Source organism: Euleptes europaea, chromosome 19 (genome assembly GCF_029931775.1).
Source record: "Euleptes europaea isolate rEulEur1 chromosome 19, rEulEur1.hap1, whole genome shotgun sequence".
Classification (NCBI taxonomy): Eukaryota; Metazoa; Chordata; class Lepidosauria; order Squamata; family Sphaerodactylidae; genus Euleptes; species Euleptes europaea.
In genome coordinates, this window is record NC_079330.1 from 26,861,953 (window position 1) to 27,003,401 (window position 141,449).

The window sequence follows — 141,449 nt, forward strand, 5'->3', positions numbered from 1 at the left end:
AAGGATGTCAGGGACAAGATTGTAGACCTGCACAAGGCTGGACTGGGCTACAAGACTATTGCCAAGCAGCTTGGTGAGAAGGTGACAACCCTAACCCTAACCGTCAACCTCCCTCGGTCTGGGGCTCCATGCAAGATCTCATCTCGTGGAGTTGCAATGATCATGAGAACGGTGATGAAGCAGCCCAAAACTACACGGTGGGAACTTGTCAATGATCTCAGGGCAGCCGGGACCATAGTCACCATGAAAACAGTTGGTAACACACTACGCCGTGAAGGACTGAGATCTTGCAGAGCCCACAAGGTCCCCTTGCTCAAGACAGCACATGTACAGGCCCGTCTGCAGTTTGCCAATGCACATTTGAATGACCCAGAGGAGAACTGGGTGAAAGTGTTGTGGTCAGATGAGACCAAAATCGAGCTCTTTGGCATCAACTCAACTCGCCATGTTTGGAGGAGGAGGAATGCTGCCTACGACCCCAAGAACACCATCCCCACCATCAAACATGGAGGGGGACATATTATGCTTTGGGGGTGTTTTTTCTGCTAAGGGGACAGGACACCTTCACCGCATCTAAGGGACGATGGACGGGACCATGTATCATCAAATCTTGGGTGAGCACCTCCTTCCCTCAGCCAGGGCATTGAAAATGGGTCGAGGATGGGTATTCCAGCATGACAATGACCCAAAACACACGGCCAAGGCAACAAAGGAGTGGCTCAAGAAGAAGCACATTAAGGTCCTGGAGTGGCCTAGCCAGTCTCCAGACCTTAATCCCATCGAAAATCTGTGGAGGGAGCTGAAGGTTCGAGTAGCTACACATCAGCCTCGAAATCTCACTGACTTGGAGAGGATCTGCAAAGAGGAGTGGGACAAAATACCTTCTGAGATGTGTGCAAACCTGGTGGCCACCTACAAGAAACGTCTGACCTCTGTAATTGCCAACAAGGGTTTTGCCACCAAGTACTAAGTCATATTTTGCAAAGGGATCAAATACTTATTTCACTCATTATAATGCACATCAATCTCTGACTTTTGTCTTCTGGGTTTCTGGGGGTTTTCCTGTTGTTATTCGGTCTCTCACAGCTACAATAGACCTACCATTAAAATTATGGACTGGTCATTTCTTCGTCAGAGGGCAAACGGGCAAATTCAGCAGGGGATCAAATACTTTTCCCCCTCACTGTAAAAACCAACTCTTCTTCTTCTTCTTCTTACTATTAGGTTTGACAACTCTCCTTCTTGAATCATTTTTTTTATCCCACAGATTCAGGTTATAGGAACCAAACCCTCTAAAATTATATATTTAGTCTATGTCTTTGATTTGATTTATTAATTTCAGTTAACAATGTTGTAAACATGGACTGTATTTTTTTAATGTATGAAATGTATGAACTGTGATGTTATCTGCCCTTATCCCTGCGTTGCCGGAGGAGGGCAGGATACAAATTAAAGTTTATTATTATTATTATTACATATGGCGTACAAAAGAAGTCATAAAAGAACCTGTAATTTGGCAGTGTTACTATATAGCAATGTCTGCGTAATAAACAGCTTCTCCGATACAGTGGGAAATCCCTGTGAGGTAGGCCACTAGCACTAGATGGAGAGCCAGCGTGGTGTAGTGGTTAAGAGCGGTGGTTTGGAGCGGTGGACTTCTGGAGAAGTGGGTTTGATTCCTCTCTCCTCTGTATGAGCGGCAGAGGCTAATCTGGTGAACTGGATTTGTTTCCCCACTCCTCCACACGAAGCCAGATGGGTGACCTTGGGCCAGTCACACACTCTCAGCCCCACCTACCTCACAAGGGTGTCTGTTGTGGGGAGGGGAAGGGGAAGTGATTGTAAGCCGGGTTGATTCTTCCTTAAGTAGTAGAGAAAGTCGGCATATAAAAACCAACTCTTCTCCTCCTCCTCCTCCCGCCATGTTGAGGATGCTGCTGTCCTGGGGTGGAGGCAAGACTTAAACCAGGAAGGTAGCTGTGACAAACAGGTCCTGCTGTGTTCGTGTCAAACTCTACCCACTGTTGCAGGATGGGGCAATAGAGAAGTTGCAGAGAGGGGAATTGAAAGGGAGGTATCTGAGTGCCAGGAATTGCAGTGAGGTCCAGACAAGCAGCAAAGAGGTTCACCAGCCTCCTCCCCACAAGCAATACTAGCTTCCCCCTCCAAATCGCCATCTAGGCTCAAGTGGTGGGCTAGTGAGACTGAACTATCCAAATCTGCATTGAATCTCGCATCTGCCATGTAGTTTTTATGGAGCCCTGGTGGTGGAAAGTGCTGTCAAGTTATGGCCACCTGGTAGGGTTTTCAAGGCAAGAGATGTTCAGGTGTGATTTGCCATTGCCTGCCTTTGCGTAGCAACCCGGGGCTTCCCGGTTGGTCTCCCATCCAAGTACTAACCAGGCTGACCCTGCTTAGCTTCCATGATCGGGCTAGCCTGGGCCATCCAGGGCAAAATAGTCACTTTTTCAGGCTCACCCCCCCATTTGTAATATAGGGATAATAGGAATGACCTTTATTGCAGGGTTGTTAAAAATTTATACCTCCCCAATGTATATGAAGCTAGGTTTTATTATTAATAAACTCTTTAGTAGCAGATATCACCTTTCTCCTCTTTAAACTTTTTCCCCCCTGTGATCATGAGGGCTGGAGGCATATCTCTTTAAAAAAAAGTAGGTGCAGATCCCCTGGAGTGTGATGGAGTTGTGTGTGTGTGTGTGTGTGTGTGTGTAAAGTGCCGCCAAGTCACAGCCGACTTATGGCAACCCCTTATGGAGTTTTCATGGCAAGAGACTAACAGAGATGGTTTGCCAGTGCCTTCCTCTGCACAACAACAATGGTCTTCCTTGGTGGTCTCCCATCCAAATACTAACCAGGGCCGACCCTGCTTAGCTTCTGAGATCTGACGAGATCAGGCTAGCCTGGTCCATCCAGGTCAGGGCGTGATGGAGTTATAGGGAAGCAAAATCCCACACTGGTGGCCAAACATAGTACATTCCTGTGTGCTCCAGGGGAGGGGCCATGACTCACTGGTAGAGCATCTGCTTGGCATGTGAAAGTTTCAATCCCCGGCATCTGCAGTTAAAAGGATCAAGTGCTGTCAAGTCGCTTCCGACTCATGGCGACCCTATGAATCAATATCTTCAAAAATGTCCTATCGTTAACAGTAGGTGGTATGAAAGACTCCATGACACTCTGGAGAGCAGCTGCCAGTCTGAGTCAACAATACTGACTCTGACGGACCAATGGTCTGATTCAGTATGAGGCAGCTTTATGTGTGTTCATGTGCACCCGTGCAAGAAAGGTACTTCTTCCTAATCAGAGTTGAGATGGGTTTGTTCCCAGAAACTTTCTTTATGAGACATTTTGAAGATGATTCTTTGCTGAACGAATACCAGATCTTTGAAGTCTTATTTGACATTGAATGATAGTGAATATCGGTATTTGTTGTTGGCAGTGGAGAAGACCAAGAGGGGATATGATAACCATCTTGAAGTACTTGAAGGGCGGTCATATAGAGGATGGTGCCGAGTTGTTTTCTGTTGCCCCAGAAGGTTGGACCAGAACTAACGGGTTGAAATTAAATCAAAAGAGTTTCCGTCTAGACATTAGGAAGAATTTTATAACAGTTCGAGCGGTTCCTCAGTGGAACAGGCTTCCTCGGGAGGTGGTGAGCTCTCTTTCCCTGGAGGTTTTTAAGCAGAGGCTAGATGGCTATCTGTCAGCAAAGAGGGAGGGCAACTTGGCCATCTTCTGGGCATGGAGTAGGGGTCACTGGGGATGTGGGGGGGAGAGGTAGTTGTGAATTTCCTGCATTGTGCAGGGGGTTGGACTAGATGACCCTGGTGGTCCCTTCCAACTCTATGATTCTATGACTTTATAGGATAACTGGTCTGTTGATGGGGCAATGTCTGGTGGCGTTGGATGTTTCATGTTTGTCCCGTGCCAGAAATCTAAGGAGCAGAGAGATGACGGTGTGTCTTTAAAAGCCCAGGATTTCAACATTTCAAATATTTTGCCCCTAGGCTTTTTTGACATTTTACAGGGTTTCACTGAAAATGTGCACGTTTACCAGGGTTCCTTTTGACCTTGTCCCGGCCCTGTCAGGGTTTAAAGCCTGAAATTGTGCCAAGGTTAATTCACAAGTTGACATCATCCTTCCCCTAAGAGCTGGTGAGATTCGGAGCAGTTTGGCAGAACTACCTATCTACTTAGGATATTTATTTTCTCCCTCAAGGGACCGAAAGCAGCACATAACATTGGTAAATACAATAAAAATACAATAGAAAGAGACAGTTTCAATAAAACAGAGTGAAAGCAACCAACTGTAAGTAGGGTGGGGCATGAATCTGAGGACCAGCTCATTCACGTGAGCCATAGGTGAAGAGCCAGGAGTTTTTAGGCTCATGCCTCTGGACATGTTAAGATTAAAAAGCCAAGTTGAGGTATTGCTGCAGTGATGTTCCTCACACTCGTCCCTCCCCACTCCAGTTCCAAAGCCAAGGGGGCATCTGTGCCCAAACGTGCCTTCCCACTCCTTAAGAAGTGTCAAGGACCCCAGACAGGCATCCAGCGGAGCAGGGACTTTTCTGTAACTGCCCCAACATAATGGAATTCCCTTCCTTTTGAAGCCTAGATAGCTAAATTGCTTGACTTTGAGAACGCAGGTGGAAACTTTCCTGCGTTTGCCAGATTTTTGGTCTGATGTTTTTTATTCCAAACTGTGGAACTTCTTGCTGGGTGTGGTTGCCCTACCTTTGCATCAGTTTAGGATTGCAGGGCTTAGTAGGAGCCTTCTTTGTGGTGGCTCTGGAGGTCTGCAATTGGGGAGAAGCTGTGGCTCAGCGGTAGAGCATCTGCTTGGCCTGCGGAAGGTCCCAGGTTCAATCCCCAGCATCTCCAGGGAAAAGGACCAGGCAGAAGGTCATGTGCAAGACCTCAGCCTGAGACCCTGGAGAGCAGCCGCCAGTCTGAGTAGACGTATTGCCCTTGATGGATCAAGGGTCTGATTCAGTATAAGTCAGCTTCATGTGTGTTCATGGAATTGGTCTCTGTTGAGGGCCCCAAAGGGCTGTGAAGGATTTTTCTCTTTTGGTGTTGACGTCAGTGATATTTGTGGCCAAAGCCTCCCCTTGGTGTTGCCCTGAGAGCCTGCTTTCCAAATGGTATGCTGCCTCTGAACATGGAGGTTCTGTTTCTAACATTCATGGCTAACAATATCGGAAGAGTCCTGCTGGATAAAACGGATGGTCCATAGTCCAGCGTGCTGGTTCCCACTGTGGCCAGAAGGCTTACCAATAGGGACACGGAGTCCAAAACTTCCTACTGTTGTTGCCCCAGGGCAATTGGCATTAGGAGGCATACTGCCTCTGAACATGGAGGTTCGATTTTTGGAAGAGCAGCCAATAAATATATTTTAAATAAATAAAATAAAAAATAAAAATCAGGTCTGTTGACCAAGAGAAGCAAGAAATCCCTTTGCCATTTCCTCTCTTGTCTCCCTTAGCATGCCCTGTTGCCTTGGAGTTGTTCTTGGCTCAAAGCCTGTGGGAATTTCCTTCTCCAAAGGGCTGGCGTGTTCTCCGTGCTGTCACTTGTTGGCCTTTCTTTCCTCTGGGTTCTGTGTCAAACCTCCTCCTCTGTAGTTTCTTCTCTTCTCTGCAGTGATCGATCAACCTGGGTTTGGCACCCAACTGGGTTCTGGAGAACAGCTGGCACGGCTTGAGATGGGTAGTGGGCATGTGCCAGTGGAGGGGAGCATGTACTTGGGCCTCTGTAGTGCAGCAGAAAAGAGGGGACACTTCCGTTCACATCTGTTCTCCTTTGGTGTGTGTTTCATGTTGTGCGATGCCTGATGTACCCGTACCTTTAAGCATTCCAAGTGGAAGATGTGTGATTGTTGTACAGGAGGCACAGAGAAGGGTCCCCCCCCCACCAATGCTTGGACTAAGGCCATCTTGGCTGGTGAGAAAGGGGTGGAATGAGCAAGGAGAGCTGTTTATATGGGGCCATGTATGACTTTGAGGATCCGTGCAATTCAGCTGCAAAGGCAGCCAGGGATGGGGAAGAGAGATGGATTGGGGCCATGATGCTGGGGAAGGAAGAGTTGATCCCCCCCCCTCTTTCACTGCTTCCCCAGTTGGAATTGTGTTTCTCCCCCACCCACCCCACCCAGTGGCAGATAAAATCATAGAGTTGGAAGGGGCCATGCAGGCCTCTAGTCCAACCCCCTGCTCAATGCAGGATCGGCCTGGAGCATCCCTGACAAGTGTTCGTCCAAACGCTGCTTGAAGACTGCCAGTGTGGGGGTGCTCACCACCTCCCTAGGCAGCCGATTCCACTGCTGAACTACTCTTACTGTAAAAAAAAAAAAAATTCCTAATGCCCAACCGGTACCTTTCCGCCTGCAATTTAAACCCATTATTGTGAGTCCTATCTTCTGCTGCCAACAGGAACAGCTCCCTGCCCTCCTTTAAGTGACAGCCCTTCAAATGCTTAAAGAGAGCATTCATGTCCCCCCTCACCCTCCTCTTCTCCAGACTGAACATTCCCAGCTCCCTCAGCCTTTCCTCGCAGGGCTTGGTCTCCAGGGCCCTGCTCTCCTTTGCACCCGCTCCTTTCCGTCCACGTCCTTTTTGAAGTGAGGCCTCCAGAACCGCACACGGGACTCCAGGTGCGGCCTGACCAATGCAGTGTACATCGGGACTATGACATCTTACGATTTGAAAGTTGATAACACCCCAATGAGCACATGAACACATGAGGCTGCCTTCTACTGAATCAGACTCTTGGTCCATCAAAGTCAGTGTTGTCTACTCAGACCGGCAGCGGCTCTCCAGGGTCTCAGGCGGAGGTCTTTCACATCACCTACTTGCCTAGTCCCTTTAACTGGAGATGCCGGGGATTGAACCTGGGATCTTCTGCATGCCAAGCAGAGGCTCTGCCACTGAGCCACAGCCCCTCCCCATGAGGACGTTCAAATGGCCCCAGAGCCCACCAAGCTGAGTGGACCCTGGACCCTGAGGGCCTGCACTACAATCCAACCAGCAGTGCTGGCAACGGGCATCAGCTCACCTGTTGTCCCAGTTGGCTGGTAGCAGCGGCCACAGGTGACTGGCAGAAGTACGCTGCTTGGCTCTTTATGGGTCTGGCTACTAGCGCTAAGGAGCCCCGTGGTGCAGAGTGGTTAAGCTGCAGTAATGCAGTCCAAGCTGTGCTCACGACCTGAGTTCAATCCCGACGGAAGTTGGTTTCAGGTAGCCGGCTCAAGGTCGACTCCGCCTTCCATTTTCCCGAGGTCAGTAAAATGAGGACCCAGCTTGCTGGGGGTCAAGGGAAGATGACTGGGGAAGGCACTGGCAAGCCACCCCACAAACAAAGTCTGCCTAGAAAACGTCGGGATGTGACGTCACCCCATGGGTCAGGAATGACCCGGTGCTTGCACAGGGGACCTTTACCTTTACTAGCGCTCCACCAGGGACTGTCCCAGGAATTTAAATGGCCAGTCCGTCCTTGCCCCCTTGACTATTTTAAGTTCCAGGACCCCCCTGGCTATTTTAAGACACAGGACACATGCACCCCTGACTATTTTAAGTCCCAGGAGGGAAAGAAAGAGGTATACTGTGCTTGTCTTCCTCCCTCCCCCTGACAGGGAACATTTTCAGTTGGGGAGATGAAGAAGGGGAAGAGTTATACCCCACTTTTCCACACACGAAGCTGCCTTTATACTGAATCAGATCATCAATCTATCTATATCAGTGTTGTCTACTCAGACTGGCAGCGGCTCTCCAGGGTCTTATGCAGAGAGGTCTTTCGTATCACCTACTACCGGATCTTTCCGTTAGAGCTGCCGTGGCATAGTGTTTAGAATGCTGGGGTAGGATGCTTGGAGACCTGAGTTCGAATCTTCACTTCTACCATGGAAGCTTGCTGGGTGACCTTAGGTCTGCCACAAACTCAGTCTGGTCTACCTCACAGGGTTCTGGTTGTGAGAAAATTGAGGAAGGGAGAATGATGTTCTAAGCTGCTTTGAGTCCCAACTGGGGGGGGGGGGGAGAGAGCGAGAGAGAGCAGGATATAAATAAATAAATGCAGTGCAACCAGAGACAACAGGGATTGAACCAAGGACCTTCCGCATGCCAAGCAGATACTCCACTGCTGAGTCACGGCCCCTTCCCAAGCACTCCCCAACACTGTATCATGGGTTTCACCCCCCATGCTTGCTTTTTGCAGCTAGATTGTGCATGGGAGGATTTGATGGATCCCCCCCACACACACACATGTACCTTTGAGCTTCCTTGTATCAAATACACTCATGTATCTGGTCCAGGGGCTGGATGAGGGGATCAGGCAGAAGGGTTCATACAGTCAAGCATCCTGTTTCTCGCTGCGGGCAGGCTGGTGCCCTCCCTGAATGCCGTTGGTTTGTTCTCTGTTATTTAGAGGTACGCTGCTTCTGAAAATGGAAGCTCCATTTGGTTCATCTGTGGTTTTACTTGCATAGTCATCATTGCACCTTGTGGCAGTGAGTCCCGTAAGCTAATTCTGCTGTGGTGTGCTGGAATGCTTTCCTACAGCCAGTGTTTCGTAGGGTTGACACTATGTTCTAGTACTGTATGAGAGAAAAATTTCCCCCTCATTCTTAATTTTATGCATGTCGATTACACCCTATCCCTTCTCATTCTATTTCCCCCCTCCAAACAAAGCTCAATGTTGCAGTCCTCTTGATTGCCCCGTACATCCCCCCCCCTTGGAAACTCAGTTCTTTTGGGATCCAGCCTACCACCAGTGGCTGTGGCATTCCCATCTGACTCTTCCTAACCCTTTCTCCCTCCTAGGCCTGGCCCAACAGTTTGCATTCCTTAAGAACATAAGAAAGGCCCTGCTGGATCAGACCAAGGCCCATCAAGGGCAGCAGTCTGTTCACACAGTGGCCAACCAGGTGCCTCTAGGAACTCTACAGTAAAGACTGCAGCAGCATTGCCCTGCCTGTATTCCATAGCACCTAATATATTAGGCATCCTCCTCTGATCCTGGAGAGAACAGGTATGCAGCATGACTAGTATCCATTTTTACTAGTAGCCATGGATAGCCCTCTCCTCCATGAACAGGTCCACTCCCTCTTAAAACCTTCCAACTCCCCTCTTAAATTTCTTCCAAAGGAATTCTCTCTCTTCCCCCCCCCCCCAATCCTGTTTATACACACATTCTCCTAACTTCATCTCTTTTTCGTAATACGTTCCATTTGCAAACGGAGAATGTTGCTGTTGCGTTAACTGGATTCATTTGTGCATTAGAAAGCCTGCTATTAACTTCACGTAGTATGGGGTATTTCTTTGCCATCCTCATTTGCAGGAATCCGTTGACCTGGAGTTTAGCATCATTTGATTCAACATTTGGGGAGTTGTGTCTCAGCAGACCAGTTTTGAGTTGTGATTGCTCTTGTGTTGGCCAACTTGGGACCCTGCTGCTGGGTTTGTGTGTGTTTATAGTTGGATGGAGACCAGCCCGTCCTGGGTGTCTCTTGCAGAGATGCAACAGGCAACAACCTCCAAGGACTGGTAATTATGCATTATCTTCACATGTTGAGTAATGGAATGATACAGAAGAAGAAACTGTGGAGGAAGTCGTACCTGGTACAGAAATATGGCATCATTGTCCACCCTCTGCAGATGCCTACCCAGAGTAGTGACTCATGCAGAGATGCACCAAACAGCCTCCTCCAAAGGTGTGTGATTCTGCTACATATCAGCATTGGGAACAATTGAGTGACCTGATGCATCATTACCTGCCTCCCCCCACCCCAAGCAGAGGCTGATTGAAAGGATGCCAGCTTGGAGCAGCGACTGATGCAGGGATACAACAGGCAGCTTCCCTTCTAGGTAGACACTCTAGTCTCCCAGATATCTTTTAATTATTTCTTTCCTAGTGCTTTACCCAGTTGGGAGTTGTTGCTCTAAATTCTACATCCCTCATCTCTTTGGCTTGTGAAAATCAATACAGATTTGTCAATGTTCTTGCCATTCTGAGATGTAGTGTGTGCCAGGCAGAGGTGGTGCCATAAGCATTCTGGATGTCTAAAGCAGGGTGTCGAAATCATTTGTTAAGAGTGCTGGATATGACATAAATGTCACTTGGTCGGGCCGGGCCATGCCTTGCCAGCCCAGGTCAGGAACGGGGTGGGAGGGGTGGCTACCTCGGCTGGCTCGCAGGCCGGATACGAGTTCTCAGGGAGCTGGATCCAGCCTACGGGCCGTATGTTGGATAACCCTGGTCTAAAGCTTTACAAGCTCGACTGATAGCAGCAAGTGGGAGATAGCTGTGCTGGGTGGGGAGCATGGGGAAGAGCGGTGTTGCCTTTTGTTGTCAGTAGTCACTTGCCTTCAGTGAATAAGAGTGCGGGCCACCACTCACGGGGACTACTTTGGTTAGTCATTGTATTACAAATCTCTAATGTCATAAATATCTGTGTGGATTAGTTTGCAAGGCCAGCCTACGGATTTTGGATCCCTCCTGGTTATGGAACAAAGCAGTCAGAAATAGATGCCTACAACTCCCTGGCGTCATTTCTGGCCTGCCTTAGGTGAGTGTGTTGTGGCAAAAGAGGCTCTTGCATGAAGTTGTTTATCCTGGGCAGAGAGCCACCCAGCGCTCCTTAATCACAGATATATCCGCCTGGTCAGGTCGTGAATCGGAGGCTTTTGAGAGTCAGGCTTTTATCCTAGGCTGTAAAGCGTAGGGGTGGGGGTGGAGATCCATGCAAGGATGCTGTCATACTGCCCTTGTACAAATCTGTGGTGAGACCACAATTGGAATACTGTGTACAGTTCTGGTCACCACACCTAAAAAAGGATATTACAGAGCTTGAGAAGGTGCAGAAAAGAGCAACCAAAATGATCAGGGGGCTAGAGCAGCTGCCCTATGAGGAGCAGTTAAAATGCTTAGGGCAGTTTAGCTTAGAAAGAATAATTTGAGATCCCGCAGGGCCCTGGTCTCATTTGAAAGGGAGTTTCACCAGGGCTGAAAAGTCCGTAGGCCTGGTCAAGGACAGCCGGACACTCTTTTGGGCCAGGGAATACCAGGAGGTCATTACGTCCAGCGTGGTGTAGTGGTTAAGAGTGGTGATTTGGAGCGATGGACTCTGATCACACATGAAGCCAGCTGGGTGACCTTGGGCTAGTCACAGCTCTCTTAGAGCTCTCTCAGCCCCACCTACCTCACAGGGTGTCTGTTGTGGGAAGGGGAAGGGAAGGCGATTGTAAGCCGGTTTGATTCTTCCTTAAGTGGTGGAGAAATTCGGCATATATAAACCAACTTCTTCTTCTACTACGTGCAGAACGTAGAGTTCTTTGGGGGGCATACCAGGAGAGGGAGGTCCTGCAGATACAAAGGTCCTAGACAGTATAAGGCTCCTCCCTTCCGTTTCGTCCTCACAACAACCCTGTGATGTAGGCTCAGCTGAGAGTGTGTGACTGGCCCAAGGTCACCCAGCAGACTTCCATGGCAGAGTGAGGATTTGAACCCGGGTCTTCATCCAACACTCTAATCATATACCACACTGGCTGTGTGTTATGCAAAGGAGTGCTTTGTAGTTAATATTTAGGCTTTAGCAATGCCTTTATTTTCACGCTGTCTTGAGTCCCGGTGAGAAAAGGGGGGGGCTACAAATGAAGCCCCGTGGCGCAGAGTGGTAAGTGCAGTACTGCAGTCCAAGCTCTGCTCACGACCGGAGTTCGATCCCGACGGAAGTTGGTTCAGGTAGCCGGTTCAAGGTTGACTCAGCCGTCCATCCTTCCGAGGTCGGTGAAATGAGTACCCAGCTTGCTGGGGGTAAAGGGAAGATGACTGGGGAAGGCACTGGCAAACCACCTGGCGAACAAAGTCTGCCTAGACCCGGTGCTTGCACAGGGGACCTTTACTTTTTTTTTTTTTTTTTTTACAAATGAAGCAGATGAATTAGCATCTTGAAATCTCAGAAGGTAGAAGGGGGTTGCATGTGACACTGATCAGGCCTTCCCTTGGCAAGAAAAGGGGACTTCTTCACATAAGAACAGGCATGCTGGATCAGACCCAGGCCCATCAAGTCCAGCCGTCTGTTCACACAGTGGCCAACCAGGTGCCTCTAGGAAGCCCACAAACAAGACCACTGCAGCAGCACCGTCCTGCCTGTGTTCCACAGCACCTAATATAATAGGCATGGTCCTCTGATCCTGGAGAGAATAGGTACGCATCATGACTTGTATCCATTTTGACTAGTAGCCATGGATAGCCCTCTCCTCCATGAACATGTCCACTCCCCTCTTAAAGCCTTCCAAGTTGGCAGCCATCACCACATCCTGGGGCAGGGAGTTCCACAATTTAACTATGCGTTGTGTGAAGAAAGACTTCCTTTTATCAGTTTTGAATCTCTCACCCTCCAGCTTTAGCAGATGACCCCGTGTTCTAGTATTATGAGAGAGGGAGAAAAGCTTCTCCCTGTCCATTCTTTCCCAAACCTCCCGCTGATGGCGAAGAGGGACCTGGCAACCCTAGGGATTCCACAGCTGTGTTTTTCCCCATTATTGCACTGTAATGCTGGATTTATTTTAAAAATGGTAGCTGTAGAATGCCGGACAGACTGTTCGTTACAAGGCACAGCAGCCCTGCAAAGCCAAGAAAGGTGCCCATCCTTGCTTCCAAGGTGAGTCCAGACTAGGGTTACCAGGTCCCTCTTTGCCTCCGGTGGGAGGTTTTTGGGGCAGAGCCTGAGGAGGGCATGGTTTGGGGAGGGGAGGGACTTCAATGCCAGAGAGTCCAATTGCCAAAGCAGCCATTTTTTCCAGGTGAACTGATCCCTATTGGCTGGAGATCAGTTGCAATAGCAGATCTCCAGCTAGTACCTGGAGGTTGGCAACCCTAGTCCAGACCCGATTTCTCTCCCGGAACCAAGCTGACTTTCTGCAGGAGGCTTGTCCAGAGGGAGGACTCCCCTACAGTCCCGTCTTTATCCCATTAGCTCCCTTTCTCTGAAAGGATTGTTCTCCTCCATTCCTTTGGCTTCTGCCTCCCTGGTGCCCTTTTTCAGTTTGCAAACGAATCTTCTAGATCCTGGTACACAAGCGGCGAATTAATGCACGAACCTCCTTCTTTCTCTGTTCTCCTGCCCCTGCTGTTTGGAGTCATTTGAACTTCAGCTGAGCAATGGAAGCTGTAATATCCATGGAGGCATTCCCCCCCGCCCCTGCTTTCGAACTCGCTGCCTGAGCTGCATGCTAATGATAGAGGAGGTTTGTTTAGCCTGCTTGGTTCCCCCCCACCCCAACTCTCTGAAGAGAGATGTGTCTGCTTGAGGTTGGGGACTTGGGCAGGTGGGCAGAGGTGGAAGGAATAAGTAGGGCATGAGGCGAAGGAGGAAGGCTGGCAGGGAAAGAAATTCAGCCCTGGGGGGAAAGGGTGGAGAAAAGGGTCTCAGTCTGGTGTGGGGGGAATTGGGGGTGAATACATTCTTGCATTTGATTTTTTTTGCTGTTAGTTTGAATTTGGAATGAATATCCTGGCAGTTTCTTCAGCTCCTGTGGAGTGTTAAGGAAAGAGGCATCTGCTAGCCCCCCACTTTCAGAACTGGCCCAGACTCATAATTAGGATACAGTTAGCAAGTCTTTAAAACAAACCCCCAAATGCCTCGATTTCATAGTTTGCATGTCTTGCTTATGTAGAATCAATTCATGCCGTGGCTTAACCTGCCCTGCCAAGACCAGAGTTTGCTTCCTGATGGAATTGGGCTGGATATTCCAGGTGTGCCTCCAAACATGCAGTTAACTCCTTGCCTACAGTAGTTAGGACCCAGTTCTGGTGGTGGAAAGTGCCATCGAGTCTCAGCCAACCTATGGCAACCCCATAGGGCTTCCAAGGCAAGAGACGTTCAGAGGTGGTTGGCCATGGCCTGCCTCTGCATAGCAACTCTGGACTCTCTTGGCGGTCTCCCATCCAAGTACTAACCAGGGCCATCCCTGGACCCACTTCTGGGCCCCAACAAAGGAAGAAAATTGAGGCTGAAAGATAATCTGGAATATCTGCCCCACTTTTTATCCCAGGAGAGTAGCTGTGCTGGGTGAGGATCACAGACCTGTCCAAAGTTAGGGTGTCTGGGACAGGGAGAGACTTGCCTTTTCTGCTTATTTTCTGTATAAAACATCCGTGCCCACGAATGGCACTGTAGAAGTATAGCAGAGTCACTGTGGTATAGTGTTTATGCAGAAAGGTGGGTTCAAACACGTATTCTGCTGGGTGACTTTGAGCTTCTCTGCCTAATCTGCTTCACAGAGTGGTTGTAAGAATAAAATGGGGAGGGGAGAACTGTGTACCCCACCCTGTGCTTCAGCTGGTATTAAAATGTAATGGATGGCAAGCCCTTGCCCTAGGGTCGCCAGTCTCCAGGTGGTGGCTGGGGATCTCCCGTAATTACAACTGGTCTCCAAGTTATAGAGATGTCCCCCTGGAGAAAATGGCTTCTTTGGAAGGAGGACTATGTCACTGTGCCCCATTGAGGTCCCTCCCCAACCCCGCCCTCCCCAGTCTCCACCCCCCAAATCTCCAGGAATTCCCCAACCCAGACCAGGCAACCCTACCTTACTCTGACCTGGATAGCGCAGGCTAGCCCAGTCTGCTTTAGATCAAATCAGTATTTTAATAAGATTGAATTTTCATGATTTTTAATTGAATGTATTATTGTTTTAATTGATATAACCTGCTCTGAGCCCAGTCTAAAAAAACAATTTAAAAATTATTGTCACATGAACACATGAAGCAGCCTTATACTGAATCAGACCCTTGGTCCATCAAAGTCAGTATTGTCTACTCAGACCGGCAGCAGCTCTCCAGGGTCTCAGGCAGGGGTCTTTGACATCACCTCCTTGCCTAGTCCCTTTAACTGGAGATGCCGGGGATTGAACCTGGGACCCTCTGCATGCCAAGCAGATGCTCTACCACTGAGCCACAGCCCCTCCGATTTTGGAACCTAAGCAGGGTCGGCCCTGGCTAGTCTTTGGCTGGGAGACCACCAACATGGGTCATTGTGCAGAGGCAGGCAATGTCAAACCACATCTGAACTTCTCTTGCCTGAAATCCCTTTGGGGTCGCCATACGTTGGCCATGACTTGAAGGGAGAAAAAAAGCCCTTTGGCAATGCATCACCTGCCTTTGAGCAGACAGTTTAGTGATGTCACTCTTGACCTTTCTGGACTTATCTAATTCTTGAAAGCAGACAAATAGTTGCCGCTGAGTGCCAAGGCCAGAGGATGAATGAGAGGGTTGCCAATCACTTGTGCCCTGTTGGAGCTATAGACTGCTGCTGCGTAACTGTGCTTCCATAGTGCCCCAACACCCAGCGTGGTGTAGTGGTTAAGAGCGGTGGTTTGGAGCGGTGGAGTCTGATCTGGAGAACCCGGATTGATTCTCCACTCCTCCACATGAGCGGCGGAGGCTAATCTGGTGAACTGAATTTGTTTCCCCACTCCTGTACGTGAAGCTAGCTGGGCGATCTTGGGCTAGTCACAGCTCTCTCTGCCCCACCTATCCCACAGGGTGTCTGTTGTGGGCAGGGGGAGGGAAGGTGATTGTAAGCCATTTTGATTCTTCCTTAAGTGGTAGAGAAAGTCGGCATAAAAAACCCAACTCTTCTTCTGCATTGCCTGCAAGAACAGGTCATATAGTTAGCTGGGGATGACTTTCTTGTCCCCCCCTCCTGCTCTCCCTATGCTTTCCCTCTTTTGCTTTGAGTCATGTGGGCAGATTACTAGTAGGCTGTAGCTGATCCAGTCTGAGCCACAGTGAACTTCAGCCAGCCCCCTCTAAGCGTGGTGTATAGGAAAGCAGAAGAATGTACCTCCTTCTGCCCAGTATCTGGGGGTGGGGGAAATATGGCACCCTACAGCTTCCCTTTCCTCCACTGGCCCGCATGGAGAAGGCAATTAAGAGGTGGGGACGTATGCCTTCCCCTACCCCTGCCAGTGGGTACCCGTGCCGTTTCCAGCTGCAGAAATTGCATCGTGGGATGCAGCGGGAGACGGTTGCCAGGGCAACGGCACAGGCCTCAAGCCAATAGCAACAGGAGCGATGCGTGGGATCGCGATGGGGGGCTGGCACCATAGCAGAAGGGCAGGAGGGGAGAGGATGTGCCTGTCATGATGGAGATCAGGGGAGGATACTGGCACCGGGCCCTGGATCGGGGTGTGAAAAGATATCTCAAGGAGCAGCCACATTTGGAGAAGTGGGGCCAGGCCCAAGTCTGTTGGTGTACAGGCCATAGCTACTAGTCTTGGACAGTAAAAGAGTAAATAAATGTTATTTACATGCATTGTATATATTACGTGATGAGTCTTTTGTTAAATTTGGGATTGAGTTTTTACATCGCCACAATATTTTTGCATCCTGGAATAAAATCACATTTTCTACTAAGGGCCAAGAAATTTGTGTTCTTAGCACTTTGGCGGAACCAAGAATCCTCTTGGCTTGCCAGACCATTTCCGCTGGTTAGAAATTCATAAGTTCAGACGAGCTTTCTTATTGGTGAGATGTGATGCCCTAGACTCAGCTGAGGCACAAAGGCAATAAAATAAATTTATTGCTGAACAACGAAAATGCCCATTTTGTCCGGATCAAATAGACTCCCTGGCCTAGCCCACATTGTTTTAGCATGTCCACAAAATAGTATTGCACAAAATAAATATATCACTCCCTGGATAAAACATCTAAAGACATTTTCTGAGAAGCGGATACTGCCTTATCTGCTGTCAAATAGATCGGTCAATTGCGTGACAGATGTGGCAACTTTTCTCTTTATAGTGTCAAGGAAAAAATAAATTTCATCACCCCTTTTTAAAGTGTGAAGTGGTTGATGGATAACAACTCGGCACTCTCCTCTATAGGACAGCCCTTCAAGTACTTGAAGATGGTTATCATATATAACTTTGAAAGGTAGCTATGAAGGAGCTAGAAACAATTCTTGAGTGTAAGAATGTGTCACTGGCAACCACGATTAAGTTAATTCGTGCCATAGTATACCCTATTGCTATGTATAGGTGTGAAAGCTGGACAACATCATCATGTGTTAAGGCCTCTCAGTCTTCTCCTCTTTAGGCTCAACATACCCAGCTCCTTCAACCTTTCCTCACAGGACTTGGTCTCCTATGAGGACAAATGCGACATCTGAATTGGTGGGATTTCCCCCCACCCCACAATAACATTTCTCTACAAATGGCGTGTGTGTGTGTATTTGTCCTAAATGGGCCATACTTGGGTTTTTGATATATTATGTAAATATGCTACATTGGCCCAGCTCCCACAAGCTGCCGCTTTGGGTTGATGCTGCTTCGATGCCCAGTCCCTCCCCTACCCCCGGTTCTGGTGGTATTTCTGTCCCGCTTCCAGCATGGAGAGGAGGTCGCCCCCCCTTTTCACCGCACAAAGAGGCTTCCCCTGGATGTTTCTTCATTCTCTGGCGGCCGTTTGAGGCGCAGGCAGCTAGCCCCCACGCAATCGAGGATTCAGCCGAGCTCAAGGATGCGTGCTTAATCGGGCAAATGTGGGGAAGTGTGTCAGGCCGAGCGAGGGGGGCGCGGCGGCGGGTGGGTTGGAACACACTTGACTGGGTGCGGAGTACGTGGCTGGGGGGCTCTGGGAGAGAACGCCGCGAAGGGATGCGGGGGGGGGGGAGGTTGGCACGTGCCCGCCACGGCTCTGCAGCCTTGTGCCTGGGTACCTGTCTGTTGACACGGCCCTTGGTGTGATCCTGCGCCATATCGCCATCCTACAAGAGCGTGCGTAAATTCGAGAAGGCTCATTTATTTTCCAGTAGGGCATACAAGGTCAGTAAAATGTGTATTCAGCTTGCTGGGGGTAAAGGGCAGACGACTGGGGAAGGCCGTGGCAAACCACCCCTTAAACACAGTCTGCCTAGGAAACGTTGTGATGTGATGTCGCCCCAAGGGTCAGTAATAACCTGGTGCTTGCATAGGGGACTACCTTTACCTTTTAGGGCAGTGGTTCCCAACCTTTTTTTGACCAGGGACCACTAGGACTTTTTTGTTCGGTGCAGGGACCCCAAGGTTCGAAATAAAAATTCCGAGAATTTGAAAATAAACTTTAACTAACAGTTATGATTAAACTTAGAATATTATTAAATATATTAAATAACATTAAACTTAGAATAATATTTGAATATATATTTTTATAATAGAGAACTTTTAATTGAAAATATTAATTTATTATGGGTTTATAACTTTGTTTCGCGGACCTTTATTTAGTTCTTGCGGACCCCTGGGGGTCCACTGACCCCCGGTTGGGAACCAGTGTTTTAGGGAATACGTTTAATGACTCTTCCTTTCCCCTGTCTGGTTTTGGAGGGGTGTGATTATTTGTTTTCCCCTTTGCTAAACCTTTTACCTCCCCAGACCCATCTTGGCCCTGCTCCTCTTTTGAAACGCTCTTCGGCCAGCTGAGAAACATCTCTTTAAAAATTGGCCTTGTGGCTCGAGATCCACAGTTTTAAATGCTCGGTCCACAAGGTGGCTAAATAACCTGCAATATTCCCCCTCTCTCTTTGGCTCTGCGTTTGGTCGCTAAATCCAATTGGGACTTTTATGCCACTTCCTGGTAGGTTTTGAAAGGCAAAGAAACAGTGGAATCCAGAAGAAGAAGAAGAGTTGGTTTTTATATGCCGACTTTCTCTACCACTTAAGGGAGACTTAAAAACAGCTTACCATCGCCTTCCCTCCCCACAACAGACACCCTGTGAGGTGGGTGGGGCTGAGAGACTGTGACTTGCCCAAGGTCACCCAGATGGCTGTAGGAGTGGGGAAACAAATCCAGTTCACCAGATTAGCCTCCGCCACTCACGTGGAGGAGTGGGGAATCAAACCCGGTTCTCCAGATCAGAGTCCGCCGCTCCAGTATCTCATTCCCGCAGATTCGACTCAAAAATCCCTGTTTCAGCTTGAGTTTTTCTTGAGCGGATTGAACCCCAAAGGCTTTCTTTTTTGCATTGTTTTCTGTTCCTAGCTGTTGAAACTTTTCTTTAAAATATATACATTGTTCCGTGTTGTTGATAAGTCGCTGTCAGAATTAGGTGTATAGTATACATAACGTATAAAACACACGCTTGTGTAAATGATATAAATGAATCATGTATGTTGGCAGTGAAAACTGGTGGGTGGAGACTTGAGAACACCCAAGCAAGAAAAGAAACAGCAGGCTTTGCTCCTCAGGAACCAGCAAGTGTGGAAGTGTGTCGGTTCTTGTAGGTTATCCGGGCTGTGTGACCATGGTCTTGGTATTTTCTTTCCTGATGTTTTGCCAGCAGCTGTGGCTGGCATCTTCAGAGGAGTAACACTGAAGGACAGTGTCTCTCAGTGTCAAGTGTGTAGGAAGAGTAATATATAGTCAGAAGGGGGTTGGGTTTGAGCTGAGTCATTGTCCTGCAAAAAGTATCCAAGGTAAATTGCTAACCATTGTCCTGTAAGTCTCAAGATAATGTGCGAATGAGGGTGTGGTATGTTAATGTGGAACCGTTGTATCCCGAAGTGATCTGTTAACATGTGGAATCCAAAGCTAATCCGCATGGCTATTGTTAGTCTGGAGGTTTTCACAGGAAGTGTGTATTTGAATGTTCCAGCCTGTTCCCTGACGTGCTACTTTTCTGCATGCAGGGGATTCGTGTGAGAATGCAGATGTGCCCACCCCAACCTGAAGGGGTTCAGGAAGTGACATCCCAGCCCCGCCCGCAGCAGTTTATAAAAAGCCCTGGGGGGTCGGTAGCCAGAAGGCATTTGTGCTGAGGCATGCGGTTATATAGGGCCAGGAAGAAGACGCCACTGCGGCAGTCGCATCTCGCCAGTGGTCATCCGTGCTTTGCCGCTTGCCGGCTCTGATTGGGTGTCTCCGGTTCCTCTTGACAGATTTTAACTACGGCACGGAGGAGTATGACGCAGAGGGCAACGAGGAGCCCAAAGTCCTGCCCGGCGGCTCGGAGACCATGCCGTACATCGACGAATCGCCCACCATGTCGCCCCAGCTCAGCGCTCGGGGCCAAGAGGGCAGCGGTGACGGGAACGACGCCGTTTCCCCCACGGCTCCTGACGAGCCGGACGTAGTGGTAAGTGGTGGCCGATGCCTGCGGGGTCTTGGGCATCTACAGAGACCGTTGAATGCAGGAGTGTCGCACTCACTTGTTACGAGGGCCGGATATGACATAAAGGTCACTTGGTCGGGCCAGGCCATGGCTCGCCAGCCCAGATCGAGAGCGGGGGCGCTGGCTTGCAGGGCCAGATAAGCGCTCTCGAGGGGGCGGATCCGGCCCGCAGGCCTTATGTTTGATACCCCAGGTTTAACGTTTCTCCAGGCCATCAGAGTGGTTACTGGGCATCTTCAGTAGTGTTGCAGCATCCCTATAAGGTAGGCCAGGGTTGTTACCTATGTTGCTTTGGTACAGCAGATATTTTTTGAACTAAGCAGTGTGTTTTAGTGTGTGTGGGGACTGATATAGGGGAGGCACAGAGCATTTCCACTTTTGAAATTTGGAGAAATTGGAGAGCTTAGCGAAAAGCAAGCCATATGAGCACTGCTTGCCCTGTCTTGTGTGTGTGTTTGTGTGTGGGTGGGTGGGTGGTGTCAGTGGGTAGATTGCAAGAATGAATAATGCCCTCCTCCAAACAAGGATCTGAGCTGCTGGCCCCATCTTGTGGCCAGGATTTGGGATCACAACTGCTTGTGGCAGAGGGAGACACTCCCCTTTTAGGCTGTCTGATTTAGGACTGAATGAAGATTCACACTCACGTGACACCTTTCAAATGCTTCATTACTTATGTAGCAACAGCCCTGCAAGGCAGGCCAGTTTGAGGCAATTTGCACAGATGTCATTTGCCTGTAAGAAAAAAAAACACACCTGCTTCTATACCAAGCATGTCCTGTAAACATGCAACAAACCTGTGTTCGTCTAGTTCTTCCTCATGTCTGCTCAGAATTTTTTTCTGCGTTAGGTCCCCCCCCCCCCGCCACACGGCTAGTATCCATAATGGCTAAAAGGAACCTCCATGTTCAAAAACAGTTTACCTCTGAATGCCTGTTGCTAGAAGGCAACTAGCAAAGCTTTTTTCCAGTGTGCATTTGCTGTGGGTCTTCTGGGGCATCCACATGAAACACATGAAGCTGCCTTATACTGAATCAGACCCTTGGTCCATCAAAGTCAGCATTGTCTACTCAGACTGGCAGCGGTTCTCCAGGGTCTCAGGTTAGAGGTCTTTCACATCACCTACCTGCCTAGTCCCTTTAACTGGAGATGCCGGGGATTGAACCTGGGACCTTCTGCATGCCAAGCAGATGCTCTACCACTGAGCCATGGCCCCTCCCCATCTGGTTGGCAGTGTGGGAAATGGGATGCAGGATGAGGTGGATCTTGGGCCTGATCCTGCAGGGCTGCTCTGAAAATGCTGGGAAGATGCCTGCCAGGGTCTTGCTACTTCTAAATAAATAAAATCCAGTTGTGACGGACTCAAAGGAATCACTCTGGGAGGGGGCTGCCTACTCCCTCTCAGAGCCCTAAGAGGGCAGGAGCTCTTCCCCCTCCTCCGGTTTCTAGCTGGGAATTGCAGAAGCTGTCTTACTTCCTTGGCCTGTTCAGAAATGCTGTTGCAACAGGACCGATCACAAAGTCTGTTGTCTACTGCAGCATTCTTCTGCTCTTTCCCCGGTTCTGCTTTCAAGGGTCTGTTTCAGTTTCGTGCATTTCACTGTGAGCGTCGCAACTCATCCACTGCGAATCTTGGGGCTCGGTATCTTCTTTCCGTGTGTCTGCCTGCTGCACTCCAGTCCCCAAGCGGTTTTTGAGAAATGGGGCCCAAATGTTCTCTTCAGGGTGATGCAGATCTCATCTAGAGGTGTCTTCTTGCGATCTTCTGCCCACTGGGAGAAGATATTAGGGCAGGGGTGGGGAGTTTAAGGCCTGCGAAATCATTTGTTCTGGCCCTTCGTGGTTCCTGGCAGATCTCTAGCTCAGAAGGATCTAAGACTGATGATCCGCTCCCTCCTGCAGACAGGAATAGCCTCTATTCAAGGCAGATGTGAGTTTGTTTTACCGAGGAAAGGGACCTTTTTCCCCCCTTGCAGAAGAGCTGTTAGCTGTGGAGCTGCTAGGACTGCCCAAGAAACTGTGTTAACCCTTTCCCACCCGGGCTATGGAGAAACGTATCAGTCGGCTAATTTTTAAGTTGATAATTTTGTATGGCCCGCGAATGATGTTATAAATATCCAAATGGCCCTTGGCGGGAAAAAGGTTCCCTACCCCTGTATTAGGGCCTTAGACAAGTTGTTGATTTTTACTGTAATCAATATATTAGATACAGTTTCATAAGATTATTAATACTTAGTATTCATTCTTTTTTACTGTAATCAATATATTAGATACAGTTTCATAAGATTATTAATACTTAGTATTCATTCTGGCTCTTTTGTATTCTGACTTTTGACCTTAGTGTATTTAATTCTTCATTGTTTAGGGTTAAGTCCCCCCCCCCTTTTTTTGTTGTTGTGGGCAATCTTCTCCCCATTGCCCACCAGGTGGCATCAGTGTGATAACATGCCTTCAAAAGTTGCCTTAAAAACTAAGTTCTGTTCCCCCTCATGACCACTAGAAGGGGAAGCGCAGCAAATATTTCAGCCGATTCTGATGATTAACCCATTTTCCTGTAGGTGGCGACTGTCTTGTTTGCTTTCATTTGGGCGTTCTTTGTTAGTAGAGGCCAGAACGGCACCTGTCGGCTCCCCAGCCCCATAGTAGTCAGGGGCTCACCTAGCCCCAGGTAACTTCTTCCGGTCCCAGCAGCGGCTTTAAAGAGGAGGGATTGACTGGCTGTCAGCTTGGCACAGCTGCTGATGAACACCAACTTTGGTGCTGGATTTCAAGAGTTGCTTTGTTTTGTTTTCAGGTTTATGGTTTTTTTAAAAACCATTCGTGGTTTAATTTTGCAACTGTAGGCAGATCCCTGGTGTACCTGGAGAAAAAGCCAAGGAGGACATTCAGTGAATTTCCCCCATATATAGGACTCCTAGCCTAACATTGGGAGAGCCCCGTGGCGCAGAGTGGTAAGCTGCAGCACTGCAGTCCAAGCTCTGCTCATGACCTGAGTTCGATCCCGACAGAAGTCGGTGTCAGGTAGCTGGCTCAAGGTTGACTCAGCCTTCCATCCTTCCGAGGTCGGTAAAGTGAGTACCCGGCTTGCTGGGGGTAAAGGGGAGACAACTGGGGAAGGCACTGGCAAACCACCCCGCAAACAAAGTCTGCTTAGGAAACGTCGGGATGTGACGTCACCCCATGAGTCAGGAATGACCTGCACAGGGGACCTTTACCTTTTAGCCTAACATTGTTAAAAGCTAGCTGTAAAGGTAAAGGTCCCCTGTGCAAGCACCGGGTCATTCCTGACCCATGGGGAGACGTCACATCCCAACGTTTTCTAGGCAGACTTTGTTTGCGGGGTGGTTTGCCAGTGCCTTCCCCAGTCATCTTCCCTTTACCCCCAGCAAGCTGGGTACTCATTTGACCGACCTCGGAAGGATGGAAGGCTGAGTTGACCTTGAGCCGGCTACCTGAAACCGACTTCCGTCGGGATCGAACTCAGGTCGTGAGCAGAGCTTTTGACTGCAGTACTGCAGCTTAACACTCTGCGCCACGGGGCTCCTATAAAAGCTAGCTGTAGTTTGCTGGAATAAATAAATGCAAAAGAACTGTTTTCATTGTTTCCCAAAAACAGTTCACTTAACTTTGGTTTTTGTAATCAACATTACTCTCAAACCTGTTGGTGATTGTAGAGTCTCCCCTTTTTTTGCGGAGTACTGATAGTGTGAATGCTTTAAAAATATTTAGACAATATTTGGCTGGTCATTTTTTTTAAACTGTTGAAATTACCAGCCTGGACTGACTTCCCTTGGGGGAAGAAAGCAGGGGGTTCTTCATTGGTACGAAGCGTTCACGCCACAAAGTACCATTTGGGCTCCCAGTCTCCCATTCTGCAAGCCTAAATTTGGCACGAGAAGTCAGAATTCCATTTCATAAGAAGTTTTTTAAAGCAAGTTTCTAGCCCTCAAGAAATCAAAGTTGGGCTTGAAAGTACATGAAGCCAGAGAAGATGGGACAGGTCGTTGAACAAGCTCTCTGGCAAGCAGAGGGAGGGGGTATCAGTGCTTCTGCATAGCTCCCCCCCCAAGGAACGATGAGAATGACTTATGAAAAACTAGGTATGCAAATTTTTGTTTTGGGTCCCACACAAATTTGATTTGCATAAGGCGTACATGTAATATGCATCATTTTCTTGCATTGAACATTAGCGGTAGTTACGGACTTCAGCTTTGCCTGGTGTAAAGTTTCAGTGACTTTCGGTGCTGGGGTGTTCGTTTTGTTTTTCCTGGAGAAGAAAAGCTGAACACAGCCCTGGAAAGGTCTGCTTCTATTTCCCCCCCTGGCTGGCAGTGCGAAGGGGGCCTGGCTTCTACAGCAAGCCAAGCTGCCGTTTTGTTCCTCGCCACCACCCTGCCGAGATTGTCTGCGGAGGGGTGGCCCTTTCGGGAGCAGGAAGCAATGGCGCAGGATTTGGGGGGGGCAGAAACCACCTTTGTGTCAGGACAGGCCACATACCTCGAGGGATTTGCAAGCCTTAAAGCCCTCAATCCTTCTCAGTTGCTCTTTGGACTAATCCGGCAACCAGCCCTGTGTGCGTGTCGGTTTGCGTTAACACTTTCTCTGCTGTTCTTCCTATATGGCCGAGGTTCTGGCCCTAGCCTCTGCTGAATGCCTCTTCCGGTCCCGTTGGGTCCGTCCCACTGTAGGGTTGTCAGGTCCCTCTTCGCCACCGGTGGGAGGTTTTTGGGGTGGAGCCTGAGGAGGGCAGGGTTTGGGAAAGGGAGGGACTTCAATGCCATAGAGTCCAATTGCCAAAGCAGCCATTTTCTCCAGGTGAACTGATCTCTGTCGGCTGGAGATCAGCTATAATAGCAGGAGGTCTCGAGCCACTACGTGGAGGTGTAGTAAACCAAAGTTAGCATGCTGTAGATAATTAGCAAACAGAAAACAGCAACAACCTGCAAACAATACTTCTTTATGCTACAAAAAGCATATAAAGTTACAACCAGTATCTAATACAGTGGTGGACAGTGTCCAAAGTTACATATATGGCCACAATAAGAAGAAAAATCCTAGAAAATAAGCTAGGAACGTGTCTTTCTTTCCAAGAGGTAAGGTGATGGAACAATCCTACAGAAGTCCGGTTTCCTTTCTGTTTCGGCTTAAAGTGACAGCCTTCCTCAGGGGCCACTAAATAAACAGAATAACAATATGCAGTACATCGGCATAAACAATAATCGAACACATACACGCTAGCTGTAAATTACAATGCTTCCGCGTTGGCAAAGTCGCCATGTTACCGCCCCAATTAAATAGAATACGATCACGTAGCGGTCTCTCAGCCTCACCTGCCTCACAAGGTGTCTGTTGTGGGATGGGGAAGGCAATTGTAAGTCGGTTTAATTCCCCTTAAAAGGTAGAGAAAATCAACATATAAAAACCAACTCCTTTTTCCTTCCCAAACTTTTTGCCTCACTTTGTATTCACTTCAAGGTCCTAGTCCTCACCGTTCTGATGATCGCTGCTGCTCTGTTCTGCTCTGTCCTGACGGTCTCTCCTCCTTCTCTGCATAACCCCGTCTTGCTCCCACACCAGCCTCTTTCCTGCCTTCCTTCCTTTTGGCCCTTTTTTCTCACCCTTTCCACAAGTAAATTCCTTGAGATCTTGTGGGTTGCGATGGCTTTGGAAGTGAAAACAGGGCCATCCACAGTCTGAGCCTTGCCCTATTCCTCTCTAGCCTTCTAGCTGCCTCACTCTCCTTCCTAGTCCCTTCTCTTACCTTCTTTCGGCCACCCCGTCCTGGCTGTTCACACATGCAAAGGAATGAGAATGGCAGAGCTTTGGGGAATGGATTGTACCAGTTCAGACTGTGGGGAGTTGGGAGGAGGCATCCATCTTGGAATGCTCCTGTGCATTGAAAAACCACCTGCCAATAGAAAACTAGCCAAGTGGAGAGAGGTTCTACCTTGCTGTGCTAGTTTTCTTTCTGCAGGGAGCTGAGTGTTCTAAAAGGTGATCTTCTGCTTGCAACCTGTTCTACTGTCAGAGGGCTCTGCCCTCTCATTGTCTGTGCACGTGTGAGCCAGGCCATACCCTGCTCCCCTCTGCTTCCAGGCTTTCTCCCTGTGGTGCCGCAACGTGGTTCCCGAGGGCACCAGGGTACCTGCCAATACTTCCCTGGGCACTGCCCACCAAGTGTTTGTAGAAAGTGGGTAGGGTTTCCAGGCCCCTCTTTGCCACCGGCGGGAGGTGTTTGGGGCAGAGCCAAAGGAGGGAGGGGTTTGGGGAGGGGAGGGACTTCAATGCCATAGAGTCCAATTGCCCAAGCGGCCATTTTCTCCAGGGGAACTGATCTCTATCGGCTGGAGATCAGTTGTAACAGCAGGAGATCTCCAGCTAGTACCTGGAGGTTGGCAACCCTAGGTGGGGCTAGGTGGGGCTTCTGCCCAGCAGGGCTTCTGATTGGCCATTGGAGATCTGACTGGCTGTGCATTTTTAAAAAATGTTTCAGCAGCAGCTGCTGCCGCAGTGTTAATTTTCTCTATCTTTTCTTTCCCATTGTATTTTTTAAATCACTCCTCATGTCTGCGGCACTTGGGATTTACTCTGTGTGTTTTGTGTGGCTGGCTCCACCTTCAGAGGCAGCCGTTTGATGGTTGGCTTTGTCTCCCATCGCAACCATTTTGTGGGTGTTCCCACCACCCTGTGTCAGGATGCCAAAGGTACCCACAGGCTCCAAAGGTGGAGTCCAACTCCGCTTCCTGTTGGCAATCTATGATCTTTCCCTTCTCCCTCTCAACTTAGTCCATGTCATGTTGAGGCCAAGGAGAGACTGTCGTCACAAGTATCATAGCATCACAAGCATCATCAAGCATAAACATTGCCTTGGTCTACACCAGGGGTGTCAAACTCAGTTGTTATGAGGGCCGGATATGACATAAATATCACTTGGTTGGGGTGAGCCATTCCTTGCCGGCCCAGATCAGGACTGGGGGTGGGGGTGGCTGCCTCGGCTGTCTCGCAGGCCGGATAAGAGCTCTCAAGGGGCCGGATCCGGCCCGCGGGCCTTATGTTTGACACCCCTGGTCTACACTGTTAGGGCTGTGTGTGCGACGTAATTCTGCTGCACTTTTTATTTTTTTAAAAAATCACGTTTCTCGTTCTTATGAATGTGAAGATATGCTTTAAAGTATGTGGGCCATGCCTGCTGAAATTTCAGACGATATCTGGATAAAATTTTCAGGGATCACGACGACAAATGGGGCCAGTCCTTTGCATGGGTCTTGGCCCCAGTCCATGGTCTTCTGAATAAATCATATATATAAATAGCATAAATTCCACCGTAAACCATGCAAAATAAGAGGGGGGGGGGGAAACAAATATAGTTTCTGCACTGTTTGTACAGGTTGCAGAATCAGCTTTTATGGGAGCCCAAGATTGGAATTTCTTGGATACAGAATTTTTTTCAAAAAAAGTTTAACGGACAGTCTACTTTAAGCCTATGTTTGGTTCATCAGAATGGGCTGCTGTTATTCTTAGCCTGGCACAAACTTGCACAGGAAAAGCTCTGTGTGCGTCCTTCCCCCCTTCCACCAAAGTTGATTTTGGAGCTCCCCTCCCCTTGCCTTGGCAGTTTCCTTGGGATTGGGGCGGGGAAGAGGCGCATGCAAACTCTGCGGTGTTTGTGGCTTCCCTTTTTTTGTTGTAGATGAATAGGAGTTTTGTGTGTGTACATGCACATGTACGTAGCTGTATGCAATCATCTTTCTTAGGTAGCTGTTTGCAGTCCCCTCTTGTTCTTTGCTGCCCATTGTGGGGGCCACTGGGACAAGTCCGTTAGTGTTGGTGTTCTTTATCTGGGACTGGCACATACTTGCTCACCTTGTGTGTGGCTGGTGTGATCCCCCAGGAGCATTAAACACAGTTGTTGCTGTGCGTGGTCATGGAGAAGTATGCAGAACACAGAATATCTTTTCTATTTTTAAAAAAACTTTTTTTGGGTTGATGTTGAAAGCATATAGTAGTTTCTGTGTTACACAGAACTCTACTTGGCTTTAATAACAGCTCTGTGTAGGTTGAAAGCTTGCAGAACTGGGGAAATGCTTTCCTCTGTCCAGTCGGCATACGATGTGTAAGTGCCAGTCCTGAATGCAACTCCTAAAAAATCTATTTCAGATTCCCAGGTACCAGATTATTTTGCAGCCAGGGACCATGGACATTTTCTTTCTTTCTCCACCAGGCCTTAGGCCAGCAGAAGCTGTTGCATTCAGGGAGAGCTGTTTTCTTCAATAATATTAAATTGTGACTTAATGTTGATAGAACCTTTCCGGAACTTTTCAAGGAGCTTCACACATGTCACTGCAGTAGACATTGCAAACCCCCCACCCCCCTGCAAAGCAGGCCAGCATTTATTACCCTTAGATGTGAAGAGAATAGTGGCTTGCCTCAAACCTCCTGGTAAGTTTGTACCTGTGGTGAGATTGGAACTGGGGACTTGCCACCAGGGGTGTGCATTTGCATATGTCGAATTGAAAAAAGGAGGCACCCTTTCAAATCCAAAAAAAGATGATTCCCCACCCCCATCCCAATTTCCCCCCGGATTTTTCAGGTCCATTTTACCCTAGGGGAATCTTTGCGGGCCTCTGGGCAGGCTGTGTTTAGAGGTAGAGGCTCCAAATTGTCAGGGTAGTTTCAGATGACTCTCCTGAGAAGAACTGCAAAGTTTGGTAAAGATTTGATCGGGGGTCCAACTTTATGGGGCCTCATTTTTTCACTCCATTGGAAACCATGGAGAATGGGTGGGGGCACCCTCTTTGGGGACACATAAAATTTGACCCCCTAATCCAATCTTCACCAAACATGGGGGTTCTTGTAAGGAGAGTCACCAGTGCCTCTACCTTCCCCCCCCCACAGCCACACAAAGATTTTCCAATAGTTTCCTTATGTTAGGAAAATTTTCTCACCGTGATTCCCTGTTCTGATATAGCTCAGTTTTATGTCACTGGGGGATCTTTGCAGGGCACTGGTGGGGGGGTTGTTTTTCAAGATAGATGCACCAAATTTGCAGCATAGCTGCTGGGGACTCTCCTTACACGAACCCCCAAGTTTGGTGAGGATTGCTTCAGGGGGTCCAATTTTATGGGCCTGCATTTTTTCTCCATATGGGGGCCCACACTTAAATAACTTACAGTACATTCCTAAGGAGAGTTACTCCTGTCTAAGCCCATTGAAATAAATGGGCTTAGACTGGAGTAACTCTCTTTAGGAATGCACTGTTAGTTTCTCCCCTCTACAATGCGCATCACTTTACACTATCAGTCTGCCCATCTTACTACGTTGCTAGCCTATTTTTCTCGCCGGCAGTCCCAACTGGCATTTTATGGCATTTTTGTGTTATCCACAAAAGACATGAAAACAGTGCTTTAAAATGTCTTAAATTTAGGGGGGTGGGCAGAAAGAGGAAACTTGCGAGTTTTTGAGTGTGTGTGTGTGGGGGAGCTGTGAAATTCAGCAGCGCCTGCTTCTCCCCGTTTTACAGCCGTGGATTTGGGACCCGGCCCTGCCCTGCTGGCCTCCCTCCTGCTCAGCCGTCCCGAGGAGACCGCCTGCATTTTGCATCTGGCGGCCGCTTCCTCCTCCTCCCTCTCTCCGCCCTTCCTTACCACCACGAAGCAGCAGCTGCCGCTTCCTCAAAGGGGTGTTCTTTGAGCCTTCCCGGCTGGATCAGCCCTCCAGGGTTGCCCCACCTACAGAGGCAAGGCTGGCGCTTCCTGTCTAGGCACGGCAGAGGCCAGCGCGCTCCGCCAGCCAGCCGACAAGAACCGGGCACTCTGAAGGGGTTAAGCCAAGTCCACCGGGTGCCACTGGCTCGGGCTTTCCCTTTCTCTCTCCCACCGGCGTCGGATTCTCTGGCGCTTGTTCTTGCTGCTGGCGGTGTGCGTTCGGGGGCGGGAAACTGCTTTTCCTGTCTCGGCTCAGGGTGCCCCGCAATGGCTGCGCCTCTCGGAAGGCAGTGCCAGGCTCCCAAAGCGGTGCCAGGCTGGGCTGCCCCGTCGCTCTAGGGGCCTTCTCCCCCACAGCACGCCTGGCCGGGGCCTCTGGCAGGCCATGCGAGAAGAGGAAGAAGCGATTGGCTATCTGGACCGAGTCCTGGAAGATGAGGACGAGGAGGAGCCCCGTACCCCCACCACCCCTGGCCTGGGGTCCGGCTTCCTGGCCACAGGAAAGGTGGGCGCGAGGCGGCGGCTGTTGCCAGAGGGCTGGTGGCACTGGTCTGCCAGCTGGCCCTGGGGAGTGGGCGGCGGGCTGTTCCTGCAGAAGAGAGGTGCTGGTTCTCTTGGCCTCTCTTGCAAGAGGGTGCCTGTTATCCGCTGTTAGGAAGGCTGCGGGCTGCAGACCTCACCCTGCCTTACTGGGGAGATGGGGCAATGTGTGGGGGACTCAGTGGGGCAGCGGGCGATGAAAAGGTGGACCTGCTGGGGGAACGCGGCCCCTGGCATGAGGCCGGATGAGGGGCTGAGCAGCTTCTGGTGGTTCATCCCTTGCTGCGTTCCCTGAAATTGGGCTGGGGTGTTCTTTGGCCGGAGCTTAGAAAGGTGCGGGGAGATTCACACTGGCTTGTAAGTTTTGCCTTCTTGCCCTAGAAAGCCTCCCCTTCAACACCTAGATATGCATGAAGGTCCTCAGTGATCATGCAAAGGCGCTCCGTGCATGCACAGGAGCACTCTTGTGCCTTGATGCTTTTCCAGGCTGCAACTGATTCCTATCTTGAGTTCGTGCTGCCATCTTCCTCTTTGGCTTCTTGGAGGTGGGGGCTGTGTGTGGCTTGGGAAGAGGCGCCTCTCCCCTGCCCTGTTGGTTCTCAGATGGTACTGGGAGGGAGCGTTTGCTTGCCACTGCTTCTTTGCCCGGCTAGCTACCCACATCTGGAGTCATGAGTGGATTTGGGCGAGGGAAGAAGCCGTCAAGCTGGCCCCAGGGCATTTGTTTTTGCTGGGGAGGAGGCACAGATTTCTTCCGCCTTCCATCACTGCCTCTTTGCCATTGAAACGTGGCTAGAAAATAAAGTACCAAAATCTCACCAGCGAGCCAGTGTGGTGTAATAGTTAAGATGCTGGACTAGGATCTGGGAGACCCAGGTTCAGATCTCCCACTGTGCCATGGCCCAGTTGCTCTTTCTTAGCCTAACCTACCTCACAGGGTTGTTGTGTGGTTAAAATAAGGAAGTGAGAACAATCTATGCCACTTGGTGCTCTGTGGACGAAAGGGGTAAAAATGTTCTCTGGATGGTTAGATGGCCTGCTTCTTCCCACAACCTGGGGAGGGGCTGTGGCTCAGTGGTAGGGCCTCTGCTTGGTATGCAGAAGGTCCCAGGTTCAATCCCCGGCATCCCCAGTTAAAGGGACCAGGCAAGTAGGTGATGTGAAAGACCTCTGCCTGAGACCCTGGAGAGCCGTTGCCGGTTTGAGTAGACAAGACTGACTTTGATGGACCGAGGGTCCGATTCAGTAGAAGGCACCTTTCATGTGTACCCCAAGGATTATGGGGCAGAGAAAACAATGATTTGGGCTTTTGGTTAGAACTCGTGGTTCTTCCCCTCCAATCTATTTTCAGTGCCAGATGTGAAGGGAGAGCCCTCGGCATGTACAGAGCACATTTAATAATGAAGCACCTGATACCCAGATTTTCAGTTTGTTGCGTAACGCCAGCCCTCTCCGTCCTGCGTGTTTGGAGCTTGGCTTTCGGGCAACCTTTGATCCCAGCATGCCAATGGCGTCTCGGGCGTTCTTTCTCCGCTCTCAGGGGAGAACCGGGCTTCATCTGCAGGCAGCTGGTGACCTGCTTTGCCTTGTTATTTTCCCCTGTGGAAAAAACGGCTGTGTGGTTGGGTGTGCCAGGCCTGGGCTGGCAGCCATGGTGTGGGTACGCTCGTCCCTGGGAAAAGGGGGCTGGCTCCATGGGGGTGCCCGAGGCCCTGTGTGGGAGGCGCTGGGAAGTTTGGCAGGGAACCCGGATCCTCGTGGAAGGGAAGGTTAGTCAGGCCCTCCGCAGGTCTGTTGTTGGAGTGTCCTCAAGAAGCGCTTGTGGGCACGGGAGGAAGGAGGAGGAGGAGGAGGGGTGGTTTTTATATGCCGACTTTCTCTACCACATAAGGGGGAATCAAACCAGCTTACAACCCCCTTCCCCTCCCCACAACAGACACCCTGTAAGGTAGGTGGGGCTGAGAGAGCTCTAAGAGAACTGTGACTGGCCCAAGGTCACCCAGCTGGCTTCATGTGTAGGAGTGGGGGAACCAACCTGGTTCGTCAGATTAGCGTCCGCCGTTCATGCGGAGGAGTGGGGAATCGAACCCGGTTCTCCAGATCAGAGTCCCCTTCTCCAAAGCACCGCTCTTAACCCCTACACCATGCTGGGTCTCCACTGCACCATGCTGGGAAGCCTCGCCGGAGGGACAGGCCCCTGCCCCAAGGAGGCTGCAGTTTAGGTTTTGGTGGAGTGGGAAGGGAAGTGAGGCCGGTGTCCTTAGCGCTGGCTTAGGCATTGTCTCGGTTGGGCTGAGTGGTTCTAAGGGGGGATTTGGGAGCAGAGAGAGAGGCAGCGCCAGAAAAGGGACTCCAGGTGGGCCAGCCCCATTCCTCCATTGTGTCTGAGACCCACTGATATGTCTCTCGTCTGCTCTGAATGTGTCTAATCTGCTCCTAAAGCTACCTGCAGCTCAGCGTGCCAATAGCCGTTATTGTGTCATATGTCAGTGAGTCCCATGTGTAAATAGGTACAGTACTTGCTTCTTGCTGTTCATACTGGGCTTGTGGGCATGCACCAGATCTGTGCTTGGTTTTGCAGCACAGAGAAAAAGAGGTTGGGAGAAACCTCTGATAGGAGACAGAGAAAAAAAATGTGCAAAGCACCAGAGGATGCAAGGCGTTTACCTAATCACTTGTAGCTACTCCAAAAGTTTTACAAAATAGTAGTAACATCAAAGGTCCGATTAAATTGCAAACATGTATCACAGCATACAAATAATGATCAAAAGCAAAAGTGTTGACAATATAACATAAAAACACAACTGTGACAGGTTTGTATGCTGTAATACGTGTTTGCAATGTAATTGGACCTTTGATGTTACTGCTATTTTGTAAAACTTTGGAGTAGCTACAAGTACTTTGGAGTAGCTACGAGCACGCCATCCTGTGAAACCTATAAAGCTGGTTGGGTAAGGGTTTTCTTTAGGGGCTGCACTGTTAATTTGGCATATTCAGCTGCTCAGAGTGTGAGAAAGGAAAACGTCAGATCTCACATCAGTTACAAACTCACATGAGGTATCTTTGGGTAAGTATTTCTTTTCTCAGCCTCCTGTTTGCATTTTGGGGACGGCAATACTGGCCTACCTTATAGGGCTGTTGTGAGGATCTCTGAAATAATGTGTACAAACACATGGAATGTGCCTTGATCATTGCTGGTGTTTGCTAATGTGTAGTAAACATGGACCCTGTCTTGGTGCATGCCTTTCAGTGTTGCCTCTGTGGACGGTATGGATCTTTTCCAGATTATTTCAGATTGGAAGTTTTTTTGTTTGCAAGAGAAATGGGCAACTCATCCAGAAAATGTTTTGGTGGCAGAGCAATTGCATTCTCTCCTGCTCCCAAATCTTTTGGAGGTTGCAAACATTCCCTTTTTAGCCTTGCAACAGAGTGATATAGCAGTGCTGTTTCTGAAGTGTCCGACGTAGTTTGGGGGAGACTTGGGTTCGAATCCCAGCCCATTCATGAAGCTCAGTGGACAGGTGACTCCCTTTTGCCTACTCAACCTCACAGGTTTGTGTGGATAAATGGGATAAACCCCATGTTTTGATGCCTGCAGCTCTACAGAGAATGGAGAAATGTGTTCTTTATGTGCTCAGAGGCCCTCTGCTTTGTCCTTCTGAATCACTTTTATTGTATTTAGTCATAGGCCATTGCAAATGAATACCAATTCTACCTTGCAGTGGCAGGCGAGAGAAATCCATTTCTCAGTGCATTAAGCCAGCAATGGCTACCATATTCAATCCTTTCCTCTGTATATTTTTTGGTGCCGCTGCCACAAAAAACCCTCTGTGAATGATAAAAAATTTCCATTGGATACAAAAAATTGCAATTAATGTAGATTGGCTTTTATAAAGGCTGGAGAGTCCTTCTTGGCTGGAAGCTGCCTTATATTGAATCAGTCCATCACGGACAATGCTGCCTACTCAGACTGGCAGTGGCTCTCCAAAGTCTCGGTTAGAAGTCTTTCATATCACCTACTGCCTGGTCCTTTTAACTGGAGATGCCGGGGGTTGAACCTGGGACCCTCTGCATGCAAGGCAGAGGGTCTTCCACTGAGCCACAGCCCCTGGTTTGTCAGACCAGGAGTGTGATGTTGTCAGTGAAGACAATACCACAAATACAAAATTGCTGGAATTTTGATGCTGCTGTCTGTCCAAGCGAGGACAGTTGTAGATTGGAATGGAGGGTGGGACTGAATTTCACAGCCGTGCTAGTTTGACTCAGAAATTCTCCATTTCGTGTTTGCTTCTGCCTTGCACAAATCGGACGCGTAGTTTTCTGCTTCCTCACACTGAATTTTCCCCAAATTTACATAATTTTAATGTGATTTTGTGAAACTGTATAGAATGTAAAAAAGTTGCGCATGAAACCACTCAGGAACATTGGCAATTAAACTGGGCAAAATGTTCAGGCGCACGACAGCCACCTCCAGAGGCAAAAAGAGATGGGAAAGTGGAAAACTGCCGATTTGAACATCCCAAATTGAAACTCATGAAAGCCCCCCAGCAGAATGAAAATGTCAGTTCTTATATTTCTCTTGATCCGTTTCTGTGGCCTGTATCATCTTGAGAAACATGACTTTTTGATAAAAATTGCGGCTCTGATCCAGATCAACGTTTGCATCCTGCTTCTAGAAGATATCGGTCTGTAGCTTCCTCTAGGGTAGGGATGAAACTGAAATTTTGAAAACTGTTCAGCTCGATTTGAATAGCCCCGTTTTTGATTTTGGTTTTCCCTGCTGAGAATCAGACCTGTGAGTCTTATTTTTGCACTATTTCCCTTTCTCTGCACTAATTTTTTTCTATGAAAAGGCATGCATTCTCCATTGTCGGTTTTGCATTGTTGTGTAGAAATGGCATGAGATATCCCAGAAGCAGCAAGAGCGCCAGCCTGCAGAATCAACAAGGAATGAAAGCAACTCCGTTGGCTTGTCCTTGCTGGAGGGCAGAGCCTCCTTTTTTCCCTGTTGTAATATGGCCTCCTTTGATTATTGGTCTCTTTTCCCTTGCAGGGTGAACGCGATTCTAGTAAAAGCCTGGAGATGCGCAAGTTGGTGCTTTCGGATTTCTTGGCCAGTGAGGAGATCTATATAAACCAGCTGGAGGCACTGTTACTTGTGAGTTGAGCCCAGCAGTTTGGGGGCAGAACCAGCCAGCTCGCCACAATATGCTGTTAATGGCGCTGGGTGTGTGTTGGGGATGTGGTTGTAATTTGGTTGTGTGGTGTAGCAGATAAATGTTGGATTAGAATAGCCCGGATTCAAATCCCTTCTCTGCCATGGTCTCTTTGGGTGACTTTGGGCCAGCTGCCTACCTTGCAGGGTTGTTGTGAGGATGAAAAGACAGGATAAACATTCCTCCGCACTGGGGGCTCTCTATTCTTGCCTCCATTTCCCTTGGCGCTCCCCATTTCTCCCCTTGCATTGCTGGAGTGCTTATTTTTTTAATGGTAGTAAGAATATCTCTAGACTGTAGTGCAGTTTATAGCAGTATTCTTCCTGCTGATTAAAAAAAACCTGGCACAGAGGAGAAGAGGAAGAAGAGTTGGTTTTTATATGCCGACTTTCTCAACCACTTAAGGGAGAATCAAACTGGTTTACAATAACCTTCCCCTCCCCACAACAGGCACCCTGTGCGGTAGGTGGGGCTGAGAGAGCTGTGACTAGCCCAAGGACACCCAGCTGGCTTCATATGGAGGAGTGGGAAAACCAACCCGGTTCACCAGATAAGCATCTGCTGCTCAAGTGGAGGAGTGGGGAATCAAACCTGGTTCTCCAGATCAGAGTCCACTGCTTCACTGCTTTTAACCACTACACCATGCTGGCTCTCATAGAGGCTATGGTACCAGAAACCATTAGAGAGATGCAGAAATCCATACTTTCCCATCTATCCATTCCCAAACCCATTTTAAGTACGAACTTTCAGAAAAGACTGTCTCAAAGAGAGCGTGGAGAGAAAAAACAAAGCGAAGCAGGCAAAGGCCAAGAAAGTGAACAGATGCATGATGATGTGTGGAAGCCCACCACCATTTGGGGCGAGGACAGGGGGACGTGGAACAAAACCTCCCTAAGGAAGCAACCATATATAAAAGTCTGTAGCAGCAGGAAGAGAGTTGGAGAGGCCGATCGAGGACTGGTATTCCTGGATTGGATGAAAGCTCTGTCTAGTGCCAATGATGTGCATTTTGGGAAGAGACTGCACAGATTGGAAGGGTTGTCCAGTGTTCCTTCTTCCCTGAATTGGGCATCCTAGGATACATTGCCTCTGACCGTGGAGGTTCCATTTTTAGCGATCTTGGCTAATAGCCCTCGATAGACCTAACATTAAGCATTGTCCCTCTGGATAAGGCTTAGAGGGGCTGTCTAATTCAACATTCTGTCCACAACAGTGGCCACAGAAGTGCCCCTGGGAAATTTACACCCAAGTTTCTCCTGAGCATCTTGTGTTTGGACAATGTAAGGGGGAAAAAGGCCCTGCTGGATCACACCAGTGGTCCATCTAGCCCAGCATATTGTTTCACGCAACTGCCACCCAGTTATCCCAGAAAGTCAAGAAACAAGGTACAGAGGCCAAGGCCCTCCCCTGATGTTGCCTCCAAGTGCTGGCTTTCAGAGGTGTACTGCCCCTGGATATGGAAGTTCGATTTAGCCACCCTGACTAGTAACTCCTTTAATTTTTCCAAACTTTTTTTTTAAAGCCCTCTATACCAGCAAATCTCACGACAACCTGTGGCTGCGAGTCCCATAAGCTCCTTGAACAGACAGCAGACGATTCTGACTGGCCTCATGTCGAAAGTGTCCACTTTTGCAGTGTATTCATAGCTCCAGCTTCCTCTTTCTACCCTGGCATCCAAGCCAGAGCTGGCTCCACAGCAAGCATGGCTTGCGTAACACAAGCGGCTTCTTCTGTCTTGTGGCGCAGTTCAGAACTTTGCAAGCGCTTACATTTTTTGTTGCATCTGTGACGTGGTTTCAAGGATTCAGAACACTTACAACAGCCCTGCAAGGCCAGAATTATCCCCATTATTGCAGAGGGCCACTGAGGCTCAGAGCGAGTGGCTTGCTTCGTGCCCTCCTGCATTGCCTTGGGTCCCGTGCAGTCCTGGAGCCTCCTCTGAGATCAGGCTGGACTAAAGAGGCAGCAGGGCATTGCCACATGCCAGAGCTGGAGTGACGTTTGCAGAAGGGTCTGGTTGTCTACTCTCCTGTGCCAAACCGGGGTTTTACCTCCAGGCATGTTTAAATCTCTGCCGATCGGAGACGCGTTTCTTGCCTCCCGTTTTCCAGCCATGGTTGTGCCCCAGGTGATTTGCGGTGTTACATCTGTGCAAGGGGGGCTTCGGGGCTGGTCACTTCTGTGGGCTAAGGATGTGGGGGAGCCCACGATGATGCTCTCATCTTCCCTGCAGCCCATGAAGCCCCTGAAGGCAACAGCGACCACCTCCCAACCAGTCCTCACCACCCAGCAGATCGAGACCATCTTCTATAAGATCCAGGATCTCTACGAAATCCACAAGGAGTTCTACGACAGCCTTTATCCCAAGGTCCAGAACTGGGACAGCAGCGTTATCCTGGGTCACCTCTTCCAGAAGCTGGTAAGTGGGGCTTTGTTTTGTCTGGGGAGGGGCTGTGGCTCAGCGGTAGAGCATCTGCTTGGCATGCAGAAGGTCCCAGGTTCAATCCCTGGGCATCGCCAGCTAAGAAGGATCAGGTAGGAAGTGATGTTTAAGGCCTCCATCTGAGGCCCTGGAGAGCCGCTGCCAGTCAGAGTAGACAATGCTCACTTGATGAGCCAGTGGTCTGATTCAGTATGAGTCAGCTTCATGTGTCTGGTTCTTGATTCCCTGTTCTCTGTTCCCGGGATTAGCCCTAGTTAAGAACCCAAACCATGGCTTAGCTGGTCAAGTTAAGCCCTGCCCCCTGGGGAAAAAATTTAGGGAGATATCCGTGGCACTGACTAGACACTTTGTAAACAGTTTCTGGAGGGGCAGGAGAACTGCCTTCTCCTTAGTCTGTTCCATTGCATATGCTCAAACGTGGGTCACACAAGCCACATTTTTACAAACCCAGCCTTAGAAATAAGGCTTAACACCAGATAAGGAAAGCAAGCCGCGGTTAGGCCTCCTGTTTGCTTGGGGTCTGGGTAAGCACCATGCCCCCTGGTTGGCCAGACAGCTCGCTCCAGTGACTGCAATAGTCTTCCAGGGTTGCGCCAAGGGAAATATGCGTTGATTGGGCAGGTAGTTAGCCCTCGTTCTCTCCTTCAGCCGTAGCCTGTTCTCTGTTTATCCAGGCAAATGTGGCGGTCGGGTGGGGAAAAGCCACATAAAGGTGACTCTTCTCTTGGATGGAAAGTTTTCTTATCTGAATGAAACAAGGTGAAACAAAGAGCCAGGGTGGAAAATTTCACCCGGAACTCTCTGCCCGTTCTTTGGTGAGGTGGGAGGGCTCACAGATTTCCCCTAGCCTCGCGCTTAAGACTGCTCTCTCTCATTTATCAGATGGAGTAGCAATATGGGGCCATCTTGGGGTCGCAGAGCTGTAATTCAAAATGACCCCTCCCCTAAAGTCTCCTCCTGTGGCATTCTGAATGTGGAACGCTGCTCCTTCCTGTACGTTTCATTGTTGGAATAAGAAATGCTGAATGCAGAGAGACTGCATAAAATCTTCAGAATCGTAGCACTTTAGGATTAACCTAAATGTTGAACATTTTTTTTAAAGCATCTTTCCTATGGGGAAAGGCCAAAGAGGTTATTTATTTATTTATTTATTTATTTTTATTTATTCTCCCGCCTCTCTCCCTAATCGGGACCCAAAGAGGCTGACATCCTCCTTCTCTCCTCCATCATCTCAACAAACCTGTGAGGTAGGTTAGAGAGTGTGACTGGCCCCAATTCATCCAGCGAGCTTCCGTGGCAGAGTGGGGATTCGAACCTGGGTCTCCCAGATCCTGATTTGGCACTCTGACCACTATACCACACTGGTTGGTTTTAGAATATGACGAAGGAGGAATATGACAGAGGTTTGTACAACTATAAGGTAGAGATGGATTTTTTTCTCTCCCTCCCACAATTCTAGGACTTGGAGTGTTCAATGAAGCTGGTAGGCCTGTAAATTCAGGACAAACAAAAGGTGCTACTTCTTTAACCCAGCAGTTAATCACGTTGTGGAACTGACTGCCACGTATAGTGGTGACCTCTAGTATAAATGGTTTAAAAGGGGAGTTATACAAATTCCATGAAGGAGAGGTCCATCGATGGCTGTTAGTCATTATTGCCAAATTGGAACCTCCATGTTCAGAGGCAGTATACCTCAGAGTGCCGGCTGCTGGGAGGCAACAACAGGCCTCTGTGCTTGTAGAACATATGGGGTATATGACCAGTCACTGTTGGAAGCAGTATGCTGGACTAGATGGACGCATCTTGGTCTAATCCAGCAGGGCTGTTTCAATGTTTTCATATTGTTTTTAGGCTGCTGCATGGCAGAAATATTTTGAAATAGTGGGTGCTTATAATGACAAATAACTTTGTATTTGTAATGTTTAGAAATTGCCTTTTTTCTGACTCATGAGGTAAGCAAATAAACTTAGTTGCATCTTTTTTTAAATGGTTCTCCCTCCCCACCCTTCCTCTCAACAGGTCAGTCAGTTGGGGGTTTACAAGGCATTTGTGGACAACTACAAAATCGCCCTCGAGACAGCAGAGAAATGCAGCCAAAGTAACAATCAGTTCCAGAAGATCTCAGAGGTGCGAATTATTACTGTTTGTTACCACCACTTTCATTGTTCAGCATTATTAATTCCCATCACCCGCATGTTGATTGCCCCCGCCTTCTCCCAAGGTGCTGAATGGTGGCAGCGGTGGGATTTCCCCATGCTTACAACACCCCTGTCAGGCAAGCTACAGGTTGAAAGGCATCTACTTTCCCAAGACCCCCTAGTGACATTCATGCCGAGTGAGTGTCCTTTCCCATGACTCCACACCCTCTTTTTACATCTGGGGTTGACGAGGGCCAAATGTCCCCCCCCCCATGGTCAAAGGGAGGAGGATGGGGTGGCAGATGTGACTCAAGACCTACACGTTTCTGACCCCTACTTTGCATAGATCAGACAAGGTTGCTCGTTACATGCATTACAACTGAATGTGCTACGACATATTCCAATGGGACACATATCTCTTGTGTGTTGTGTGTGGATCTATAGGCCCCGTTATAGATGCCTATGCCACCTCCTCTGCTTTGGTGGTGGGAATAAATGATGCTGTATAACCTAATCTACATATTTTTGCTTACTGGTTTTGTTTCTCTTTTCTGTGGGGGTGATGGCAGCAAGTGCCAGCAAGTGACTGTCAACTTGTGGCGACCCCGTAGAGTTGCCCCATAGAGGCAAGAGAGGAACAAAAGTAGTTTTGCCGCTGCCTGCCTCTGTGTAGCAACCCTGGACTTCCTGGGTGGTCTCCCATCCAAGTACTAACCAGGCCTGGGGGGAGGGGGGGCACTAAATCCTCATTCCTGTCCCATTCTAATAGAAGTCCTACACCAATTCCTACTCTGCTGCAATTTCTACCAACCTACTGGCAATTTTGGTTTCATTTATTCTGCTTCCAAGATCTTAAGATGTTGTGATTTGTTCACAAGGTGGGCAGTGAAAAGACTGTGGATGGAAGTGTGTGAGGGAGGCGTAGATCACTTCTTTAAATTTTTCAAAGTAGGCAAAATCATGGACTTACAATACCTGCTACATATGATAGCTAAAAGGGAGCTTCCATGCTGGGGGGCAGTCTACCCTTGGTTGCTAAACCCTGGGAACAAGCAAAAAGGCATCAGGGTGGGTGGGGTGCCATTGAAGAAAGAAAGTGTCTGATTAGGTGAGTCCGATCTGGTAAGGCAATTCTGATGCTCTTGGGGAGCATGCTAGGGGAGATGCCGTCAAATTCCCATGTATGGAAGTGTGTTCATACACGTGCTTCAGAAGCTTTGGTGTCCTGCTTCAGTTTCTGCAAGAAGATGGGCAGGATGTCCTCATCTGAGATCCATTCTGTTCTCACCTCCTCCACCCCAGGTCGAGCAGGATTGGGGCTCTCAGTCTGGTCCAGAAGGCCCTTTGACTTAAAAATTTGTCCCTGTTTAGATCCCAGATTGTGCATGTTTTGGTTGTAGATGTGCGAGAAGGGGGCAGGAGAGAAGAAGGTTGTAGATGGGCGAGAAGTGGGCGGGAGAGAAGAAGGTCTCCTCCACACATCCTCAGGGGTTGGGGAGGGGGCGATCTTTGTTTCCGCCAGAGTACGAATACGTCCTATTACACCAGGGTTTGGATCCCTGGGGATTTTTGAAAAGAAGAAACCAACGTACACCCAAACCTCCCAATTCCAGAAACCCAAGCCCTTTACACGCTCTGTAAAATTGCCTCTAACAAATGGAACGTTTCCCTTTGGCAGGAGTTGAAGGTGAAGGGCCCCAGAGATTCCAAAGAGAGCCACACCTCCGTCACCATGGAAGGTATTTGTTCTCCTCCGTACGGGAGTGCTCGTGAGTGTGTAAATGGTATTTGTGGGAAGCCTTTGTCTGTATCTCCTCCCCACACACACACACAATCCGGATGACCTTAACCCCTGAATTATGGATCGGATCCTCCCGTGGAGACGAAGCCCTTTGTGTGGTTCCGGGAGGGAGGGTAGAGGTGAGGAGGGGGCTGCGCCGCTTTAGCATGCTAGCAGCGTCTGACAGCTCTCACGCCCCCCTTCCCTCCTCCTCCTCCTCCCGCCACCGGCTGCCTTTGTCGATCCCACCGGCAGCCACCACTCTGTCTTGGACCGCCGATGGAGCCAGGAGTGGGGGCCATGCTGAGAAAGGACCACCATGGAGATTCTGCTCATCGTCCGCTTTTGCTGTAACTGCACCTACGGTGGGGGGATAGTGCGGGGCGTGCAACCCCCTTTTTTTGTCAGTCGGTGGGGCGTTTCTTCGCGGGAGTCCTCTGTCGCGTAGAAGCCAGGGTGTCCGGGTTCTCTTTTCTGACATATTGGATGGTTGTGTGAGGATTCTGGCTGCTCCCTTGTGACCTGTCTCCCCCCGCCCAAATCTGGAGGGTAAACCCTCGTCCTTGAGGTTCTTAGAGCGGCTCTGAAAGGTTTCCTCCTCTTTGTCATGCTCAGCTCTGGAGATCGAACTTGGAAATTTCTTTGTTCTTGCTCGTCCCAGGGCTGGGCTTTCTCTCATGGATTTCTTCTGGGCTTGGTTCGGATATCGTTTTGAGGAAGCGGGGGGGGGGGAGACAAAGGGATGGTGCCTTTGGGGGGCCCTGGAGCTGCTGAGGGCTGGGTTGGGGACCTATAGTGGCAGGCAGGTTTAAGGGTGGGGTGGGTCCCTCCACCGCCCATTTTTCGCCACGTTCTGCTTTCTTAAGTGGAACTTCTCGGCTTGCCACCTCGTGCGCCGGGTGCTTTTACGGTCTTTTTGGAAGCATGCTCCGAGAGCAAGGTACGTCTTCGATGCCTGTTTCCACAGTCTGTGGGAAAGGGGGCGTGGGGCTCTGTGGGCTGTCATGGTTCCCTCACGCCAAAGCCTCGTTTAGTTTCGCGGGGTGTGTGTGCGGGGGGGGCATCTCACCCTAGTCTTGCCACCTCAGGTGTTTGGTTGCGAGGGGTGTCCCTGGGCCCTGTAACCATGACGACGGCAGGAGCCAGGGAGGACGGGCTAATAGCTGCCGGACCGGGCTCAAGAGGCGAGGCCATGACGTCAGGGTCTGCTCTCGCCTGGCAGGGTAACCTTTGTGAGGGGTGGGGATTTTTCGACACAAGGGTGTGTCAGTCCGGCCTCAATATCTCCCTTCCCTTGGCTGTCACCCCGTGGAGTGTGGTGGGGGGGACCAACTTGGAGTCCGATTAAAGGGTATCAAATTGCCAGTCACTTAGCTGCCTTCTTGCAAACCTTTCCAAGGCAAACCCCATTTCAGTGCACCCCTTCCATGGGGGCTTGCCCAGCAGACGTTAGTTCATGGGGGCTTTGGGCCAGTATGTGGATCCTTCCGTCATAATTCACTGGGGTTTGGTGTGTGGGGAAAAAGTTGGGGGGGGGGTTCAGGTATGGTTGCCAGGTCCCTCTTTGCCACTGGTGGGAGGTTTTTGGGGCAGAGCTTGAGGAGAATGGGATTTGGGGAAGGGAGGGGCTTCAATGCCATAGAGTCCACTTGCCAAAGCGGCCATTTTTCTCCAGGGGAACTGATCTCTGTTGGCTGGAGATCAGTGGTAATAGCAGGAGATCTCCAGCTAGTACCTGGAGGCTGGCAACCCTAGTTTCAGGAGACTGATGTGACTCCCCGTGCTGGACTGGTCAGCAGTTGTGTTTGATGCTGGGAGGGGGCGGGTGGGGCGAATTTCCTTATTTTTGCCGTGGTCGGAACGAGGCTGGGCTTGTTCCTGTTTTGCTTTGGGGAAGTGTGGGAAGGGGGAAACCAGTTGGGGTCTGGATGGGAGTCATGGATCACACACATACACACACACACACACACACACATCTTGCAAACAGCTTGCCATGCAGGGCTAAGCAAGGAGGGGCAGCCCATCCCAGGTAGCCGGTTTGGAAGTAGTCAAAGGATAGCAGAAGTCAATTATTTTGCTCGCTATCTTTTTTAACACCATGGGGATGCTGTTTCGATTTTCAGACTCCATCTTCAAAGTGTCACAAGTCATTTCTGGGAAAAGGTATTCAGGGAAAGGGCAGCCTTTTGGGAAGCCATCAAAACAACACTTTACCAAGTAGTAACTTACCCTCAGGGTGCGTGTAAGCCCTTGAGCGGCTAGTTCCTCTACCGAGGGAATTTTTTTCCTGCACCTCCCAGGAAACGAAGGAAGACGGTTAGCTAGCACATTGGTGCTGCAAGTTCAGAGTCTGACGTCAGTGTGAAGTGTGAGGGTCCCCCCCCCACCAGTTCCCAGCTCCAAAAATGAGAATCTCCCATATTTCTTGCCAGTGAAGCTGAGTTGAAGGAAACACCTACAAAACTGTTGACCTCAAATTGGAAATGCCTCCCACACACACACACACACACACCTGTTCCTGCGAGGTATAGTGGTTAAGAGCGGTGGTTTGGAGCGGCGGACTTTAATCTGGTGAACCGGGTTCAATTCCTCACTCCTCCACGTGAGCGGCGGACGCTAATCTGGTGAACCGGGTTTGTTTCCCCACTCCTCCACATGAAGCCTGCTGGGTGACCGTGGGCTAGTCACAGCTCTCTCAGCCCCACCTATCTCACAGGGTGTCTGTTGTGGGGAGGGGAAAGGAAGGTGGTTGTAGGCCAGTTTGAGTCTCCCTTAAGTGGTAGAGAAAGTCGGCATATAAAAACCAACTTTTCTTCCTCTTAAGAACATAAGAAAGGCCCTGCTGGATCAGACCAAGGCCCATCAAGTCCAGCAGTCTGTTCACACAGTGGCCAACCAGGTGCCTCTAGGAAGCCACAAAGACGATGACTGCAGCAGCACCATCCTGCCTGTGCTCCACAGCACCTAATATAATGGGCATGCTCCTCTTCCTCCTCCTGCACCCAAGCTTTTTCTCCCACAACCCTCATACTGTGACTTTGGTAAGGGCGTAGAGGCCATCTCTGAGGATATGGGATGGAATAGGGGTGGAACGAATCAGTGCTGTAGGTGCTGGAGTCACAGATGGGCCAATAGCCAGTGAGAGTTGGCTGGAGTGTGGAATATATCGCCTTACACATGACAGGCTGGGGTCCTGTGAGGGATAATGGGAAGTGGAGAAAAATGTGGACCCCTCCCAGGATTCTGTAAGGGACTTGATGAGGCTGATTTTCCCCATTAACTGATTCTCAGCTGCTGTCATTGTTCTGTGCCTCCTGAAGCATGCTCAGTCCTCATCAGGCTGGCTTCTCCCATTTGGTTAACGTTTGGTTACATTACAGTCACGTTTTTCTGCCTACCTGGAGAGTTTTCCAAGTAGGTTGAAACCCCTAGCCTTGCCTGTGGCTGGCTCCATTGCACAGCTGGGCAGAGCTGTTTTGGCCCGTTTACTATTAGAAGGAACGGCAGGGCAGCCATGTTGGTTCTTCTGGTATTTGTCCCTTCGTGCCAGTAAAGGGGTGCAGGAGGGGAGCTGAGGCCTCCCCTCTCCTGCACTTATTTTCCCGCGCTTGGGTGTTTCAAGCTCTCTTCTTCCCATCTCAATTCACTTCCAGTATCTAAGCAAGATGGTGAGAAAAGTGTCTGGGGTGACCGTGGGGGAGGGGGCAAGGTGTGAAAGGGGAGGTGGCCGGCATCCCTCACCTACGTGGATTTTTTCATGTGAAAATTACCTCCCTCCCATACTACTTGGTTTAGTTGTGAATGGGAAGATATATAAAAACCACGGCTGTGAACAGTGCCGATTGGCCCATACCTGTGATGTCTGTTTCACTATCAAGTTTTGCTGTGTTTTTAAGGGATTCAAAAACTGGCTCGACCAGAGGTGATGTGGGGGGTGGGTGAACAAAAGAAATGAGCACATGCACTGATCCATAAATAATGATGATGCCTTTACTGTAACAGCTCTCTTCAAAACTCTGGTCTGTTGGGATATGGGGTGTCCCAGGCTTTCCTCTCCAGTGTTCCTATACCTGGTGACTGAAATAGCGGCCAACTTGATGGACCCCTGTGTGGGGGGAGAATGGGGTATGTGTGGAGCCTGAGCAGGAAAGGGGATGGCTGCGCTAGAGTGCCTCTCACCTAGATCTTGCATTTTTCTCCTTTGTCTCAACATGTAGCACTGCTGTATAAGCCTATAGACCGTGTGACTCGGAGCACCCTTGTATTGCACGTGAGTATACATGGGAAAACAGCATGCTCAGGTTTTGTAAATGCTGCCTTCACACAAATCCTTCCAAACTGTCATGGGGAGGGGGAGGGGGAGAAGGGAGGCAGGAATTCTTTGTGGCTCCCTTCAAATGTAAGAAATTGATCCCCCCTTGTGTAATAAAAAAGACCTACAAAGGGGATTATCCATTAAAGCAGGGTTTCCCCCTCTCAAAATCCCAGAGGTGCCCGCAGTCTCAAAAAGGTTTGGGAGCCTTGCATTAAAGTATCTATATAACACTGCAGGGTATTCAAAGCACTTCACGTATATCACATGAGTAATCCTCGCCAACACAGCCCTGTAATTCAGATCAGTATTATTATCCCTATATTAGGTGGTGGACAGGAGCTGAGGGAGGATGTGCGTTGCCTAAAGTCTGTGGCAGGGGCAAGATTTGAACCCGGGACTTCCCAGAGTGCAGTCTTAAAGGCGATTCTCCATTGGATATGCTTGATAAAGTGTGTGTTGGGAGAGGACTCTTGAGGTCATGTACACCCCTCTCAGCTGGAAACCCGCCCCTTTCTGTAAGGAAGTTGGAACATTCTCACACATTCTTAAGGGGAAGCACTTTAGTTACCTAGATTTACTGCTTCAACCCCCTTAAAGTGTGCCATTGAGTAGCAAGTGACTCATGACTCCATGAAGTTCCATCTCATGGGGTTTTCAAGGCAAGAGATGAGCAGGGGTGGTTTGCCATTGCCTTCCTCTACATAGCAATCCAGGTCTTTCTTGGTGTCTCCCATCCACATGTTCACCATGGTCAGCCTTGCTATCTTCCAAGCTCTGACGTGATCAGGCTAGTCTGGGCTATTAGGGCTGCTACACTCACTCCCTTAGGAGTCAGCAAATTACCCCCTTTCTCTGCTCTTGTGCTAGGACCTGCTCAAGCACACTCCGTCTGACCACCCGGACTACCCGTTGCTGCAGGATGCCCTCCGGATCTCCCAAAACTTCCTCTCCAGCATCAATGAGGACATCGACCCCCGCAGGACAGCAGTCACCACACCCAAAGGGGAGGTGAGGGAGCAGGGGAGCAGAGGGAGTGTCCCTCGTGCCGTTGTGTGGAACAGCTCTGCCAGGTCAGGCCGAAGAGCCCTCTCGTCCCACAACCTGTTTCTGGCAATGGCCAGCCAGGTGATTCTGGGAAAGCCCACAAGTGAGAATGGAAGGCTAGAGGTATAGAATCATAGAATCATAGAGATGGAAGGGATCCCCAGGGTCATCTAGTCCAACCCCCTACACAATGCAGGAAATTCACAACTACCTCCCCCACACACACACCCAGTGACCCTTACTCTATGCCCAGAAGATGGCCAAGATGCCCTCCCTCTCATGATCTGCCTAAGGTCATAGAATCAGCATTGCTGACAGATGGCCATCTAGCCTCTGCTTAAAAACCTCCAGGGAAGGAGAGCTCATCACCTCTCGCTTGTGCCTGGAGAATGTTGTAGCCAGAAAGCTTTTTGCCGGATCAGACTGATCCTATTCCGAAGTCATCTCAGTTCATTGTGGTCCCTGGCCACAGCTCATGATAAAGCATGCCACATGCTTCCTGGAGTTTTGAAGGAGGATTTCTTTTAATCAGTCCCAATGCTACTGCCGGTATGCTCCAGGAGGTGACCTCAAATTCTAGGAGTATTGGGTGGTGGGTTTAGTAGGTGTATAGACTCGTAGCAATGCCCTGGTGCTGTTTAGGAGGAAACAGCGGGGCATGAGTGAAGGTGAAGACAGGGAATATCAGATAACTTGCAGTGTATCCTTCACATCTGCCCAGGTTTCTTCTGTCTTCCCTGTTTGAATGAGCAATGTGCAGATGACTAGGGTTGCCAACCTCCAGGTGGTGGCTGGAGATCTCCCGCTATTACAACTGATCTCCAGGCAATAGATATTAGTTCTCCTGGAGAAAATGGCTGCTTTGGCAATTGGACACTATAGCATTGAAGTCTTTCCCCTCTCCAAACCCTGCCCTCTTCAGGCTCCACCCCCAAAATCTCCAGGCATTTCCCAACCTGGAGCTGGTAACCCTATAGATGACCCAGACATATTCTTGTTCAGCACTGAATCTCCTCCTCTTCCTGCCCTGCTGTTCATTTGTTCATCTAAAATTATATAATGAAAGCACTGGGCCGTTATTTATCCGACTGTCAATTCATCATCAAATTTTTGGGGGTAAATCCCCAAACCATTTTCTTTTTAAAAGGGCCGTAGGCTTAGCGATTCTTGGTCTCTCTCCACTTTTATCCCACCCTTCTTATAAAGACCTCAGAGTTTCACCCTTTGAGTTCTGTACCTGGCCAGGGATTTGGGCTGGGTCTCTCTCTGCACTGTGTATTTCGGAGAGGGGAGATGGTGGCAGACCCCCCCCCCAACATCTCTTTCTCTCACCTGCAGACCCGGCAGCTGGTCAAAGATGGCTTCTTGGTGGAGATGGCCGAAGGCACCCGCAAACTACGCCACGTCTTCCTCTTCACGGATGTGCTTCTCTGTGCCAAACTGAAGAAAACGGCAGTGGGGTGAGGCGGGGGGGGGGGAAGGGAGCAATGGGACATGGGGAGGGAGAATCCGGCGTCCCCCCACCCGCTCCCTCTCCTTTCTGCTGATTGTTAGTGGAGATGGAATGGCAGGCCCTTAGCAGCATGTCCAATACCATGCAGTGGGCTCCGTCTTTGCCTGTCGCAACTCCAGCAAGAGTCTGGGAACACCTGGAAGGATAGCAGATGTATTTGGAATGGACTAGCATTCAGTTCACACAAGCATAGAATGAGGAAGGAATGAAGAGGCAGAATGGATGGTCCCACTTGAGAATGTGTGTTTTTGCATTTTAAAAAAATCGCCATGCACATTGGAAACGGCAGGGGAAATGCTTCTGCCTGCCCAGGGCCCCCTGAAGACTGGAATTGGCACTAAGGGGACTGAACCAGGGAACAGTCTGCTCACTGGGCCAGATGCTCAGTCGCACTCATAGAATCATAGAGCTGGAAGAGACCACCAGGGTCATCTAGTCCAACCCCCTGCACAATGCAGGAAATTCACAACTACCTCCCCCTCCACAGACACCCCAGTGCCCCCTATTCCATGCCCAGAAGATGACCAAGATTCCCTCCCTCTCATGATCTGCCTAAGTCATAGAATCAGCATTGCTGACAGATGGCCATCTAGCCTCAGCTTAAAAACCTCCAGGGAAGGAGAGCTTACCACCTCCCGAGGAAGCCTGTTCCACTGAGAAACCACTCCAACTGTTAGAAAGTTCTTCCTAATGTCTAGCTGGAACCCTCTTTTGATTTAATTTCAACCTGTTGGTCCTGGTCAGACCTTCTGGGGCAACAGAAAACAACTCGGCACTCCCTGAGGGAAGTGAAAAGTCTGGTTGTCCAAACCCACATGCAGCCAGAGCAGTGCCAAGGAAGGGATGTGAGTGTGGATTGCATAGGCTGTCCAGATTGACGGTCCCGCTCCCTCCACAGGAAACACCAGCAGTACGACTTCAAGTGGTACATGCCCCTGGCGGAGTTGGTGTTCCCCTCTCTGGAAGAGCTGGACCCCTGCCCGCACGTCCACGCCATGCCTGACCACGACTTGGAGGACATGAAGATGAAGATCTCCACTATGAAGAGCGAGGTGCAGAAGGAGGTTTGTACCCAGGGGTGGGGGCCGGGAGAGGGCACCGCCTAGGTGTCGCGTTCCCAGGGTGTGAACCGTACTATAAGGATAACCTTGCAGGATCATCAGCCCAAGAGGGCCCTGGACTTGATGGGCCTTGGTCTGATCCAACATGGCTTCTCTTATGTTCTTCTGAGGAGAGGGCTATTCATGGCTACTAGTCAAAATGGATACTAGTAATGATGTATACCTATTCTCTCCAGGATCAGAGGAGCGTGCCTTTTATATTAGGTGCTGTGGAACACAGGCAGGACGGTGCTGCTGCAGTCGTCTTGTTTGGGGGCTTCCTAGAGGCCCCTGGTTGGCCACGGTGTTAACAGACTGCTGGACTTGGTGGGCCTTGGTCTGATCCAGCAGGGCTTTTCTTATGTTCTCATGTAAGGCTTTAAGAGGGGAGTGGACGTGTTTATGGAGGAGAGGGCTATCCATGGCTACTAGTCGAAATGAATACTAGTCATGATGCACACCTATTTTCTGCAGTATCAGAGGAACATGCCTATTATATTAGGTGCCATGGAACACAGGCAGGATAATACTACTGCAGTCGTCTTGTTTGTGGGCTTCCTGGAGGCACCTGGTTGGCCACTGTGTGAACAGACTGCTGGACTTGATGGGCCTCGGTCTGATCCAGCAGGGCCTTTCTTATGTTCTTATGTCCCTCGGGTCCAACAGCCGGTTTCCAGCAGGGGATGGCCAAATGCTGTGGGAAGCTCCCAAACAGGGCAGAAAGGCAGCGGGCCTTCCCCGTCTCCCCTGCTACTCAGAGCAATGCTGCCTTTGTATATGGAGGCTCCATCAGACCAGGAGCCATTGGCAAGCCTTTCCTCCTTGAACACATGAAGCTGCCTTATACTGAATCAAACCTTTTGGTCCATCAGGATCAATTTTGTCTGCTCAGACTGGCAGTGGCTGTCCAGGGTCTCAGGCAAAGGGAGGGGCCGTGGCTCAGTGGTAGAGCCTCTGCTTGGCATGCAGAAGGTCCAGTTTCAGTCCCCGTCATCTCCAGTAAAAGGGACCAGGCAAGTAGGTGATGTGAAAGAGCCAGCGTGGTGTAGTGGTTAAGAGCTGTGTTTTGGAGCAGTGGACTCTGATCTGGAGAACCGGGTTTGATTCCCCACTCCTCCACAAGAGCGGCAGATGCTAATCTGGTGAACTGGGTTTGTTTCCCCACTACTCCACATGAAGCCCGCTGGGTGCCCTTGGGCTAGTCACACTGTCTCAGCCCCACCTACCTCACAGGCTGTCTGTTGTGGGAAGGTGATTATAAGCCGGTTTGATTCTTCCTTAAGTGGTGGAGAAAGTCAGCATATAAAAACCAACTCTTCTTCTCTGCCTGAGACCCTGGAGAGCTGCTGCCAGTCTGAGTAGACAATACTGACTTTTATGGACCAAGGATTTGATTCAGTATAAGGCAGCTTTGTGTGTTCATCACCGGCTACCTGATCCCTTCAACTGGAGATGCTGGGGTTTAAACCTGGGACCTTCCGCTCTGTCTAGTCCTTTGTTTTTTAAACCCGTATGAGCCTGCCGGCCTACCCGCTGTTTAGGATGGTTGGTTATTCACCGTGTGAGGAGCACACACTTGCTTTTGTCTGCGCTGAACTTCCCAGTCAACATCATTGAGTGCCTGGCATGGCTCTCTACCCCTTGCTGTGGCTACCAGCGGCCAAGAAAGGCCAAGAAAGTTATACAAATGGGCTGGCTTTGCATAACTGTGTTTTCAAACTGTTCCTAGGAACATGGAAGTGTTCCTTCCCTCTAGAGCTAGTTTGTTCACTGTTAACTGGTCTTCTCCTACATCACACCACACCGCAGGGCTCAAAAAGGAGTGTCTAAAGTGGCACACATCTCTTTCGTATGGCTAACTCCAACTGGAAGACCCCTGCCAAGCACAGGACTTTGGGGGATGGGAAGGATGTGCCTGAGAATGGCAACCTACTCGGGATGGGGGTCAGAGAGTGCCTTGTGGGTGTTTGCCTGATCCTGCCAACCTCCAGCTTGGTGTAGTGGTTAAGAGCGGTAGACTCTAATCTGGAGAATTGGGTTTGATTCCCCACTCTTCCATATGAGCAGCGGGGGCTAATCTGATGAACCGGGTTTGTTTCCCCACTCCTACACATGAAGCCCACTGGGTGCCCTTGGGCCAGTCACAGTTCTCTCTGAACTCTCTCAGCCCCACCTATCTCATGGGGTGTCTTTTGTGGGGAGGGGAAGGGAAGGAGATTGTAAGCCGGTTTGATTCTCCTTAAAAAGGTAGAGAAAATGGGCATATAAAAACCAACTCTTCTTCCTTTGAGGGATGCTACTGTTTTTTGCTATGGCAAAGCAACACCTGCTTCCCCCCAGCAGAGAAACTGAGCTGAGAATGTTTTCAGAGAGTAGCAATGTTGGTCTGCAGTAGAATAGTTAGATTTGAGTCCAGTGGCACCTTAGAGACCAAGACTATTTTGGGGGTATAAGCTTTGGACCCAGCGTGCTGTAGTGGTTAAGAGTGGCAGATTCTAATCTGGAGAACCGGGTTCGATTCCCCACTCCTTCACATGAAGCCTGCTGGGTGACCTCGGGCCAGTCACAGTTCCTTCAGAATTCTCTCAGTCCACACGGAGGCAGGCGATGGCAAACCACCTCCAAACATCTCTTGCCTTGAAAACCCTACAGGGTCACCATAAGTCAGCGGTGACGTGATGGCACACAATACACAAGCTTTTGAGAGTCAAAGCTCTGACAGATACAGTGAATCTGATTAAGGGAAAGCTTGTATCCCCAAAATCTTGTTCGTTTCTAAGATGCTACTGGACTCGAATCTAGCTTTGCTGAGAAGGAGCTTGCAGGGGACAGCTTCTTAGGACATGGTGAGGAAGCTGAATGCCGTTGTTTCAGGAATGGTCAGTCAAATAATTCACTCAGATTGTTAAAAAAATAACCAAATTTGAGGCAAAAGGTTCTGATGAATAAGCAGAATTCCAGCGTATTTAGTGTGTAACGATATACCAAACAGCGTATTTCCACAGAGTATCATCATGTGACTTCATAATGCAGGAACCAAGTCCTCTAAAACCAAGTTACAGGCATGCCTTATTTTATTGCGCTTCGCAGATGTTGCGTTTTCAAGCAAGCCTATCAGCACCATTTTTCCAACAGCATGTGCTCACTTTGTGTCTCTGTCGCACTTTGGTAATTCTCGCAATATTTCAGATGTTTTCATTATTATTACAGTACATTTTTAAGACATAATACTATTGCACACTTAATATATTATATAGTGTAAACTATATATAATATAGTGTATAGTGTATATATTAATATATAATATAGTGAGGAGTTTCCAGAAAGAACTGCCCGCTTCCATCACCGCCCTATTTCCCATATTGACCAAAGAAATCAAGGTCCCCCAGCTAGTGTTCAAATCTTCAGCCAAACTTGTTCCCAAACTGGCTTCTTCTCCTCTACAGAAGGCCAGCAAGGGGCAAAGCCGAGCCATGGAGCGCCTGAAGAAGAAGATGTTCGACAATGAATTCTGGCTTCTGCTCAACTCTCCTTCCATCCCCTTCCGCATCCATCACCGCAATGGGAAAGTATGGACTGGTCCTTCTGGGGGTTGTGGGGGGTGGGAGAAAAGGGAGCTGCTAGAGAGAGGCTTTTAGGCAGAGATCAGAGACCAAAGAAAGGGAAAGAGAGAAGTGCTTCGTTGTGGGCATGACTGTGGGGAGACATCACCATCAACTATGGTTTGGTCAAACCTTGGTTGGCTGTGACATCTGAATGCAGTCAAACTGGGGTTTGTTGATTAGCCCAAAACCAGGACTCCATACTAGCATTTGAGGCTGGTTTATTAACCATAATTTGTTCTAATTGTGGTTTGATGTGAATTCACAAATGACAATTAGTTATATTTGCTGGTTACAGAGACAGTAGTCTTGGGAGGGGACAAGAAGCAGAGAATTGGGTTTTGTTCACGTAAACAAGTCACAGTTTATGAGGATGTCCAAAGGCAGCCTGTGCACAGCTTGGTAATAAATGGTGGCAGTGGAGAATGCAGGGGGTGGTGGTCCCAGTGCCTGCCACTAGGTAGCTTGGGAGTAACAGACTTGGTCTTTAAAGCTGTGGAGCCTGGAGTGCCAGTGGGAGAGCAGGGAATGGTGCCAGGTCTCCTTGGGGTTCTCCCTTGGCATCTATTTCAATCAGGGGGTGATGTGGGTGAAAAGGGCCCTGAAGCTTTTAAACCCTCACCTCTGTTGAATGCATGGAGACCCTTCCCACACATCCTGGGTTTGTGGAAAGACTTCTAGGTCAGAGGGTGGTGAGTCTGGGCTGCATTGAATCCCAGAGACCATGGGGCTTCCTAGCACAATCCATGTGTGTGTGTGTGTGTGTGTGTGTGTGTGTGTGTGTGTGAGAGAGAGAGAGAGAGAGAGAGAGAGAGAGTGTGTGTGTTTGTGTGTGTGTGTGAGTGAGTGAGTGTGTGTTGGTAGGATAGAAGTGGGTTAATGCTAACTAATTTGGACAGGAAGGAAATCTCAGGTCTGCTCTTCCAAGTTTATTTGATTGCAAAACTGTGAATTCAAGTTCTCTTTAACTTGATGGTTTTACAACATTTCCAATTTTGGAATCTGAAGGAAGGGAGAAGGATGCAAAAGTTTTGAATTGGGCAAGTAGCTAAAATACCAGTTGCCTTGAAAATTCAAAGGAGGGTTTGAATCAGCCGCTCCCTTTCTTTTTATTATCTTGTTCATGTGGATGTTGCAAAAAAAAAAAAAATAGTTTCACTAGAATGACAAGATGCTTTGTTTTGTCATTTTATAGCTTAAACATTACTCTTTTGGCCTACCCCCTGAAACTTGAATGTCAACATCTGAAATTTTTTTAAGTCAGTTAAAAATTTCACTGACCTTTGAATGTGGGGCAGTTTCTGGGTCTCTGGAGGGAGTCAGAACACCTTTCTGACCATTTATGGGGAGGGGCAGAGGCCTCTCTGCCCCACTGCATTGATGCCACCCTGTTTCCTTTCCAGAGTTACTTGTTTCTGCTTTCCTCCGACTATGAGCGGGCAGAATGGAGGGAGGCCATCCAGAAGCTACAAAAGAAAGGTAAGATGGCTGGCAACGTTTTCCTCACTGGGGTGGCCTTGACGTGTCAGCTCGACAACCCAGGGCTGGTTTGGTTTTTTGCCGCTCCCTCTATGATCTCTTGAACCAGCATAGAGTCTGTCCATTGTAGGGATCCTACCGATTTTCACAATGCTCCCCTCTTTAGCTTGAAATCCCCACTTCCCTCTTGTGCAGATCAAACCCGAGGCCTTATTTCCATGCCATTTTCTGGTTCCTCGTGCCATGCTTCCCCCGCCCCCCGCTATGAAACAAAGACATTGCCGACATTTTTGTGCCAACTGTGCACAAGTGGAGTAAAAATGGCATGACATTAGAACTGGGAATGCCTGCAAACAAAAGGGGTGCGCATACACACAAAAGCTCAAAATACCAATGCCAAACAAACACGGAAGCATTTGTACAACCCTTCTCCCCAAAAGCAGGCTCTTAGTTGTCCCTCTACCCAACAGCTTCACCCTTTTCAGTCAGGGCACCATTTTTATGGAAGAGTTTGTCAGGGAAGGGGCTCCACCACAGCATCTTCCTGTAAGGTTTATAGAGGCAAAAATGTTGTATAGACTAGAATAATAGAATCACAGAGTTGGAAGGGACCACCAGGGTCATCTAGTCCAACCCCCTGCACAATGCAGGAAATTCACAGCTACCTCCACCCCCACACCCCCAGGGACCCCTACTCCATGCCCAGAAGATGGCCAAGGTGCCCTCCCTCTCATCATCTGCTTAAAGTCATAGAGTCAGCAAGGCTGACAGATGGCCACCTAACCTCTTCTTAAAAACCTCCAGGGAAGGAGAGCCCACCACCTCTTGCGTGATTGTATCTTTAAGACTTTTATGGACTGACTTATAATTTTAAGGAGGCAGTGGACATTTTAATTAGAAAATTTCAGGGCGGTTCCATCTGTGATTTTTTTTTTTTTTACTGTTCATATTTTTGGGACTACCTTGGTAGCTTGGCTTATGCGACTTGCCTGGCATGCAGGTTGGGGCAGAGGACTTTTTCCCTCCAGATATTTTTAAACAAAATATGCAAACAGTAAAAGCCAAAGAACAGGTTAACAACCCTCAGAGTGCTGTCTGGGGGAGGGGCAGTTCATTACCCCCCCAGTTCTGTCTCCTCAATCTTAACTCTCTGCTGCATCCTGGTGAACTTCTGTTATAGCAGCTTCTGAACATGCTTGCAGGAACAGTGTGTGTGTGTGTGGGGGGGGCTACCCCACCTGTCTGTGTCCTTCTGCTGAGTCTCCCTCTCTTATTCCCCCATGCGCAGACCTCCAGACCTTCGTGCTCAGCTCTGTGGAGCTGCAAGTGCTTACGGGCTCCTGCTTCAAATTACGCACTGTGCACAATCTTCCAGTCACAAGCAATAAGGACGGTAAGCGATTCTTGCCCACCTCCTCCCGAGACCCCACTGCGGTGTCCTCCAGTCCGTAGGTCAGGCGATTTGTAGCTGGTACTTTTTGGAGGAAAGGAATGCATCCTTAAGATCGGTCTCTGACTTTGCAGTTTAAAGAGCTGGGAAGGACCTCTCCTTGAGAGATCAGTTCCAAATGGTGTGGTGTGGTGTAGAGGTGCGGTTGTCTGGGAGGGCCTATTCAGAGCTCATTTCTGCCAGGTAGTCACTTCAGTAGCCTTAGGTGGGCCGCTGTGGCTCTTAGCCTCTGCTTCCCGTCTGCGCATAACGCTTACAGGGCTGTTTGTAAGAATTCTGCACGAAGCACTGTAAACATCAAAACAGTAAATTATTGTGTCGTCGTTATTACAACTGGGGAATCACAGGCTTTGCATGCAGTAAGTTCCACGCTGAGTCTCCAGCATTTTGATTAAGAGTTTCTCACGTCGCTGGGAAAGACTTCTCTTTGCTGAGGACCCCAGAGAGCCATTGCCAGCCAGCATAAACCCTCCTGGGCTGGAGGGACCCATGATCCGACTCGCGAGATAAGGCCGCTTCTCTTTTTATGTATGCTTGAGTTCTTTTGTGGGCCACAAAGTGCTTGGGGAAATGTTCCGAGCACAGCACTTCCAGGGTCCTGTCTCCAGCAGTGTAGATTTCACAGCAAGTGCTGCTTTGCGGCACCAGTTCCAAGACTTGCTGTCTGGCACAGAAGAAGAAGAAGAAGAAGAAGAAGAAGAAGAAGAAGAAGAAGAAGAAGGAGGAGGAGGAGGAGGAGGAGGAGGAGGAGGAGGAGGAGGAGGAGGAGGAGGAGGAGGAGGAGGAGGAGGAGGAGTTGGTTTTTATATGCCGACTTTTTCTACCACTTAAGGAAGAATCAAACCAGTTTACATTCCCCTCCCCACAGCAGACACCCTGTGAGGTAGGTGGGGCTGAGACAGCTCTAAGAGAGCTGTGGCTAGCCAAGGTCACCCAGCTGGCTTCATGTGGAGGAGTGGGGAAACAAACCCGGTTCACCAGATTAGCCTCCGCCGCTCATGTAGAGGAGTGGGGAATCAAACCCGGTTCTCCAGATCAGAGTCCATTGCCCCAAACCACTGCTGTTAACCACTATATTACGCTGGCTCTCCACTCCAGTGGACACTCGGGGTGGTCATAATTTATAGGGTTGTGTGTTTGCAGCCCCAGAATCCCAGATTCTGTTGCTTTAGGAGTCTATGTGCCTAGGGATTGGAAGTTCTGCTTCATTTCGGACACATCCAAGAAGTGCCTGTAGCTTCCCTCTACAAGCAGATCTCCTACCACTAGATGGCGGAACACAAGCAGGAGTTTGCCACCTTAGCCTTTCTCTTCCCTGGCACTGTGGCTTTCTGCTTTGTGACCCATTGACTGACCAGTGTATATTGGGGATTGATAGTAAAAACCCCTAACAGAGACCCAGCGTGGTGTAGAGGTTAAGAGCGGTGGTTTGGAGTAGTGGACTCTAATCTGGGGAACCGGGTTTGATTCCCCACTCCTCCACATGAGCGGCAGAGGCAAATCTGGAGAACTGTGTTTGATTCCTCACTCCTCCACATGAAGCCAGCTGGGTGACCTTGCGCTAGTCACAGTTCTTTTAGAGCTCTCTCAGCCCCACCTACCTCACAGGGTGTCTGTTGTGGGGAGGGAAAGGGAAGGTGATTGTAAGCCGGTTTGATTCTTCCTTAAGTGGGAGAGAAAGTCAGCATATATTATTATTATTATTTATTTATTTTAATGGCAAAAGGAAGCTGGTGAGGGGGGAGGGAGGAATTAGGATTAGGGCCACAGTGCTAGGGCAAGGAGAGGTTCCTCCTTTCTTTCTCTGTGAGCTGTTTCCCCAGTAAAGATGGGGGACTGTGTGTTTGTTACTAATAGTATCATGGGGTGGTAATTTATACTGGGGGGAGGGCATGGAGGAAAGGGTTAAATACTTCCTGGCCAGTACTGTTACTCTGATCTACCCCCCCACCCCCAGCTGCTTCTTAACATGAAAGAAATATGGGGGAAATCTAATCAAAGATTCCTCTATATAATATCTAGTTTGGTGTCAGAACTACAACCCTCCATCCAGTTTGGAGGTTGGTGTGAATTAAGCTTGTAAAATCTTAATTCTTTTCCACAAATGAAAGCATGCAACTCCCCCTCCAATTCCATTGTTTCCCGAACTTCTGATAGCTGAGGTATGCATTATTTCTGAATTGAAACCAGAAGTGCACATTTATACCCAAAAGGTTCTGTTTTTTGAGTCGCACACTCCATATGCTTCTGCCTGAGGCCCTGTTCTGACCGTGCATATCAGCTGAAAGAGGGTGAGTCTAGAATAGGGACTGGTGCCGAAATTCAGCTGGCAGCATCCTTTTGAGTGTTACGCCTGCATGTCTACATTGAGAAAATTTGAAGGTGACCAGTCTCACTGAAAGCAGAGCTGCTCCAGATTTGGGCCCCATGCAGAGCCTGACAGGAGGGAGTCAGCTCTGGAGCATGCAGAGATGCAGCAGGCAGCATCCTCTGAGCAGGAGTTGTTTGCTCATGGGCTCCTTTATTTGATCGAAGTATTTCTTGTGGCACACCATTTTCGGCATGACTGCCCTCCCTGTCTTCGTGCCTGAACGGGTTCTAGTTTCACAAAGACACAAAGAAAAGCAGACACTGGGGGATCCATGGCCTGTAGTTGAAGGCAGCCATGATTTCCCCATCAGTGCTGGCCTCCCTGCTCCCCACCCCAACACATTTTTTGGGGCCTTAGGTCAGCCCAATTATCTGTGGGGGTTCTGTATTCTGGTGAACATCACTTGGGGTCCTGGCTGCCCCCTGGCCCCAGCGGCCTCTCTGTGGTATTAATTAGTGCGGCGTCTGGTTATTATTATTTTACGGATGTTTTAACGGGATTATATTGTGTTGTTTTATTGTATTTATAGTTTGTGGTGTTAAATACCACATTGTCAGCTGCCCTGAGAATTAAAAGTTGAGCTAATATTATACAAACTGTTATTATAATTTATTATAGAGTGTACACTCATTAAAAACACTAGGCCCAAAACATATAGGCTTCAAATTAAAATTACTAAATATCCATCAGTGTTGGTGATCTATAATAAATGCAAATGACCAATATAAAACCAGACGTGTTTCGGCCTGTTTGGCCTTCCTCAGTGGTCATATATACATTCATACATATTTTCACACATATACATAAAAGGTGTGTTGAAAAGTAACCACCTTATATGTTGTGTGGCCCGTTGTCAATTGTAGCGAAAGATGTTACTTTCGCCATTTAAAATTGGCTCACACACAAAGGTTCTTATTGTATATTTACAATGTCCCATGGATGTGTAAATCATCAAACTGTGATACAACAGTGAGCCAGGCCTTGGCCGGGGGATTGAGGGCAGGGTCGCAGATTAAGGAAATCAATCAATCAATCAATAGGTCAGATTTGGCTCTAGTCCAGGGGACTGTGCCAAGGAACAGGGCAATGCTGCTGGTGTGTTGGCCTCATGCCGTCGTCCCCTGCGCTTGGGAACCCCTCCCTCCAGAAGCTCTCCTAACCCCTTCCTCTCTGGCTTTCCGAATCCACAGATGACGAACCTCCAGGGATGTACGGCTTCCTGCACGTCATCGTCCACTCTGCCAAGGGCTTCAAACAATCTGCTAGTAAGTGCCACCTCCTAGGAGCCTGTGTTGAGATGGCCCCTTGTGTGGCTCATGCCACCCTGGGCTCAGCTGGTGACAGGCCGAGAGATCCAGGCCCTGTCTTTCTTCTCTCATGATACTAGAACGCGGGGTCATCTGCTGATTCAAAACAGATAAAAGGAAGTATTTCTTCACACAGCTCATAGTTAAATTGTGGAGCTCCCTGCACCAGGATGTGGTGATGGCTGCCAACTTGGAAGGCTTTAAGAGGGGAGTGGACATGTTCATGGAGGAGAGGGCTAGCCATGGCTACTAGTCAAAATTGCTACTAGACATGAGGCATGCCTGTTCTCTCCAGGATCAGAGGAGCATGTCCATTATATTAGGTGCGGTGGAACACAGGCAGGACAATGCTGCTGCAGTCATCTTGCTTGTGGGCTTCCTAGAGGCACCTGGTTGGCCACTGTGTGAACAGACTGCTGGACTTGATGGGCCTTTGGTCTGATCTAGAAGGGCTTTCCTGATGTCCTCATGTTCTTCCTGTCCCCTGCCAGGCTGCCCCTGTTGCACTCTTGCCTGCCCTCCAAGTGCATCCTTCCCAACTTGCCTCTCCCATAATGCCCTGCAAGCATCCTGTGGCTCCGCCTCTTCCTTTCTTGGGATGCCCAGTTGATGGGTGGATTGTGGTAGAGCCTTGGACAACATCTGGATTGGGCCAAGGGTCACTTTGATGCACTATGGTGGGGGGAGACTTGGTTTCTCCTACTTCTTTGCTGCCTGTTGCCAAGCCCCATAGCAGCATGAACCTCCTGTTTGTGTTGGATAACTGGGACCAAACAATACTGCTTGGGGACACTCGAATTTCTCATCCCTGCTGGTTTGCCTTGAAAATCCCTGTTTTGCTTTTACTTCTCCCTAGTGTGAATTGAAATTGGAGGAGTCTATTTATGTGCCATTTTGGTTTCATTGTGCTGAGTTTCTTTCCTCTCCAGTAAAATGAATGCATTTTAAAAAATGGAGGTTTTGCATAAAAGAAGCTAAGAGATTAGCAACCCAGCACAAAAAAGTGCTATGACACAACAGCATATAAAAATTAAAAGAAATGAAGGGGAGCAGATTGCAGCTTTCCCGGTGACCCTCCGGGAGGCCTAATTTTGGATCCAGGAGCCTTCTGTTTCTGATTTCTACCACAGGCCTGTTTATAGGGTTTCCAGCCTCCAATTGGGGCCTGGAGATCTCCTGGAATTACAGCTGTTCTCCAGACTACAGAGATCTGTTCCCCTGGAGAAAATACCTGCTTTGGAGGGTGGACGCTATGGCACTATACCCCACTGAGATCTCTTTCCTCCCCAGTCTCCACCCCCAAATCTCCAGGAATTTCCCAACTCAGAGTTGGCAATCCTACCTGTTTGGGAGGTCAGAGGGTGGTGGTAATGTGTTACTGTGCTCTGCAGCCCCCATCCTTGCTAGCCTAATTTTCGGCCCTCCAGGCTGGCTTCAAATGCAGCTTGGGGGCGGGGGGTGATCTTGGTCTAATCCAGTCCTGCCTGAAGATGCCAGGAATGGTCCCTCCTCACAGTACCTTTCTTTCAGGCCACAATTTAAGAAAGATGTAGACAAGCTGGAATGTGTCCAGAGAAGGGCAACAAAGATGGTGAGGGGTCTGGAGACCAAGTCCTATGAGGAAAGGTTGAAGGAGCTGGGTATGTTTAGCCTGAAGAGGAGAAGACTGAGAGGGGATATGATAACCATGTTCAAGTACTTGAAGGGCTGTCATATAGAGGAGGGTGCCGAGTTGTTTTCTGTTGCTCAAGAAGGTCAGACCAGAACCAACGGGTTGAAATTAAATCAAAAGAGTTTCCATCTAGACATTAGGAAGAATTTTCTAACAGAGCGGTTCCTCAGTGGAACAGGCTTCCTCGGGAGGTGGTAAGCTCTCCTTCCCTGGAGGTTTTTAAGAAGAGGCTAGATAGCCATCTGTCAGCAATGCTGATTCTGTGACCTTAGGCGGATGATGAGAGAGAGGGCATCTTGGCCATCTTCTGGTCACTAGGGGTGTGGTGGGGGGAGGTAGTTGTGAATTTCCTGCATTGTGCAGGGGGTTGGACTTGATGGCCCTGGTGGTCCCTTCCAACTCTATGATTCTATGATTCTCTCCCGCAGACCTCTACTGCACGCTGGAAGTGGACTCCTTTGGGTACTTTGTCAGCAAAGCCAAGACCCGGGTCTTCCGTGACACGACCGAGCCCCAATGGAACGAGGTGAGCGAGGCTCTGGGATGGGGGGTGGGGTGGAGAGCGGCAGGGCCTACTTGCGGGTTTTGCCACAACTGGAGCATTTTCTGCCCCTGTCTGGGGCATTAGGAGCACTAAAGAGATCCTCTGAGGGATTTGCTATGTGTCCCTGAATAAATACAGAAGAAGAAGAAGAGTTGGTTTTTATATACCGACTTTCTCTCCCACTTAAGGAAGACTTAAACCGTCTTACCATCACCTTCCCTACCCTGTGAGGTAGATGGGGCTGAGAGAGCTCTAAGAGAGCTGTGACTAGTCTAAGGTCACCGAGCTGGCTTCATGTGTAGGAGTGGGGAAACAAATCCAGTTCACTAGTTTAGAGTCCGCCACACATGAGGAGGCATGGGGAATCAAACCCGGTTCTCCAGATCAGAGTCCAAACCACCACTCTTAACCACTCCACTCCACTGGCTCTCAATACAGACCCCACAATACGCTTGGGCAAGAATGTTAACTCTGGGGGATCCTTTCTCTGCAAGAATCAGGGCCAGATCAGAACTCCAGTATCATCCACTAGCGCTTGAGCATGTAGCATGTAGATTGGCTTTTGCAGGTCCCTTCATGAACACAGCACCACCCCCCCAGCACATCTGGGGTGAATAGGCAGTGCTTTTGATATTCCCCCACCCCTAGAGTCCTTCCATCTTTCCAGGTGTGGGCATGGGGGCTGGACACACACATTTGATGGTGCCAGGAGAGCACTTTGCACGTTCTCAGGTTCGTTCTTGTTACTTTGCTGGTTTCAAGACTAAGCCATGGCATTATAAAAGCCGAGGTGGGCTAAGCTTTGGGGTCCTCTGGCTCTAAACCGGACCTGATTTAAGAGGAAGAATTTGGGAGGCCAGAGGTTCCATTCCCATCAGACTGGAGTGTTTGAACCTTTCTTCAACCTAGAAAGGAAAGCGCTATGCCTGCCCCCCCCAGTCTTGTTTGGGGTTTTCTCTGCAGGCCAAATAGATTTGGATGCTGGAGTTCCAAGGTTGGAACTCCGACTCAAGGAAGAATCAAACTGGCTTACAATCTCCTTCCCTTCCCCTCCCCACAACAGACACCCTGTGAGGTAGGTGGGGCTGAGAGAGCTGTGACTAGCCCAAGGTCACCCAGCTGGCCTTATGTGGAGGAGTGGGGAAACCAACCTGGTTCACCAGATTAGCCTCCGCCGCTCATGTGGAGGAGTGGGGAATCAAACCCGGTTTTCCAGATCAGAGGCCACTGCTCCAAGCCACCGCTCTTAACCACTACACCATGCCGGCTCTCCTTTCTGTGGCATTGAGGCAGGAGCAGTGTGTGAAATCCCCAGCTACACAGACTCCTGTTTCCTGCTTGGTAACATGGGGTTTTAAAAATGCTGCATGGATCTCAGAAATAAAAGGGGGCATGCGCATGCCCAGAAGCAGCTTTCTCACCTCGCCTTTAAGCTTTTGGCCTAACTCTCATTTCCTTGCGACATCAACTGTTGGGCACTTCAAGCTTTGTTTCCTAAAGCGAAGCACGCTCCAGTGTACTGAAGCCCTGGCTGTCTTTCCAGCCTGCCCCCCACCCTCAGCTGGCTCTGCTGATGCTCTCTTGGAAGGAAAGTGCTGTCAAGACAACTGATTTATGGCAACCCAGTAGGGGTTTCAAAGCAAGAGACTGACAAAGGGGGTTTGTCATTGCCTTCCTCTGCGTAGCGACCTGGGTATTCCTTGGTGGTCTTCCATCCAAGCACTAACCAGGGCTGACCCTGCCTAGCTTCCGTGATCAGGCCAGCCTGGGCCATCCGGCTCAGGATGATGCTCTGTTACTCCCATCCTTTTCATGGTCCCCAGCCAATGTCCCCAAAAGCAAAACAAGAGCCAGCGTGGTGTAGTGGGGTTAAGAGCAGTGGTTTGGAGCGGTGGATCTGGAGAACTGGGTTTGATTCCCCACTCCTCCACATGAGCAGCGGAGGCTAACCTGGTGAACTGGATTTGTTTCCCCATTCCACACATGAAGCCAGCTGGGTGACCTTGGGCTAGTTATAGTTCTCTCAGCCCCACCTACCTCACAGGGTGTCTGTTGTGGGGAGGGGGAGGGAAGGTGACTGTAAGCTGGTTTGATTCTTCCTTAAGTGGTAGAGAAAGTCGGCATATAAAAACCAACTCTTCTTCTTCTTTCTTGTGTGTATCCCCCACCCCCCGTTTTCACACAAAGACTCTAAAGCCCTTCTTTTACTCCTCTCTTCTCTTCTCTGCAGGAGTTTGAGATCGAGCTGGAGGGGTCCCAGTCACTGCGGATTCTGTGCTATGAGAAATGTTACGACAAGACCAAGTTGAACAAGGATGACAACGAAATTGTGGACAGGATTGTGGGCAAGGGGCAAATCCAGGTATGGCAGAGGGGGGCAAGAAAGAAAAAGGGAGGGGGGAGAGGGCTATGGGAACTGAGTTGCACTTGGTGTGATACTTGCTTGAGATTTCTTGGTGGACTGTGCACAGCTTCTAGCTTGTGAGTGAGTGTATGCGTGTTTCAAAGCTTCAACACACATTGAGGACTCCTTACATACAGAAAACCAGCACAAGAATACAGCTGAACATGGAGATTTATACATTATTTGCTGGAAATAGTTTTGCTGTTGAGAAGGGGTGTCAAACATAAGGCCTGTGGGCCTGATCCGGCCCCTTGAGAGCTCTTATCCGGCCCGCTAGCCAGCTGAGGCAACCCCCCACTCTTGATCTGGGCTGGTGAGGCATGGCATGGCCCAACCAAGTGGCATTTATGTCATATCCGGCCCTTGTAACAAATTAGTTCGACACCCCTGCTCTTTCTTTCTTTGTTTCTCCCCGTTCTTAGTCCGAGGTCTTGAACAATAAAACCATAAAACCTAAATAGGACCCATCTTGAAAAATGCCTGCCTTCCAGTGCATTCCAGAGATGCGCTGGCGGCTCTCCCCAAAGGCCTTTGGAGGCTGGCGAAGGCCCACACCGACGCAAGGGCCCACAGCGCCGGCATCCTGGAGCCGCACACCGGCGTATGTGGTCCCAGTGCCAGCGTGGCAGCGCTGGGCCCGGACACCGACGGAGCCTGCCATCGGCATCCGGACGCTGGCAAAGGCCATGGCGGCATCCCGGGAGGCGTTCCCCGGGCGTTCTGGGAGGCGTCCCCGGGGTGTCATGCTGCTGGCTGGGGGGCGGGACCACCGTTACCGCTCGGGAATGCCCCCTCCCCCCCCGAGATACGCCACTATGAGGGTTGCATGGTTTTTTTGCACCGGGCAGAGGTTTCGGCCAGGCTGAAACCTCCTTTGGAGGCAGTGTTGCCTCCTAAGCCCGGCTCAGGCATTCCGGTCAGGAATGCGCTGTTCGACTCTTCTCTGCAGCCCCCCAAAAAAACGAGCAACAAAATAAGTACGCTGAGGGGGTCAGAGTCCCCTAAGAGGAGCTGAACCTTTTGCTCCCAAGTTGCTCGAGAAAATGCAGACCATTTGTTAAAACATGGTATAATCCATTTTAGCCTATGTTGGTACATGTAAGGACAACTCAAAAGGATATGTACCAAGGAGTCCACTGACTGAAGAGGGCAGGGACACAGCGGATCTGGAAAAGGGATCCTTAGCATACAGCCCAGTAAAACCATTGAAAAAGGGCAATTAAATCTTGAATGCATAAAGATTCTACATAACTTTGGACTAACCAGAGAATCCAGATAGGAAGGAAGATTACCCTTAGATAACAGGCCCAGGGCACACAGAGAACATGTCCTCCAAGTATCAAAATGAGTGTAACTCTCATCTCTAGCATAGTTCAATTTGGCCACATGTTTTGACATCCCTGCTCTAGAGCGTTTGGTTGAAGTCTATATTGCCACTATGGAATTTGTTGGCAGAAGTCAAAATCCACCTGGGCGTGTGGCCGGAAGGAATCTGCCTCCTCTCTCAATGTCAGAATGGCTCATTAAAGGTACCAGACCTTGGGGGGAAAGGCCATTTTAAAGGAGCAAAACATGAGAATGAAATGGCTTCTTACTGAACCAAATATGGAACTGGCTTTCCTTAGCTGCCACTGCCGTATGGGCGACATGTGGGCTGTGTCTGTACATGCCTTTGCTGAAAAATGTATCTGTACATTAGCCAAAAGAAGGAGGGAGCGGAAATCCTGGACTGAGCATCTTCCAGGAGGCACAGATCGTTACGAGCAGCTGAGTGGCAGGAGAGAAATCGCTCTGCTCGAGCCACTTAAGAGCTCATAAACTCCTGAAAGGGGGGAGTTACAATTCATCTCTCCTTAGGGGAGTTACAAATCATCTCTCCTCCGCAGTTGAATTTCTCATGGTCCCTACCTTGTCTGATAATGGCAGGAAAATTGTAGAAGGATCTCTCTCTCTCTCTCTCTCTCTCTCTCTCTCTCTCTCTCTCTCTCTCTCTCCTCTCTCTCTATCTATCTATCTATCTATCTATCTATCTATCTATCTATCTATTCTCTTGTGTGTGCGTATGTGTGTATTGTATATTGTGGATGCAAATATATATATAAATATATATATATATATATAAATTGTGGATGGATCTCTATCTATAAATTGTGGATGGATCTCTCTATCTATCGAATCTATCTATCTATAAATTCTGGTTTTGTTAATCTGTTTGGAGACAGACATTTGGAGATGCGGTGGTTATATTGCAATGCAACATATTGTGTAATGGTCAGTAAGTAAATTAAATGGCCAATTAAATGGTCGATAAATCCATTAAATGGTCAATTAAATCAATTAAAACAGGAGGAGAAGAAGCACAACGCAGGGAGGTTTCCCGTTGTTCTGAAGCGGTATGATCCCCAGAAGGACTTTTTGCTGGGGTGTAAATGAGTCCTTTCTCCTAATTGGAGAGTAGCATTTCTAGTTTGGAATATCTTGTTTTTGTGAGTTCTCGTTGGCCCCTCTGGAAAAGGCTTGGTTGCTAGAAAACTCAACGAGCAGGAGGAAAGTTTGCTTGTGCTGGTTTTCTTATTTGCACAGTGCTTTTAACATGGGGGAAATGTAACATTTCAAAAATGTACCAAATGTAACATTTCAGTTATAGTCTGAAGCAGTGTAGACTATTGTTAACCACTTCTAGGCTGTCTCATTGTATATATGAACCAGGTCCAGTTTGGACACAATTAGCACAATTAATTCCACAACAATGAGAGCTAGAACCTTGTTTTCTGTTGAAAGTGGAGGCCTCTTTATCTGGGAAAGAGAACATCTGATGAGATGACCACAGTCAGTGATTTCAGGTGAAGGATATCTAGAGAGAGCCACGCTTTCTAGGATCAGCCCCACTCCATCTGGGATGCCATGTTGTTGAGATTTGGAACCCAGTCTCCGCTCTTCCTCTTGCCAGGGTGGCCAAGCTGTGCATGCAGCCCTGTTTCTAGGGTGCCAAGCTGCTGGCAGTGCCACTTCCTCTGTGCTAGTCTGGTAGGCACTCTGTGGGTGTGCTTTCTTTCCTGTCTAGATTTTTGTCTGGGTGCATTCATTTTTTTGTGCTTCCAGCGTGTCTGTAAGTTTGCATGTTCCGTGGAACGTGACTGCCCCAGAGAGGGCGTGTACCTAGTTCCTGTGTGTGTGTAAAGTGCCGTCAAGTCGCAGCCGACTTATGGCAACCCAGTAGGGTTTTCAAGGCAAGAGACGAACGGAGGTGGTTTGCCATTGCCTTCCTCTGCATAGCGACCCTGGGATTCCTTGGTGGTCTCCCATCCAAGTACTAGCCAGGACCCACCCTGCTTAGCTTCTGAGATCTGATGAGATCAAGCTAGCCTGGGCCATCCAGGCCAGGGCACTTAAGTTCCTGGCTGGACCCAAAGACCCAGATTTGCATGAGTCCAGTGTGGTGATTCACAACAAAACACAACACAAGCCTTTATTGGCATATAAGTGGCGGTGATTCTCTTTTCTGCTTGTTTTATGGCAGACTCCATCACCATGCTGCAGATGGCTTTGGAGCTGTATGGAGGGCAGGGCAGCAGGATTGGGGCTACAGTTTGAGAAATTCAAGCCCCAGAATTGGGTAGCGTAGAACATTGGGCAGTTCTTTAGATCATGGCCAAGAATTGTTCAAGGAGTATGTGCTGGGGGGTGGGTGAGTTGGCAGGTTTGTGATCATCCTACAAATTATGTGATTCCTCAAAGGAAGGCAGAGGGAGTTTTTAAAAAAGACCCCAGACCCTGTAGCTGTGTGTGCCTCTGTAATGTGAATAATTATCCCTAAGAAGTTCATGGCAAGGGGAGAAAGATGGGATTTAGTAAAAAGGGTGAAAGGTATCCAGTTGCCTTTACTCCCAAATAATACTAGAAGGGAGGAAGTTTGGCAGGAGAATCTTTTCCTTCTGCTGCACTACTGTGACTGGAGCAGTGGCCCTAAGCGAAATTCTCCCTCCGCTGTAACCATTGGGGCATATGAAGCTGAGAGCCCCATGGCGGGATGAGCAGGTGCCTGGTGTCTAAGCTGTACTGTGCAAACATCCCCAGCCCTTTTCCCCAAACTGACTTTATCCTGTGTTACTAAGAGCAACGGTAGTTGCTAAGACAACTGATGAGTTCCTTTCTGATGGGTGGAGGAGGATAATGAGTGTGGCAGAGAAGGTGTGCTACCTGTAATCATAGGATGGGGTCCCAGGTGTAGAGCAATTAAGGTTTATTTAGTTCTTTGTATAATATTACATCACGGATTGGTAGTTTCAGAGGGTAGAGCCGTGTTGGTCTGCAGTAGAGCAGCTAGGCTTGAGTCCAGTAGCACCTTAGAGAGCAATAAGGTTTTCAGGATGTAAGCTTTTGAGAGTCAAAACTCTCTTCATCCCTTCTAACTCGTATCTGATGAAGGGAGCTTTGACTCTCAAAAGCTTATACCCCAAAAATCTTGTTGGTCTCTACGGTTCTACTGGACTTGAATCAGGGCCACAGGATTTATTATGATAAGTTGAATTAAAAAAAATTATTCTGACTTGCAGTAGGACACATTTTGTGCAGCAGGAAAATTAATTGTGCAGCAGGAAATCGATTTTTTTTTGTAGTGGTTAGAGTGGTTGAACTGGGATCTTGGAGACCCAGGTTCGAATCCCCACGCTGGATGGCCTTAGGCCAATCACCCACTCTCAGTCTAACCTACCCTACTCATAGGGATGTTGTGAGGATAAAATGGAGAGGGGGAGAACGATGTAAGCTGCTTTGGGTCCTCATTGTGGAGAAATGCAGGGTATAAATGAAGTAAATAATCTTAAACCCCCCTTTTAGATAGGCTAACTTGATACATGGGGTAGGGTGGGGGGGGGGTTGGTGCCTGAAATCATATGGGCAGATTTTCAAGGAGCAATTCTGGTTTTGGCCCCGGGCATTCCTGCTTGATGCTGCTGAGAGAGAGGAGGGATTTAGGAGAAAGAAGAGTTGGTTTTGATACCCCACTTTCCTCTACTTTAAGGAGACTCAAAGCTGCTTACAGTCGCCTTCCCTTGGAACGGTGGGCTCTGATCTGGAGAACTGGGTTTGATTCCCCATTCCTCCACATGAGCTGTGGAGGCTAATCAGGTGAACTGGATTTGTTTCCCTGCTCCTACACATGAAGCCAGCTGGGTGACCTTGGGCTAGTCACTGCTCTGTTAGAGCTCTCTCAGTTCCGCCTACCTCACAGGGTGTCTGTTGTGGGGAGGGGAAGGGAAGGAGACTGTAAGCCGGTTTGATTCTGCCTTAAGTGATAGAGAAAGTCGGCATATAAAAACCAACTCTTCTTCTTCCCCTCCCCACACAACAGGCACCTTGTCACGTCGGTGGGGCTGAGAGAGTTCAGAGAAAACTGTGACTAGCCCAAGGTCTCCCGGCAGGCTTCGTGCAGGGGAGTGGGGTATTAAACCCGGTTCTCCAGATTAGTGCACCGCTCTTAACCACTACATTCCACTGGCTCTCTGAAGAGGAGATTTCTCTCTTCCTCTGTCTGATTGTCAGGGATCTGAATAAACCCTGGGAGTTTTGAGCTGAGCCAAGGATTATGAAGTGACCATTGGGCTTCTCTCGCCGGCAGCCTCTGTGGTCAGAGAGGGCAGTGGAAACACCGTGGCAGCCACATAGCCGGAAAGGCTGCATCACCAAGCGTGAGTCAGGGCAGGAGGTTGGAGGGGAATTCTGGCTGGGCCGTGTGAACCTTGGAGGCGGGGAAAGGAATCTCGGGAGCTGGGAACTGCAGACCAGAAACCTCTCTGGGGGCTGCGGCTGGGAGGGTGGAGGAAGAGTTCTGCGCCAGCCTCTGGCAATTGGGGGAGGGGGCTGTAGTGGATCACTGCCTCCCAGGTTCTGATCCACCATCCTCCTCCCTCTTGCGCCGCCATGGCCTGTCGTGCCCAGCCAGCCCTACTCGTATGCTCCCTTCTAAGTGGGGCAGTTTCTCTTGCCTCCTTCTCCCCTCTGGTGTTTGCAAATTGCAGGGATCATGGAATCATAGAGTTGTAAGGACTACCAGGGTCATCTAGTCCAACCCCCTGCACAATGCAGGAAGTTCACAACTACCTCCTCTACACACACCCAGTGACCCCTACTCCATGCCCAGAAGATAGCCAAGATGCCCTCCCTCTCATCATCTGCCTAAGGTCATAGAATCAGCATTGCTGACAGATGGCCATCTAGCCTGTGCTTAAAAACCTTCAGGGAAGGACCACTTACCACCTCCCGAGGAAGCCTGTTCCACTGAAGAACCGCTCTAACTGTTAAAAAATTCTTCCTAATGTCTAGATGGAAACTCTTTTGATTTAATTTCAACCTGTTGGTTCCGGTCCTACCTTCTGGGGCAACAGAAAACAACTCGGCACCCTCCTCTATACGACAGCCCTTCAAGTACTTGAAGATGGTTATCATATCCCCTCTCAGTCTTCTCTTCAGGCTAAACATACCCAGCTCTTTCAACCTTTCCTCATAGGACTTGGTCTCTAGACCCCTCACCATCTTTGTTGCCCTCCTCTGGACTCCTCTGGATCATCTATCCCCTGCTTGGAGAAGCTGCAGTGACTCTCCAGCTCTTGGCTGGGTTGGGTTTCTGGGACTCTGTCCTTGACCACAACGCTTCAAGCTCCTTCGGGGGTGGGTCTTCTCCCACCCTCTTTCCAGGCCCTCGAAGGTGCAGGGCTGGGTCTTGCTCCAGTCACTTCGGGTAGCTGCCAGGGGGTCAGCTTTGAGGGTTGCAGTGAAAGGTTCACATCTGCGGGCGGAGGGGGGGCAGATTCTAGGGGGAGACGAGGGCTTGTCGCTCCCCTCTGATCCAGTGTTATTTCGAAGCTTGCTTTCGGATAGGAGCTGCTTCACATCCTGCGGGGTGCCTGGCACACTCAGGGGGCATGGAATTTGAAACGTGCCCAGGAAGCCTCAGCTGTTTCCGAGCAGCCTAGAGCAGAATCCTCTTTGTGCCCCCCCAGCTGTGTTGCTTTCAGCCTCCATCTTTCTTGTGCATGTATGCAAGCCTCAGCCCCCCTTCCCCCCCCCCCCAAGTTGCCTCTGAGCCTGCCCAGACAAGGGTCCTTTGTCAGGCAGAAGGAGAGCCCCTTCTGGCTCCAATTAGGGGAGGGGCCTCGGGAAGAGGACCAGGTTCAACGGCAGGTAGCAGCACTCCAGTTGCAGCAGTGAGTTTTTCCGTCCCACCGTGGCCCTGGGGAGATGGGTGGGTGGTCTTCTGTTTTGGAGAGATGGGAATCGACACTGCTTGGTGTTGGCATTCAACTGGAGGTTGGGGGTGGGGACTGTGTCTCCTTGCTCTCGTGGCGCCTGGCAGTCTCACATTTCCTTGGTCACCTATGGCCAAAGGAGCTTTTAGAGGTACCCTGTACTGTGAGCTATCCCTGTAAGGTTGCCAGCCTCCAGGTAGTAGCTGGAGATCTCCTGCGATTACAACTGCTCTCCAGCCGATAGAGATCAGTTCCCCTGGGGAAAATGGCCGCTTTGGGCTTCCTGAGGATCTTTTTTTATTTCTTGGAGGACAAGCTTCTAGCCCTTATTGTGGCAAAGATCCCCTTGAGTGGCTGAAGCTGAGGCCTGGCTAAATCAGAGGAGCTGGAGGAATCAGAGCTGCATTGCTCTGCAGAGCTCTCCCTCACCCCATGACTAGGAGATGCAGTATAAAGGATGTCAATCAAGCAATATGTGCCTGTTTGCATAATTTATGCAGGAGAGTGCGGCCAACCGAGAGCTCCGTTCTTTGCTCTGTAGGCAAAAGGCCTGCTTGGAGGGAGGGGGAGGTTCTGCTGTATTTACACCCCCAGGTAGATATTGGGGGGGGGGTGTTATTTGAGCTCTGTGCTCCAGGTGTCTTTCTTCCCCTTCCTTCTCCTGGACCCTTTCTCCTGACTGGCCTCAGTGAACTGGTCCCTCCACTAGCCAGATGCCTGAGCCAAAAAGTCTGCAATCGGAAGCAGATGTCTGTGGGGAGGACCCCAGTCTGTGGGCCTTCCAGGGAGCTAAGAGGGTGCCTGGCAAATAGCCCCCTTCCCAGAAGAGGAGGGGAGGGCATGGTGGTCGTAACCTCTGGGATGCTTTTGCCAAGAGAAAATGGCTCCGTCGGGCTCCATGCTAGCCGGGACTGTCTTGGATTAGGTGGTGGAATTGATTTTTAGGACCTGGAGCAAATGTGTGAACATTTTAAATGTTAAGAGGGATTCTCCTGTATCAATGGCCTTTTATACATGGCTGTTACCCTCACGGACACCCCTGCAATGATTTCGGGTCTTTGTTTAGATTATGTGCCCAACTATTTATTAAAAGGAGGGGGGAGAGAAATTACAGCATACTCACATAAAACCATACATACAGTATATCAAACCTTCCAAAAGGTGCCATATGTTAACTGCCATGCATATCAGCTAGGATAATAAAGAAGTCATACTTGGAGGATCGCATTATATAAAACTCCTGAATCCCTTAGTTAAAATATTGCATATTGCCTATTGACTTATGAGATTAGTCCTTTTGTTTCATTTATGCATGCTAATTCCGACTATCAGAGGTCGCCTCGCTCTCCCCCTGTGTTTCCCTGCATCTTGCCCTTGTTTTCAAATTTGAGATAAAGCAGGTCTCCGAAAACGCGGGGAAAATGCAGGGGGAGAGCGAGGCGACCTCTGACTGTCAGGAACGTCATGCATAATCCAAACCAAGACCCGAAGTCGTCGGAGGGGTGACCGTGAGGGAAACAGCCATGCATAAAAGGCCAATATTTATTTGTTCAGTCTTTGCCATGAGTTTAGGTTTTCCTTCTTTCCCATAAACAATGCGAACAGGAGTTCTCTGTGGTGTTGAAGGCACCCTCAGCAAGCAGAATTAGCAAATGGTGAACGGGCTGTGTCCCAATGACTTTGATGGAAAGGATTTCCCCATTCCCCACCGCATTGCATAGAATGCCCCTTCATGTCACATTAAGACCCCCCCTTTTAGAACGCGACTGTCCAGATAGCAGCTTTGTCAATTACTTTCCTCCTTCTGTGAAATTTTCGAGTGTTGGAAGAGATGCTGAATCTATTAACACTGAAATCAAAGGTGTCTGCGGTTTTCTGGAACTTCAACTTTTACGCACAGGGTAGTACCATGATCAGCAATGTCTTCAAGTTAACGGCTCAAGGGAGATTTAAAAACGGAGTGCCTCTGTGCTCATGCAGAGTGTACTTCCCTTGCCAGGATATTGCTCCAGGCCAATAAGCCTTTTGGATTGTCTCATAGGGTTTTCAAGGTAAAGCCATGAAGGGCTTTATGGGCAGCCATGAAGAAGCAAGAAATATTTTGAAGTGTAAGGATATGTCACTGGCCACCAAGACTAGATTAATTCATGCCATCGTATTCCCTATTACTATGTATGGGTGTGAAAGCTGGACAGTGAAGAAAGCTGGTAGGAAGAAAATATATTCCTTTGAAATGTGGTGTTGGAGGAGAGAGTTACGGATTCCGTGGACTGCCAAAAAAACAAATCAATGGGCTATAGATCAAATCAAGCCTGAACTGACCCTAGAAGCTAAAATGACTAAACTGAGGCTATTGTATTTTGTTCACGTCATGAGACTACAAGAGTCACTGGAAAAGACAGTCATGCTAGGAAAAATTGAGGGCAGCAGGAAAAGAGGAAGACCCAACAAGAGATGGGTTGACTCAATAAAGGAAGCCACAGCCTTCAATTTGCAAGATCTGAGCAAGGCTGTCAAAGACAGGACATTTTGGAGGACTTTCATTCATAGGGTCGCCATGAGTCGGAAGCGACTTGACGGCACTTAACACACACACAGTAAGCCTAAGATCAGCAGAAAGACTAGCAGTAGCCAAACAAAAGTGATCAACCATACCTCTCTCTTTTTAAGACATTATCCTCGTTAGAGGGGAGCGCGCAAGAAGGAGAAGAGTTGGTTTTATACCCCACTTTTGTCTACCTTTAAGGAGTCTCAAAGTGGCCTACAATTGCCTTCCTGCCCCCACAACAGACACCTTGTGAGGTAGGTGGGGCTGAGAGAGTTCTGCGAGAACTGTGACTGGCTCAAGGTCACCCAGCAGGCTTCATGTGGAGGAGTGGGGAATTGAACCTGGTCCTCCAGATTCGAGTCCGCCGCTCTTAACCACCTCACCACGCTCTCTCTCTCTCACACTGAGTGAGCCAGCGTCAGCCCAGTGGCCAAGCAAAAGGGAGAGTCGCCACCCCCTGACTGGTACAATCTGTCCAGCCCTTCACTCATACCAGATCCCATGTAGTTTGGTTGCACTGGCGGGGGCATGGGGGTGGGCTAGCTTAACTGATGCCAGTGATCCAGGCAATCTGGGGGTGGGTCTTAGAGGTCTGGCAGTCTGCCAGCCAGCTGTTTCCAAGTTGGGCCATTCTTTGTTTCACACCGATTTACAGCGAATGATGCCCTGCATTGTTTCCCTTCAGCAGCTGCCACAGCCTATTATTCCTCAGCTGTCTTCTCCACAGTGGGGTGGGGTGGGGTGGGTAGAACATTGCCCCGGGAGTGTAGAGACCTGGGTTCAAATTCTAACTAGGTGAGCGTCTGCCAATCACTGCCTGTGTTTAACCTACCTCCCACCATGCTGGGAGAGTGGGCTGACGGCAATGGAGTGTGCTTTGCACTTGGAGCCAGCGTGGCGTAGTGGTTAAGAGCACTGGTTTGGAGCGGTGGACTCTGGAGAACCGGGTTCGATTCCCCACTCCTCCACGTGAGCGGTGGAGGCTAATCTGATGAACTGGATTTTTTCCCCCACTCCTACACACGAAGCCAGCTGGGTGACCTTGGGCTAGTCACAGCTCTCTCAGCCCCACCTACTTCACAGGGTGTCTGTTGTGGGGAAGGGAAGGTGACTGTAAGCCAGTTTGATTCTGCCTTAAGTGGTAGAAAAAGTTGGCATATAAAAACCAACTCTTCTTCTTGTACCTTGGAGGATTGTTGTGAAGTTGAAGTGAAGGGGGGCGTCATGTACTGTGCTCTGAGGTCTTTGGAGGAAGGGAGGGATAAAAATGCAAGAGGTTATTCTACATGAGAATCTCTGTCTTTTTTGCTTGTGAAATGTTGTTTGGTGTAGTGAACACATTGTGAGCAGGGATACTCCCTGTCTGAATTCCCCTTGGGAGGGATTGACAGATGACCTGCTCGCCGTGTGTCACGTTTGGGATTGGGCCCGTAGTTGCCTCCAGCTCAGCGCCTGAACCTGTTCCTGTTGCCGTCGGGGTTGCCTCATGCGTGGCTTGGCTTACTTGCCAAGAGTGCTGTGCCCTTCTTTGCTATTCTCCGTGAGGTCCTGTCTCTGATGCGCCTCTTCTGATCTCTGGGTGGGACAATGTGGTTCAGGGCTGGACAGTGGATATGGGCCTGCATTTGTGTGCCTGCCTTTGGGGGGAAGGGCGGGTCTTTTGGTATCCTTTCCTGCAAGATAATCCCCACTGAGTCCTCCAGTAGCCAGAAGGGGAATGCCATGTGAGCATTTTTGTTCCGCTAGCCAGGTGGTGGGTTCAGAGTTGGGGGCTCTACTTAGGGTTGCCAAACTCCAGGTACTAGCTGGAGATGTGCTGTTATTACAACTGATCTCCAGCCGATAGAGATCAGTTCACCTGGAGAAAATGGCCGCTTTGGCCATTGGACTCTATGGCATTGAAGTCCCTCCCCTCCCCAAACTCTACCCCCCTCAGGCTCTGCCTCAAAAACCTCCTGCTGGTGGTGAAGAAGGACCTGGCAACCCTAGTTCACCTGGAGAAAATGGCTCCTTTGGCCATTGGACTCTATGGCATTGAAGTCCCTCCTTTACCCAAACCCGCCCTCCTCAGGCGCCACCCAAAAAACCTCCCGCAGGTGGCGAAGAGGGACCCGGCAACCCTATCTCTGCTGCCTGACTCTTTGGTGTGCCTCTTGGGGACAGACTGGCCAAGTGGAGCTAGGAATTGTGGACAGAGGGAACCAGGGAGAAGAAATTGCTTGGGGGTGGGTAGGGAAATGGGAGGAGGTGGGGGGAAGCTTTCACAAATGCCCCCCTCCAGTTTAGCTTCTCACATGAAGCCGCCTTATACTGAATCAGACCCTTGGTCCATCAAAGTCAGTCTCAGGCAGAGGTCTTTCACATCACCTACCAGCCTAGTCTCTTTAACTGGAGATGCCGGGGATTGAACCTGGGACCTTCTGCATGCCAAGCAGATGCTCTACCACTGAGCCACAGCCCCTCCTCCTTTGTGAGGGAAAACTCCAAGCATTCAGAGGCCCGAAGAAGGAAGGCTGTGCTGTATGGAGAGACTGTGGGCAACTGAGAGAGGGAGAGATGGAGCAGTCGCTCAGAGATGGAATCTAAGATGCTGCTGACAGCATAGAGCATTGCGGGGGGTGGGACGGCTTGTGAAAATCCCATTTTGGTTCCCCCCCCCCTTGGGGCGTGATCTAAGAGGCAACTTAGCTGTGCGCAACAGGCTAGTGGTTTGAGTTTCTCAGGATGGGCATTTGAGCCAAGATGGAGCTCTGGAATCTGTGTTCAAGGCCTCAGTTGTGTGATGGGAAGAGAGTGCCTCTGACCTAGCGCTCAGCCTCAAAGAACCACGGCCAGGTCTTGGGGTTTGTTCAACTGAGGATGCTGGGGTTTTGGGGGGCAGGGCCTGTGGTCCATCTGGCCCCATGGCTGAAGGCTGGCCTTGGCTTCTTATTCAGCACAGAGTGGCTGGAACAGCCTAAATGGGGAAAGGAAATTTTGGAAGAGAACCAGAAGAGGGACAGAGTGATGGGAAGGGGTCAAGCAGCAGAAGGCCAGTTGTGACATTCAAGCAGTGGGGTCCTGGGCTCTGTGTGGGCAGCCCCGTGCTGCAAACCATGCAGTTCCCTGTCCAGTTAACAGCACTAAATCGATGCCAATTCCCAAATGATGCCCCGTGCATCGGCTTCCCCCTCCAGAACTCCATTCCATTTGAAATGCTGACAAACCTTCCGGGAAAGCGTCTGCAGCAGAACCAGCCCGACTCCCCAGAGAGCCTTTTCTCCTGTTACGAGGCTGCCGCACTTGGGCAGATGAGTTCTCCCTGTCCTCATTTCAACTCTGTAGGATGGTCAGGTTGTCAAGGGAATCCAAAGCACCTCTCATTTGTAAGGCAGGCTTTGATTCCTACCTATGTAATCCCATTTCACGCAATGCTAGCCAAGAGTAGTTGGGGGGGGGATGCGAAGGGGCATTTGCAGTCCAAGTCGCTTCAGGTAACTCAACCGGATCTTCCAAGCTGCACGGGCTGTGCCGGAGGAGAAAGGCACTGCGATCCCCCAGATCTGTAGACAGTTTGGTTGGGGTGGCTAACCCTGGCTGAGAGTCTTCCCTCAAGGCATTGGTGGGGGGAGAAGAGGCCCCTGATGCAGAAGAAGCAGGTGGGGAGCTGAGCAAGAGATCACAGCAGGGGCCGGGTGGCTGAAGGCACGCTAGGTTGAGCCTGTGCTGCACTTAGGGGTTGTTTCTGTGTTTTCCCCACGAAAGTGGTGCATTGGAGCACTCAGAACCACGCTGCATTTTGTTATGGTGCATGGTTTGTCTTGAAACAAGCAAGTTTGTTTAGGGGAGGGGCTGTGGCTCAGTCTTAGAGCATCTGCTTGGCATGCAGAAGGTCCGAGGTTCAATCCCCAGCATCTCCAGTTAAAGGGACCAGGCAAGAAGGTGATGTGAAAGACCTCTGCCTGAGACCCTGCCCGTTGGAGTACACAGTACTGACTTTGATGGACCAAGGGTCTGATTCAGTATAACGCAGCTTCATGTGTTCATGTGTGTTCAAGTTGTCTTTACATTGGTCGGGGGGGGGGCTTAATTTTTCATGTACGGATCAGTACAGGGGGGCAGTGTAGCAGAGATGGCTAAATGCATTCTCGCGTACCTGTGGACCAGTTTCTGTGGACCAGGATAGCCTGGGGAGTTCCCCTGCCCTTTTGCTGTGCCCGTGAATGACCACGGTCTGTTATATGGCTGGCCCCTGCTGGGCTGGGTAGTCTGATTCAGCCTAGATGATATATACATCCTTCTCAAGAGCCGGGGTCCATATCCTCGCTCCGCTTTGTCAGTGCGGGAGTTAACCGCCTCTAATCCCCAAAGAAGGGCCGTAGCAGGCTGCTTGGTTTAGGGAGAGAGGAAGCAGTGCCTGGCACTGCAGGGGTTAACCCACTGGTGAAAGGGGGGCAGGCTGCTTGGAGGGGGGGCGGAACAGAAAGCTTTGGGCTGCTTCACAGCACTCAGGCATCTTCCCGGGCAGGCACTTCTCGGAGAGCGCTGGAGAATGCTGAGCTCGCGAGGGGCTTCTTTGTGCAAGATTGTGGGTCACAGGTGAACATCTGAACGGCAGGCGCTCCCTTCCCCGAAGATGTTCTTTGCTTCGTCTTGCTAAAAGTGTGTGTGTGGGGGGGGGCTTTGTCCAAATTAACTGCACCCCTTCCATTGCTACCTTTGGGGTTCTGCGCGATGACGGAAGTCTTGGTGCAGCCGGACTGCCAGCTCAACTTGGCATGCGAGCATCTGGACCGCTGCGGCTTGGATGCCCTGGAGGAGTCCCCGGAAGGCAAGCGGCCCCCCAACACTGGCGCTAGGCTGTGGGGAAGAGTACGCAGCAAGCTGCTGCGCCAAAAGGTGCCCGTGGCCCCCCTCTTTTACTTCTCTGGGTTTGGGGTGGGGGGAGAAGCACCAGCATGCATAGTTCCCTTTGCAGTTCCCTGAGGTTGCTTAATGGGGGTTGAGGGTGGGGGAGAGGCAGGCAGTTAAATGCCTGGTCTGTCTCTGAAGCAAGGATGAAACTAATCAACCTTGTAGATTGTTTTCCATCCTGAAGATAAGCAGGGTCCTCCCTGGTTAACACTTGAATGGGAGGACCACCAAGGAATCCCAGGGTCGCTATGCAGAGGAAGGCAATGGCAAGCCATGCGCGCGCACAGAGCTGTTCATCTCCTTCTTTCCCTCCCCCTTAACCTGCTGGAAAACCCTCACCCTGCTACCCTTCTGCCCTCCCAACATGTAGGCACAGGACCTACCCCCCAAACCAGGGTTACAAGTTACAAAGAGAGAGGACTTTTGCATTCCGGGATCAGGCAGCTTGCAGAGTTTCTGCAGGCTTCCAGTTTTGGGAAGGGAGGGGAAAGAATTGGGGGCAGAAGGCTTTATAAAGAATTTCAGTTTGAAATTCGGACTGGGTCTGATCTGGAACTTCTTGACTTGACGGTACCTGGAAGCTCTTTCCGATGCTTTCAAACTCAAGTTAGTTTTCTGAAAAAGAGATTGGGGAGGGGTCTCTGCCTTGGCTCCCCATTTCCTAGTCTAGTTCGTTTGGGGGCTTATCAGGGTGCCTGCATATTTCACTCAGTTGTGGGGTGACAGGGAAGAGATTTGTGGTTGGGAAAACAGTGCAGAGAGGAAGAGTTAACCCCTGCCTTTCCTGTACTTTTTTTTGCCATCAAGTCGCAACCGATTTACACAACCCCGTAGGGTTTGCAAGGCAAGAGAGGTTCAGAGGTGGTTTGCCATTGCCTGCCTCTGCATAGCAACCCAGGACTTCCTTAGAGGTGTCCCGTCCAAGTACTAACCAGGAGTGCCCATGCTTAGCTTCCGAGACCTGAAGAGATCAGGCTAGCCTGGACCATCCAGGTTAGGGCTCCTGTACTATAACAAAATCCTCCTCCCTACCACTGTTGATCAAGATTGCTGGAGATTGGGTTTTTTTTTGGGGGGGGGGTCTTTCAGTGGTCTCATCTGTTTGAATGCCCTTTAAAAAAAAAGGCTGATCATTAATGTTCAGGTTCAATTTAAAATAAGTTCTGTGGCTGAGATCCCTGCCTCCACCTCAGAGTGTGGCAAGCTGCCCCGGGGTTTGGTGACTGGAACAGGAAGCCGGGGTTTAAATTCCACTCTGTTAGCAGAGATAGTCATGATGCATACCTATTCTTTCCAGGATCAGAGGAGGAGCATGCCTATTCTATTAGGTGCTGTGGGACACAGGCAGGATAATGCTGCTGCAGTCGTCTTGTTTGTGGGCTTCCTGGAGGCACCTGGCTGGGCCACTGAGTAAACAGACTGCTGGACTTGATGGGCTTTGGTCTGATCCAGCAGCGCCTTTCTTATGTTTTTATTTAAGGCTTCAAGAGGGGAGTGGACATGTTCATGGAGGAGAGGGGTATTCATGGCTACTAGTCAAAATGGATACTCGTCATGATGCATACCTATTCTCTCCAGGATCAGAGGAGCATGCCTATTCTATTAGGTGCTGTGGGACACAGGCAGGACAATGCTGCTGCAGTTGTCTTATTTGTGAGCTTCCTAGAGGCACTTAGAGGGCGAGAGATTTCAAAACAGATAAAAGGAAGTATTTCTTCACACAATGCAGAGTTAAATTGTGGTACTCCCTGCCCCAGGATATGGTGATGGCTTCCAACTTGGAAGGCTTTAAGAGGGGAGTGGACATGTTCATGGAGGAGAGGGCTATTTGTGGCTACTGGTCAAAATGGATACTAGTCATGATGCATACCTATTATCTCCAGGATCAGAGGAGAATGTCTGTTAGGCTTTGTGGAAAGGAGGCAGGACAATGCTGCTGCAGTCATCTTGTTTGTGGGCGTCCTAGAGGCACCTGGTTGGCCACTGTGTGAACAGACTGCTGGACTTGTTGGGCCTTGGTCTGATCCAGCATAGCCTTTCTTATGTTCTTATGTTAAAAGGCCCTGTCGGTGAGGCCTTGCCAAGGTTGTAGAGCTGGTGGCACTGCCCTTTGGGATATGTGAGGCTCCTTCTCCAGGAGGCCTTCCTCTATGCAGCCATGTGGCTCTCCTTGGGATGTTCGCAGGCTCTCTTCTTAGCTGGGACCAGATGGAGCCTTTGGCTTGCTGACTGCCAGGAAATGTGAGCTGTGAGGGGGCAGCTATCTGGCTTTTGTCCTTCAGAAGGTGAAGGTGGAGCATGGCCGAGGACTGCTGCCTCAGGGCTTCCGGGGGACACCCAAGGACAGGCTGCGCCAAGGCTGGGACGCCCCCACCCCGAATCCCTGTGTTCCCTAACTGCCTAGCCAAAGTTTCTTGGTGCTAAGGGAGGGAGGAGAAGTGGTGAGCTTTCTGGAAGCCCAGGAACAAATTGGTTGCTCTGTTCCCCCCCCTCCCACCACCCTGGATAGCCCAGGGTAGCCTGATCACATCAGATCTCAGGAGCTAAGCCCCCTAGCAACTATTTGGATGGGAGACCTCCAAGGAATATCAGGGCCATGACACGGAGGCAGGCAATGGCAAACCACCTCTGAACATCTCTTGTCTTGAAAACCCCACTAGTGGTCGCCAGAAGTTAGATGGGACTTGATGGCAAAAAAAAAATGTATTCCCACCCTCCCAAAAACACTCCTTTCAGCTTGGGTTGATGTGTTGCTGAAAATGGGAATTCAGATCCACGTTGTGAATGTGTAGCCAGATACATCCGCTCCACATCCTGTAGTTGATAAAAGGGAGAGTGGTTTTCATACACCCGCAGAGTGCTTCTGGGTGAAACTGGGGGCTCTCAGAAGAGCAAGATTAGAGTCCAGTAGCACCTTAAAGACCAACAAGATGTCCAGGATATAAGCTGTTGAGTCTCAAGGCTTTCTTCGTCAGATGCTCTCTGTGTTTGGAAGTATAAGCTATGGAATGCGCGTGTTGTCTTGGGGCAAGTTGATTGTGCAATCTCTGTGCGTGTGTGTGATGCCAAGTTAATTTGCAAGGTACGGTTGTGTGTATACAGCATTCGCTGTGGGTTTCTCTGTGCTTGCACAGTGCTGGACAAGAAGACAGGCCTCCCTTACACACGAGGAGACTTGTCCTACGCACTGGGCAGCTTACAGATCAAGGATTTGTTACTAATAAAGTTGCAATCATCAGTCTGCCAGGCAAGCCTGGTTGTGACGCAGCTTTCCAAGGGCATTAACCTAATTTTTGAGTGGTTGCTTTTCGGCTGGCTGCTCTCTGAGTGATTTTGCTGCCCTCTGCGGAAACTTGAATTTTGTAGTGTGGGAATTGTGATTCCCTCGGAGAGGTTACCCGGTTGCAGCCTCTTCCCCCTGTCCTAGAGAGCAGCTTCAGGCCAAAGCTACAGCTAAAAAAGCCGGCGGATATGTGTGTGTGTGTGTGTGCATGTAATGCAACTCTCTACTCCCTTCAGCACACTTTGGGACAGCAGGGATTTTGGCGGGGGGGGGGGGGGTTCTTTCCTCACTGCAATCACGTTTTCCTTCTGTAGAACAATGAATGAAAACTTGTGTGCTATTCACTGGGGAGGGAAGGAAAGGGAGTTGAAATGGGGGAAAACGTTGGGTGGTAGCAAACGATTGCTCTCCACATTCACTGGGGGTGGGCTCCTAGTCTGTTTATTGTGAGGGTCTCCGAGGAGGGGCTGCATCACCTTTTGCAAGCCCCTCCTGCTCAGGTGAGAGCCCTTGGAATTCTTTCAGTGTTGCCCATCGGCTTGGGCCAACCTGGGGCAGAGGGTTGAGGATGTGGTGGTTGCTTTTAGGTCGGGGGCCTGCTTGCCCAGAAAGGCCTTGCAAATTAACTTCCCAGAGGCCTGTGGTTTTGCTCCGTGCTGGAGGTGTCTGCCAGGAGTGTAAGAGAAGCAGTTGCAAAGGAAGCTGGGGGAGGGAGGGATAGGGGAACCTGGGGGGAGTAGGGCCCCTGTGCACACAGTTGCATTTGCATAGATTTGGGGGAGTTGTTAGACCAGAAGATAAGTTTTGAGAAGAGCTCTGAAGGAGGAAAAGCCAGGCAGAGGAGTACTGACCAAGCCTGTGATCATTCCTGTTCCCATTTGATAGATGGGGAATCCGCAAGAAGACTGGTGAGGGGTGTTCTCCATCTCCCTCTTCCCCAGGAGCCCTGCTGGGCCTCCCAGCTCCAGACTGACACTTTATCCTCAGGCTGATGCTCAACCTGAGCAGAAGGTCCTTTCCCGAGGCTGGTTTTCACACATCCCTGTCACTTTTCCATTGGGTGAACACATGAAGCTGCCTTCTACTGAATCAGACCCTTGGTCCATCAAAGTCAGTATTGTCTACTCAGACCAGTAGTAGCTCTCCAGGGTCTCAGGCAGAGGTCTTTCACATCACCTATTTGCCTAGTGCCTTTAACTGGAGATGCAGGGGATTGAACCTGGGACCTTCTGCATGCCAAGCAGATGCTCTACCGCTGAGCCAAGGCCCCTCCCCACTCACAGTTCACATCCATGTGAACAGTCTCACCTTGGGACAGTGTTGAGTTTCGAGGCGACACAAGCCCAGCGGATTTCAGTGCAGAAAACCCTGCCATGTGCGCTCTCTCTCCTGGTGCCACCTGCGCTCGCGGCATGGGGAACGTGCATGTACGAAGGGGTACTTGGAAGGAACAGCTGATTAAGGCACTGCTGTGCGAGGCTGACGCTGTTCCTTGTGGGTTGCTCTGCAGCCCCCTCAGCTTGAGCAATGATTCCCCCCTCCCGGCAGCAGCTCTGTTGCCTTCTGGAATTGTACTTATCGTCACGTAAGACATGCCGGAGAGCCAGCGTGGTCTAGTGGTGAAGGTGTTGGACTAGGACCTGGGAAACCCAGGTTCGAATTCCCACTCGCGCTAGGGAAGCTTGCTGGGTGACCTTGGGCTAGTTACACACACGCGTCTGGCATGTGGTTAGAGACATCAACCTCAGGAAATGCCATTGTGCTATTTTAACAGGTTTTAATAATTTTAATCTAGACATAGCGCTTCCAATAAATTATATTTTCATGATAGATAGATAGATAGATAGATAGATAGATAGATAGATAGATAGATAGATAGATAGATAGATAGATAGATAGATAGATAGATAGATAGATATTTCTACCCAACCTTGGGTACCCAGCTTCTGTTTTCTAGGTTGGGTTTTATTCCCCTCTTTTTTTTCCGACCACTGACCTTGGGCCAGTCACACACACTCAGCCCTGACCTTGGCTGGTAGTTGGATGGGAGACCTCCAAGGAATGCCAGGGTGGGTGATGCGGAGGTAGGCAATCATAACCACCTTCAAACGTCTCTTACCTTGAAAACTCAACGGGGTCGCCATGAGTTAGCTGTGACTTGACTGCAGAAAAAAAAAAGATATGCCAATACCCCCCACCTCTGCTTCCCCCCAAACTTCGCCTTTGGTCTTGCCAAGAAAGGGACAGAATGCAGATGTCTTGCGAGTCTTCTGGGCTGTGCATGCGCAAACACATGATACCTAAAGGAAGCACTTTTTCACACCATGCCATGGCGATGGCCAAAGCAGCTGGCTTTTAGATGTGTCTTTACTCTGCTTGTGGGGCAAGGCTTAACCATGGCCTCCCTACGGTGGCGGCTCAGCTGAAACACACTGTTCCCTAGAGGAAATAGCGCCTGAGATGTACATGCTGTGTGTCGCTTGGTGCTCTTGAAAAGGATTAGATGCATTCAGAGAGGACAGGTAAAAACGGAACCTCCATGTTCCAAGGCTGTCTACTTTGGGGGATTAGAACCAGGGGACAGACAGGAAATGCCTGTCTCCTTCATGCCTTGCAAATGAACTTCCCAGAGGCAGCTGGATGGTCAAATCTTGGAAACAAATGCTGGACAACGTGGACATGTGACCTAACCCAGCAGGATTTTGACCTATTTTGACTGTAGCTATTGAGAACCTCCATGCCCAGCAGCAGTATGCCTCTGAATGGCTGTTGCGTTCATGGGGGTAAACTATAAGGGGGAGAGAGCTCTGGCCTTGTGCACATGCCTTTCACTTTCCATAGCCTTAAAATGTACTTGTTGTAAAACTCGTCTCTGATGTTTCCATGTCAACCAGAAGCCTTCTTGAGAGAGCTGTTCATGTCTCATGAGGAATGAATTAAATTACTGCTGGGGAGGGACTGTGGCTCAGTGGCAGAGCATCTGCTTGGCAAGCAGAAGGTCCCAGGTTCAATCCCTGGCATCTCCAGTTAAAGGGACTAGGCAAGTAGGTGATGTGAAAGACCTCGGCCTGAGACCCTGGAGAGCCCCTGCCAGTCTGAGTAGACAAGACTGACTTTGATGGACCAAAGGTCTGATTCAGTAGAAGGCAGCTTCATGTGTTCATGTGCTCAAGAGCCCCCAAACCTCATTCTAGGGAAGAGGCTGCCCGCCGCATCTCTTCATGAGTCACTCCTCTGGTCTTGTTTCCACTGGGGTGGGTAAACATTGCATTGTCTGCATCCAGCATTGTTGCATTGCTCACACTCAGTGCAGAAAGGCAGTTGGGGTAGCAACTCAGACTGCTCAGCTGACTTCAGAGGAGTTTGCCCGCTGTGTCTCTGCTTGCTTGCTTTCAATCAGGAGGCATGTCCAGCACAACAGCCCACACCAAAACAAAGGGGGCAGCCTCTTATGAGAGTCCCCTGCCCTCCAAATTTGCCTTCTCCTTTTCGGGGTGAATGGTGCCTCCCCCTTTAATTCAGAACAGCCACGGCGAGCTGTCGGAAATTTGGGAGCCTGGTTTTGCTGCCCCCTCAGCTGGGCTCCTTCTCTTGTGCAGCAGGGCACGCTGCCCCCTCCCCAGGGAAAGCAGTCAGTGATTCCCCCTCCTCCCAGGAGCAGAGATCAGATCAACGGACTTAACCTGTCCTGTTGCTGTGCCGTTGTCTGCCGCTGTCTCTTGCTCTGGAAAGTGGTTATTGGCTAGTGGGCTTTCTGGTCCTGAGATGCTTGTTGCCATGTGAACCAGCTGGCAAAAGGAACTGGAACAGCCGGCGGGCTTAAAGCTATAGAGATTGACGATCGCTTAATTGGAGGGTGCGTGTGATTAATCTGGGCTGTCGTGTGCTAGGGGATGAGAAAGCCAAAGGGGAAGAGATTGCCCTTCTGATGCAGGCGCCAGAGGCATCCCAGAGAGATGCTTGGACCTAGTTGCTCATCCTGGCGGATGCCGGGGCTGGACCTTACTTAGAACTTGCATCTGACAAGCTGGGATCCTTCCTTGAGATGTTCTGTGACCACAAAGGGCAGATCTGTTCTGCAAACCTTGTTTCGCTTTGGCGCCAGTTTAATGATCAGGACTGCCCCAGTTATCATTCCTTTTGGGCTTGTTGTGATCGGTTTGGGTCTGCTTCATGTTTGTTGCTGTCTTTGAATCTTTGGTTTCTTTTATGCCATTGACACGCACAAAGAATAATTGAAAACATGTTTAAAAATTTGCAAACTTACAGGCTTCCATTCATATAGCCTCAGTTTTGATGGTGAAAAACAAACCCACAGATGTATTCTCTCACACCCAAGTTTTCCTCTTAAAATGTGAAAAGCTGGGCGTGAGGGAACCGATCTGTAGGTTTGTTTTTCACCATCCAAGGGAGGAGGTTTGAACCGAACCTGTGAGCTTGCAAAATGAAGATGCAGCCCCAGTACCTGGGTGACCTTCCGCACGTGGGCAGGAGCACTCTCTCCTTTGTTCCTTCCCATCTCCCATGCCGGAGCTGCTGGCATCGCTGAGTGAGGGATGTATGGTCAGCGATCCTTTGGGTAGATCTGCGAGGGAGGCGGACATTTGGCAGGTGGCTCCGCTTATTTCCCGCAAACATTGGCGTGGGGCCTGTGTTCCAGTGCAGAGCAGGCTGCAGCTGTTCGAGCTCGCCTGGCCTTAGCGTGCGGCTCTCTCTAGGGAGATGAAGGCGCCGCTGCCTCTTCTTGCGCAGGATTCCAGTGGCTCTTCTCTCCTCCTGGAGAAGCCCTGTTATTGCCAAGGAGCCAAAACAAGACCATTGAAGGTAGGGACCAGCCCTGGGTCTCCTGGCGCTGAATTCCTTCCGTTAATGGGCCAGTGTAGGAAGGCAGGCCTCCTTTTACAAGTCCTGAATCTTCTGCCATTCTGTTTTGAGAATGAGAGAAACTGTCCATGTTTGGAGAGGACTGGAAACGTATCCTTCATGCCCGTCCCGTCCGTTCTTCGCTCCCTCTGTTTGTGGGAATGGGGTGAAGTTCAGTGGGCAGGGTAAGATGAGATAAGCGGGCAGGGGGAAAAATATGGGGGAGGGTTCAGTTCCCATGTCTCTCCCAGGGGAGGGTTCAGTTCCCATGTCTCTCCCAGCCTAAAACAAAACACCTCCGTCCACCACCCAGTGAAACCAACTGGCAGCAAGTTCAGGACTGCCAGGAGAAAATCCTTTGCACCATGCGCAATTTGCTTATGGAATTCGCTGCCACAAGATATGGCGATGGGCACTCAGTGGAGGACAGGTCTATCAAGAGTTCTTAGCCATGGTAGCTTCATGGATCCTCCATGTTCAGGAGTAGTGTACCACTGGGGACCACTGCCAGGGGAGGGCTCCTTCCTTGTTGCCTGCCCGGTGCCTGTGAGCGTCTGAGAAACATCCTGGGCTGCCCACAGTTGGAAACCTTGGCTCTGATTCTTTGGCTCCTCCGTACCTTTGGCTCTTCTGCGCTGGCGCCTGCTCTCGTCCCAGCATAGCTTGGTCATCTGTCTTTTCCTCCCAAGTGGCCAGGAAGATTAGGAGCGTGTGTGTGGTGGAAGCAAGGGCCTGCGTGGGATCCGTACCTCAGCAAATGCCATATGTTCTTAAGCAAGGGAATTGTGCTTTCCCCAATGGTGGACTGGGCCTTTAATTGTTGCACACACACCCCAGACTTAAAGGCTGCTCTTGACCCCCCACCCACTTTTGCCTGTGTTAAGCCCTTGCAAACACCCCCTCCCCCGGCAGGGACATGCCTCCCTAAACTAATCCCCACTCAGACTGTCACTTTCAATTCCCTTAAAAGTGTTCAGGTCTTCTCTGCCATGGACTCACTGCATACCCTTGAGCAAATCCCCCCTCCCTTCGTTGTGGGGCTGAAAATGGGAATTGTCACGTACTTCGCAGTCTTAAAAGGACTTTGCGGTGAAAAACCGGTGTCAGTGGAGGTGCTTGTTTGCTGTGCCTCAGAGCAGCCCGGCACATCAGTCACTCAATTCCTTTTCTCCCTGCCCTTCTCTCAGCAGCTCAGGGTGGCACAAATGGTTCCTCTTCCTCTGACCCACACAACAACCTTGTGAGGTAGGTTAGCCTGAGAGGGTAGGCATGCCCCAAGATCCCCCCGGTAGCTGCATGGCTGAGACAGGATTTGAACCCACATCTTTCCAGACCAGCACTCCCAACCCCATTGCACCCTACTGGCTCCCAGAGTATTAGGGAGTTGGGGCAGTTGTGGGGGGCCGCAGTGTGACCACACAGAGCTGCCTCTTATCTCAGTGGGAGAGCATGTGTGGCTCAGTGGGAGAGCATCTGCTTGGCATGCAGAAGGTCCCAGGTTCAATCCCCGGCATCTCCAGTTAAAGGGACTAGGCAAGTAGGTGATGTGAAAGGCCTCTGCCTGAGACCCTGGAGAGCTGCTGCCGGTCTGAGTAGACAATACTGACTTTGATGACCAAGGGTCTGATTCAGTAGAAGGCAGCTTCATGTGTTCATGTGTTCAAGAGGACATTTTGAAGGGCCGTAGCTCAGCGGTAGAGCATCTGCTTGGCATGCAGAAGGTCCCAGGTTCAATCCCCAGCATCTCCAGTTAAAGGCACTAGGCAAGTGGGTGATGTGAAAAACCTCTGCCTGAGACCCTGGGGAGCCGCTGCCGGTCTGAGTAGACAATACTGACTTTGATGGACCAAGGGTCTGATTCAGTAGAAGGCAGCTTCATGCTTTCATGTGTTCTCCCCCCCTCCACCTGAGGAACACTAAGAGGAGCAGTTCCCCTCTGCACTCTGGGTGGGACGGCCCGGCCGGGGCTGGAGGTGGCTTCTCAGGGGCAGGCTTACGGGCTAACCTTGCAGCTAAGCTGGCTTTAATAAAGTCCCGTATTTCAGCCCTGCCAGAACCCCTTTCCAGATGGGATGGGGGGGAGGACTTCAAAGCGGCTGTGGCCGGAGTAACTGCAGCAGTGGGGCTTGCAATTGTTTCCAGTTAAATGCAGGGCAATCAGATCGTGTTTCGGGCATATTGGAGGTGGAGGCAGGACCGGCACAGCTTTACTTCCAGAAGAAAAAGCGGGATGCAGCCGCTGGGATTTTGGCTGCCGAGTGGCAGCTAGGGATGGCAACAAAGGGCTGGGTCAGCGGCTGAGCTGTTGCCGGCGAAGTTGCGTGCTTCTTTTCTCTGCCATCCGGTTGCATTTACATTAAAATATGGTACTCTGGACAGCATTAAGAGTGGCGCCTGCTGGCTTTTCTTTCTGCAGGAAGGGCTGTGACTCAGTGGAAGAGGCTCTGGTTTGCGTTCAGGAGGTCCCAAGTTCAGTCCCCGGCATCTCCAGTTAAAAAGGACCAGGCAGCAGGTGATGTGGAAGACCTCTGGCTGAGACCCTGGAGAGCCCCTGCGAGTCTGAGTGGCCAATACTGACCTTGATGGACCGAGGGTCTGATTCAGCTTCATGTGTGTTCAGTTGGCAGACCTGGGAGAGTTTTCCAGGCTTCCTCGGTTTGCGAACAAGTCCGCAAAGAGTGATTTGGCCACAAAACGTTTTGCTGTGTTGAAGTGCCACATGTGGGTTTTCTTCAGTAGTCTGCAGACATAATATGGTCAGCTGTGTTCCAGGCTACAAGCCCCTCAGTGGACGGCAGGCTGGAGGCAAATCTCAGCATTTAGCTGTTAACCAATCTGCTTTACAGGGCTGGATAATTCTGCTAAGCTTCAGATTGATTGATTGGCAAGGCTGCAGGTTAAAGGGCACTTTTTGTAGGCTATTTTGTGTCCGGTGTGTTACTGTTGTAGGGTAAGAAGAAGAAACTGTCGTTCACACAGTGTGCAAGGAGCTTTTTTGTTTCTAAAATTTGCAACAAGTGCTCATCAAGCTGCGCACCTGCCATGTTCAAGTGGTTAATCCACTCTGTCAAAGGCTAGGCTACTAAAAGTTCTCTCATCATTTGTGGGTCTTTTTGGCTTGATGTAAACTGTGGTCAGCAGTGTTTGAGAGAGGTATTGCTCCCAGATGGCCCAGGCTGGCCCAATCTCATCAGATCCTGGAAGTTAAGCAGGGTCGGCCTTGGTTAGTACTTGGATAAGAGACCACCAAGGAAGAACAAGGTTGTTACGCAAAGGCAGCCAATGGCAAACCACCTCTGTTGCCTAGAAAACCCTACAGGGCTGCCATAAATTGGCTGTAGCTTGACAGCACTTTCCACCACTTTTGCTTCCCACGGGGGTGTGCACGTACAAGCTACTTTTGCCCTATTGGGTGCTGCAGGTTTTTTGAAACAATGCAGAAACCTACCGGAGCTGTTCATTGGGGCATACTGTGTCCCCTTTCCAGACAGTGTGCACTGCTCATGTCCCTACAAAGAGCCTCAGCCCCTCCAAGTCGTGGGGCAAACACTCCTGGAATTTATTTCTAACGGGGGGCTCTTCCATCGGCTGGGTATTTTCCTGTTCCTTTCTCTGCAACGAGTTGCTTGTGGGTGCAGGAGAAGCCTGTTTGGCATCTGTTGCCTGACGTGGAGCTTGAGGGTGGGGAGCGCGGCCTTCTCCCAGCAGGCTCCTCAGAAGCTCCCGCTCCACTTCTCCCAAGATACTCGGCGCCCCCAGAGAAACCTCCCACCCTCTGAGGAGGCAGTGCTGTTTGGGGGTCTCAGTCTGTGAGTCTCATGTGGCGGTTGCATCCCAAACACGGCCGCCTAGGCTCTCGGCTTGAAAAGCGGATCCGTGACCTGTCTGGCTTAGGATCTGTGAAATATAGCTGCCCCAAGGCGGCACGCAGGAAAACAAGGTGTAACTTTTGAGGGCTTTGCTTTGAAAATAGTTTCAGGTGGATAGCCACGTTGGTCTGCGGCAGGAGAGCAAGATTTGATGGGACGGGCTGTGGCTCAGAGGTAGAGCATGTGTTTGGCATGACCCTGGTGGTCCCTTCCTACTCTGTGATTCTATCAGGCCAGCCCCTTGTGGGTTTCTATGAGAAAATCTGCAGTGAAACCCAGCAGAAGATTTGGCAGCTAGTGCAGCAAGCCAGAAATGGTCCTCCTGCCCTCTGTGGCCACGATCTTTCCCCCTCCTCCTCTTTGCTGGGTCTTCCCCCATTGTGGTCTGTTGGGGAGGGAATGGCGCTAGAAGAGGTGAGGCAGAAATGGTCTCAGTCCTGCAGACCCCTGCCGAGGGCTGTTCTAGGCAGGAAGAAAATTCTGTGATGGGCGGGCCAAGCTTGACCCATGGTGCCTGGGGCTGTGGGGCATTCCCCTTCATGCTCCAGACCCTGAGAAATCACAGGGCCTCAGTTGGAGAGGACCCGAACCCAAGCCAGAGCCCTGGCATCTGTGCAGGCTCCACTGCTTGCCTTGAGGGATGTGAAAGCCTCTCCGGAAATGCCTTGGCCTGCTTTCCCAGGAGGTCGCAAATGGCCATTGGGGCAGTGTGGAGTACGTGCCCTTTTTATTTTCGGAAGCTGTCTCCTGAAATAGCCTGGACATGGGATTGTTTCTTGGCAGGCTGTGAAGCGGCGCTGTCTGCCTTTTCCCCCAGGGTCTCTGAGCAGGCCTGGCTTCTCTGGAGCAGGTTGTTGTACCTGTGAAGCCAGCGTGGCGTAGTGGTTAAGAGCTGCAGACTCTAACCTGGAGAACCAGGTTTGATTCCCCTCTCCTACACATGAGTGGCAGACTCTAATCTGAAGAACTGGATTCGATTCTCCACTCCTCTACATGAAGCCAGCTGGGTGACCTCGGGCTAGTTACAGTCCTCTCCAAACTCTCTCAGCCCCACCTACCTCACAAGGTGCCTGTTGTGGGGGGGGGGGGAAGGAAGGCGATTGTAAGCTGCTTTGAGACTCCTTAAAGGTAGAGAAAAGCGGGGTATAAAAACCAGCTCTTCTCCTCCTCCTCCTCCTCCTCTGGCTTGTGAGAGAGGGATGTCGCAGTGCCCCGGGATGTGGGCTTCTCCCCAGCCCCAAAGCCAGGCTTTCCTAGCCCTTGAGCACTCCCTCCATTGCATGCCAGTTTCCGGCGGTCTGGCCAGTTGCGGGCTGCTTCCTGGCAGAACCGGCACCCAGGCAGTGGGTCAATTTCTCATTGCTAGTCTACACTTGGGGCTGGGGAAAGGCAAAGACTCGAAAAGGCTGCACCCACTCTTTGGAGGTAGTCACCATGCTGAAGGCATGAGCGGGGCTGTGGGCCATCTGTTCCCAAGAAAAACTGAGTTCTGGAATCCGGATCTCTGCATTTTTTGTGTGTTTGCGTTGTTTGTTCTGCAAGTCTGAGTGCTGTTCTGGAGGGAGGGGCATGGCACTGAAGTTCCTCTCCCGGGATTATTGGAACTCGTAACTCAGCTGTCACTGTGGCTTGCAAGATCTCACCAAGCAGGGCTTGCACATGTGCAAGTGAGGGCTAGAAGCTTGCTTTTTCTGTTAAACAACCCCCCCCAAAGTGAGCCCCATGGCACAGAGTGGTAAGCTGCAGTACTGCAGTCCAAGCTCTGCTCATGACTTGAGTTCGGTCCCAACGGTAGTTGGATTCAGGTAGCCGGCTCAAGGTTGACTCAGCCTTCCTTCCTTCCGAGTTCGGTCAAATGAGTACCCAGCTTGCTGGGGGTAAAGGGAAGATGACTGGGGAAGGCCAACCACCCTGTAAATATAGTAAACATCGGGATGTGATATCACCCCATGGGTCAGGAATGACCTGGTGCTTGCACAGGGGACCTTTACCTTTTACCAAAAAAGTTACACTTTTCAAGAACTAGAATTTGGTACCGAGTGCAACATGACATTCTTCTGTAGCGTTTCCACAGAATTACAGCATTCACGCACCCTTGGATATAAATTTTACACGCATGATATGAAATTAAAATCTCTAGTTTTCAGAATACAAAAAAAACAGATCTCTTTTCAAATGAGGTGCTTTGCCTTTGCAGTGCCCCCCCCCCCCAAATATTTTATGTGTGAATGAAAGAGGAGAGATTCTTAAATGTGTACATCTGGGCCTTGTGTTTGTTGTGTCAATCTTCTAAGCATGCAACTCTTTAGTGGAATGGAATATACATTTCAAAGAGCTGCTGGGGACTTGGAAGTCTGTGCGCTCCTTGCGTCTGCGCTATTCGCTCCTACTTGGGGTGTCTTGGGTGAGTGTCCTTCTCCGAGGCCTTTCGGGATCTCAGTCTCTCCTCTCATTCCTTTGCAGCTGGATCCCCAGACGGTGCAGACCAAGAACTGGCACATGGATGTGATTGAGATGAATGGGGTAAGGACTTGATGGCGCTTAACACAACACACATTGCCCATCTTGTCACTGAGGAAGCCCTGCTTAAAATACCTAGGAAGGGACTCCAGAGTTTTTTGGAACAGTCTAAAAGCCATCATACCTCAAACTCCCACTGTGACTTGGCAGCTGGCATGAGTTAGTCGGGGCTACCAAAGGCAGGGAGGAGCACCGAACTGCAAAGAAGGGGGTGCCCCTTTGCTGTGTGTGATGACTGCTCTGATGCCTCTCCCTTCAGATCAAAGTGGAATTCTCCATGAAGTTCACAAGCCGGGACATGAGCCTCAAGAGGACCCCGTCGAAGAAGCAAACGGGCGTCTTTGGAGTGAAAATCAGCGTTGTCACTAAGTAGGTTGGGAATGGAGCTGGATGGGGGCGGGGAGACTGCTCTAATCCAGGAGGGGGGCAGTGTTGGGGTCATTAGTCCTGGCCTTTGTGATACTATTGCCCCATGCAACCTAGACTCAGTGGTGGTGGTCTGCTCTTACCTCCCTCTTTGGAGGTTCTAGCCTCCTTCCCTGACAGAGAACAGTGCCTGGCCCTGGAACCTGATTTCAGGGTTAGTGCTAGGAAAAGGAATGCCTCTGAGCATGTGCAGAGCACCACCTTCCTCTCCTCCTTGCATAACCACACCAAGCTAACGTATCTGGGGTCAGGGGAAGGGGCTCGAGTCACACTCTTGGAGGAGAAATGGGCAGGAAGCACAGCCCAGTTTCCTGGCAATATCGCTCCAAGTCACCCTGCTCTCTCCTTATCCCGGGTCATTCTTCCCACTAGGCGGGAGCGCTCCAAAGTGCCATACATCGTGCGCCAGTGCGTGGAGGAAGTGGAAAAGAGGGGCATTGACGAAGTGGGCATCTATCGCATCTCAGGGGTGGCCACCGACATTCAGGCCTTGAAAGCCGCCTTTGACTCAAGTGAGTTTCTGCCTCTGTTGCTCTGGGGAACTGATTCTCTCTCCAACATTCCTGCTAACACACTCCGAAATACAAAAGGTCCTGCTTGAACATAATCCTTCCTTGTTTAGCAAGAGACATCAATCTTTCCCAGAAAGTACTCAACAGAAAGAAATACTTCAAAATCATTCTAGATCAAGGCAACATAAAGAGGCTTAATGGGGAAGGAAAATTGGAGAGATGTGACATCTCAGTTGTATCCTCTATGGAAAGGAGGCATGTTAGCTTAGTCCCCCAGATTGTTCCCACAGTGGCCATTTCCTCCCTCCCGCACAGGAGGCTTTAATTTTTTTTTTAATTGGCACTAAAATTATCAGTATATCACTATAACATTATAACAAATATGTTTCTCAGTTTCTCTGAATTCCTAGCTTTCTTTTTTTTATTAAATCTCTCGCCCTTTCTGTTGCAGAGATATAAGGGGAAATGCATATCTCCACATTGGAAAGAGCTAGATACTTCCCATTTTTAATGAAAGCTGGGAATTCAGAGAACCTGATACACATGGGCCCCTGGAGTTTTGTCCCCGCCCCCCAGTAGCCCTGTGTTCCAGCAGAACAATTCCTCCCTCTGTTCCTTCTGAAACCCAGCATCCTCTCTCAACCCTGCTGCAGACAACAAAGACATCCTGGTGATGCTCAGCGACATGGACATCAACGCCATCGCAGGCACCCTGAAGCTATACTTCCGCGAACTCCCGGAGCCCCTCCTGACGGACCGGCTTTATCCCGCTTTTATGGAGGGCATTGGTATGAGCGAGTTTGTATATAGTGCTTGAGGAGGGTGGGGTGGAACAGAATTTGGAGGCCTTTTCATCCCCCCCCCCCCGGAGGAACTGGCAAGGCAGGGCTGGGCCTCCCTGTCTGTTTGTGCACAGGGGCCCCTCTTTAGATTAATAACATCTGTGTGTGCTCGGGCATCCTTCTTTTTTTTTGAAAGTTGCTTTTCAAGTTCTTTCCTCCTTTGGAAATGGAGATCAGGACTCGTATGGATCCTGGCTGATACTGTGGAAATGGAAAACAGGACTTGGGGGGTGGATCCTGACTGATACTTGGAGAGATTGAGAATGGTCTGGTGATGCTGCCTAGTTGGATCAGTCATGTTTGGCACTTTGGGGGCTTGGAATGGGTGTACCCAGGATAGTCTTCGATGCAGAACCTTCTCTCCTTGGCTTGGAAGTTTGGAATTACAGTATAGAATCGATTTCCTTTTGGTCCTCAGCCTTCCTGTATTAATTAATATGCCACATTGTGATTCCTGTCATTCTTCCAAGAAGCTTAGGGTGATGTCTCCCAACAATCCCCTGAGTTTTTTTAGGCTGAGAGAGTGTGGGAGTGGCCCATGTGGGAACATGGTGGCTAAGAAGGAATTCGAATACAGGTCTCCCCAGACCAAACCCAGCACAGTCCCCTTTTCCCTACACTGGATTGCCCCGAGCAAGGGTGAGCTTTGCGGCCCTGCTGGTTCTGCAGCCTAGGCAAGGTTAGGGTTTGTGTTCATCAGCGCTCTCCCCCTTTGTGTTTTGTCTCCAGCGCTCTCTGACCCCTCAGCCAAGGAGAACTGCATGCTGCATCTTCTTCGCTCCCTGCCTGACCCCAACCTCATCACTTTCCTCTTCCTGCTGGAACACTTGAAACGGTAATTTCCCCCTCTGCAGAGCGGGAGAGAGGACAATGGATCCAGGAATAGGGTTGCCAGCTCTGGGTTAGGAAATACATGGAGGCTTTGGGGGCGGAGCCTGAGGAGGGGAGGGTTGGGAGAGGGGAGGGACTTCAATGCCATATAGTCCAGTTGCCCAAACGGCCATTTTCTCCAGGGGAACTGATCTCTGTCACGTGGAGGTCAGTTTTATTAGCGGGAGATCTCCAGCCACCACCTTTTGTTGTTGCAACCACCTGGAGGTCGGCAACCCTATCCAGAAAGTCGGCGTGCATTGGTTTGTGCTACAGCAGAATGAAGTGGACTTCACCATTCAAAGGCCTCCTTAGCAAGACTAGGGAGAATGCATACATACCATTCGATGGTCAGGGCTACAGCAGACACGGAGAGAACAGAAGAGGAGATGGTCACTTCAGGGTGGCAGCAATGGGAGATGGGGTAGATCTCCCCCCCCCCCCCACGCGCATGCACACACATCAGGATGTTCTTCATTTCAAAGGGGCTTGTATGGGAGAACTTCCTAGCGGGTTTCTGTCTTCTGGCAGTGGGAAGGGTGTACACCCTTTTTTTGAATTTTCCTTCTTGGTAATCACCAAGGCTTGCTTGCAAAAGCCCTCTGTACGGAAGGAAGCTCTGAATTCCCTCTTGTAGGGGGTCTTGTCTCTACAGTCAAGGTTCAGAGTGTGTCTTCACAGGTGTGCCTGAAGAAGGCACTCTGGGGCGCGTCATGTGGAGAAATTTGAAACAGCAGTTTGCATGAGCACAGGATGAACATTGGACAAGGCAGAAGACTGGGGATCTTGCGAGGGGCTTTTGACTTGACTTGTGTCAACTCCTTTTTCACTAGAGAGCCAGTGTGGTGTAGTGATTAAGAACGGTGGACTGTAATCTGGAGAACCAGGTTCGATTCCCCACTCCTCCTCATGAGGGGCGGACACTAATCTGGTGAACCGGGTTGGTTTCCCCACTCCCACACATGAAGCCTGCTGGGTGACCTTGGGCTAGTCACAGTTCTCTTAGAGCTCTCTCAGCCCCACCTACCTCACAGGGGGTCTGTTGTGGGGAGAGGAAGGGAAGGAGATGGTAAGCCTTAAAAGGTAGAGAAAGTTGGCATATAAAAACCAACTCTTCTCCTCCTCCTCCTCCTTAAATGTGTAAAAACACTGAAGTGAGTTCATGGGTTCTCTCTGGTGGCGAGTGAAGACAAGCCCTCTTAGACTTTATGCACCTTGGGGGCAGAGCCTTTTTCTTTTTTGGGGGGGGTGGTGGTGGCAGAGTCATTCTGCGATGCAGAGCTGCCTCTCATGTCTGCCCCCAACATTGTCACACTACAGCAGGGGTCCCCATCCTTTTTGAGCCTGTGGGCTCATTTGGAATTCTGACACAGCCTAGTGGGCGCAGCAACAAAAAGGCTGCCACAAAATGGCTCCTGCAGTAGGGGGAAGCAGCCACAACATGGCTTAACTAAAGCTTAACTTTAGCAGCACAGTGTACTGCAATGGCAGCTGCTGCCAAAGCAAAATTCTTTAAAAAATCTGCTCAGCCAATCAGAAGCCTTGCTGGGCAAAAGCCCAAACTGGCCCCACCCACCTCCTAAAAACACTTTGGTGCCAAAAAAGGTGTTGGTGAGCGCCTGGGTACCCACAGGCGCCATGTGGGAGGGGCCGTGGGTCAGTGGTAGAGCATCTGCTTGGCATGCAGAAGGTCCCAGGTTCAATCCCCAGCATCTCCAGTTATAAAGGGACTAGGCAAGTGGGTAATGGGAGAGACCACTGCCGGTCTGAGTAGGCAGTACTGACTTTGATGGACCAAGGGGCTGATTCAGTAGAAGGCAGCTTCATGTGTTCATGTGTGTCCATGTTGGAGACCCCTGCACTATAGCTTGACCAAGAAACAGAACCCAGGGTCCTCTCTGCCTTGAGTCTTCTTGAAAAAGGTGGATAGTAAACAAATAGGCCTTTCCAGGGAGGGCTGGCTGATGCCTCAGAGGCTCCCTGGGAGCTCTGCAGCCTCATTAATTGGCACTGAAGCGGTGGGGACTGAAGCGGTGTCTTTTCCCATCCAGTTCAACCAGCCAAAAAAGAAGAAAACGACCGACAGGCGGCTTGACAGGCCGCTTGGCATTCTCGGCCTCGCAGATTCGGCAGGATCCGTTCGCCCGCGAGCGCGAGGACGGCAGCCTCAATTCGACAGCCCCCTCGTGGGGATTTGGCTGTTTACCGTCTCCTGGCCTTGCTCGGGCCTCGCGCTTCTGCCGAGGAATGGCTGCAGGAGCTGTGGGTTGGCGGAGGGCCAGCCTGGCCAAAAACACACCGAGGGGAATTTGGAAATCAGTGGCTGCAATCTTGTGTTTCTCCCCCCCCCCCCGCTTGTTTTGTTCGGTCCCGATCTGGGAAGAAAATGAGTTGGGGGGGCCTGAAAGGAAAATCCATTTGGCTTCCTGCTCTGAGAAGAGGGCACGGCCAGTTCCCACATCTGTTCCCCTGGACAGCACTCAAACCCTGTGTAGTTTGTGTGTTTTTTGTTGGGGGGGGGGGAGAGATTACAGCACAGCTGCTTCCAAACATGGCAATATTTTGATGCGGGTTTCCATGGCAATTGCTGGCTGCAGCCCAGCATGGCCAGCGGTCATTTCCGGGGGAAGGTGTGCTGGAGGGAATTTGGATGGCTTCCAGAGCTGAACCTGGGCAAAGAGGGTGTGTGTTGGGGGGGGGGGCGCTTTGAGATGGCTATCACTTCCAGCCCCGGGGGTCAGTGGGGTTGCATCAGGTCTGCCGTTGCCACCTCGGGCGGCGCAGTACTTGAACGGCAGGGCCAAGGAGAGGGGAGAAGAAGAAGAGTTGGTTTTTATATTCCGACTTTCTCTACCACTTAAGGGAGACTCAAACCGGCTTACAATCACCTTCCCCCTCCCCACAGCAGACACCCTGTGAGGTACGTGGGGCTGAGAGTGTGTGACTAGCCTCAGGAAACCCAGCTGGCTTCATGTGGAGGAGTGGGAAAACGAATCCAGGTCATCAGATTAGCCTCCACCGCTCTTAACCACTACACCAAGCAGGCTGGACGGCCAGAGAGTGATTCTGTTCTTCTGCTCTTTCTTCCTTCCAAACAGGTTATCCTAGAAAGGCCTTTCCCACTTTGCTCCCATGCCAAAGGAAGGGCAGGCCTGTGAAACTAACCTTTTTTTTTGCCACCACCCCCCTTGTGTCTCCACTGCTCAGGGTGGCTGAGAAAGAGCCCGTCAACAAAATGTCGCTGCACAATCTGGCCACAGTGTTCGGCCCAACATTGTTGAGACCTTCCGAAGTGGAGAGCAAGGGGAACCTCAGTTTGGCCTCAGACATCTGGTCCCATGACGTCATGGCGCAGGTATGGGGAGGACTTGGGGTAAGCGGGGGCTGAGGTGAGGTTGGGGGGAGAAGCAAATGCCCTCTCGACCCCGAATCTTCTTCTGCTGAATCTTTAAGTATTTGAAGGGCTGTCACATAGAGGAGGGCAGGGAGCTGTTCCTGTTGGCAGCAGAGGATAGGACTCCCAATAACGGGTTTAAATTGTGGGCGGAAACTGGCTGGATATTAGGGGGGGAAATTTACAGTAACAGTTGTTCATCAGTGGAATCATCTTCCCCTCACTGGCAATCTTTAAGCAGAGGCTAGACAAGCACTTGTCAGGGATGCTCTAAGCCAGGGGTCTCAAAACTGCGGCTCCAGAGCCGCAGGCGGCTCTTTGGCCCATTGAGTGCGGCTCTCCGAACTTGGTTCGGAGCCCCTGCTCTTGCGCCCGCTCACGCGGGCAGCCGGGCTGCAGAGCTGGAGCGCCTGAGAGAGAGAGAGTGGGCGAGCTGTCTCTCTCCCCCGCCCTCCGTGGAGAATGGCCGGGTCCCCCTTTTCCTTGCCCCAAATGGTTGGGAGGCTAAAGCCTCCTCTCCCCTCTAGCAGCGCGATTGCTGGGCGGGTGGCTCGGCGGTTCCTGGCCCCCCCGCCTATCAGCTATCACCTGGCCTCCGGCTGAGTCCCATTGGGAGGCCATGTCTACCCACTGGCTTTCTTGGCGGTAGACCTGGACTCCGAGGAGGGGAAAAAGTCCCCCTTCAGAGGCCAGGCCTACCAATTGGCTTCTATGGGCCTCCGGAGGCCAGGTCTACTGCCAAGAAAGCCAATGGGTAGACCTGGTTTCCCAATGGGACTCAGCCGGAGGCCAGGTCTACCAATAGGCTTTTATGGCGGTAGACCAGGCCTCCAGAAGAGGACTCCGGACGGGGAGGGGGAAATGGCAGGGACTTACAATTTAATTTTTATCAATAAATAAGATCACTATTAAGTATGATATCAAGTTTTATGCAGTGTACCTATAGTTTAATTAAGACTTAAAACTTTAATTAAAGTTTATTAAGTTAATAAACAGTGTACCTACCTATATAGTTTAAGTTTAAGAAATTTGGCTCTCAAAAGAAATCTCAATCGTTGTACTGTTGATATTTGGCTCTTTTGACTAATGAGTTTGCCGACCCCTGTTCTAAGTTGATCCTGCATTAAGCAGGGGGTTGGACTAGATGGCCTATATGGCCCCTTCCAGCTCTATGATTCTGTGAAAGCAGGGATTCTGTAGAAGGCCGGTTCATGTGATGCAAAAGTCCTCCTGGCCACCCTGAGGGCTGTGCAGCAGACACATGGTGAGAGTGCTTTGCCCCCCAGATGCATGTGGGTCCGATTCTGATTGCACAGGGAGATGGGACTTCAGCCTTTCTCCTCCTCCACCCCTTTTTTCTGTTCTGAAATGGCCCTGGAAGCTGCTGTTTTGCTCCACTTGTGTGTGAAGTATTTCTTCACGCAACGCATAGTTAAATTGTGGAACTCCCTGCCCCAGGATGTAGTGATGGCTGCCAACGTGGAAGGCTTTAAGAGGGGAGTGGACATGTTCATGGAAGATAGGGCTATCCATGACTACTAGTCAAAATGGCTACTAGTCATGATGCATACCTATTCTCTCCAGGATCAGAGGAACATGCCCATTATATTAGCTGCTGCAGTTGTCTTGTTTGTGGGCTTCCTAGAGGCACCTGGTTGGCCACTGTGTGGACAGACTGTTGGACTTGATGGACCTTGGTCTGATCCAGCATGGCCTTTCTTATGTTCACTCCAAAAATTATGTGTAGCCACACAAGTTACGTAAATGTCACAATGGAGCAAACAGGAGCCATTTCTGGATGTGAAAATGGCATGGGGAGGGGAGTCCAAAGCCCCTTTTTCACTTACACCATGGTTGCAGTGAGATGGCTGGGATAGGGCGGGATATGAATAATAATAAGGCCCGAGTGCATTTGGAAGGCACAGAACTGCCATTGCACGTCTAATACAAAGTCTTCATGGCAGTCACAAGGAATCTGTATTGAGGGACTTGGCCCTCTGGTAATAGTGTATTTGTCAAAGGGCAAAGCCCGGAAATGCCGTTCCTCACCATCTTCTCAAGGATTTTTTTCCCCAGGGGAAGGAAGAATGGAAGAGACCTGTAATGAAACATTCTGTGATATGCTATTCTGGGTATTTCTCCCCACACCAGAAAGAGTGTGTGTGTTGGGGATGGCTTAAAAGTTTACACCTCCTAGACGTAAATGGTAAAGAGAAATTAGGGCGGCCTAGTACACGCCTAGTTTTCATCTGTGTTTGATTTGCTGGTGTGTCTCTCTCTTGAATGAATTGTGAACACTGGCTCCACTGTTTGTCCTCTGCGGTTGTTTCCTTTTTAATTGTTTTAAGGCAGGCTTCGCCCTTTAATGCATTAACTCTTTGATCTGTAAAAAAAAAATTCAAAATGCTCCGGGATGTGAGGAGGGAGGAGTCTTGGATAGGCTCAGGCCTATCAGCGGTGTGCACAGTCAGCTTCTCTTGTACACTCCCGGAGATGATTTTTTTAATAACTTGACCTTGGAACTGAACTCAGCGAGGCCTGTTACAAGCCAGCCCCATTGCTCTATAAATCTGTCTTTGCTCAACTTCTCTCTGTGCTGTGGAGCAAAAGAAGAGTTGGATTTTATATGCCGACTTTCTCTACCCCTTAAGGAAGAATCAAACCGGCTTACAATCACCTTCCCTTCCCCTCCCCACAACAGACACCCTGTGGGATAGGTGGGGCTGTGATAATGTGACTAGCCCAAGCTCACCCAGCTGCTTTGTGTGTAGGAGCGGAGAAACAAAAATCCAGTTCACCAGATTAGCCTCTGCCGTTCATGTGGAGGAGTGGAGAATCAAACACGGTTCTCCAGATCAGACTCCACTGCTCCAAACCACCGCTCTTAACCACGACACCACATTGGCTCTCTGAGGTGCTAGTTACATGCCAACAGGCCGACTTGGTAGGGCTCCTTGGATACTCTTTTAGCTTTGGGGTTACCGTTTTATCTTCACTGTATTATATGGAAGTCAGTCGGTTCAAAAAGACCCTCTTCCGTTCAGTTGAGATTTCATCAGAAGCAGGGAGAAGCCGAGGAGCTAGGCGAGCACTCGGTGTGCACAGGCACGAAAAGCCCACTGCTGATTTGTTCTTCCCGTGGCTCTTTTTCCAGGTCCAAGTGCTCCTGTACTACTTGCAACACCCGCCCATCACCTTTGCCGAGCTCAAACGCAACACTCTCTACTTCTCCACGGATGTGTAGCCCCTGGTTGTGGGGTCGAATGGTTGCTCGCGTCCTCTGAACGAAGGGACACACGGCGCAGACTTGGACTCTGTCAGCCCCCCAGCCCACCCTACCGTTCTGAGGACGTCGCGCTGCCCCGGGATGGTCGCTGCCCCACGTCTCTTGGACAGTTTTGTACAATCAACTGGCCATCCCCGCACTCTTTATTTTTCCTGCACAGGATTCCGTGTCTCTCATGCATTTTTATCGATGCTCAGCAGTTGTAGACAGGAGCCAGCAACGGACTGACCGAGGGCAAGGGTGTGCGGGGGCTCTGGGGTCCATCTGTGTCTTTGTATAATGTCATCTTGTAACAGAGCTTTACTGTAACCCAGTCTCCTCCCCCCCCCCCCGCCCTGCTTTGCCTTGTTCCAGCTCAAAGCCTACAGCGGTACTTGTCATTTTTCGTGGCCTGCATGGGTGGTGCCTCACGTAGATTTCCCCATTTCAAAGGCTCCTACGAAACCAAGGGCTCTTTCCCCCCCCCCCACTGCTTTTCTTTTTTTTTTTGGCCTCCGCTTTGCCTGGCTTGGCTGTGCAGATGGGTGGATCCAGGAGCTGAATTCTGTGTCCTCTCCTCCCCCGCCAGCCAGCCCTGGACAGTGAGAGCTCAGCATGGAGGGCCGAAGATGGTTTACTCGATGTCCTGTCTACTCCAGGTTGCTTTCCCGGTGCTGGGGAGACTTCTCCTATGATTCCTGTGTGTTGGTTTTTCCCTTTTCTTTTCCTGAAGGGTAGCTGCGTGTTTTGGGAGGTGTGGATTCATTCCTTCGTTTCATTTTGTAAAGAGATTTTAAGGGTACCCTGCTGGATGGATGGGAAGTGGCTTTGCTTGCTAGAGTTAGACATGGCTGGATGCTCTGTGTGTGTGCGTGTGTGTGTATATGTATGCTATTCCTGGCTTAGTTTCCCCTTCCATTTATTTATGATGACTTCTCTTGGGACGAATTCAGTCTTGATCTTTTGCAAAAGAGGGCCAGTCTTCCGGTGGCAATTTGAGCGTTTCCCAAAGAATGTTGATGGGATGATGACACATTGGGAGGATTCCTACCCACCAGGGTGTGCAAACCTTACCAATGCCTTTGCCTTCTCTGCCTGCACATGGCCCAGCCCAGCATGACCACAGAGGCAGCTGGTCGTTCTTGGCTGTCTCTCCCAGATGCATTCCATGGCAAAGATGACGGCCTCTCTGTGTCTTGCCCAGCATCACTACAGGACTCATCTAGGCAGGCCTAAGTGACACCCAGGGCACAAAGGCCTTCAAAGTTTTGGTTTTCTCTCTGTGATGAGTAAAAGATGAATGGCTGAGGGGAAGGACCTCGGGGGCTGCCTTGTGCCTTCCTGAACAGGTACGATCCTTGCCTAGTCAGACAGCTTATTCTGCCTTGTCTTCAAAAAACCTCCATTCTGGTCATGGGGCAGGCCAGAGACCGGTTTTCTTTTGACAGCTTGCTGTGTTGGAAGGCTTTCCTGTGCTTAATAAGAGTGGAATGGAACCTGTGCTCCATTTCCCCAGGATAACTTCCTCCTGCTGGTTGGAAGCCTTCAAGGATATCAATTTCAAGGATATCAATTTGGATCCTTTCCCCATAAAGAACCAGGCCTCATCATGTGCCCTTTGACAAGGCGCTGTGTTTCGGGGTCCAGATCTGGCTCCATGCCTAGCAGAAAGCCCTCTGGAAATCGTGTAGCCTCCTTCTAGGTAGGAGTAACAAGAGAAGAACTTCCTCGTCTGGCCCAGAATCCTAAGTTGCTTTGGTCCTGCTTCTCCCAGCTGAGCTGGAGATGATGTGGCATGGTTCAGGGACCAGAGATTTTACTTGCCCCAGGTACCAGGTTTTGTACCTGGGCAAGGTTTTAACCCCTACTGCACAAGAGAGCTTTCTTGGTCTGCATACACCTGTACACGTGTCTGTAGCAGACAAAGACTATGAGAGCCAGACACACCTCCGCCTGCGTGGCTGAATCTGATACCAGCAGAGACTCCCACCCCAACAACAACTGCAGTTGTTCTTTTTATCTCATTTTTTCCAATGGGGGGGGGAGCAGGAGAGACTAAGCTCCTGGAGCTGCAGCTAAACTAGAAACTGTTAATATTTGACTTGTTTAAGGATATATTATATAAATATATATATATATTTTTGGCTGTGTTCTGTTTCAGGTTTTTTCCTCCCCCCTGTAGATGACAAAACTTTAAATGGCTGTAAACCATGTGAGGAGATGAAAAAAAAAGTTAATAAAATGCAAAGCCCAGATATTTGCGGAAATGACCACCTGAAGGGGCTGTTATGTCAGTTGTGTCCAGAGCAATAGCCACAAACGATTGTGTCATTGGGCAGACCCATGTGCAGATACTCTTGGCCGCAGCACAGGAGTCATACCAAACGCCTCGTTCCCCAGTTCCTTGCCTGTGACAGCGGGTTGCAGTTCTTCGGTCTCTTGCAAGGATGAGCCAGGGCTATTTCTTGACCTCATCTCAAGACCGGTGCTGTGTATGGAGGCCGAGCCGGCGACTCATCCAAAGCGAGGACGCGGCTTTTGGCTCTCAGCTGCCCTCGCTTACATGGGGAAAGGGGTAGTGAACTAACACTGAGTTAACTCTGGTACGACCACGTTGTGAAAATTGGGATGTTGTGTAATAGACAATGCAGCGTTGAGAGAAACTGGGTAGGGAAGGGGTTTTTTACAAAAGGCAACAGATCTGGAGGGGGGAGAGCTCAAGTTATTCGGCTTGGCGACAGCCGTTCGTCTCCTAGGCAACACTTTCTGCATTGCCATAGGGACGCTGCCCGATTCCTCCCTTCTTCTGTTAGCTGACTTGCTCCAACTCTGGTTTCCCAATCGGTAAACTGACAGAGGCCTTGATGCAAACAAAACTAAAAGGTTGGGGGGAGCGCTTCTGCTTCTCATGAGCGATCGCACAGGATCTTGGACAGCGCAGGATCTTTGCCCTGTCTCTGCATATGCTTCCATTTGACTTCCTTGCTTGGGCTGGACCAGTGGTGACTGGTGCCACAAAGAGGAAGAAACCATCATCATCTTTAATAATAATAAGAGCTGGTTTTTATATGCCGACTTTCTCTGCCACTTAAGGTAGAATCAAACAGGCTTACAATCACCTTCCCTTCCCCACAACCTGTGAAGTAGGTGGGGCTTAGAGAGTGTGACTAGCCCAAGTCACCCAACTGGCTTCATGTGTAGGAGTGGGGAAACCAACCCGGTTCACCAGGTTAGCCTCTGCCGCTCTTGTGTAGGAGTGGGGAATCGAACCCGGTTCTCCAGATCAGAATCCTCCGCTCCAAACCACTGCTCTTAACCACTACACAACACTGGTTACATTTGCATCCTGTCCTTTCTCCAAGGAGTCCCCAAGGTCACCCATTAAGCATCTTGGCAGAATGGGGATTTGAAGCTGGGTGTCTTGCAGTGGCTATAACCAGCTGGGTCAGGAGATTCTAAGGTTACCAGGTCCCTCTTTGCCACCAGTGGGAGGTTTTTGGGGCAGAGCCTAAGGAGGGCGGGGTTTGAGGAGGGGAGGGACTTCAATTCTATAGAGTCCATTTTCTCCAGGTGATCTGATCTCTATCGGCTGGAGATCCGTTGTAATAGCAGGAGATCTCCAGCTAGTACCTGGAGGTTGGCAACCCTAGGAGATTCTCATACCAAAATGCTGCACCCTGTTTCAGCCCCTGCTCATTTACAGTATGTGGGTGACACCGGAAGGGTCTGAATACCCAGGGATATTCCATGAATTTTATACCTTATCTATTGACATACTGATTCTAGTGGCACAAAGTTCCATAGGTTACAAAGGAAAAGAGGTTGCCTTTAAAACTATGGCATGTTTGCTTTCACAAAGCAAAACCAAAATGTCAAATCAGTGTGTTGCGGTGGTGAAAAAGGCAAACTGCATGTATAGGAGTTTATGCATGGCGTAGAAAAAGTAGATAGAACTCTTTCTCCTTTTCTCTTATTAGAACTCAGGCGCACCTGATGAAGTTGATGGGCAACAGATTAAGGCTGGACTGAAGGAAGTAGAACTTTCCTCAATAAATAAACCGTGGAATACCCAGCCAGTGGACATATTGATGGCCATGGGCATGTGTATGTGTGTAAAGTGCCATCAAGTCGCAGTCAACTTATGGCAACCCCTTTTTGGGGTTTTCATGGCAAGAGACTAACAGAGGTGGTTTGCCAGTGCCTTCCTCTGCACAGCAACCCTGGTATTCCTTGGTGGTCTTGGCCATGGGCATAGATGGCTTTAAAAGGGCATTATATGGATTCATGGAGGAGAGGTCCATCAGTGACTACTAGCCATGGTGACTAAAGAGAACCTCTATATTCAGAGGCAGTAAGCCTCTGAATGCCGGTGCTAGGAGGCAGCCTCTCTGCCCTGTTTGTTGCCCTTCTAGGGCAACTGGTTGGCCGCTCAGTGAAACAGGATGCTGGACTGGATGGACCACTGGTCTGATTTAGCAGGGCCACAATTAGCTCGGAGTTTTCTTCTGCCTATCATCTTCAGCCAGGCAGTGAAGGGCTTCCCAGGGCAGGGTTTAGTACTGATGTGACAGGCTGACTTCGAGGGTCCCTAGTGCAAGATGAGAAGTGTCTTTTTTAAACTGATGCGCAGCAATTGCTAGGACCAGCTTGTTCAAATCCCCCTTCCTTTGCCCATTCTCCACAGTTCTTTACGGCTTTGCATCAAATGTATCCCAGAACAGCACTGACACAATGCAGTCTTTACTACAGGAAATTTTGATCACAACATATCACTCTCTGTTGAATTTGGAGAGGTATTAAGTCTTGAGACTGACTCACACCCGTCGCTTTCATTCAGGGGGCTCACAGAAACGTATGGCAGTGAGAATCATATCAGCCGCTTTCTAAAAGTGTGAATTTGAAATGCTAAATCTTGCACAAGCTGGAGACAATAGGGCATTCTCGTCAACCTGTCCACTACAACCCCAAGATCTCTTTCGGTCTCTGTCTCAGCTAGGCCAGACCCCATCAGCATATATCTAGTTAGGATTTTCTGATCCAGTGTGCATAGCCTTACATTTAGGTAAAGGTCCCCTGTGCAAGTACCGGGTCATTCTTGATCCATGGGGTGATGTCACATCCTGACATTTACTAGGCAGACTTTGTTTATGGGGTGGTTTGCCAGTGCCTTCTCCAGATGTCTTCCCTTTACCCCCAGCAAGCTGGGTACTAATTTTACCCACCTCAGAAGAAAGGAAGGCTGAGTCAACCTTGGGCCAGCTACCTGAAACCAACTTCTGTCGGGATCGAACTCAGGTCGTGAGCTAAAATGGACTGCAGTACTGCAGCTTACCACTCTGTCCCACGGGGCTCCTAGCCTTACATTTACCACTGCTGAAATTCATCTGCCACACTGTCGCCCGCTCTCCCAATTTGGAGAGATCCTCCTGTAGCTCTTTGCAATCTGCCTTATTTTTCACGATCCTCAATAATTTGTTCTCTGCAATCTTGGTTGCTGCACTGTTCTCCCCCCTCTCCCAATTTCAGATCATTTAGTACTGCTCCCAATACCCATCCTTGTGGTACACCACTGCTCATTTCCCTCCAGTGTGGGAACTGTCCATTTATTCTCATTGTCATGGGGGGGGGGGAGGCTCTTACTTGTGGGAAACATATGCACCTCACTTAAACGTTCTCATTCACACAGTCGGTTGTTCTAAGCCCTGCTTGAATTAGCCCACAGAACTTTTAAGTCACTTCAAACGGCTGTCTGCTTATGTTCTCCAGATGGGCAGAGGGCGGTCCCCGCGTTTGGGAAAGCATCTCGGGTTGGTTACAGCCATGGACAAACTGCATGAACAGCGGGGGCAAGGTCTACCCAGCTGTCCTGATCTACAGGCCAGGATGGTAACGGTTTTTGTTATTTGAGCTCCCCAAAAGCCCAGCCTCCTTTTTTAAAAAAGTGGCACAAATTGGGTGCTTGTAAAGCTCTGAACTGAATTGAACACATGCTTCGAACACATGAAGCTGCCTTATACCGAATCAGATCCTTGGTCCATCAAACTCAGCATTGTCTACTCAGACCAGCAGCAGATCTTCAAGGGTGTTTCACATCACCTGCTTGCCTAGTCCCTTTAGCTGGAGATGCCGGGGATTGAAACTGGGATGTTCTGCATTGCCAAGCAGATGCTCTACCACTGAGCCACGGCCCCTCCCCAATTGGGGAGAATTTGGCATCAAGGCATGTACAACTCATTAATTCCAGATGCTTGGCAGAGTACACAGAAGCTGCATGTGCCAAGGTATCCTGGAGGGAGAATTATACCTTTGAGAAGAAAGGCAGGGCAGCTTACCAGGACGAATGCGAGCCCCTTTATGAGACCACCGGAAGAGGGAAACTTCCTTGGCTAGGGGCATAGAGAGCAGTGGCTAAAGAGATTGGGGGGGGGACGACACAGTGCCTCTTCCTGGTATATCCGGAGGAAATTCTCATTACTTGCACTGTCTGGGTACCCACGGTTGGGTGGAGAAAGGTAAAATGATGTTATAAAGAAATATATTTATTTTAAGGCACTTGTATCAAGGTTAAAAACATTAAAAATGATAAAAAAGCACAATTGCAACTGGTAAGGTTGATAAACTTAAACTACACACCAGATGCGTTTCGGCCAACAGGCCTTCATTGGTGGTCAGATAAAAACCTACCAGTATATAATGCACACACAATGTATCACAATATATCATTTTTAAATGTTTTAACCTTGATATAAGTGCCTTAAAATATATTTCTTTATAAGATCATTTTATTTTTCTCTTCCAACTTTGGGTACCCAGCTTTTGATTTTTCAGGTTGGGTTCCCGCCCCCCGCTTTTTTCTTGTTTATTGATCTACTTGCACCATCTGACAGGTGAGGGAAGCAGTCATCCAACCCCGTTTTCAAAACCAGGCAGCACTTACAGGAAGTTAGAAACTCCCAATTCCCATTTTTCTAACTAATCCTCTTTTTTCTCCTCCAGGTTTTGTGCCAGAAAGCGTAGGGTCGGGTAGTGCAACGTTGTTAAGTTGTGTCACTTCGCTGCACTTAATCCCATTTATAGCTTACTACTCCAACCTTGCGTGCAGTCCTTCGCATTCAGGCGAAGGACGTTGTCCAATTCAGCCCATTTTGAGAACTTAGTAGGAAGTCTGCTAAAGCAACTGCAGAGGTCTTCTAAGCTAGTTAGATGCCCTCAGAAAGCACACACACAGAGCCTGAAGACCAGGCCCCTTCCCCCCCAACATCTGGCACCCAGTGTTCCTCTACCACTGAACAAGGGCTCCAATTTTGCTCTCATGGCTTAATCAGCAGTGGTAGCAAACCTCATCTCCAATAATCTATTCAATCCTCTTTTACAGCCACCCAAGGTACTTTTGGACCATTCTCACCAAGTAGCCGCAAGATCTTTGCACGATGCCTTGGAACGATTGTCCTTATTTTATTTGGTTGTTGCATAACAACTCAAAAGTTGCCTGGAATAAGTTAAATTTCTCTCGTGTCTCATGCGGCAACAATTCCACAAGTCTGCTTCTTTAGCAGGCAGCAGACTTGCCACAGCAAGCACGCACACAGAGGCAATCGAGTGAAGAGTGCATGTTGTGATCCTTGGAGTTCCCGATCATTCTCTCTCTCCGACGATGATTGACCATTGCTGGACTGGACCTGACTCTGCCCGCAGGCTCCGGGCTGAAATGGGGGAGAGTTGTGTCCACCCTCTAGGAAACCGAGCACAAAACAGCCCCTGCTTCCTGGGAAGAGGGAAGCTGGCTGTGCCAACCGTCCTGCACCCCTTATCCCGGAAAGTCCTTCCTTGCTGGCTCCGGCTGCTATCGTAGGTAATAGTCAATCGCGGCAGAGAATGCGGCAAAGCCCCCACAGCCAAGGACCCCTGCTTTTAAGCCAGCTGCAAGGCAAGAGAGGAAAGCTGTTAGCCTAGTGGTACAGGTACAGATTTATTGTATATAGCCAAAGGCCATTACAATCAAGTAGACACAATCAAATCTGATTCAACAAGAAAACAGTTAAAATCAAGTACAAAAATAAATTTAAATAAAAATGTCTGGTTTAACTGCAATGCTGGCTCGAATTTTCCTGGCTGCTAGGGCAAAAAGAGACATACTGTAAGTGACAGCAGAGTCAGTATTGGACAGGGGAAAAGAAAGCTTCTCCTGGTCATTAAAACAGCTAATCTTGGATAAAAATGAGACAAGAAATTTAGATCTAGGATCATGGTACAAAGAACAATACAACATGTAATGGTTGAGGTCCTCGAGTTCTGAGGATCCGCAAATATATAAGCGAGAGGCCATCGGGATTTGGGCATAGCGTCCGGCTAACATGGCTGTTGGCATGGTCTGGAATCTTATTGATGTAAAATGGCTCTGAGCTTGAATGCAGAAATATTGGATAGATAGGGCACTCTTTTATGGTTCGTATTAAACAGCCTACTGACACCTCGTGAAGCGCATTGCCCTGCTCTTAACTAAGCCTGGAGAGCAGATGCCACCAGATTCCCTTATTTCTCGTTTCTCTCATTTTAATCCCACTGAGGGCTGCACTAGAACAAGCTCTTTGCTATAGAAAAGGAGGGCAAAAACTCAAGCCCTGCTGGAAAAGCAGGCCACAAGACGGTGCTTGATTTCCAAAGAAGTTTAAACCTATCAAGCCCAGTGTCACAAGATTAGGCAGAGAGTGTTCAACGAGCCATTTAATGCTCTTATAAGGAAGATTAGAACTTGGGAGAGGGGTCAGGAAATATGAAATTGCACTTAAAAAAAAAAAGCTGTCTCAGGCCAAACAAGCAAACCACACAATGCTGTACCAGTTGCATTCTAATGACTGAGACGGGTTCAAGCCATGGGAACTCAGTACTGGGAGAGCAGCTTCCCTAAAGGACAGCTTGCCTGTTTTGGCAAATCCGCTCCATGCAAGGTGCGGCAGCTCTTAAGTGATATTATAGTGCACCCTGCAGGGTGGGGGCAGGGGGGATGACAAATCCTAGAATGTGCCCCAGAATCCTCTGCAATGCACAAGGGCTCTGTGGTACAGGGGCATGGGTTCCTTCGGTAGACAAGCCAGTGCAGAAAAGGTTCTCTGAAGGTAGAAAATGGTCTAAGGGTATCAATCATGGGATTTTTCCTGTGTGTGAGACTAAAGTGCGCAGGGATGGGGAGTTACTATTGGACCACAACAACAATCCTTTAACTGGAGATGCTGGGGATTGAACCCAGGACTTTCTGCATGCCAAGCGGATGCCCCACCACTGAGCCACAGCCCCTCCTGCTCTGCAATATTCCATCATAACCAAAGTAGCGCAGCAACCGCTCAGGGGTCATTACTTACCCCTGAAGCCGATAGCGCCTCCGGTAATACACCCGCTCATAACGCTGTTCTTCCAGTCAGATTTCCCTCGGTACTGTGGAAGTGAGAAAACACAATGTAAAGACCAACTACGTGGAACTGGGCCTTTTAGTACAGCATCTGGTTGTCACCATTAGCCAACTGGATGCCTCCCAGAAAGACCTAAAGGTAGCAGCAGCCTTCCCCCTGTTAGAGGCAAGCCAGTCAGTTCTGGGGTGGGGGGTTCCCTTTAGCAAATAAGACAGCTGACAACAGACCTCTTCTCCATGAATGGCTTTTTCATGCCATAAGTGCTGGAAGCCTTCCTCTTGTGGCACTGAATACTACAAGTTAATTGTGTGTCAAGTGAAAAAACACATCTGTTTGTCTGGCCCAAACGCCCTCCTGATCTATTTCACTGGGTGTTCCTGAATTCTAGTGTTACAGGAAAGAGTGAAAAATATCTCCCAATCCATGTTCTTCCCATCATGTGTGAACAGGGGGACCGTTGGCCACATTGCTGACTTTTGGCCATGGCTATACTTAAGGAGCCCTGACCTGGATAGCCCCAGGCTAGCCTGATCTCATCAGCTTTCAGAAGCTAAGCAGGGTCAGCCCTGGTTAGTGTTTGGATGGGCAGCCTCCAAGAAATACCAGGGTCATAATGCAGAGGCAGGCAATGACAAACCACCTCTGAACATCTCTTGCCTTGAAAACCCAACAGGGTTGCCATAAGTCAGCTATGACTTGATGGCACACAAAAAGAATTCTGAAGATTCTTTCTGAAAACGGGGTTTAAACCCAGAATATCAGTTGCTCACTATCACCCTATCACAGGCTATAAGGACAATGTATTCAGAAGGCAAACTTCGAAGGACTGTTTCTCCCTAATATGAATGCATTTCACTAATTGCATTCCTTGAGTCATCTCCTGCTTGCAGCACATCCACAGAGTCCAAAATCTTCCTTGATCCACATGTGTACCCTCCACGTTTGTGGCACTAGCCTTATGGAGCAGCCTCTTTATGGGTGGTGAAGGTGACCCCCACTTTTAGAACATTTAGGAGAGAAAAACAGTTTTATTTGGAAGGGTCTTCCTGTAATGTCTGGCTGTTAATAGTTTTCGGAGGCAACTGAAGTTGTAATTTCGAACGGGAATCAGTATTGCTGTTAAGTCTGATTGCTACCAGCGGGAATTTTGTATAAGTTGTTTCAGAACCTCTAGAGGGAAAAACAGGATCTAAGTTCGTCAAATAAATATTAAACTCATCAAAATACATTTGCTACTCACAGACTCCACTAAGCATTCAGTACAGGAAAACATGGCGCCCACAATGGCAAAGTTCTTGGCATAGGACATTCCTCTTTGGCCCATGTCTTTCAAGACTTCCCTTGCTGTCGGTGTGCGATATGGATCCTTGGGGTCAAACCCCACATTGGTGTCAATGCCAGCAGTGAAAATGCCAAAGGCGCCCCCCAGCACAAATCCTACCAAGAAAAGCAAAGGAGGTCTGTCAGTTGCAGCCAGCTCCAAATACCAGTCCTGTCTTTCTCATCTCCTCATCCCAATTTTGTTTCTTCTCCAGCTATCCAATCTCAGGCAGCTCCTACTAGATACTGCTTTTCACATCTGTTCTCCTGGAATGTGGATGTGAGAAAGTGATAGGAGGTGGTCAATCATCCACAGTGAAGAGCTATCCACCTGCTAACAGCAATACTTTATATATCATGGCATAATAGATTCTGTAGGGTTTTATAATATTTATTTTTAAATTATCTGCTACTTACAACATTTATGTTATACGATTATGAGTTGCTTTTTTACTTGAAGAGACTAGGAAATGGTACATAGGCAGCTTTCACACAGCTGTTTTGCCCCCCTGTTTTTTTGGAGCATGCATAGAACCATCCCCCTCCAGTTGTTCTTCCATTGCCTCCCCTGGTTTACTCTGATGTTTCTGGAAAGTCTGAAGTCAAATCAAGTTTGTCCACCATGTGGATGGGAAAGTGTGGATTCCCAAACCTACCCACACAGGAGCCATTTTCCCTCTGTTCTTCCTGGCACCCTCCCCGATTGATAACAATGTATCTATTACCGATGTGATTCCCCCCACTTCAATAAAAAGTCCTTCAGTGGCATGAGGGAACTGGCGAGTGAGTACAAGGGAGTGGCCAAGCAAAGTACATACAATATGCCCCCCCCCCCCAATGTGCACACTCTATTAGCATCATTGCCTTTGTGCACATTAGGGAACAGCCACTAAGTGGATAGAAACAGCTCTCTCTAGTTAATACTGTTGCCAACTCCAGGTTGGGAAATTCCTAGAAATTTGGGGATGGAGCATGGGGGTGGGGTTTAGGGAGGGAGCTCAAAAGGTAAATGATGCCAGAGAGTCCACCATCTGAAGCTGCCATTTCCTTTGGGGGGAGCCGCTCTCTGTAAACTGGAGATCAGTTGTAATTCCAGGAGATTTCCAGGTCCCACCTTAGGGTTGCCAGCTCCAGGTTGGGAATTACCTGGAGATGTTGGGGGTGGAGCCTGAGGAGGGCGGGGTTTAGGGAGGGAGAGGGACTTCAATGCCAAAGAGTCCAATGGACAAAGCGGCCATTTTCTCCAGGGGGACTGACCTCTGTCAGCTGAAAATTAGTTGTACTAGCGGGAGATCTCCAGCCGCCACCTGGAGGGTTGGAAATCAAATGAAACACTCGTGCCTCCAGTAGGGAGTTAGCAAAAAAGAGAAACAGCACTTCTGGCTAATAAATCCAGAGCGTTACTCAAGATGTAACCAACAAAATCAAAAGTCCAAGAATGCCAAGAATAAGATAGGTTTCCGGTAGTAAATCTTATTTCGCACAGGCGGGAATTGAAAAAGCCTGTGCGAAATAGGATTTACCACTGAAAACCTATCTTATCCTTGGACTTTTGATTCTGTAAACAGGAACAATGTTCCTTAGTTGTTGCTCTTGAGGCACGCTTGTTATACGATTGTTTATGTTCATATACTTCGATTACATTGGTTCTTGTAGGTTATCCGGGCTGCGTGACCGTGGTCTTGGTGCTTTTCTTTCCTGACGTTTCGCCCGCAGCTGTGGCAGGCGTCTTCAGAGGAGGAACACTGAAGGACAGCGTCTCTCAGTGTCAAGTGTGTAGGAAGATATTGTCGAAGGCTTTCACGGTCAGAGTTCATTGGTTCTTGTAGGTTATCCGGGCTGTGTGACCGTGGTCTTGATGCTTTTCTTTCCTGATGTTTCGCCCGCAGCTGTGGCAGGCATCTTCAGAGGAGTAACACTGAAGGACAGTGTCTCTCAGTGTCAAGTGGGTAGGAAGATATTGTCGAAGGCTTTCACAGTCAGAGTTCATTGGTTCTTGTAGGTTATCCGGGCTGTGTGACCGTGGTCTTGGTATTTTCTTTCCTGACGTTTTGCCAGCAGCTGTGGCAGGCATCTTCAGAGAAGTAACACTGAACGACAGCGTCTCTCAGTGTCAAGTGTGTTTGGAGGAGTAAAATATATAGTCAAAAGGGGGTTGGGTTTGAGCTGTGTCATTGTCCTGCAAAAGTATCAAAGGTAATGTGCTAATCATTGTCCTGTAAGTATCAAGATAATGTGCTAATGAGGGTGTGGTATGTTAATATGGAACCATTGTATCCTGAAGTGATCTGTTAATGTGTGAAATCCAAAGCTAATCTGCATGACTATTGGATTTCACATATGCCTGCCACAGCTGCTGGCAAAACGTCAGGAAAGAAAATACCAAGACCACGGTCACACAGCCCGGATAACCTACAAGAACCAATGTAATCGAAGTATATGAACATAAACAATCGTATAACAAGCATGCCTCAAGAGCAACAACTAAGGAACGTTGTTCCTGTTTACAGAATCAAAAGTCCAAGGATAAGATAGGTTTTCAGTGGTAAATCCTATTTCGCACAGGCTTTTTCAATTCCCGCCTGTGCGAAATAAGATTTACTACCGGAAACCTATTTCACAGAGACTTTTTCAGTTCCGGCCTGCGCGAAATAGGATTTGCTACCGGAAACCTATTTCGCAGAGGCTTTTTTCAGTTCCGGCCTGCGCGAAATAGGATTTGCTACCGGAAACCTATCTTATTCTTGGCATTCTTGGACTTTTGATTTTGTTGGTTACATCTTGAGCAACACTCTGGATTTATTAGCCAGAAGCTCTTTTATTGCTAACCCCCTGGAGCAGGGGTGGGGAACCTTTTTTCTGCCAAGGGCCGTTTGGATATTTATAACATCATTCGCAGGCCATACAACATTATCAACTTAAAAACTAGCCTGCTATATTTGGTCAAACATTTAGCCAAGAGGCACGACCAGAGATGGCGCCAAGTGTCTGCCACATAGTTTCTCCACCGCCCGGGTGGGAAAGGGCTAACACTGTTTCTCGGGCGGTCCTAGCAGCTCCATAGCTAACGACTCTTTTGCAAGGGGGGGGGGAAAGGTTCCTTTTCTCGGCAAAACAAACTCACATCTGCCTTGAATAGAGGCTATTCCTGTCCGCTGGAGGGGGCGGATCGCCAGTCTTGGATCCTTCTGAGCTAGAGATCTGCCAGGACCCATGAAGGGCCACACCAAATGATTTCGCGGGCCTTAAGCGGCCCCCGGGCCTGACGTTCCCCACCCCTGCCCTGGAGGTTGGCAACCGTGGTTAGTGCGAGGTATTGCAAGCCCTCCTCACGGGAAGGAAGCGAGCGGTGTTGCTTGCGAGGGGCGTTTTTTCTCCTCACCCTAAAAGACCCCCCGCCCGGCTTTTCTGAGGGGGCCTGTGCCCCGCGCTCTCGCCACGTACAGCTCCCGGCGCCGGCCGGACGCCCCTTCTCTACCCACCCCCGACGCAGGCCAGCGTCGCCTTGAAGCCGCAGCTCTCCATGGCCCGCTCGACCATCTTCTGCTCGTCGCTCTTGGCCGGGGCCGGGAAGCCGCCGAGGCAGGCCGGGTCGAAGGCCCGCGCCTGCCTCGGCCCGCGCTTGTCGCCCACCAGGTGCTCCAGCAGGAGGCTGTACTGCAGCGTCGGGGGTGTCTCGGCGGCGTCGCGGGCGGCGTCGGGCCTCGCCGGGTCTGAGCGGGAGGCCTGCGCCGCCATCGCTGGGGCTCTCCCCCGGTCCCTCACAACGCGGGGACTGCAAGTCCCGTCATGCCTTTCGCGGCGGCGCCCGTCTGTCCTAAGGACGGTGTCCCCGCAATGCGTCACGGGGGATGTAGTCCAACTTGCGCGCGGCTCAAATTTTCATACCCCACTTTTCAGACTCTGTTTAAATGTTTCATTTGTTTATTTTTTTTAAACTGATTATTTATTTTATTTTGTATTTTACGTTTGTTCTGTGTGTTTTATTTACGTCTTGTTTTAAAGTATTCCTTTCGTTCCGGTTTTTAATTTGAAACTCGTTCGAGGCTGCACTGCGCAAGCGCCCATCTGAGTCCCATCCTTCGCCAAAACTTCAATTCCCAGCATACCTTTGGAGTGCAGAGGCGGATTGCTTCAAGCTTGGGAATTATGGGCTTTGTAGTTTTTAGGAGGACGAAGGCGAAGTCCTTGACCTGCGCGACGAGGCCCCCTGCTGGACCCTTCAGGAGCCGTTGCGGACGCGAGATTATCGGACCAGCCGGGAGCATCTTTGGAAGATACAGGTAAGGAGGCTGCAGGTATGGCTAGGAAAAGGGAAGGCAGGGAAACTGATGCCTCTGCCATAATTTTGGCCTTGGACAAAAGGCTCAATCTGATAAGAAGGGCATCACCACTGTAGGAAGGTAGGGGAGGTGGTTGGTAGGATTGCCAACTGACCAGAAAGGTGAAGCCTTCAATTGCTCTTGTGCTTTTTAAGAGGCAACTTGATGTGGAGAAATCAGCAAATAGGGGCCTTGCCAATGCCTCTACATCCAGATGTTCGTAAAGGCACATCTGATAAAGGCCAATGGAAATAATGATGGCTTTCATTGCATCACGGGGCAAGAGGCTGGATACATTTTGTTGTAAAGGAGGAAGGGCAGGGCTTCTGTAGCTTGTCATATTGTTAAAAAATCTGAAGGGATTTGCTGTGATAGTCTGTTGCAGCAAAAACAACATAAAAGCCCTATGTCACCCCAAATGAACCAATTTGTTATGGCACAATGTGCCGTTAGGCTTTATGGTATCATGGGGCTCTCTCTCTCTCTCTCTCCATCACATGTAGTAGAAAAGAGCAAGAGTCCAGTAGCAGATACCATCTGAAGAAAGCTGTGGCTCACGAAAGCTCATACCCTGCCAGAAAATATTTTTGTTAGTCTTTAATGTGCTACTGGACTCTTTCTCTTTTCTACTACTGCAGACAGACTAACACGGCTACCCACTGTGAATTATCTCCATCACATGAACATTCTTCCAACAGCACATGAGCACCATTACTTCCTCTGGAGTCTAATAACTGTAGAAAGGGAGAGAAAGAGTTCTTTCTTCCCCTTTTTGGTACCATAAGTTGCAGCTGCTGAAATTTCCTTTTCTACACAGTTCTGAAAGGTACAGAAATCCTGACACTTTCTTTTGCACTTAGAACTAATATGGGTTGGCTACCACTTGAAGCTCTCCCTTACATAGCTGTACCTCTGATTACTGTGCAGGCAACAGCGTTTACCTCTGTGCTGTGTAGAATTTCACAAGCTGATATCTGTATACCGAGCTGCTCTTAAAGACCCACAGTCAGGCCTGGCTGTTCTCATCTGGTCAGTTGGCAATCCTGCTCTGGTTTCAGATGACCCTGATACGGTTTTAGACTTTTAGATGTTGTGTTTGCATATTGTAAGCAACCTTAAGGATTCAGTTCAGCCATGCAGAGGAGTACAGAATTGTGTACTCCATTCTGAGCTCTTTGGGGCAAGAGTGGGAAAAGAGATCGCAATGATGGGGGCCTGTGTTTTTAAAATAAAATACACTGGAGGTTGAAAATGAATGTTTCCTGGGGCCAAACTGCATCAAAGCTCTGTTTGATTTTTAAACTTCAGTAGGGCTTGGTGTATATAGTGTGGCCCTCTGGTTTTGCATTGTGGCTCTGGAGGGTATAGCTTGCTCAGTGCTGTGGCAATGTGGATATTTGGCTTGTGGGTTGCAGGGAATTGTACTGAATTGCCTTGTCTTGGTTTAGCACTCATTCTGCAAAATTGTGAGGACCTTTAGGAGGTTCAGGGATCAGTGGAATCAACTGAGAGGCTTTCTCTTGGCCCCAATTGTGATAATAAGGTGAGCATGCCATGCAAACCAGTAGCTGAAAGATGTGTCTTGCGTGTTGGTTATAAGGATGAGCTGTGACTGGTGGAGTCCCAGGATCCAGTTTCTCCTTGGCCACAAACTCACTTGGGAGCTTTCGGGCAAAGCACAGTCTCTCATCTTTAGAACCCTTCCACTGCAATAATAGTAATATGCTGTTGTATGTATTGTTTGGATCATGTGTATGAAGAATTTTGAATCCTTAGGGAAAGCATTCTGTAAAAAACAAAAAATGCTATTATTGGTATACCTTCTGGGTTCCAAAATCCAAGTGCCCAGCTTGCTAGTAGACCTGGTAGCTTTGCCCAGGTTGCAAACCATACAAAGCTGCCAGGCGTGACTAAAAGCCTGTCATTTAGAGCCTCAGTTCTGCAAAAAGGGCAGTTCAGCTTCCAAAACGGGACTGATAAAGGAAGGTTTTGCAAGGAGTTGAGTAACAGCGTACCATTAACACCCCTGCTTGCACAGTAAGCAGACTTGCATTCTAGTCTGCTGGGAGGCTGACACAATCCTGCCCACCTATCTCTCCTGCACCAAAGAATGTTTTTCCCCTTTAGACATCTATTGCCATGGCAACTGCTGCAACAGATCCATGGCTGGTAGATTAAATGTCAAGTTCCCTGAGTGAATTACATGGCGCTGTGGCGGAGATGATTTGCTTTTAATTTTTATTAAAGTGTGTGCAAATGCTGTCAAAGGAGACGTGATTGAGGACCTGGCAAGAGAACACCTGAAAAGTGTCAGAGCGGGACAGAAGGGAAGTGCCTTATCTGTGGCTAGGACGGGTGTCGCTGAGCAGCACATGAGGAGGGCATGTAGCAGGTATGGCAAAGCACTTGCATGGCACCCCATGTTCAGTCCCCAGTAAACCCTGGCTAAAGGATCTTGGGTTGGAGAACTGAGAACAATCTCCTCTGCCTGAGAGGCCTTGGAGCTGCCAAACTAAATGGACCAGTGGGTTGGCTTAGTAGCAGGCAGCTTCCGTCTGTTGCACATGAGATTGGACCAGGGTGGCCTGATCGCATCCAGATGAAACTACTGCAGTGGAGCCCCACATGGGGCTGCTTTCCAAGCCTGCTCTCAGATTCAGTGAGTGCAGAATGCAGTAGAAAGGCTGCCATTGGATGCATTAAGACTACAGCCTTTTATGCAGGGACGTTTCCCCGCAGTCACCCCTGCCAACTGCTTCGGGGCTTCCTTTTGATTATGCATGCCTTTTCCGCCCATCAGAGGTCGTCTTGCTCTCCCCCCCCCCCCGCGCGTTTTGCCCGCATTTTGCAGATTCTGGCTAAAAGAGCATCTGGAAAACGCGGGCAAAACACATGAGGAGAGTGAGGTGACCTCTGACGGGCAGAAAAGGCATGCATAATCAAAAGGAAGCCCTGAAGCATCTGGAAAACACGGGCAAAATGCGTGGGGAGAGCAAGGTGACCTCTGGCAGGCGGAAAAGGCATGCATAATCAAAATCACACCCTGAGCAGCTGGCGGGGGTGACTGTGGGGAAATGTCCCTGCATAAAAGGCCTGCCTTTCCTAATCTCCAGGTGGGGCCTAGAGGTCTCTCAGAATTACACCTTTCCCCATGCATCAGCCTCCACAAATGATAATATCTGCATCTCAGGCCCTGTTTACAGACCTGAGGTAGGACTATTATTTTGTACTGATGAAAAATAGTATGAAACAGGACATTTACCAGACGCCTGTCTGTATCTGGTCCTAAATACTTTGATTTATATGCTATTATGTGTCTTTGTGAAGGAACAAAAGACTAATACAATATTTCATTTATACTAGTATCATTGGTGTATTTTCATATTTATAGCAATTATGAGCCATAGAGATTGCTTCCGTTGAATAACTATTAATTGCAATCCAAGTGTTTTTTCAATTGTAGCCTGCAGGTGGTGGCTGGAGATCTTTTGGAATTACAACTGATCTCCAGGCTACAGAGATCAGTTCTCTTGGAGAAAATGGCTGCTTTGGAAGGTAGACTCTATGCAATTATACACTGCTGAGATTCCTCCCCTTCCCAAATCCTGCCCTCCCCAGACTCCACCCACAAAATCTCCTGGAATTTCCCAACCCAACCCTATGGGGGGGGGGGCGTGATAGGTGGGGCCTTTTCTGTGGTGGCACCTTGCTTGTGAAACTCCCTGCCACTCTATGATTTTTTTTTACCTGTGAATATTTGCAGATTGAGTGCTTTGAACCATTTACAGATCATGTGGTTGTGGGGGTAATTGAAATAAAGAGACGCTATCGCAGCCGTGATGTGAATGCCAACTCCCCTCCCCAGGCCAGGATCTATGGCTCCTCAGCTTCATCGGAACTGCCAGCCTGCCCAATAAGCCCCTTTGGTCCATAGGCCCAAGCCAGACCCCACTCCCCCATTTCCCTACCTCCCTTCTCCAGTGGATCTGCTGCTGCTCCTCTTTCCAGCCTTTGTTTGACTCAAATAAAAAGGCACCATGATGCTTCTGAATGCTGCTCAGACTTAGCCAAAATGCCGCGATGATATGGCCTGAGTGTGGATCCAGTATCCCACCCCTTGGGCAGCTGGTGCCGTCTGTTGATGCTGGCCACCTGGGGAGACTCTGAGGGCCCCAGCATTTCTGATCAGTAAAGCTGAATTTGTCTGAATTAAAACTGGAAACTTGTTCCCACCCCCAATCCTCCCTCTGATGCATCTGAAAAGATCTTTTTTGGGAGAGTGAAGTGTAAAAATTGCCTTACTAGGGCTGCCAACCTCCAGATACTAGTTGGAGCTCTCCTGCTATTACAGCTGATCTCCAGGTGATAGAGATCCGTTCACCTGGAGAAAATGGCCGCTTTGGCTATATTGGACTATGGCATCGAAGTCCCTCCCCAAACCCCACCCTCCTCACGCTCTGCCCCAAAAACCTCCCAACAGTGGCAAAGAGGGACCTGGCAACCCTACTTTTGACCTTCAGCATACAATATTGTTTTGTTTTGCAAGGAGGTGAGTCTGGCACACAGCTCCAGGCAGGGATATGACAGATAGAGTGTGGGGGCAGGTGTTCAGCTGTGTGCCAGCATTGGGAGTGATCAAATGCTTCACTCACCCAGTGCTGAATGTGTACAAGTGCAGAGAGCATCATGCAGAGAGGCGACAAGCTACCTCCGCTCAGGGTTAGCGCTTTGGGTTCATGGGTGTTCCCTGTTGTCTTACTACCATTGGTACATTAGTGTGCACTGATGCACCGTTTTGGTTAAGAGTGGCTGTGTGTGAGTGGAAGCATTCATCTTGCTAGGGTGGCGGAATGGGCATCCTGATAAATAATGATCTCTTCCCGCCATAGTTTCCGCCATTTGTTTGCTCCTAGCAAGTAGGCTGTTCCTGTGTTTTCTTAAAACCCCACACTTGCCTCTGGCATAACATTATCCAGACATTGTCCAAGAACTCCTGCCTCCCCTCCCACTTGGGCTGTCGAATTCTGCATTCACGTGGACCAATATTTTCCCCAGCCCCTTGTTGATTTCTCCTGTTTCACAGCTGCCCCTGCTTCCCGTCCCTGCCCCCCCAGCCCAAGCCGCATGCCCTCTGTGTTGGAGTTTCTAATCTAGAGGGCATCAGCAACTCAGCTAGCCAGACTTAGGAAAACAAGCTGACAACTCAGATGTTTCAGCCAGATGTGGACCGAGACGCACCGTCAAACTCCTCCCACAGAAGCAGCCGCCTGCCTGAATGCAACAGAAGTTTCCTCATTTTGCCTGTTCTGGCCAGCGCTTCCTCTGTTTTCCTTTTGAGCCACAAGGGGTTGGCGGCACATGGCAAAAGCTCAGCCAACATGATGTCGGGACCCAAGCCTGCCTTGTGTTTGGGGTGGGGAATCGGCCTGGCTGCCACCGCTGGACACGTCCCGCTTTGATCTTGGGCATCTGCGGTGGGTGACGGCTGCAAGGTGCCTGGCTGGAGCTTCAGGAGGCCTCTTGGATGACTACCGGCCGGAGAAGGTAATGTGCAGACCTGGGCTTGCAGTGCCAGTCCTGGTCATCCTGGCACGAGGGCCTGGTAGGGTTGCCAACCTTCAGGTAATATCTGGAGATCTCCTGCTATTACAACTGATCTCTAGCCGATAGAGATCACCTGGAGAAAATGGCCATTTTGGCAATTGGAATCTATGGCATTGAAGACCCTCCCCAAACCCCTCCCTCCTCAGGCTCTGCCACAAAAACCTCCCGCCGATGGCGAAGAGGGACCTGGCAAGCCTAAGGCCTGGCCCCGACAGATATGGATGGAGCCACTGCTGCTGCGGCCACACCAGTACAGTTTCCCAAGGGCAATGGCAATCTTGCTTGACGGGGGGCAGGGGGAGAAGCTGTATCGCTCCTGTCTAGGGTTGCCAGCCTCCAGGTGGTGGCTGGGAATCTCCTGGAATTACAACTGATCTCTAGATGACAGAAATCAGTTCCCCTGGGGAAAATGGCTTCTATGTACGGTGTACTCTGTGGCATTATACCCTGCTAGGGTTGCCAGCTCCAGGTTGGGAAATACCTGACAATTTTGGGGGCGGGGCGTGAAGAGGGAAGGGTTTGGTGAGGGGAGGGACTTCACTGGGCTTTAATGTCATAGAATTCACCTTCCAAAGCAGCCATTTTCTCCAGGTGAACTGATCTGTATTGCCTGGAGATCAGTTGTAATAGTAGGAGATCTTCAGCTACCACCTGGAGGTTGGCAACCCTATACCCTACTGAGGTCCCTCCCTAGGCTACACCCCCAAAATCTCCAAGTATTTCCCAGCCCAGAGCTGGCAACTCTACTCCCATCTCTTTTTGCCATCCCCCGGGTAAGCCATGTCTGGAGGAAGACGGATTTGGGTTGACCATTATGCATAATTTCCTAAACAGCTTTGCAGAGGCACACCAGCAGAGAAACTGCTGGAGAAGGCCAGTAGAAATATCTGTGGGCTAGTGGTGTTTTGCCGTCATATTTGCAACACTGTCCTTGCATCACAGAGCACTGAGAAACTGCCTTGGGTGCAAGGCTGCGGCATCTTCTTCTCGGGAAGTTCCTGTCAGGAATGGCTTTGGTACCCAATCTTACTTTAGGTCAGAGGAGTGAACTGGCTTAGTCTTCTGCTTTCTTCCCAGTTCACCGGCAGCAAAGAAACTTTGCTTTATCTGCAGTTGAAATGGACTATACTTGTCGTTGTCTGAGCCTCAGTGTAATTACTATCCTGTCTCTGGCTAAATTTACCATTGTGGTTTCTTTTCCAGTGGTACCACCCATTGTGGTATTGAGGAACCTGGCAGACATGGGCTGTACTGACCTCTTTGCTGTCTGGCAGATGTTTCAGCTGCAGTCCAGTTTCTCCATGACATACCTGGGGTTGGGGAGTGGCTGTGCTATCTTCTGGCCCTCTCTGCTTTGCCTAGAGGACCTCAGCAGACCCAGAATTGTGATACAAAAGCCTAGAGTGAGAAGGGACTAGAAAAAGTTGTGTCTTTTGCAGTGCAGTTGGCCAACTGGGCAAAAATCTATCTCTGTGGTTGGGGAAGTATGCTGCAAAAAAAAAAAACTGTTAAAGAGGGAAAAAAAGCAAGCCTCTAGTCCTCCTGCTTTGAAGATGTGCTTGAAAGCATGTGGGGATTGCCCAGCGGAAAGCTAGACTGAGGTTCTGGTTGCAGAATTCAGCTCCTTAGAACCAGGAGGTGGTTGAAGAGCAAAAGATGCACACACACACCCCGCCCTTGCGGAATCTAAGCAGGTCTGGATCTGCTCTGTGCCTGAATAGGATATTTCATTGGACACCCTTGGGTACCACGCTGGGAAGTATATAATTTCCGGAGCCTCCATCGGAGCAGGCAGAACATGCCGCTCTGTTGAGCAGGGAAAGACAGAAGCCAAAGCTCCAAGTTTTTATAATTGGCTGGGTCAATCCAGAGTCTGCCTGCAGCCTGCCAATTGCAAGAGTCAATGTCACACACATTGCTATTCCTCTTTCACACATGGCCTGAACAGACACAGAACCAAGCAGCTCACTGCATTAGGCCCCAGCCTCTGAGGTTCCAGGTTCAAATCCTGCAACATCTCATTCCCATACAGCAAATAGCTCCAGAATTTGGAGCTCTGTGTAGATATTTGCTTTGTAGTTATTGGGTGATACAGGACTTGAACCAAGATCTTGAGGATCTATCACCTTCCATATGGTCTAAGCTCCCTTTGTTAGACACTAGTAGAGTAGAACTGGAGATCTCTGAGTCCTTTCATTCTAGTCAGAAGGTGGGAGGGGTGGAATCAGCTACCTAGGGAAATGGTGAGCCCCCCCCCCCACTGGCAATCTTTAAGCAGAGGCTAGACAAGCACTTCTCAGGGGTGCTCTAGGCTGATCCTGCATTGAGCAGGGGGTTGGACTAGATGGCCTGTATGGCCCCTTCCAACTCTATGATTCTAAGTGTTGCTCACAAACTCTGGGGAGTTGCCGAGGGAAAAATACAGCATGCAGACGCACATGCACGCACAGGCACGAGGAAATCTTTTCCAGAGTGCTTGTCTGTAGCACAAAGCAGAAGTGGCAAAAATCTTGAGGAACTGAGCTTTGAAATGGATTTCTTCAGATAACGTAAAAAGGGGGGAGGGACTTTAAAGATGCTGAGGCTCAGGCTTGTGTTGAGCCTCTGTCATCTGCAGCAGACCAATACCCTGCTATCGATAAGCATGCATCTGAGCATGCACAGAGTGCGTTCCCTCGTCCACTGAGCAGCTACAGCCAGAGGCCACAGGTACTCAGTGGATGAGGGAAAGGCACTCTGTGCATGATCAGTAGCACCTTTATTGATTATGTCTGTTTCTTTAAAGTAGAAGCACAGCCAAAGATGAAAAGAGGCATTCCTAAATGGGCTTGGTTAAATGGAGACCAAGTCCTATGAGTAAAGGTTGAAGGAGCTGGGTATGTTTAGCCTGGAAGGGAGATGACTGAGAGGTGATACGATAACCATCTTCAAGGTTTTAAAGGGCTGTCATATAGAGGATGGTGCTGAGTTGTTTTCTGTTGCCCCAGAAGGTCAGACCAGAACCAACGGGTTGAAATTAAATCAAAAGTTTCCAGCTAAACATTAGAAAGAACTTTCTAACAGTTAGTGCGGTTCCTCAGTGGAACAGGCTTCCTCAGGAGGTGGTAAGCTCTCCTTCCCTGGAGGTTTTTAAGCATAGGCTAGATGGCCATCTGTCAGCAATGCTGATTCTGTGAACTTAGGCAGATCATGAGAGGGTGGGCAGGAAGGTTTGCATCTGTGTTTGGCTCTCATGGCCCTTTCTTGCATGCCCAGGGTAGTGCCGAGCGCCACTTTGGGGTCAGGAAGCAATTTTCCTTCAGGCCAGATTGGCCAGGGATCCTGGAGGGGTTTTTTGGCCATCTTCTGGCTGTGGAGTAGGGGTCACTGGGTGTGTGTGGGGGAGGTAGTTGTGAATTTCCTGCATTGTGCAGGGGGTTGGACTAGATGACCTTTGAGGTAACTTCCAACTCTATGATTCTAATGAACAGGGATGGAACTGCAAGATATTTTTACAGCTTGCACCACAGCCAGAGTGTTGTACTGGTTAGTGTTTCAGGTTAGGATCCAGGAGACCCAGTTTCAACTTCCCACTCTGCCGTGGCTTTTCACTGGTCCAGTCACGCTCTATTAGCCTAATTTACTTCACAGGGTTGTTGTGAGGATACAATGGAGGAGAAGGGTGTGGTTGTAAACCTACTTGGGTCCCTATTGAGGAGAAAAATGAGGTATACATATCTAAATATAATAAATATTTTAAAAATTTCTAGGGGTCAAAGCAGATATGACAAAATGCGTGGAAAAAATGAGGAAGCCATGTGGTTTTTAGAGACGGTTCTCTTTTTAAAATACATTTGTTTCTCAGTAACTTCTTTCAGATTTTCTTCCCCCCCACACCTCTTGCCAAGGACTCTCTTCCTGTTTGGAGAGCTTAAAATTCCAATGTGGAAAATGATTCTGCTTCCAAAAATATAACACATCATGTTCTATTTGGAAATACAGACTGGAAGCCAGAAGCCGCTGCTGTTTGATTCTTAGCTGATTCCTTGAGCTTGACAATTGATTTTTCTTGGCTCTCTCTGCTAGAAGCGGCAAACGCAGTTTTCTGTTCTCCCCCCCACACACACACACACACACGGTATCGGTTTTAAAAAAATTAAAGGTGTAGCTTTTTCTCTTCCTCAAATTTGCATGGAGCCGCACTGAAGGAGGTCGCCTTGGTCCTCTAGTGGCTTCAAGGTGAAGAGAAGAGAGATGGCACCCCTTAAATAGGCATATTCTGCAACAAGGGAAGCTGTAAGGGAGATGCAAAATTATTTGATTTCCCATAATGTGGGAGGAGCCAGGAGCTCTGCAAAACACTAAAGCCCCACCTGTAGTCACTGGAATCTCTTTGCTCTTGTAAAATTTCACCAGAAGTCCATATCAGGCATATCTTTGAAAGCAAAGAAACTAGAAACTTGTTTCCTTTTTCCACCCGGCCATAGGCTGAAATTCTCAGGAACTTTAATTCTGCACCCTGTGAGCCTCTTCAACATCCAGGCTGTTTGGATGGTGTATATCGACTCTCTCTGGATCTCCTCTTTCCTCCATGCCATGGTATGTGACTTGAATAGCTGTGACTTGCTGAGTAACCTGAACAGGCGTCTAATATCCGAGCTCGGGGTTTTGAGAGTAGGAGATTGCTTGCAAATGCAGATCTGGACCTCTGTGTCTGCTAAAAGGCAAGTGCGTTTTTACAGTGAAAATTGTTCGACAAAGATGAATGGGGTGGAGGAAGCACAGAATAGTGGTTTATAAAATTATGCAGGGAGGAAAGAAAGATGAGCGAGAACCTTTTCTCCCCAAATACTAGAAGACCCTGGGGACATCCACTGAAGTTGAGGTACAGGACAGACAAGATTTCTCTGCATAACAGCTCTCAAATTTGAGCTGAACTGAGGACCCCCATTTGACCTTTAAAAAATCTGAATGAACCGCCCCAAGCCTTCCCATTACTGCTTGCTGGCATATGCCACACACTGGCCAGTCCCTTTTGAAAGTTCGCATGGATGTCTATCCTCTCACGTCCTCAAAACAATTTAGGGAGATCCTGATCAGTGACTTATCTTCAAAAGCAAGTTGAAGAAAAATATATTGTCTTTGCATGGCCTACAAGGTCAGGCATTGGGGGGCAGCTGATTCTATAGGGCAACCACAAAGAAGGCCCTGACCCAAGTTCTAATGAGTCTCACCCTGTGGATGGAAGGGACTTTTAGCTGGAGATGGTGACTGGTCAATAACTTATCGGTCGATCCTAGTGGAACAGGGTAGGGATGGGCCTGGAAGACTCCCATAGAAATGGGAAAAGGCCAGCACCACAAAAAAACAGAACTTCCACAGTTGGCTGTTATTTTTTGTGGATGCCGAGTGGCATCTATCGATCTCTGTGAGGAAATCTTTTGCAATGCAAATCAAGAGTGAGAAATACGATCAATTTTATAACTCAAGGAAGGATGAACAAGTATGTACCTCCTTGGTGCCCCTTGGCCAATTAGAGTTCCTCCTGGGCCCCAGCAACCAATCAGTGTGTTTTCTGGCTAGTGCGTTGAAGTGAGTGCAGATGGTGTAGCCCAGTGGTTCCCAAACTTTTTGGGCCACCCCCACTTGGTTCCACAAACTCAGCCCCAGCGCCCCCTACCCTATCCAACAACACAGTTGAAGGGGCCCACCTCTAGCGCCCCCCTGCTGCCCCTTGTTTCTTAGTGCCCCCCTAGGTAATCCCACCGCCCCCCAGGGGGTGGTACTGCCCACTCTGGGAACCACTGGTGTAGAGCTTCCACCCTTCCAAACTGGGAGCGGGCCAATTCCATCCTCTTCCCCCCCCTTCCTGTGGTAGAGGGTCTCCTTCCCTAATCCTCGAAATCTGAGAGGGCTGTTTTTGTGTTACCCAGATGGGTGTGGGAGGGGGCTCACCTCCAGTCCTTACAGACCTCTGCTGTACATACTCTCGTGGACCCCAGCTTGAGAAATGCTTGCAACATTATTAACTTTTGAAACTCACTGCCACTGGATGTGCTGATGGCCACTAGCTAAGGTGGTTTCAAATTCAGAGGAAGAAGAGTTGGTTTTTATATGCCGACTTTCTCTACCACTTTAGGGAGACTCAAACCGGCTTACAGTCACCTTCCCTTCCCCCCAACAGACACCCTGTGAGGTAGGTGGGGCTGAGAGAGCTGTGACTTGCCCAAGGTCACCCAGCGGGCTTCATGTGTAGGAGTGGGGAAACCAACCCGGTTAACCAGATTAGCCTCCGCCGCTCATGTGGAGGAGTGGGGAATCAAACCCAGCTCTCCAGATCAGAGTCCACCACTTCAGATCAGTCAACTTCATGGAACAGAGCTCCATCAGTAACAGTTAGCCATGATGCCTAAATGGAAGCTCCATGTTCAGAGGCACTGTACCTCTGAATGTCAGTTGGTGTGGGGGGGGAGGTTTTGGCCTGTGTCCCTCCTTGTGGGGTTTCAGGGGTATCTAGTTGGCTGGTGTGGGGAACAGGATGCTGAACTAGATGGCCCCCAGCTCTGGGCAAGCTGTTATGTGCAGCAGTGCCAGCCTGGTAATTGCTCTTGGCAAAGGGCATAGGTGGTGTTGGCAGCTGGACGGCTTGGAGACCGCTTGGCATTTGGCTAGGGAAGGGCCGGAAAGGATGTAGTGCTTTTTTTGGGTCGAGGACTGCCCCTCATAATTGTGCACAGCTATCTAAAGTTAAAGCTTCCCCTTGTGGTCTTTTTAGCAGAGCTGAGACAAGGTTGGAATGGGAGGGAGAACGTGAAGGGGCACTTTCCCTTGAAGGATATGGGAGAGTTGGTGTGTGGGGAGAGAAGGACTTGGGGGGATGCTTCTTAATTAAGACAAAGGCCATAAAGAGCCTGGTGTGGGGAAAGGGGCCAGGGAGAGAACTTCCGCCCTCTCTTGTGATACTGGAAGCCAGACTTTCCCATTGCAACTGGTCTCCATAAGAACATAATAAAGGCCATGCTGGATCAGACTAAGGTCCATCAAATCCAGCAGTCTGTTCACACAGTGGCCAACCAGGCGGCTCTAGGAAGCCCACAAACAAGACAACTGCAGCAGCACCATCCTGCCTGTGTTCCATAGCACATAATATAATAAGCATGCTCCTCTGATCTTGGAGATTTGGTATGCATCATGACTAGTATCCATTTCTGCTAGAAGCGTGAATAGCCCTCTCCTCCATGAACATGCCCACTCCCCTCTTAAAGCCTTCCAAGCTGGCAGCCATCACCACATCCTGGGGCAGGGAGTCCCACCATTTAACTATGCACTGTGTGAAGAAAGACTTGCTTTTATCAGTTTTGAATCTCTCACCCTCCAGCAGATGACCCCGAATTCTAGTATTATGATGAGAGAGGGAGAAAAGCTTCTCCCTGTCCACTCTCTCCATACCATGCATAATTTTATAGCCCTCTGCCAGATGGCCAAAGAAAGCCTTTTCTGGGCACGATGCATATATAACCAGCCGCTGCCCTGCCGGCCTCGGCCTGTCATGCTGGCTAAACGCCGGAGTCGCTTTCCCATTTGCAAACCTGTTGCGGCAACGATCCCCTGACGGGCCGTGTGGGGTGGAAAGACCGCGAGACGCGTCCAGGGGCGTTCCTGGGCCAAAAGAAGCCCCGACGCCGACGTGCTCTGAGGCGTCTCGAGGCTATTTCGGGGTGGGCAGTGGCGGACTGGGTCTAAAAATATTGGTTGCCAGGAGACAAAGGGGGCCCACCCACAACTATAAGGCTATCATTTAATTTTTATTAATAACATACTGTCTAATGTTTAAGGGGGGCCACTTGCCACCGGGCCCTGACCTGGATGGCCCAGGCTAGCCTGATCTGGTCAGATCTCAGAAGCTAAGCAAGGTCGGCCCTGGTTAGTATTTGGATGGGAGACCACCAAGGAAGACCAGGGTTGCTGTGCAGAGGAAGGCACTGGCAAACCACCTCTGTTAGTCTCTTGCCATGAAAACCCCAAAAAGGGGTTGCCATAAGTTGGCTGTGACATGATGGCACTTTACACACACACACACTTGCCACCGGGCAAGCTAACACAATGGTCAGTCCACCACTGGGGGTGGGGGTAGGGTTCCCAACTTCCAGGTAATAGCAGAAGATCTGCTATTGCCACAGATCTCCAGCCGATAGAGATCAGTTCACCTGGAGAAAATGGCCGCTTGGGCGATTGGACTCTATGGCAATTGGACTCCAAGTCCCTCCCCTCCCCAAACCCCGCCCTCCTCAGGCCCCGCCCCAGAAACCTCCCGCTGATGGCAAAGAGGGACCTGGCAACCCTAGGTGGGGGTCCGGCTTGCGTCCTTGCTGCACGCCTTGGCTTCACCGCGCAGCTTGCAGGAGGCTGCCCCCTCTAGCCCACCCCCGCCGCCCTTCTCCCTCCAGCCCAGCCTTTCTTTGCACCCTCCCGTTATAAAGGCGGGGGCGGACGGGGGGGGGTGCCCCTTCTGCTCTGGCCCGGCGTGTGCGCGCGCGCCTGCTGCATGCCGTCTCCCCCACCCCACCGCACTCTCTTTTGGGCGCGCGCTCCCGCCTCCGCCCGTGAATCATTCCTCAAGCCCCGGCAATGTGGCTCTCCTGCCCGGGGAGCTCCGGCGCTCGGCGCTCTCCGGCCGGCCGGCGCAAGCGGCTGGCGGGGGCCGGCGGGAGGCGCTGCTCCTGTTGAGGCGGAGGGAGGGAGAGAGAAGCCGCCCGGGCCAAGTGAGTGTCGCCTCGGGCTGCCGGGGAGGGAAAGGGGGGGGGGGCTTCGGTGGTGCCGAGGGGCATTCTCGCAGCTGCCTGGCATGCTCTTGGGTCGCCGCCGCCAGATGCGTGTCGGGCATTCAGGCGCGCAGGTGGCCCTGTGTTGTAATGTATACCTTTTGCAATATGTATACACATTGCTTTATATGTATGCATATAATATGTATACGTATTGCTTTGGAGACCTTACCCCCCCGCGCGCGCCTTTCCACTGTCAGCCTACGGCAGTGGCTTCCCTGCCGAGCTCTTCCCGCATCCTCCCGCTGGGCTGCGAAGACCCGAGAAAGCCGCTCCGCCTGGCTCCTCTGCCTTGCCAAAATGGGCACGCCGCAAAGAATTTGACCTCGCCCCTCTGGCCTGGCGCTCCTGGGTCCGGCATAGCAGATAGGTGTTAGCCAGAGAAAAGGACATGTGGTTTGCAAAATGGGATGGCTGTGTTCCCCCCCCCTCCTCTGCAGAGTTTCCTTAGCGACAGAGAAGGGTTGAGTCTCTCTCTTTCTCCCCCCCCCCCTTCCCAGTCCCCATCTTGGCTGTAAGAACACCATACAATCTCTGGAGCTGACCAGAGGTCCTCCTAGTCCACCGCCCTTGTGGGAAGCTCTCATGTAAGGGCGTGGAGGCAGTGGTCCTTTCCTGATCTTTGTCCTTTAGCATCTGGTGCTCAGAGGTACACTGCTTCTGAATGTGGAGGTTCCATTCAGTGAGTCTATTGTGACTCGGCGCTTCCTATTGCTGGGGTTGGTTTTCCCAGTGCTGCTCCGCCATGGGGTGACTCAAATGGTGAGGGCAGGGAAAGGGAGCATGGTGCCAAGAAAACTGTTTTTGTGTAAAGAAAAATGGGCAGCTCACCTCCTGCAAAAGGGCAACTTCAGTCTCTGCAGGAATTCCCCTGTGCAGCAGCTGGAGGATGGAGGGGGAAAATCATCTTCATGGCACTTTGCCAACCAAATGGAGGTTATTGACGATTAGTGAGTTAATAGCAAAATAAACTGCTTTTGAACATGGCCGTTCTACCTCTGGGGCCAAACAGGGAAGGCTGTTGCCCGTGGAAGGAACCAAAATGCTTCTTGAGGATCTTTCTGTGATCCAGGATGAGGTTCCTTGCATTCTTATGTAACTTAAGAGATAAGTCCCTTTCCCCTCTCTCTTACTCCCCCCCCCACCATTCTGTTTAGTTTTTTCTTTTTGAATGCTTCTTTGATGTCTTAGGATGTAGCGGGGTTGCAGAAAGAGCATTTTCAAAGGGGTAGCGGGGTTGCAGAAAGAGCATTTTCAAAGGGCGCAGAGTAGGAAATGGATGCAATAAAAGGTTTAAGAAATTGGGGGCATGACATGTAGTAAAGGTTTTTCTGAAGTGGGGGATAGAGAAAAATTAAAAGTCTCAAGCAAAGGAAATTGTGTCAAATCAAGGCGTGGAGTTCAGTCTTCCTACCTTCTGCCTCTGGCTTGTTAAGGTAGCAATGCCACAGTCTGCAGAAATGGGGAGCAAACTTATTCCTTCTGCACTTCTCTTAAAAGCACAAGAACTCCTCTTGGAGTATAGACACAATAACCAAGTATCTATATACTAATACTGAAGTGGGCCAAATCTGAGGATACTTAAATCTGGTGATTGGAGCTGTGAATGGGCAAGACAGATCTTTCTACAAACCTGAAAAGGGCCCCTGGTTTGCAGAAAAATCGGAAGTCTAAAAACAACAACACATTGGGGGGGTTTAAAAATCTCAAAATGATAAAAGGAGTGCCTGTAGCTTTAAGAAACAGAAGCCCTCAGTGGCTGTTGGTAGGCAAGCACAGCTTTCCAGGCTGGGTTTCTGTGAGTAAAAAGGCAAGGGGAGGAAGCAGGGTTCTTTCCAGGGCTGTTTTGGTCTTTGAGGGAGGGCTCATGGGGCCAGGCCTGAGTCCTAGGGTTGCCAACTCTAGGTGGGGAAATTGCTGGAGATTTTGGGATGGAGACTGGGGAGGGGAGGGTTTGAGGAGGCAAGGGATCTTAGCTAAGTATAATTTGATAGAGTCCACCCTCCAAAGCATCCACCCTCCAAAGCATCCATTTTCTCCAGGGCGACAGATCTCTGTAATCTGGAGATCAGTTGTAATTCTGGAAGATCTCCAGGTCCCACATGGAGGCCTGGCAGCAACCACTAAGTGACTTGTGACCACCTGATCTGCATAACTTAACTAGCCCTATCTGCTTGCTACTGTTTAACAGAAGCCACCCTTTGAAAACCCAGTGTGGTGTTGCGATTAGAGCTTCCGTGTAAGGACTGGGAGATTCAGGTTTGAATCCTGTCTTCCTCTGGAAGCTCTGACTGGGTGATTTTAGGTTAGTCACATACCTTCAGTCTAACCTACCTCACAAAGTTGTTGTGTAGATAAAAAGGAGGAGAGGAGAGTAATGTAAGCTGCTTTGGCCCACATTGAAGAAACGGTGGGTTGTGAATGAATGAAATAAATAATAAATATAGCTGAAGATGGGAGACAGATAAAAGGTAAGTTGTGAATGGCTGAGAAGGAGAGGATATGGGAGTTGCCAGGAGAAGGGAAAGAGGAAATAGTGTGGGGAGAGGGATACAGGGGAAAGTGAGGTGCCCTCCCACAAGTCCTTGAGGATTCTCTACCATGCAAGTGGGCCTGGCCCAGTGGCCACCACCACACAACTGGACCATAGATTTCCAAGGTAGAGACTACTGGGGGGGGGGAATGCTGAAGACAGAGGGTTGACTGATGGGTGGGAAGGAGAGAAGGGAGCAGGAAAAGAGAGGCTATGGGGACTTGCAGGAAAGGGAAAGAAGAAACAGTGCGGGGGGGAGGAGGTGCCTCATGCATGTCCTTGCAGGTTCCCACTTGTGCTCTCTATTCCAAAGTGTCCATCCCCTCACCCATTTCTCTGTCTTCCGGCTCTTCTGTTTGCCAGTCTCTGGTATCCCACTCCATTGCTGGCACAGGTGGCCATTTTTTGGCAATTAATTCTTTAATGCAGTGTGGGAAGAAATATTTTAATTTGTCTGTCCGTATTCGACTGTCCATAAACTTCATGGGGAGACCCAGTGTCGTCTAACAGGCAGAGGATGTCTCCTCCTTTCACTTTCCCTGTGTCATATAGAAGGGAAGGTGACACCTGGCATGCTTGCCAGTAGTGGCACGCCAGACCATTCTGCTTGGCATCCTGGGCCAGACCTCTACCCAGGAAACTGAGGCACTGGCAGCACTGCTGGGGAGAAGGCAACAAGTGCGGTTTATGCCTATCATTGCCTCCCAGACTGAGCCCACGGTGAATCTCTGAGATGCAGGCTGAGCCACTGGAGTTCGGCTGGCTCTGAGCGGGTCTCCCAAGTTTGCTAGCACACCAGATGTTGTATTTTTGGGCACTTAGGTAAAGAAGAGCCCTGACCTGGATTGCCCAAGCTAGCCTGATCTCGTCAGATCTCAGAAGCTAAGCAGGGTCAGCCCTGGTTAGTATTTGGATGGCAGACCACCAAGGAATACCAGGGTTGCTGTACAGAGGAAGGCACTGGCAAACCACCTCTGTTAGTCTCTTGCCATGAAAACCCCAAAAGGGGTCACCATAAGTCGGCTGCGACTTGACGGCACTTTACACACACAGGTAAAGAAGAAGGTTGCCTACCCCTGATGTAGAATTTTATAAATTTGAATCATGGCCAGTGGTCTTTTTTTTTTCTTTAAGCTGAACCCCCCCCCCCCCAAATCTGTAGCCTTCTCTTATAAGGAAGGTGTTTCCAGCTCGTCGATTGCTTTGCTTGCTTTTCCAGCCCTTTTTGGAGACGGGGCAGTCAAAACTGTACACGGTATTTCAAACACAGTCATACCATAGAGCTATACTGGTTGGTTGGTTTTCAGTCCTTTTTCCTAATAAATCCCTAGGTTAGAATTTGCCTTTTCTACCACTATTATACACTGAATCAACATTTTAATTGAGCTATCCGCTAGGACCTCAAGAGCTCTTTTCTGACCAATCCTTGTCCATTCAGACTTTCTTGGTGCATTTTTAAATTGTGTGTTTATGTGTAGACGCCATCTTTCTCCCCTATGGGGAGCCGACACAAGTCGCATCCTTCTCCATTCCTACACTTTATCCTCACAACAACCCTGTTTGATAGGTTAGGCTGAGAGCGTATGACTGGCCCAAGGTCATCTAGCAAGCTTCCATGGCAGGGTGGGGATTTGAACCTGGTTCTCTCAGATCCTAGTCTGGCACTTTAACCACTACAGCATACCTAAATAAATTAGAATTTCTTTTTCTTACAATGTATATTACCCCGTGGCACAGAGTGGTAAGCTGCAGTACTACACTCCAAGCTCTGCTCACAACCTGAGTTCGATCCTGACGGAAGTCAGTTTCAGGTAGCCGGCTCAAGGTTGACTCAGCCTGCCATCCTCCCGAGGTCAGTAAAATGAGTACCCAGCTTGCACAGGGGACTACATTTATCTTTACATCTCTTTATGAAGAAGAAGAAGAAGAGTTGGTTTTTATATGCCAACTTTCTCTACCCCTTAAGGAAGAATCAAACAGGCTTACAATCACCTTCCCTTCCCTGCCCCACAACAGACACCCTGTGAGGTGGGTGGGGCTGAGAGAGTGTGACTGGCCCAAGGTCACCCATCTGGCTTCATGTGGAGGGGGAAACAAACCCAGTTCACCAGATTAGCCTCCGCCTCTCATGTGGAGGAGTGGGGAATCAAACCCGGTCCTCCAAATCAGAATCCACCGCTCCAAACCACCGCTCTTAACCACCCCACCACTGAACCTCATTGTTGCCCATTCACCCAGAGTGTAGAAATCTTCTTGGAGCTCTTCACCATTCATTTGGTTTTTCTATAAGCAATGCTGCATGTCCCTAGATTCCCTGCTTGCGGGGCCTCCTCCTTGTCCACTTTCCATTGTGCTTATATGACGTTTTAATCTTAGCCAAATTGACAGTTCATCCCAGTTCCTGTCTCACAGAAATGGAACTGTGAACCTTCAATCAAGAGAGCTTTGCTTCTTGATTGGTTGGAATGTTCCCTGCTCAGCCAATCAGAGACAGAAGCCTCAATGCTACCAGTGCAAAGTAATATTTTTATTCCCTCTTTTGCTCAGACCTCTAGAGACCAACCAACGAAATTGTTCTGCCCTGGGTTCAGGACACAAAAAAGGAAGCATTTCTTTGGGTATTACATAGTTAACTTCTGCATCTCCGTTGCCCCAAGATGTTAAATGGCATTACAGATTGCTTGGATAGGTTCATGGTCCATGATTATTATATTCAATATATAATAATGATAATTCCAGCAGTGTATTTTCCTAAGTATTCAAGGCACTCCATGCACATTATTTCAACAATCCTTTGGGCCATTATTGTTCTCCCTACAATGGGATGGAGGGCAAACTAAAGCTATGACGCCTTTCCCTGAACTCCTGTTAGTACCTACAGGAGAAAAAGATAATCTTCCTTTGGGATGCCAGCCTCCAGGTGGGACCTGGGGTCTGGCATCCCCTGGAATTACAGTTCATCTTCAGACTACTTTGATCAGTTTCCCTGGAGAAAATGGATGCTTTAAAGGGTGGATTCTATGGCATTGTACTCCACCAAGGTCCCTGTCTTCCCTAGGCTGCATCCCCAGATCTCCAGGAGTTTCCCAGCCTGGATCTGGCAACCCTATCCCCCCCAATCCTCCACCAGTGGCCAGAGGGGACCTGGCAACCCTTGTACACCTGTCTTCCTTATTCTCTCCTAGGGATAATAGCAGCTTGGAAGAGTGATTTTTCTCTTTGGGAAATGATGTATAGGGAACAGCTTGTCTCCATACAGGGGACACGATCCATTTCTTCCTTCCCTGAATGTGAAATGGGATGGCTTGGGAGCTTCCCTGAGGCACCTTGCTGTTGGAGACAGGCTAGACTGATCTCCAAGCCAACCTGGCAAAATTCTTACGCTCTTGGCTTTATTTCTGACCCTTCTTTTCTTTGAGAGGGACAGAAGAATTTGATATGGGAATGCTTTAATCCCTCAGGTGTTCTCCGATAAATGTTTGTCTCAACCAGCTTCCTGAGATCCTTTAAGTGGAGAAGCCAGGTTTGGAACTGGGACCTTCTACATGCAAAGTGCGCGCTCTGCCCCTAACCTATGTGGCTGATGGATGCAGTGGCTTTATGTTGCAGATTTCTCTGAGCATGATCCTGTTCAGCCATCTTTCTGGATTGCAAGGGAAATCCTTTGGAGGAGTGCCGAGATGCTTGTTTCTCTTGCAACACACTCACTCAGCAACCACACTAGAAGATGTAGTTAGCTATCCAGGCAGCTGTCCTGTCAGATTCTGGAAGAGGACTGCTGGCTGAAGATTCAGTAAAGCTATGAGGCTGTGCGTACATACGGAGCAGCAAAAACAGGGAAGTAGCTCCTCCCCAACACAGCTTTAGCGTGGGAAAATGGCTTTGGGGGAAGGCAGGAGGCTCCCCCCCACCCCTGTGAGAGGCTTTTCCTACCTATATGTGGGCTGTTCTAGAATTTTAAGAGCTTCCTGCCTCAATCTGTACTGAGACTGTTTTACATTTCTATTACAGTTTTGCTTCTCTCTTTTTTTATCCTTTTTGTCTCATTGTTTTGTTGGGCTTTTTTAGAATGCTTATTGTAAGCCACTTGGGACATAAACATTTTATATAAATAAGTAACGCCCATGGGGCAGTGCCAGATTCCCAGATTAATGCTGGGCTCCCCCATGACTGCTTGCTATGGCCAAAGTATATGTGTGGAGTTTGGATACAGCATCCCTAGGGTTGCCAGCTCCGGGCTGGGAAATACCTGGCGATTTTGGGGGTGGAGCCTGGGGAGGATGGGGTTTGGGGAGGGAAGGACCTTCAGTGGGGTATAATGCCATAGAGTCCACCTTCCAAAGTGACCATTTTCTCCAGGGGAACTGATCTCCGTCACCTGGAACTCAGTTGTAATAGCGGACCCTAAGCATCCCTTCTAGCTTGGCCCTAACCCATCTACACGTCTGGGGGACTTCTGGGCTTTCCAAGTCTCAGTCCAGCGTGCTCTATGGCTGATGCTTAGTGTTGCCACGTCCCTCTTCACCACTATCAGGAGGTGTTTGGGGCGGAGCCTGAGGAGGGTGGGGTTTTGGGAGGGGAGGGACTTCAATGCCATAGAGTTCAGTTGCCAAAGCGGCCATTTTCTCCAGGTGAGCTGATCTCTATCTGCTGGAGATCAGTTGTAATAGCAGATCTCCAGCTAGAACCTGGAGGCTGGCAACCATACTGATGCTGTATGGGTGGAGTGTTGTTCTCTCATATTTCCTTGCATTTTCTTATCTTTTTGGTAAGAGCAGAGGAGCGGGGTCGACCTTCCTTTCCTGGGGATTTATGCATGGCTTCTATGTACATTGGCGTTGATTGGGTGCCCAGGCATTTTTGCGTGGCTTTCCCTGCAGCCCCGAGGCTCCAGAGCCATGAGCAGGTGCGGCACACAACTCTACATCTCTCTCTGGGCCCCTCCAGACCCATCACAGTGAGGCTTGCAGCCTCCGGTCCCTCTTCCTCTCCCACTCAGGAAACCATTTTTCTGCTGGCTGTTGACTGTGCTGATTGCTTATTGATTCTCCTTCAACGTCCGTCCGTTGGGCCTACTTTATTAACATTTAAAAACAGGGCACGAGGCATTGCTGAGCCCTGGGCGGAGGCCCCGAGGAGCTGCACTGCCTTGCTTTCCCGCAGCTGAATCTGCACATTGCTGAGTACAAATTGCAGGCTGGTTTTCTGTGCTCCTCTTTGAATTCTGCACATGGATGCTCTTGGTCTCAGGAGGTCACGTGAGCCTTGAATGAGAGAATGCCGTAAGGGAATGGCCACAGCAGGTGGATCCTGGAGGGGCCCTCCTCTTTAGCTCATGTTTCCAACCCCATCATGGGGCCTGGAGTTCTCCTAGAATTACAGCTGTTCTCCAGACTGCAGAGATCAGTTCCCCATGGGAAAATGCTTGCTTTGAAGGGTGGCATTGTACCTCACTGAGCATCTTCTGCTCCCCAAACCCTGCCCTTCCCAGGCTCCACCCCTAAATCTCCAGGAATTTCCCAACCTGGTGTTGGCAACCCTAAACTCCCACAAATATCTTCCAGTCTTGGGTTTCTAGCTGGCCCGAGGGTTCTCCTCCTCCTGGGCGTTTTTATCATTAGGAGCACCACTTTCCTGTCCTGCGCTCACCTTCAGGCCAGGTACTCAGATTGGGGTGTCTTCAGGAATGGGGCATCCCTGGCAGGGTGACTGCCAAAATCTATTGCTGCCCTGCTGGGCTCTGTTGCTCCCCTTTGGCTGTCCTTCCAACTGGGTTGGGGCTCCACTTGGTGGCTTTGCACAAGCTTCCCGTTTCTGCTGGTCACATGAACAACACATGAACACAAGAAACTGCCTTGGACTGAATCAGACCCTCAGTTCATCAAAGTCAGTATTGTCTACTCAGACCAGCAGCAGCTCTCCAGGGTCTCAGGTGGAGGTCTTTCACGTCACCAACTTGCCTAGTTCCTTTAACTGGAGATGCCAGGGATTGGACCTGGGACCTTCTGTATGCCAAGCTGATTCTCTACCACTGAGCCACTTCCCCTCCCCTCCTCTTTCCATTTCCCTTCCAGGGCTCCAGCTCTTCTGGAGTTTGTGCTGATCAACAGTGCTTATTACTTTGGGCCTCAGTTTGTTTACAGCCAT

General features: G+C 49.7%; 2 protein-coding genes across 4 annotated transcripts; one reads left to right on the forward strand and one right to left on the reverse strand.

Annotated features, from left to right (window-relative positions):
* Positions 1–19,943: 19,943 nt before the first annotated feature.
* Positions 19,944–103,317, forward strand: ABR (ABR activator of RhoGEF and GTPase). 3 transcript variants are annotated; one of them, XM_056865165.1, is made up of 23 exons: positions 19,944–20,125; positions 23,548–23,555; positions 35,476–35,563; positions 37,855–38,040; positions 40,084–40,191; positions 41,881–41,941; positions 46,200–46,252; positions 47,165–47,305; positions 48,680–48,801; positions 49,753–49,918; positions 53,401–53,523; positions 54,960–55,035; positions 56,324–56,428; positions 60,047–60,121; positions 62,264–62,361; positions 64,610–64,741; positions 93,950–94,009; positions 94,266–94,375; positions 94,805–94,944; positions 95,598–95,732; positions 96,516–96,621; positions 99,864–100,011; positions 103,205–103,317. In XM_056865165.1, exons 1-23 carry the CDS (start codon positions 20,009–20,011, stop codon positions 103,292–103,294), a joined length of 2,448 nt encoding a protein of 815 aa, XP_056721143.1. In that variant the 5' UTR covers positions 19,944–20,008; the 3' UTR covers positions 103,295–103,317. The 3 variants fall into 3 exon arrangements, with proteins under 3 accessions (XP_056721143.1, XP_056721141.1, XP_056721142.1); XM_056865163.1 differs by lacking the exons at positions 19,944–20,125; positions 23,548–23,555 and adding an exon at positions 30,177–30,370 and having other exon boundaries at positions 35,459–35,563; XM_056865164.1 differs by lacking the exons at positions 19,944–20,125; positions 23,548–23,555; positions 35,476–35,563; ... (1 more) ...; positions 40,084–40,191; positions 41,881–41,941 and adding an exon at positions 42,245–42,347 and having other exon boundaries at positions 103,205–103,311.
* Positions 103,318–111,030: 7,713 nt separating this feature from the next.
* On the reverse strand, positions 111,031–117,790 carry TIMM22 (translocase of inner mitochondrial membrane 22). The gene is made up of 4 exons (XM_056865281.1): positions 117,525–117,790; positions 113,963–114,159; positions 112,675–112,747; positions 111,031–111,235 (listed from the first exon to the last, which is right to left on the reverse strand). The coding sequence occupies exons 1-4, from the start codon at positions 117,778–117,780 to the stop codon at positions 111,159–111,161; spliced, it is 603 nt and encodes a 200-aa protein (XP_056721259.1). The 5' UTR covers positions 117,781–117,790; the 3' UTR covers positions 111,031–111,158.
* Between the last annotated feature and the right edge of the window lie 23,659 nt (positions 117,791–141,449).

Bases quoted from the DNA above. Each gene is read 5' to 3' on its own strand.
- ABR (XM_056865163.1), top strand. From the start codon at position 30,251: ATGCGAGAAGAGGAAGAAGCGATTGGCTATCTGGACCGAGTCCTGGAA. The intron at 35,564-37,854 runs GTGAGTTGAGCC...TCTTCCCTGCAG, and splicing joins AGCTGGAGGCACTGTTACTT to CCCATGAAGCCCCTGAAGGC. The intron at 40,192-41,880 runs GTGCGAATTATT...TCCCTTTGGCAG, and splicing joins AGTTCCAGAAGATCTCAGAG to GAGTTGAAGGTGAAGGGCCC.
- TIMM22 (XM_056865281.1), bottom strand. From the start codon at position 117,780: ATGGCGGCGCAGGCCTCCCGCTCAGACCCGGCGAGGCCCGACGCCGCC. The intron at 114,160-117,524 runs GTGGGTAGAGAA...TTTTCTTGGTAG, and splicing joins GACGCTGGCCTGCGTCGGGG to GATTTGTGCTGGGGGGCGCC. The intron at 112,748-113,962 runs GTGAGTAGCAAA...TCACTTCCACAG, and splicing joins CTGAATGCTTAGTGGAGTCT to TACCGAGGGAAATCTGACTG.